The sequence below is a fragment of the Uloborus diversus genome, chromosome 4, assembly GCF_026930045.1.
Source record: "Uloborus diversus isolate 005 chromosome 4, Udiv.v.3.1, whole genome shotgun sequence".
In the NCBI taxonomy this organism is placed as follows: Eukaryota; Metazoa; Arthropoda; class Arachnida; order Araneae; family Uloboridae; genus Uloborus; species Uloborus diversus.
The window spans coordinates 163,004,249-163,130,936 of NC_072734.1; the positions used below are offsets into that span (position 1 = coordinate 163,004,249).

Consider the following 126,688-nt stretch of genomic DNA (forward strand, 5'->3'; position numbering starts at 1 on the left):
TCAAAAGTTTATTTTCTAAGTTAACGATCTTTTTTTTTTCTTTAAACTGAGCAAACATATAAGAAAGAACGTAGGGAATAACAAGATTACAGTAACCAAAATTTTCAATACATTGTATCATATCCGCATGAATTTTAAAGACTCTTATTTGGTTCGAAAAATAATGTCTTAAATATCAATATCATAACGAAGTAAACATAAATGAAAAATTTTAATGTTATCATAGACTCATATATAGACAAGAACGACATACTTTAAATTTTCCCATCCGCTATCTTAGAAAGATTCACGTATTTAGTAACGCAATCGCTATCACAATTTAAAGTATTCTATAAAAAATGCACAATTGAATATGAAATGCGCTCTGCATAAATATAAAAATGTGCATGGGAATTATGTAAATCATGCGTCACTATCAGCAACATAAAGTAATCAAATGAATATTTTGCGAAACAGAAAGCAATACTGAAAAAAATGTCAGTTGTGAGTGAAATATTTTCTTTTTGTTTACGTTCCTTGGCGACATAAGTTTCATCTCTCCCAATCAATTAAAACAAATTTTTAGCTTTATTCTTACAAATTTTCGTGAAGTTAGTAGCTGCATTCTATTAAAACTATGAAATGATGACAAAAAATTTAGTGATCAGAATTTTTTTCATGCAAAATGTAAAAAAATATTTGAAATGTTAAGGTTCTGTAAATATTTCTTTCATTGCAAAAATGCAATTTGTAAGATAGAACGAGCCATTGAGATGCCTTGAAAAAGAAAACACAATTTCTTACCTGTTTTCATGTGGTAAATTATATCCATTATAGATGATTTAAGTTCTAAGGTTTTCATTTCTTTTTTACTCTTCATTACAGTGTAATAGGGAAGTATTCGATTTTCTAATTTTATTTTTATTTGATAGAGTAACATACATGAACATCATCTGCGAAAAAATTTTTACGATACGACTAATACTTTTTTTTTAAATAATTTTTTAAAGTTCACGCGCGAGTGACGTCATTTGCTTGTAAGTCCTTTGACTGACGTCACTGCCGCGCTGCGAGGCGGCGGGGTTGGCTAGGACAAAGAAGTGCTTGGCGATCTTTGGGTGAAGGCGCGGGAAAACAAGAGCCTTCTAACAGCAGCGCGCATAAAAGGCTAGTGAAAATCCTTTGCTGTCTGTAGGGTTTAATGCATTCTGCGATTGTTTTTAATTTGATTTTCTTTGTCATGGCTAGTAGAATCAATTACAAGTATTGCTTCGTTCCTGGATGCGTATCTACATCTAAAAAAACTCCTCACAAGCGATTTGTTATTGTTCCGTCCCAGCAGGATCTTCGAAAGAAGTGTTTTCAAGTGTGTTTATTAATTAAAATTTGAAAATGAAAATTTGCACTTCATTTTAATTAAAAACTATGTCAAGTGAGAAATACAGTTTGAAATATATGTTCACAACTGTTCATAAATAAATGTTTAATAAGCATATGAGATATTTTTTAAAAAAATGCAAGTAAACAAAGGAATTTAAACCCCGCACAATAAACTTAAATAGAAAGTAATAGATGCATTACTATTTCCATTTTAATAACAATGCAAAAACTATTAATACTTTCTTTTTAACATTCAAACTATCTTCAAATTTTAACTATTACAAATTGATAATTTAAAAATACATTTTCAGTTTATCACCAGAAGCGTTTTCTATATATACAAGACCTTTCTCACCTGCAAAAAGGTACTTATTTTATGAAATGAACACCATTTTCAAATTTATTATTTTTATCAAAAGAGCAAAAAAATATATTTTTCCTTTTTTTTGCTGAGTTGCACAAAAACTCAAGGATAATTAACATGTATTAGTGGATTTAAAACAATTTTCCACAAAAAAAAAAAGCAGATCAACTTTTATTGCCAACAAAGCGAAAAATTTTCATGCAAAAACTGCTCTAAAACTTAGTACTGGAATCACTTGCAGTAGGGTTGTTACAAAATGCGCGCCTCATTAAAAGCCGCCAAGTAAGAACTGGAATAGCGCTCTTACATTGTAATTTATATATTCAGATAAAAAAACCATCGACACACAAATGGAAATGATCAATCTTGATAAGGGAAACTAATGCGAATAATATGAACTGCAAACATAGACGGATATGTACGTACAATTTTAAAGAATAACAATGGTGAAACTTTGTTGTCTCACTCCCCCGTACTTCTAGGACATTAAATCTCTCGTCCTTTCGAAAAAAGTCAAACACCATGAATGACTTTACTTGAGGAAGGTTATTGGATTGACCTTTCGTGAATCCTAGCCCCATGATGGAAAAAATGCTGGTTAAATGATTTAAAAAGGCTGAAAAAGACAGTGCTATTCACCTCCTGGTAGGCGCAACACGGCATGGAAATGGAGCTCTGATCGGAACAGGGAAATTACGTCAGCTGCTGACGTTTTAGGCCACACCTCTTTTTTGCGCATCGCTCTTTAAAAAAATTCATAAAAAATCAATCGTTAGTTTTAAAAATCCGGCCATGGTGATTTTTTGTGTTTTGTAAGCCTGTCAACATTGTGCAATAGTTAAAATTGGACTATTTGATAGGTTGATACTTCCCTATTGTACAAAAGTGATTTTATGTTTGCATGATTAATTTTACTATAAAAAGGAGTTTTACTAAATCTAGAGTGAACTCTACTGTCAGTAGCATTAGTGAAAAAAAAAAATGGCTTAGAATTCGAAACTTAATTTGAAATCGGCGCTCGCGTTGGCTATTGCTGAGAGCGATAAACAGCCAAATAAGGATTTTTGAGTCAGCCGGTTTCTAGAACGTCATTGCTCATTTAAAGTAACCACTGAAGAGGCCTTCTTGTAGGTAGTGATGCTCCGACTCCAGTGCCCGAAAATTAGTTAGACACCGAATCCCCGACTTCGTCTCCGACTCCGTAGCTTTGGCAAAAAATTTTACACAGAGGAAAAATGACTGACTCCGACTCTTGGTAATTCGACTCCGTCTCCTTCATCCCAAAAAAAGTCCGACTCCGACTTCGCAAACATTGCCAGAGTTGCGGTCTTTAAGGGAAAATGACTGATGCTCTCTCTGAGTTTTTGAATTAAAATTTTTTTGTCTCAAAATGAAAATGATTCCGACTCCGCATCCATGGATTTACTGTGAAACAAATTACTGTAAAAATGATTTGTTTTTATTTTCATTCTAAAGTTTTAATCATAGACTAATAATAAGAGTAGACCGAGCTTTCCCAGACTTGCTGATGAAAAAATTGGTTCATGGATACATCATGTGACTGGTGGGAGGCTTGGCGAAAACTTTGGCAGCATGGTTGCTAGATGGCAACATTATCAAAAATTTGGCATTCCACATGTATTTTAAGACGTAATGTGTTTTCATTATAATTTTTTTCCAGGTTCAGAGATTGAACTGTTTTTCTTTTAGTTATGCATTATTTTGACATTAGTAATTAGTTTTTGATCACAGTTTTCAGTAATATTTATTTCATTTGGAACTGCTACGTCAGCGTTGGCGTGAACGTAATGGCGTAAACGTTTTGCGTTAACGCAAAAATGTACTAATCGGTATTTTAAATTGAAATTGTAGGTAAAAATCTTACCGCTTGCCGATTCTTTTTAGGCGCTTGCATCTTTAATTGCTTAGAGAGTGATTGAAATTGACTAAAGAAAATGCACAATACTATCTAAACGAAAAACTCACTATATTAACAAAATATTTACAACCTAGAATAACAAATTTACAAATCGGACTCCATAAAAGATCATTCTTCCGTGTTCCATCAGTTCTATTTATTTTATTTCTCGCTGGCGTGGATCGTCTGCTACGATCAACGCCCGCTGTTGCTAGGATATCCACCAGTCACATGGTTTGGTTTATGAGCAGCAAAAGGGTTGCCATAGCTCGGTCTACTCTTATTATTAGTCTATGGTTTTAATTTATGTATTCAGTTTTTGGCGGAGAAATTCGGAGTTCTTTATGTTTCTACATAAAGAAATGCGCAGACGATTTTTTTTTCGACACTGAAAATTATTTTTTTAAGTTCACATTTTATTGTTTTTATGTATTTATTTTTGAAAATACGTTAATCCATTTTTTAAATTGGTTTTTGGAAACAGGCGAAAAAAACAAACGATTTTTTTTTTTTTTGATATGATGTATTTATTTTAATGAGCTTATTAATTTTAATTCTTTTTAATATTTTGAAAGTGGGGTTAAAGGTTTTTTTTAATGGAAAAAAATATATTAGCTGCTCTGTTTAAAATGTGCTGTAACTTCATTTGTTCGTTCATTTATTTTTTACGCATCTAATTCTTAAATGAGCAAGGCATATTTTATTTCTAGATATCAGCTTAAAATATTAAAAAAATATGTTTGAAATAATGGGGTTGTTTCCTTCAGTCAAAAGTACTAGTTTTAGTCACTGAACTTGATAAAATAAGCAAAAAAAATAATTATTATTATTATAATATGGACCCAGAAAATTCTTTCATTTTCCCAACAGTTATTTTTTAATTAATTTTTTAAAATGTCCGATTTTTCAAACAAGGCGTGGTCTTTATGACGTCACAAATGATTTACTTCGGCGCATCTGTTTTCCGCGTTTCCACGTCATGATAATCAAAAAGCGAATTAAATAATGTGGTCGTTTACAAAATTTTAAAAGTATTTTTTTCTCAAGGAGCATGCTTAAAAACATAGGATCTGACCATTTTTTAAATAACTTGTTTAAATTTAATATTTAAAAAAAATTATTTAAATCGGCGCGCTTTCAATGCTTATGCTTCTGTCCGATGATATCACAAATGATGAAATGCCCTTCTGTGTTGCCATTCACAGAGCAAAATATTTAATTTGCATCTTTACTCACGTGTATTGGCAACGATATGATTTATAGCAAGTGTAGAGCGCAATTTTAGTTCGCTTCTTGATTATCATAACGTGAAATCGCGGTAGAAAGATGCGCCAAAAAGCATCATTTGTGACATCATCATGACCACACCTTGTTTCAAAAATCAGACATTTAAAAAAATTAATTAAAAAATAGCTGTTCGGAAAATGAAAGTATTTTCTTGGTTCATGTTATTATTTTTTCTTTTTTTGCTTATTCTATTAATTTCAGTGACAAAAAGTACTACTTTTGACTGAAGGAAACAATCCGATTGCGCTCTACTTTGCTATCAAACATATCCTTGCCAGTACACGTGAGTAAAGATGCGAATTAAATATTGTGATCTGTGAATGGCAACAGTGAATGGCATTTCATCATTTGCGATGTCATCGGCAGAAGCGTAAATAATGAAAGCGCACCGATTTAAGTATTTTTTTTAAATATTAAACTTAAACAAATTATTTAAAAAATGGTCAGATCCTATGTTTTTAAACATGCTCTTTCAGAAAAAAATACTTTTAAAATTTTGGAAACGACCCTATTTGCGATTTTAGCTACTTTTGAGAATATTGATCAGATATTAGAAAGTCGATATTGGTATACGGGAAAGTAGTCTCGTTTAGTCCTGTACGGAAGTTCTTGTTAATCATTGATTCTAAAAGCGTCTGTTTGATTTTAAACCGGTTCATATCCTCTAAGATTTTGCACCGGAAGCAACGACGAATGATCACCGCATCAATAACCTTTAAAAATCGAAAATTTTTCGGTTAATGACAAGAGAATTGTTGTCTCTAGTATTAGAGAAGTTCTTAACGAACTAAACGAGCCCATTTCCTTGTACATCAACATCAACTCTTACAGATGTCGTATATATCTCTTAGTCATCTTAGGTTAAAATTTTTTTCAAACTAGAGGACCCAACAGACGTTGTTCTGTTCAAACTTTGTTAATTTAAAAACTAAAAAATTTCAATAAACTATAAGTGTTTGAACCGCTCTGTTGAAAAAAATAAGTAAAAAAAAATGTTTTAAGTTGCTATGGTGTCAGGATAGGTATATTTATTACAACTTGATTCATATAATGCCCACTCAGCAGTTGTTTTATTAACTATTTTTTCTCCTGTGCTTGATGGTTTTTCCTTCAGCCATACTCAAAGGATGAAAAGCCTCCCTCAGATATTAAGTGTAAAAATCTAACTACCCATCTAGAACAAACGGGAAATCTCGCTGCAACATCCCCATATGAAAAAGAATAAAACAATCAAAAGGATATCGTTTAGAAAAATGATAAAGGTAAAAACAGTTCTCTGAATAAGCAAAAATTGCACATCCCCCCCCCCTCCCGATGTAAAATGACTAAAAACTTTTTAAAAACGAAAAGCAATTCTTTGCAATTTGAAATATTTCGCCAAATAAACAAAAAATACAATAAATTACATTGACAGTAGCTTTAAAATGTAAACAAATGATCATGCAACTCTATTGTTTGTAGCCAAAGTCGCCAAGCCACCACGTTACTGTAATCCAGCCGATCAGTGAGCGAAACCAACTCCGACCGATTAGCAGTCCGATCTTTTGAACGAAAACTTTTAAAACTTCATATTTTGCCTAATTTGTTCTTTCCACCAAAGATAATGATCTTCCACTGCACTGATCTTTTGTGTACGGAACTACCCTGTTGTAATTTATCTGGATGAAAAAAAAATTTCATCTTTGAATTCCATCATCTTTTCCTTTAATAATGTACTGATTAGTTAGATAATCCTTAAAGTATTCTTGACATTGGTTCCTAAACTCAGATGGATTTCTGACGAGAAACAAATGCTGCTGGGTACGGTACTTTCTGATCATTTGGTTAGGGAAACCTAAAGCACCGATCTGGTCACATGGTTCAACTACGATGGCAGAACACACGTTTTGCGTGAACCTTCCAGTACTTAATTTTAAAATATATCACAGGACCTGAAACCGTTGCTTTCAAGAAATGAAGGCTTCACTCTCTCTCTACATTTTATCTATCCTCAATTGACATATCACAGTTGGAAATTTCTTTACAAAAAGCAGAGCTGGCTTTCTTATTGTCCTTTGGCAATGGATTAAATATTTATATCAGTTCTCGCTCAACAATAGATTAAAATAAATATTAATCATTTGGGAGCTATAACCATCCAAAGTTTAAATTAATTAATTAATTAACAAAAACGTTTCCGATGAGATCCATCGCGCTTCGAAACCATGCTTTCCACACCTTAATTACACACAAAAAATTTGATCAAAATCAATCCAGCCGTTTAAAAGCCTTATGGTGACAAATGTCCGCACAGAAGATTTTTATATATTAAGATATACCTTTTTAGGACTTGAAATTATTTTTGAAAACCATAACTTTCAAACGTCAATTTCATTTTCCCAAACGGTTATTAAATAATGGCGTTTGAATTAATTCCAGCCATTATTATTTTTTTTAAATAGGAATATTTTAAACTCGAATATAGGAAGTGGGACAAAGTGAAATAGTTAAGATAACTTACTGTTTTCAAACCGAACAAATTAAAAGTTTATTCTGAAAACTACGGTACCCATAGAGAAAGAACAATAAGTTTATAACACTGGCACTGAAGCGGTATTTTTTTTTTTTTTTTTTTTTTTTTGGCTGTAAATTTGGACCTCCAAAATAAGGTGGAAATTTTTCACTTCTTTTTACTTCAAAAAAGGAAGTAGTATTGTATTCACAAAAATAATTTCACTCAAAAACTGGCTTTAATTTCCATTTTGCTAACTAGTCTATGGGCCGAGTGCAAATATCGTTCAAGTTCGTTTACCAATCTTAGGGACTACGTGAACTTTCTTAAAATCTATTATAAATGATGAACTCAATAGAAAAATTCAATGTTCACAAGCTGGAATTGTCTCATTAAGTTTTAATTGGTAATTGAAATAGGAACTATGTTCCGTGGACTGTTAGCACTTACACAAAAAAATTTGTCTCTAGATGGCGCTATTAAACACAATATTTATAATATAAAAATTTAATAAACAGTTTTCCAACCGAAATTTTACTGTTTTGCTCAATTTTTCGTAGCAAAATATATTAATACGTTTTAAATTACTTACTTTCGCTTAGTAATTTTGTAACTAAAAGGAAATCAAAAATTGTATCAATCCGCAGCTCTGAATGATCTTCATCTCAAGATTTCGTTTATTACACTAGAGCCAGCGCACATAGACATTGTTAAGTACAAGAAATTAGAAGGCACTTTACTTCACAAAAAAGATATTAATGAATCACCGAATAGCAATAACTGACCTACCTACAAAATCTTAAGAACATAAACAACTCTAACAGATGCCATCGATGTTTAAAAAATATTATAAAATAAAACATTAGCAGACGATAAATTGAAAACTAAAACTTATATTTCATATCACGATGTTTTATCTCCTTTTTTTAGTAATATTGCTTTTTGATTACAGACGATGTTTTGAGCTCATGTTTAGCCTACTTTCTCGTTAAAGTAATATAAAATAAAAAAGGACATAAAAGGTGGTTTACTGTGCTAAGGTTAATTATCGTAAAAATATTGCTTAGTACAAAAAATAAGTCAAAACAATAGATAAAATAATTAAATATCAAATTCAAAAGTAGGGGTTTGAGATGGGGAAAATATGTGTCTGTCGGTTGACCTACGTGCTCCCCCCCCCCCCCCCAAATAACAAAACCGTTCGATTCAAACAAACTTTTTTTACTTCCTTTTACAAAAAAGGAAGTATTGTATTCGCAAAAAAATTTTCACTCAAAAAATGACCTTAATTTCCATTTTGCTCAGCCCCGAATGAATGTTGAGTTTTTTTTTTCCGACTCGACTTCACGTGGATAAGTGCCTAAGAACGTATAGACACGCAAAATATCCATTTTGACGATTCCCGAGTTAATTACAACGAGTTTTTCGTGACGTCCGTATGTAGGATCGTATGTGCAGATGTGCGTATGTATGTCGCATAACTCAAGAACGGCTTGTCCTAGAAAGTTGAACTTTGATACGTAGACTCCTAGTGGGGTCTCGTTGTGCACCTCACCTTTTGGTTGCATTCGGGTGTTTCTAAAGGGGTTTTTTGCTACTTTTTGGGAGGAAATCATTGTTAGTTTCGATGTAAACTCAAGTGGTGTTATAATTTGGTGGACACTTGGCAATATATCGCCAGTCTTTTGATTGCCAAGTTTTGTCACTAACTTGGCGATAAATTTGGCAATTTTTTTTTTCGCCACTGTTGTTGATATTTAGAGAGTAAACTATTGAATCGCATTAAAATTGTCAGTAATGGAAAAATGCGAACTTAAAGGCGGATTTGTTTAAGAAAAACTTTGTTGGAAAAAGCTCTTGGTGAGAATATTTTTACAAATTTTTTTTTAAATTAGCTATTTAAGGGCATTTTTTCGACAATTAAATTTTTTTTTTTTTTTTTTAACATTAACGACAACGTGAAAATTTTTTTATGTCACCAATAATTGACAAAATAGAGTAGATTCTGGATACATTCTCAATTTTTGGTGACAATAAATATAAATGAAAGTTATTAATAAATGTAGAAATATCATATCTCATAGACTTAACATTGACGATAGTCAGAGATTAATATGACTGAATCAAAATGAAATGAATTTAAAGCGCAAATGTTTTTACCAGGGCTGCGGAGCTGGAGTGAAAAAGAACCAATTCTGAACTGTGACTCTTACCCTATCCCCTCGTTTGTGCATTAACTATCAAGCAAATATTCATTGCTGATGCTTGAATAATTTAATCCAGTTGTGAATAACCTTTTTCTTTACCTGCGGGCCACAACTCACATTAATAGGAATCTCGTGGACCAGAACAAATATCAATTTGTTTATATGATTTAAGTTTTTCTAGATAGCATGGGAAAACAAGGGAAACGAAAGGCAATTACAAACCAAAATTGCTGTCTTAATTACTACATGCTTATTATATTGTATCTGTGTTTCAGAAATCAATTTATGACTACTTGACTTCAAAATTCATAACACCGAAAGAAGATGATTAGCAGTTCTGAAAGGTTTTAGAAGAAACTTTTCGTTTTTTAACACTGAATACAACGACGGGGCACATGGGTCATCATTTGATCCGCGGGCTGTAGGTTGAGCACCACTGATTTAATCAATGCTCCCAGTTCATCAGAACATAGGATGGACTATAAATGCAGGCAGATTGAAATACAATTTAGCACTATTTTCACTGCATCAGATATAATGTTCAAAAACTAGTCTCCTGTACATGCCCGAAAACTCGGTGTTCTTCGAAGAGATGCAGTACATGCAAGACGTAAAATTGTTCATACACATAATTTTCCTCCAGTGACTGTAGCTGTATAAACTCAGAAGGAGGAAAATAACTCTCTACGCAAAAACAGGATAGATGAATTTAGTGATTCTGACGATGATACTTCAGAATGAAGAGTTTGCTTCTTGAAAAAAACTATTTTTTGATGTACATACATAATTTTCTTAACGTACATGCATAATATTTTTAATGTACATGTATAGTATTTTTTATGTATTTAAAATTTGTTTGCCTCTTGCTTGTCAGTTTCACTCCTTTTCATGTATCTGTAATGGTCTGTAAAAAAATTATGAGACACTATTTTTTTGTGAACATTGGGTTTTTTTCATCTGTAGACACTAAGGATTCAGAAAAATATCACTTTTTGTAGTCCCCGAAGTTGGCAAACGAAACCATGTTTTTAAGCATCTTTTCTGCCTTCGTCCCACAGCCTAAACCCCCGAATGAATGTTGAGTTTATTTTTCAACCCGACCACACGTGGATATATGCCTTGGAACGTACAGACACCCCCAAACATCCATTTTGACGATCCCCGAGTTAATTACAACGAGTTTTCTCGTGACGTCTGTATGTACGTATGTATGTGCGTATGTATGTCCTAGAAAGTTGAAATTTGGTACTTAGACTCCTAGTGGGGTCTAGTTGTGCACCTCCCTTTTTGGTTGCATTCGGATGCTCCAAAGGGGGGGTTTTGCTCCTTTTTTGGGGGGAAATCATTGTTAATTTCGATGTAAACTCAAGTGGTGTTAGAATTTGGCGGACACTAGGCGATATATCGCCAGTCTTTTGGTCGCCAACTAGGTGACAAATTTGGCGATTTTTTTTTTTTTTAATCTGGTTTTAATTTGGCCACTGTTGGTGATATTTAGAGAGTAAACGATTGAATCACAATAAAACTGCCAATAATGAGAAAATGACATTAAATTGGAGTAAAAGGAAGTCATGTGATGCACACATCAGCTCGTTTTCATCGGACTAAGTGAAAAATAGAAGATATTTTTCTAATGAAATACTTTCTATTAAACTATTGCAGACATTTTTGATCAAATAAATGAGTAAATAAAAGAATGAATGAATAAATGAAAATGAAATGAAACAACAAACGAATAAATAAGTAAATAAATAAATAAGTGAATATATGTAAAATTAAATGAGTTAACAAAATAGTGAATGAATAAGAAAATAAGAATGAATAAATGCGAGAATTATTCAATGAAGGGACGTAAATGAAATAATTAATAAATGAATGCATTAGTGATTTGATAAAGGACTCAATAAATAAATGAAATAAACTATTTCACTTTGCCCCATCCACTTTGCCCCGGTTGCACATAACTGTACAAAGCATTTAAAATACAAATCAGCTTAATATTAAACAAATAAATACTGCATCGAACATTAGTAAATCTCAACTATAATATTTTTAATATTAATAACTAGAATTTTATCATTTAATAAGAACAAAAATAATTATTGACTTAAATAAAAAATATTCCATGAAACATTCCAACGGGGACGGCCCTGTTTTGAACAAGTATCGATGTCCCCATTTAAGCCGCCAGTGACTTATTTCTGAAAAAGTGGCACCTCTTTTGAGAGGATTTAGGCAATTTATCTGGAAGTATATCAGGATTTACCTGAAACCTGGAAGAAACCATTCTATATATCCAAAATCAAGATAGCTTAGTTAAAGTAAGATCAGTAAAAAATAAAAGGTAGAAAAGTTTGAATTTTTAAAAGTTTTTAACAAAAGAATAAATTGTCAAATATGTCAACAAATATATTAAATCTGATTAACAGCTGATAAGGAATATTATACATATCTAGTAATGATAGTATTAGATAGTATACTAATCATTAAGAAACTGAATGTCCACATTTGACCCGCCGCGCCGTTCTCATTGTACACAATTCTACCCTTCTTGAAAATGGCTGCCAGAAGACCGCAGTAACTAGCAAAATAACGGCTTTTTATTTTTATTACAATAAAAAAATCCATAATTCTGTTCAATAAGTGTCACACAAGTCTATGCGAAGAAAGTTTCATACGCTGTAATACGCCGTGCAGCAAACTTTAATATGTATTGTTGTTCTGATTATGAAGTTGTATTTAAATTTTGTTCTTTAATTTTCCCACAAATATGTACAATAAATAATAAAATACTTAGCATTCTGTTCTGCTTAAACAAAGAATCAATGCTCCAAACATTTAGTGGCAAAATTGAAAAAAAAAAAACTTAAATGAAAGAAATGTACGTGTGATTTAGTTAAATCAGCAGAAATTTCGGTTATCGATGACCTTGAAGTGATAATATTTAACTACCCGTAAAAACTAATATTGAATTAAATATTCAAGAAACCCAGACTTAAATTAATCGTATGATCGGTCACTTTTCAAACAAAACGTAAAATTTTGCTTATCTTGTTCCAATACATAGTTTTTTGATTGTAAAATTGAACATAACAACGAAACCACAAAAATCAGCTTCAAGGGTTCAATATGGCAAGCAGGCGTAGGATAGGCTTCAATGGCTAAGAAAGCTCTAAATTAAGTCATATTTCAAACAATAACAAGCCACATTGATCATTTTCGTGGGTTCCAAATGACCCTCGAGCAGTAGGGTGGACAGAACCGGCTAAGAGCTCTCGACCAAGTCATCTTTCGAACGAAAGAAATCAAAATCGGTTCATAACTCCTTCCGTTCTGGTTCTTAACATTGAACATAACAATCGACAGCATAAAACATGAAAACACGGGCCCCATATCGCATGCATGCCGCAAGTTGGACATTAGTTGCTGAGAACATAGTTGATAAAGTTTTTTTTTTTTTTTTTTTTCGAGCAATAACAACGTGCCACATAGACCAGTTTTGTGGGTTTCATATGACCAGCGGGTGTTAGCTCTTTGGGTTACATTCTCGATGAAGTCTTGCTTCAAACAAAAAAGCATTATCAAGATCTGTTCATTGGCGAATAATTTTTGATTGGTAACATTAGACACAACAACGTTTTTAAGAATCATCTTCGCGGACCTCATATGGCACACGTACCGCAGACAGGGCTTAAGTAGCAAAGAACACTCGGGTTCAAATCACTTAACGAATAAAAAATAACAACGAGCCACATAGATAAGCTTCACGAGTCACATATGACCCGCAGGCCTTAGATTGGGTAAAACCGGCAGACACTCTCGATCAAGTTGCCCTCCAGCGGTGACAGTGGACTCAAGTAAAATTTTCTGAAAACAGTGAAATTTTCGGAAACTATAAGGACCCTCCGCCCTGAAAAACTCTTAAAATATGCATACAAAAATCATTAAAATCACAGAATTTTTTTTTTTTTTTTAAGATAATTTTTTAGTTTTAGAATGGGTTGTCGGCCAGAAATTTTCGATTTCAAACACCCTTGCCTTGAACCAAAAAAAATGAGGTCGGTTCATTGACATTCGAATCGTAACATTGAACATGAAAACACGCCGCAAGAATCAGCTTAACGGACCTCACATGACCCGCGGACTGCAGGTTGGATATCAGTGGCTATGAACAATTTTGATATAGTAATCTTTCAAACAATAAAACATACTGCCCGCGGGTCATATATTAGATTAAACCGGCTAACATTTTCAATCAAGCCCCCATTTCCAAAAAAAAAAAAAAAAATCAAGATCCGTGATTTTTTTTTTCTATTCGCAAGGTTGAATATAACAACAAGTTTTGCGGACCTCATACGAACCACGGGCTGTAGGTTGGACTTCAAAAACTAAAAACAATCTCATTCAAGTCAGATTTCAAACAATAACTACGGGTCTCATATGACTCACGGGTAGGGGCGAACTGGAGATTTCCCCGCAACAGGTTCCACGACGGAGAGGGGGGGGGGGGGTGAAGGTACATAAATTCAAGTGCGGAGAAAAAAAACCCGGAGGTTCACAATTCACAAGTCTGAGCACGAGAAGGAAAAAAAAGAATAGCACTAGTTTGAGGGCACAGTAGAAAAGTAAATAAAAAAATTAATTAATTTAAAAAAAAACTAAAATAAAACAAAGAAATAAAATAAATATAAAAATAAAAACAAATTAAATAAATAAATAACAAAGGCGCAAAAGTTTGAGGGGGTAAGGGTGCACCGCCCCCCCCACCACCCAACCCGCGGGGGATACACACCGACGCACATTAAACTAAACAGGGTCCTTAGCAGAAGATTACAAGAGCTTCGAATAATCGAGGTTCTACTGTAGTTTTCAAACAGGAGCATCTACTTTTCTAAAAAATGAGCACGTTCTTCAAGATGACTTAAAATATGACGAACAATGCCCAATAATGTAAAGATTCTACTCCCAATAAAAAGCTGTAATTTGGACGAGAACGCAACACTGCCAGACCAGGGATAAAAAGCTTAAAATTCTAAAATATAGCCAGGCGCGCAACAAATTTTTCGAGAGGGCAGAAAATCTCAATTCGTCGAATGGAACTCACATTTGTCGATTAATAAAAAACGGGGGCAAGCACACATTAAGTATATCTAATGAATTGGGACATTCAAAAATTGCAACATTGCAATTATGTCCCCAAATTTGCCGAATCGACCGACAAAATTTGCCCAATATGGCAATTTTTGGGAGGTCACAGAGACCTCCCATGACCTATCATCAGGTGCCTCTGAATATACCTTCTAAAATTATATTTTTGTTCAGAAGTTTCAATAGTACTAGTGCATAAAACCTGAAGTAAAACTTTGATTTCCTGCTGACGCAAATATAAAACTTTTAACAGGCAAGCATTTCGTGCTTGTATCTTTAAATGCATATTTTTACTATTTTTTTGGAGTGTTTCATGATGATTTTTTAAATTATTTTAATTTTGATTGATAAGTACGAAGGCTGGCTCCAGAGTTCAGAGTTTTATATTTATAGAGTGCCCTGCTGAGCAAATTATTCAACAGAACGCATTCAAACAATATAAGTAAACTTGGTATTGTGTGCATGTGTATCGGTCACGTTTTTATTTTATTTATTTTTTGTTCATCGAATTATGTACAGTAGGTAAAAGTTACTGACGCTGTCTAAAATTTTTGTTATTGTAAAGTTTATCATTAAAATGGTCTAATACAAATTATTAAAGAATTTAAAATTGAACATAAGAAGGAGAAAAAACAGAAAGAAAACAGTTAATCGCGATACGTCAAAAATTTACCAGAAAACATAAGAATTTAAATGTTAATTACTGACATCGTTTGTAACACAAAATATAATCGTAAACAAATTCTAATGTTCTAATAACTTTAAAATACGATCAAGGAAGGAGCCGGCTGCTTTTTTAAATCTAACTAGAACTTCATAAAATGTTTCAAAACTATCATAGACACAATAAAATATTCAAAATCACAACAACTACTCGGATTTTTGCTATAAAGCAATAGCTACAACTTCCCAACTAAAATTAATTGCAATTCACAACAACTACTCGGATTTTTGCTATAAAGCAATAGCTATAACTTCACAATTAAAATTAATTGCAAACCCAACATCAACGAATATTGGGATACGAATTACGATGTCAAAACAAACACCGTTATTTTACACACATTACAGATCCATGAAAAAAGGTACATTTTAAGGAAAAGGGATTGAATAAATGTAATTAGTGCTTACCTTTAATTAGAATTCTTGCTTAGCTGTCCAGCCTCAGTTAACAAAAAATCAACAAATATCGCTGTCGATATGTTGAATTCGTGAGTTTTCTCTTTGAAACTTCCCGAATGATAAGAAACACCTTTTGCGCTTCGTTTCGCGCAACCTAAAACAGTTTTACAGTTTTTCCTCTCTTATTTAGTGCAGCAGTATTAAACAGTTGGAAAAAGCAGTATGTTACTATAAAAAACTGGGCCTCCGTGGCTCTGTGGTAGAAGCTTCGTCTACTAAGTCGGAGGTCGTGGGTTCGATTCCCACCGGGTGTGGAGTAAAAAAATCCGATCTTAGTATACCTCGTAGTACCTGGGCTTCGAGTTTAAAACGCCCATCGTAATTAAGTTTGCGAATTCGAACAAATTGCGTAGAACGTAGAAAAATCTGCTTTGGTCCAACGATAGTCTAATGATAATATGTGAAAGTAATTTTTCACCCCCGTATTTCGAACGTTATGAGAAAATTGGGTCTTAGAATAGAAAAAGAACTACCATTCGAAATGTTTTTCGAACTGGTCCTCCAAACCTTTCTGGTGCTGAAAGAAACAAACTGAAAATGTTAGTGAAACTGGCCGAGTAGTTCTTAAATTTTGCGTGTACACACAAGCAGACGCTTTTTGGAGGCTCAATTTTATACTAGTATTTAGAAAGAAAATCCTTCTAGCTTTTCTGCGCTTTAAATTCACTTCGATTTGATTTAATTGAGCAATTTCTAACTCTTGTCAATATTGAACCCCCCCACCCCCCTGTGAAAAACTGTAATTTTTGATTTTAATAATATTTTTCCGTTTCTCGAAATAAAAAACGGAAAATATAAGAAAAAAAGAAGTATCTGCTAATTTTCTATTGCTAAAAGTAATTTTTATTGTTGGCGCTTCTACCGACAAAAAAAACCCCCTCAAATATACAAATATAATTGAGTTTAAAACACAATTTGTATAATTTTCCCATGTAATTACGTTAGAGGCAAGTAGTGTCAGGTGGGGAAAATTGGGGCTATATTGAAAAACACATATTTTCTCTTTTTTAATTAGATGCTGAATCTATATGAATCCGATGTATATAAAATGCATCAAAAGTTTTATTGAAACAAATTTGATAGTTCTAAAACAAGCTTCATTTTAGACACACTTTACCCCACCTGATCCTATTCTAAAACAATCATCTGTTATGTATTATATTTCGTTTTTTCTTCTAAGGTTCTCTCTTCTTCTTCTCTCTCTCTCTCTCTCTCTCTCTCTCTTTTTTTTTTTTTTTTTTTTTTTTTTTTTTTTTTTTTGTGCATGGCAGGAGGATGTGTGCGTGTAGGAAAGATTATGCAAGTAGAATATACATTGTTGTTGGCAAGTTGAATATATATTCTACAATTTATACAAATGATCCGGAAACTTCAGGAAAATGATAGTTTTCATGAACCAAAAAAAACGAAATAATATGTGCATTATTTTGTTTTTTTTATGGTCATTTCAATACCAGAAATGACTTTCTGGTAAATTTTCTAAGACTAATTCTGGACTATTATTCTTTATAGCTAAGATTAATGGTCTAGGTTAATAGTCTAACTAAGTAACCCTAAGATTAATTCTAGAATTGACATTTCAATACCTGACTTTTTTAGATAGTGCTCAGGAAAACTGATAATTTTACACGCACACACACATGTGTATAAAACTTGGGTCAAGTTTTACAAATTTCTCTAATTGATTTGCATTAATTATTAAAAAACATGTTTTCCGTTTTGGTATTATTCAGGTGAAAATTTAAAAGATGTTACGAAATTATTCTAAGTAATCTGTGTTGGTGTTTGAATTTTTCGTATTTTTAAATGTATAAGTTATTATTTATCGTTTTGCATTACTTAATTTGGAATATTAATCATTAACTATCAGTATAATTTCTAGCTTTTCTTAGACATATCAAAAAATCTTCTTAATTACCTTAATTGATTACCACTGTGAATTTAGTTCTAGCAAAATTCAAACACATCGACGTCGCACCACTACTTGAATCTCAACAAAATTTACACGAAATTTTGAATTATCTTATAAACTATTTACTTCACCGTTCTTATTGCGTTCATTTGGTTTTTCTTTCATTTTTTCTGACTATTTATTGAGATTTTTTGCTAAAATTTGTTAAAATCCAAAAATATCATAATCATGCATCTAACGCTGTGAAGGTTTTCTGTGCACTAAGAGCGTAACAATAAGAAAAGTCACTTTACAGAGCAAGTTAAGGGGGGGGAACATCCTTCTCGTTTCACCGTAAAGTGTCTTTTGTTACAGTGACTAGCCTACTGCGGGAAAAACATTATTGATGTCTTTCCTACTACAAAAGCTATTTGAAATTTCGAATATCCGTATTTTAAAATTCGTCAGAATGGAGGAAATAAAGTAGCTAAATATTTTTTTAAAATGTAATCGACCTTTTGTTTTTCAAGCTGAAGAAGGAACCATGGGCGTAGAAACAAATCTGCAGCTTTTTGTGTAAACTTTAAGTTAGAAATATACTTGATTTAAAAAAAAAGAGCTTGAAATATTTTTGGTTCCTCTATAACTCTATTCTTTTTGGAGCATTGTGTTTCTCTCTTTAAAGTCTCATCCTGTGATTGTAGTTACTATTACTATCATTTTATTTTATTTATTATTCATTAATTGATAAAAATAAATAAATAAATAAGGTAGAATAAAAATACAGTTCTATTTGGCACAAAAATGGCTCCCCCCCCCAAAAAAAAAAAGCCAATAACATTTAAAAAAAAACTAGTTATTATCATTATTTTTTTTTATCATACCGCTAAAATATCCAGTCATTGTCTAGATTAATTAAAAGCTTACAATTTGCAACATATTTCAATAAAACTTTATGTGTTTGAGACACGTAATAGCCACTTATTAAAAAAATGCTTTTATTTCTGTTTGATATTAAACCAAAAATATAGACTATTTTACTTCCCTTTAAAGTCAAGTCATACTGTTTTTACTAAAGAAAACATAATTTTAAAAAAATCTAATTTGAATTCTGAAACTTTGAATTCAAATTATGTTTTTCGCAATCACGAGTTGCGACAAGACCCTACTCATTAGAGTTATTGTTTCTAGAAATGGCTCCCCCCCCCAAGCATGTCCCTCCTCCTGGGTGGTTATGTGTGTATAGTTGTGTGTGTGCACGTAGACCTGTGTATGTGTGTAAAGGCGCTCACGCGTTGGCGAGTATGTATTAGCATGCGTGTGAAGGATATGGACGCCACCACCCAGCAGAAGTGGATTCCAAGGGACAGTGCTCAGGAACAGAGCAGCCGTGCCGCCGCCGCGCCGGTGGGCGGTGGTGCTGCTGGTCCAAGCTGAAAAATAATCCCAACGTCAAGGACTGTCAAATGAGAACAATAAGCAATCGCGATTGCTCAAAAAAAAAAAAAAAAAATACTAAGCACTTTTCATAATGCACTCAAAAGGACAAAATAAATTTTCTCTGTGAAAAAGAACAATATTTAATTATTCCTGTAGTTTTTAATTATTCCAAGAAAATGACTCCACAAACGAAGAAAAGTGCGGCTGAAGTCAGGTAGAAAATTTCTTATCATTATCTAACTTTCTGTCACAAATTTGAATGTAAAACATGCATCTTGCAGCGGTAAGTGAAATATGTAGTGGACATCATGAAACTTTCTTCTGTAAATAGATATTCACGGACTTTCACATTTACCAAATTTTTTAGTTATGGTGACATTTGAACTTCGAATATTATATTAACCAGGTTGGCGTAATTTTTATTCTTGGAGGAATATCAAATTTATGTATTATCGTAACCAAGTTTCATAGATTGAGTGTCTTGGTCACAGTTCTAGTTCTGATAATGCACAAGGGCTGAATCATGCAAGAGAACATCAGTTGCATAGGACAACAAAAGCACTCTATGCACATTCCTTCTTTGAGCAATTAATCGATGGTAAAGTCAACTCAAAACTAATCCATAAATATTTCAGTTTATTTTTCCAGAGAAAAACTATCTTTTTGTTCTGAAACCCTCGGAAATGAATGATGGAAAAACTTTATCAGCTCCTCTCCCATTGTGATGTATATGAGGTCCAATTTTTATGTGAATCCTTGTATTATTGTTTCAAATACAGCAGTCAGAATAGTAGTGGAAATCATTGGGATTGGCCACTCTCTGAAGAGATTGATGCCAAAACTAATCATTACCAGCTCACATGGGGGTGCACATTTAGTTCAACTCAATGCATTGCGTTTTGAATTAGAACGCCCAAAATAAATTGATCAGATACTTGCAAAAATAAATAGATGAGCAGATAATTTCCAAAAATGGTCAAAATACGTTCCTTACGTTACACACCTTAAAGCTCGATAGTCTATCAAAATACGAAAATTTTCTAGTGATTAATAGTTTTTTCTATGTAGAAAAAATCATCCAAATGGTTTTTCATCATTATCATTTGACTCGCAGATCGTTAAAAGTTTGTCTTCAAGTCAAAAACAATAATGGGGTTCCTTGAGGTAAAGGCAAAGCGCTAAGGGTTCCGTGACCTTTAAAGTTTGGGAACCGCTGATCTAAACCATTGCTGGTTTGGAAAATTCTGTAGTCTTTGAACTCGCTTTGAAATTTGAATAGAATAGTGTCAGGCTAACCTGGAAATCAGGAAAAATTACTACTTCAGTAGGGTTGTGGGCACTTGGAACAGATTACCGGAAGAGGCGGTAATGAGGGGGTGGATAGCTTTAAAAGGCCATGAATCTTCATTGGAGACTAATAAACTGACTAGGAACAGTCTAGCTGGGCCCAGTGCCTGTTGCTGGTCGTTACATCTGTATTTGCATTCATATTTGAATGCATTTAGTTCCAGATTTTAATTCGTACAAATATTTTTTGTTGAAAATAAACAACACACAACAGTTTATTCCTATTAATCTGTTTCCTTAATTTATTTTTCGTATGATCTAGTCTGAAAAACATCACCGAATTGCGCTATTTCATCAGTTATCAATCGATCATAGAATATTGCAATTTGTTTTTTCTATTATTCAGGAGAAAAATCGAAATTTGTTGCGAAATTATTCTTATTTGTATTGATCTTTCAATGATTCAGATTTATGCAATAGGCACTCAATTAATTCTCGGCTAGCCCTACCAACGAATGAACACACCACAATGAAAGAACAGTTTCTAAATTGTTTTAAAAAGCAAAGTTTTTTTTTTTTTTTTTTTTTTTTTTGTTCTTTCTTTACATTTATTGGCAAAAGTTACTTCTTTCTATACAATACAAATAAGGAAACAGAATATTTTGCATTTTTCCACTGCTTAGGTATGTTCATTGGCTGGGTTGATGCACTTTTATCGTTTAACCTCCCTCCCCCCCCCCCCCTCGCCCAAATGAACAGAACCATAAAAGTTCTCCTATTTTTCTTAATAATTATACATATTAATAGAAATATTTTAAATGTTATGCACAAAAATAATGTAGTTTTTATGGACTTCTTAAATTTCTGAAAGTGAAATGGTATTTCAGGGCTCATTTACTGGTCAAGCTACTACCCCGTTACTTAATTTGAAAATGAAATTTTAAAAATAATTTGTTGAATTGAAACGGAAAAAAAATTCTTTTTTTTTTCTAATGCTACAGAAAGAAATTGAAAATACTGATCAAAAACAGAATAGTCAAGAAAATTTTAATGGAAAGGGTGTGAGTTGGAATCCGAGACAGAAAAATATCTTTTAAATGGGTTTTTTTCTTCAACAGAATTTTAATCCAAGTTTCCATTTATATCTGATATAAACTCATTGCAAGGTTCTGAGTTACAGCTCTATTGTTAAAATCTAAATCGTAAAAACAAAATGTTGATTTGAACACAGTAAAAAGCTCAGTTTAACTTTTAAAAGATACTTTAACAAATCAAAAGTGTAAATTTCAATTTGTTTTGTCTTTTTACAGCAATACTATAAATTTCAAGTCAGAATGCGTCACACGAGTCAGCTATATATTATTTTTCACAAGCTTTTTTTTCTTTGTATTACAGTCGAGTCCCGACTTACGCGAGGGATGCGTTCCAAGGCCCCTCGCGTAAGTTGAGATTTTGCGTTGTGGGAAAGGGTACGTGTAAAAACTTTCATAAACATATCCAGTTACTTTAGACACTTGTAAACACCACCTCAAACTGTTAAAAACCATTTCTTAACTATACATTACTGTTTCTTACATAAAAAACTGAATTTTTATTTGTGTTTTAAATTAAAAAAAAAAAAAAAAACGTTTTATTCAACATAAAACACTGCTACGATGCACAAAATCAGTGAGTAATGGGAAAGAAAGACATAAAATAAACCAGTGGGGTACGTACAGTATGTAGTTAGAGTTGGAAAAACAAATGCACGCTAGTTTTTCTGTACTAGAAATGATATTTGTAACTTAATAAAAAATTTTGAAAAAAAAATAGAACCGACTTCAAAATTGCTCTAAAAAGTGAAAAATAATTTTATTCTTTAAGCACTATCGATAATACTTTTAAACATAATTTTTGAAGTTGGCGCAAAAACGATCGATAAAATCATTCACAGCCATAACTCAACTACAAGTATAAATTTAACCAGGTCCAGTTTCTTCACTACCTCATGCATTACGCATTGATGACAGCATATTTGAGTAACGATATAAATGCTTCGTTCCTAACTTTGGATGATTTTTTGATAAAAATATGAACAAAGCATGGTTACAATGGATTTTACTTTTTGTTTTTGCGCCAACTTCAAAAATTATGTTTAAAAGTATTATCGATGGTGTTTAAAGAATAAAATTATTTTTCACTTTTTAGAGCAATTTTGAAGTCGGTTCTATTTTTTTTTCAAAATTTTTTATTTCATTCTTTTTAGTGTAAATGTAGATATTTCAGTAAAAGTAAGAAGTTACCTAGTAAGAAGTTCGGCTCTATATCACTGTATTGCTTTAGAAAAGCCTTTATTCAAAATTATCATTACAATTAATGTTATATGGCACCAAACTTTTATAACAATGAGTTTCATATTGTCGCGTAGATGAAGATCGCGAAGACAATGTGAAAGCCAAATGAAGCGAATACTCGTTAGTCTCAACTCGAGATCTTTACTTAGAACCACGAATGAACGTTGCATTCCCTTATACTACTTGAGAAAGTGCTGGAACTTTCCAGACTTGGAAAGATACAGAAATTAATAGAACATACGAGAAAATACGGGAAACAGTAGAAACGAAATTTTAGTAAAACTCACTTTGTCCTAGTCGGGATTTGAACCCGGGTCGCTCGTGTGGGAGGCGAGAATTCTACCACTGAGCCACCGTTATCCACGGCTGAAATGTGCGAACTTTGCTACAATATCATTTTAATCAATTAATAGGGAAATTGCATACAATTCGCTGTTTTTTGCCCATAACTTTTTTTTCAAAGAACAAATATGGTCAAACAAAGTAATGGGACCTAAGTTGAGCCATCCCCTATCCATTAAAAAAAGAATCATCAAAATCGGTTCACTAGGTGAGACGCTATGAGTGGACAAACAAAAAAAAAAAAACATACATACGGTATGAACTGATAACCGCCTCCTTTTTGAAGTCGGTTAAAAATGTGAAGATGATGAGGATTTATACTCCGTTATTTTTATATTTTTTTAAATACACAATACAGTTGCTTCACTAGTTCTTTTATAACGTTTCCATCTATGGCAACACTCCACTTCCTGGTTTCTTAAATTCACAATATAAGAGCACTTCCATTTTCATAATCTTTGCAATTTGCTTAGGTATTACTCGGTGAACTTTAACAGATTTCCTTTTCTTAACTTTTAATTGTACATATGAAAGATTCATTCACTTTCTCCTTTTCTTTCTATCTTCACAAGATGACAGCGGCGTATATATGTTTTTATTTTGGAGGGGGCCCATATAACCATGATTAGCTCCCCCCCCCCCAACTTTTTTGTAATTTCAATTTTTTTTAAAGGGGGGGGGGGAGCAACAGTGCCCTGAACTTTTTTTTCGAGCTGAGGCAAGGACTTCATACTGTCACCTATTGGCGCAACCAAAAAATAGTGTTACCAGGGCACTCTTAAAAAATTTCTCGCTTTCGGTGGGAGATCCGGGGGTTCTCCCCTGGAAATTTTTTTGGAATTATAGTTTTAAGAACGCAGTTTTAGACTGTTTTTGGTAATGCTACGGGGAGGAAAAATTCGGGGGGGGGGGGCGGCCTTCTGCGGAAATTGTTAAAAATTGAAATCTTTAAAACGCCATTTTAGGCTATATTTTTGACGTTAGTGTAATGAAAGGAATGGGGCTTTCTGAAGTTGCCCTCGATTGATTTTTTTTTAAAATAGAGCGAAGTCCATCACCCCTCCGCTCAACTTTTCGAAATTGAAGTTCTAAAAACGCAGTTTCGGAATAATTTCATTGATGTTACGGGCAGGGTGGTTCTGGGGCTCTCCCTAAAAACTATTTTGAAATTGAAGTCCTAAAAAAAAAGTTTTAAAGAGATATTCAGTGATAATAGATGGAGGGATTTAAACGCACTCCACATTAAATTTTTCGAAACTAATTGTTTTCGCTTTCAGATATCATAGGAGAGCAGTCGGACCCTCCACCCAAAATTTTTTTGTAATTGAAGTCTTAAAACCGCGACTGTGAACCATATTTGGTAACGTTATAGGGGTTCGGCCATTTTTCGAAATTGAAGCCCCATAAAAGCAATCTTAAACGACTTTCGATGCTTTCAGAAGGCAAAGCGTTTGGTATTGTCCCCCTGAAAAAATTTTGGCACTGAAGCCCTGAAAACTAGGTTGGAGAAGCTCTTTAATGGTTTCAGTGGATGGAGGGAGCTTGCAAAGTGTAGCATTTTGAAGACTTTCCTATTTTTAGACCGACTAGGAAAAAAAATAAATAAAAATAGGGCAAGTGGAGGGGGTGAAAGAAATATGAGGTGTTGGCCGAAATAACCTGATAAATAGTCAGTAACTTTTAATTTTTTTTTTTATTTTAAGGTTATTTTCAAAAGCAATTCAAACTTTTTCCGCAACATTAGGCATTTTTAGAAAGGAAAAATTCAAGAATCCTCCTCTGAAAGGTAAATCGCAATTTCAGGTCATCTTTGAGACGTTTAGACGAAAGGAGAGGTTTCAGGGATCTTCCTCCGAAGCTTTTCAAAATTAAAATCTTCAAGTCACAATTTCAGACTATTTTTTGTAGTAACCTTAGTGAAGGGGGTGTTGATTCGGGGACCCTCCTCCGGAAATGTTTTGAAATTGATGTCTGAAAAACGCCTAAATAAATGCGTCTTTAGGACGTCAATTTCTATCATTACTCCAACCGAACAACTGAAAATTATTATAAATGTCTTGCAAGGGAATGTGAATTAAAGAGAGAAACATTTTAAAGACCCTTCTTTTCAGAAGGACTAGGAAGGAAAAAAAAAAAGAGGGGGGGGGGGAGAGAGGGGAACTTAATTTGCTAAGCAATAAGCTGCATCTGTTTAAAAAATTAAATTTAAAGATATCTTTTTCGAAGAATTGAAATCTTTTTCCCAACATAATTTGCTTTTCTTTTTGTTGAAATAACCTCGCTTTCCCAAGACACGTTCTTTTCTTGAGTAAGGGGTACAGATCCCCTGACCCCTTTTGAACACCATTGCCTAGTACCAGCCCAGCTAACGCAAGGTTCCCAAACTTTAATGATTCGCAAATTTTCTCACAACATCCTATAGTCCCTTCGCGGCACCCCTCACCTCCTCCTGCGACACCCAGTTCGGAAATCTCTGATCTAACTTTTTATAATTTTTACTATCACTACCATAGTTATTTATTCTTTTTTTTTTTGCTAAAAGTTTGGAAATTCTTTGTGAGCAACTAAAACCAAAAATAACCAATTACCTTTAACAAAAAAAAAAAAAAAATCCAGATTTTAGAGGGGGCCCGGGCCCCCTCAGCCCCTTCCTTATATACGCCCTTGCAAGATGAAACAGCGCTCTTAGGTGTCACTATATTTCAACAACTTTCACATTTAGTATGAAAGAAAAAAATTGAAAATGAGGAGTAGTTGTTTGTATAAGCGATGTATCAGACTAGTACGGTGTGGGAACATCCACTCTCATTGATGCTAAAAGGATAAAGTTCCATTCACGAAAAAAAAAATAAAAATTGGTAGCCAATAACGAAGACGATACTTACACACCGCGATTCCCTTCCCAAAATTTTCGTGTTGCGGGCGAGGAATTCGCATTATGTCTAACTGGTGGTATTCTTTACTGGTGAAACAAACGCGTTACAGCCATTTCGCGTAAGTCGGATCGCGTTGTAGCGGGAGTCAACTGTAATACCATAACTTTATGAATAATTCATCAAATTTCGTAAGAAAGATATCATTTCAAAGATGGTTTTCCATGCTTTCGGCGAAAAGTAAACAGAAAAGTCACACTGAGGCAGTTTTTATTTAAAAAATAAATCGGCTTATAATGTTTTTTAATCTGCATTTGTTGTAGAACGCCCCACGAGTGAAGCCATACAGCTCAGTTGAATAGAGCAGCATGAATAGAGCATAAAACGCAGGGATCATGGGTCGACCCCACCAAGGGTTTTGTCCTTTTCTGAATGGCTTTTCTTCCTCGGAATAATTTTGATCCAAACTTTCAAGAATATATTTTCTAGTCATAGCAAGACTTTGAACCACTGTTCAATAATTTGCCTTTAGAAAAATCGATTTTAAAATTACTGCTCTTCGCTTGTGTTAGCTAGTTTTTGTTATTATACAATGATAAAGTTCTTGTTATTAACATTTAAAATAATAATTGAGACTTACTAATATTTGGCACAGCATTTATTTACTTAATATTGAGTTTATTTGCAGTAGAAATGTTTTGTACAATTAGACAAGTGTATGCGGGGCAAAGTGAATTAGTTCAATTCATTTACTTATTCAACCTTATATTAAATAACTTACGTATTGATTTATTAATTAACTCATTTACATTCTTTCATTCAATAGTCATTTATTTACTTATTAATTTATACATTTTCGTATTCATTCACTATTTATTCGCTCATTTATTTTTTCTCATATACTTAGTAATTAATGTATTTTTTATCTGTTTATTGTTTCCTTATCTATTCTTTTATTCATTCAATCTTTTATTTACTCATGCATTTGATCAAAAATATTTTTAATAATCAAATAGAAAACATTTCATTTTTTATTTTGCTAAATGAAAAACGTTTTTTTTTTTTTTTTTTAAGTACAAATTGACTGCCAAAAACAAAAAATAATGCTCAACACAAGTTTTATTTAAAACTAGCTGCGTTGCCCGGCTTTGCACCGTGTAGCTCAAAAATCCAGTCAACTCTGGATAACTCGAACTCCCAAGGGACCGGCTGTAACGTTCGAGTTATTGGTGGTTAGAGTTATAGGAAGTTTTCACAAAAGCCTCAAAAGCTTGGGACCCAATAAAAACGTCGAAGAGATAAAAGAATATTCGAGTTATAAGCTTCGAATTATCGAGATTGGACTATAAAAGTTATGTCAAGTGACCCATGTTCAACAATCAGGCTTCAATTAGAGAAAATAATTACTGTAAAATTCTCCATCAAAATAACCATTCTTAAAGAAAAAAAAACGGCAAATAGAAAATTCCGGGCAAATTCCCGGCAAAACGGCAAATAGAATGAATTAAACGGAACCCTCCATAAATACAAGTAAAATCTTTGATTTTCTTCCGCTTGCAACGAGAAATTTTTACCTCAAAACAAAAACAAAAATTTATTTAGTCACAGTTGAGAAAAAAAGTGGCAACCTTCTAAATGGTTTTATTTGCACTAATTTAAAATGAGATCGCACAAAGATAATTTTCCTACATAAAAATACTGTTCCATTTGGCTTAAAAATGCTTATAACTTCTTCTGGTGAATTTAGTCTTTTTTTTTTTAATTCGAAGGAAGAAAATATACTCCAGGGGCATTTTCATGAGCTTTAGAATAGCGCTAAAATCAAACTAGTTTGATAATTATTTCCGGTAGAAAGAGCCGCATAATTCCATTTCTGGGCCCTAAAATTAAAATTTGAACGGTTCAGTACTTTTTGGCATTCGAAAACGCCTTTATGTTCCTTTTTGGGTGCCCAAGTACCTCCCTGAAAAAATCTGATCAATATCCAACGCAACCTGTAGATTTGTATAGCTAACATACACACATTATTTACATACATATACAAGTATATATTCTCTGTTTTATTTATATATATAATTTTTTTTTAAATATTATTTTAAAAATAAAGTTTCAATTTGTTCGTCTTAAAAAAGGTAAGTTATCTATTCAACTTTGCCCCACATATTCCTTTGCAAGTTGCTTTACTGTTGTTATTTATGATGGATAAAAGGATTAAATATTTTAATGAATGAATCCTTCAAGTAAACAAATACTTATAGCTTACAATAACATATAGCATAACAAAATGGTAGAATGAACATTCAAACAATTTCAAGGCAAAAATAAAAACTGCATTTACATCATAATTGAAATAAATGATTTTGAAATTGAAATGTTATGAATTTATACAAATTTAGTATTTACAAATCTTGTAATAAATAATTCTATAAAAGAAACAACAACTGGAAACAGGAATGAAGGCATATCATTTTTAAAACACATGTTTAATCAATAATACAATAGGTAATTAGAAGAGTCCATGCATTTGCATATTTTGGCTTCTTTTAACATTAAGTGTGTAGATAAATACAGTCTGATCACCAATACTATGGAAAGGCAAACATCCGGTTTATAGGCGGAAATGGACGCATTTATTAGCTTACAGGGTGGTAGTTTGTTCGTTACAGATGTGCGTTTTTGCCTCCTAATGATTTAGACACTGTTTCTTAAAAATGACAATTTGCTCATGGCTATAATTTTTTTAATCTGAACTATTTTTGATTTCTTACTTTCTTTTTTTTTTTTTTTTTTTGCAACATAATTTTGATTTTACAATTTTGCTTTCTCATTTCCGGATGAAATGAAAACATTTTATTTTCTTTTTGTTGCTACCATAGAAACTCTTTTTGATTCCCTCCATTTTTTTAGAAAATGCAATAAGTTAATAAAATCCTATTGCTATTATAAAACCCCGTGCATCACAATATCATTGCGATTTTCCTTTCTCCCCTACTAGATTAATTCAGATGGGATCGTCTTAACTTGGCCAATCGCCAAACTCCATATTTTCTGCTGTTACACTGTAGAAGAATCTATGAGAAATGCTTTATCCTTACAACTCGCTCAAATGAGTTTAAGTCAGTTTTACCTTACAGAAATTAATTCAACTTTCTTTGTGTAAAGTCTATTTTCCAGAAGTTCATTTAATCTTCTTAGTTTAATCACGATATAATAGTTACTCAGAGAGTACATACAATACTAAAAACATTTTCCAATTTCCCTATATGTTCAGTAAACAATGAGCTTATTTTTGTTAAACTTTATCAAAAAACATAATTACATATTGCAGCAAGTTGCATTGTACTGTATTGGATGTTATGTACAAACAAATTATAAAACCACTTCATCTGATTGAATGGCAAACTATTTTCCGAAACAGTATTTTCTTGGTTATTTTCGAAAATCGGAACTACCTATGGTCTTAATTAGGTCCATTACGATTTTAATCCTGATGTTTTATGCTTTCATTTTTCTGAATTCTAATATATGTCAAGACATAAACATAAATACAGTCAAACCTCATTATAGCGACACCCGGATTTCATGACACTCTGGATGTCACATCACTTTTTCAAAGTCCCGAACTTATGCCATATAACCTTGCGTTCGACGAACCTCACCGATCGACCGGTAAGTAAACAGTTACTAACCGCAGTGCTCTATGATCAATCGCTTACCGCACCGGTTATCATTCTAAGCTGTTGATTGGTTGATTGGAGCACATGATCATTAGCTGTCATGTGATTAACTAACCGGTCGCTATCGTTCATGCTCGTCGAACGTAAGCTAAGTTTAATGTTAAGTAGTTCCGGATTTTACGACAGTCTTTTTGGTGCACCTCCGATTAAGACGACACTTCGAGCTGCGCCGATTGGATCAAATATTTCTTTGCAATTGTTCAATTTTCAGTAAAATAATGAAAACATCTGGAAATGTTTATTGTAGGAACTTCAGAATCTGACAAGAGATTTGACCAGTCATGACACATCAAGAATGGTGCAGGGGCGAGTAGAGAAGTTCTGAAAGGTACAGGTTTCAGGCTTTGACAAGAGGGAAAATAGAAAGTAATTCAAAGCAGGTGGACTGTAATACTGGACGAGAGAAACAGCAGGAGAAACGAAGGTTCATAGCCACCTTAAGTTGTAGGTGGTCCCTACAAGCTTCTCTTATGAGAGAAAAAGATAGAAGAGCTCCTCATTAGATTGAAAAGGGATACACAACTCTAAAGAGGATAAAAGGATTAGAAAGGGTTTTTTCACCTTCGAAAGGTGGGACTTAGACGTCAAAACCTAATCAAATTGAGGACAAAAGTGAAGAGTATTGAATTGGTTTCTTTCTTGCTGATACTTTCGTGGAAAGGAGTGTTAAAAATGCTATTGAAAAGTTAGTTTAGTTAGAAAAGTTTGTAATTATACAAAAATAATAATAATAAGTGAAGATTTTTCAAAAAATAATCTTTATTATATCCACCAATAATTCAAATTTACATTAGTTAAATCTAATTTAAAATGTATAGACACTATTAATTTCTTTATTAAATCTAATTTTAAAGTTAACTAATGTTTAATTATGAATTTTTAAACTATTCCAGTTATGACCTCGCTCCGGCTATGACGACACTTTGTTGACAGTCCCAAAGGTGTCGTGATAACGAGGTTTGACTGTAATGTTATGTTGCTTTGAAGCAAAGAACAGATCCAGTCTTCAATCACTGCTGTTGCTATTTAAAAAAAAGAAGTGGAGCGAGGAGGATCGATAGCCTGCTACCACAATTTTACTCCAGCAATAAATATACCTGACACCATTCGTAGACAGAGATTTCATTAAGAATTTTTTTTTTTTAATTAGAGTATCATGAATCAACAAAAGTTCTGTGAGAAAACCTTTTTCGTATGCATCTCCCATCAATAAAAAACAGAAAGCCTAAAAAGTTTTTGAATGTTGATGAAACATTTTAGAAAAAGGATTGGTTGAAAGTATACATTTAAAGAAGTTCCACATTTTATACATTAAAAATTTTTAAAAATAATATTTGCATCCATTTTACAAGATTAAGTCAAGACTTTTTGATAAGGCACAAGTTAAAGCTATTAAAAGTATTAAAAATTTCATGTCAACATAATGTCACAGCATAAAATACAAATCTAAACAATATGGTTTTTTTTTAACTATATACATTTATACAGCATACACACAATGTTTCTCATACATTCATTTTATACAAATAACTTCATTGAACTGAAACAAAATGTTTCTCAAACGTGATAATTGTTTAAGTTAAAGCTACTGAATTTAGTAAAAAGCTAAAAAAGAAAAAAGAGGGAATACAAATTGTTGTGGAGTTTTAGTTAGAATCAAGCAACAAAAGTCAGCTAAATTATCGGATTCAGATGAAAACAAATATTTATTTTCAGTTGTGGGGGGGGGGGGGAGTACAACTAAATGTTAAGGATATATAATTCAAAAATGAAAAATTGAAGTGAATTAGATACTCCATATCAGGCATTATTTTACTTTTCTGATTTGTGGCACCCCAGTTTATTGCTATTATACACACACATGTGTATACAATGTGATTTCAAAAAATCATGTTTTTGAAACTACTGCACATATTACTAGAAGTAATATATGAATATAAAGATAAATGCACCAAGTTTTATCTAGTTACTTATGTTTGATATGTGATCCTCTTCTGACAAGACAAACAGCTAATATGCAACGGAGTTTGTACCACATGCCGTGTGATTTCTTGCTATGGGGACACCAAAGAGGTTTCTTATCAACTCCCAATGCTGGAAACACCGCAAATTAAGGACGCATTTTTGAAGCATTACCAAACATTGACAGTGCAATAGTCCAATGTGTGGAAGGAACTAGGTCCGATGGTGTCCTGCAACAAAGGGCTCCAACAATGAGCATTTATAATTGAACATTTTGCACAATGTGTTCACACATTGCACATTTCTGTGAGTAAACTTTAATGGAAAAAATAGTATTTATTTCTTGATATTCATGCATCAAATAGCTGGCTTGTGCAGGGCGCAACAGTTCGTCACTTTCAAAAGCAAAAGGGCTTTGTCGCTTCACTTTTTTAAGTTCAGAATCAACTTCAGGGGCAGATAACCTGCCCCTCCTCTCTGCAACTCCATCTATACTCTCCCCCCTTTTCCTTGCTGCACCAGCCGCCTATGATGTATCACTTAATGTAATATGAGCAGCTGTTTCAGAAATATGGCTTTTTTCAAATAGGGTCCAACATTCAACCCTATTCAAGCTCACTTTAAAATAGATCTCGGGGACACTTTGAAGTCCCTCTCACCTTTCTCTAAGGCACTCACTCTAAGGTGCGGCGACATCCACTTTGTGAACCCCTGCTTAATATCCTTATTTTAGTTAATTCATTATTAATATTTTAAATAAAACAGTACTTAAATGGCAGTATTGTCAAGAATAAAAATTAAGACTTTCAAACAATAAAAACTTTGCACATATTGATATGTTTTAAAAAACTATACGTAATAGCTAAAAAACTTAAAATATTTGTTATCAAAAAAATAATTTAAGTTGTGTATAAAGCTGGTAATTTTAATGTACATTTTTCTTAATTTCTTCGACTATCTGTTCCAAAATCCAGGTTCCAAAAGACCTTCAGGTGGTGAAATATAACCTTTTTTAACAGTCTGTTGCAAGAAATTTTCAAGTTTTTGGACAGGTCCACTAGATCCTACTTTCTTTAACTTGGCAAAATAATCTTTACAAAGAATATGTAAAATCTTCTTAAACTGTTTCCCATACTCCTTTTGCAATGCATGGCCAGTGACATCCAGAAAATGATATAAAATTGTTGCTGTGACATCGGGCCTAGGCTCCATGTTTAAAATGCGTGACAGCCATTTCCATCCCCAGGATAACCCATGGGGGTGAGTGTTTTCAGAGTTCGGGGGCAAAGGTGACACTATAATTGCAGCATAAAGTCGAACGTATCCACCAATACGGAGGAGAAAATTACTATGTTTTTCTATCACACCTTGGCTGTCATAATGGTAACCTAAAGATCTAACAAAAAATAAATAAATAAATAAATATACAGACAGAACTAATAGTTTTGTTAAACACAAAAATCACATAAAATGGGATATAAACAGGGTGGTAACTAGATTTTCGTTTAGGTAGGATTTTAATAACCGTGTATCTTGTGAAATGTATATCTTCTTTACTAAAAATAAAGCGGAAAGTCTCTCTGTCGGGATGTCTGTGACACGCATAGCGCCTAGACTGTTCGGCCGATTTTCATGAAATTTGACATAAAGTTAGTTTGTAGCATGTGGGTGTGCATCTCGAAGCGATTTTTTGAAAATTTGATTTTATTCCTTTTCTATTTCAATTTTAAGAACATTTTCCAGAGCAAAATTATCATAAGATGGACGAGTAAATTACGAAATTATCATGACATGGAATGGGGGAGAGCGAATGAAAATAGCCAATCGGCGAGAAATTCGTCATCCATTATTTGTAAATATACAGGTGAACCGAATGACCTTTTAATTTTCAACTACAGGCAAAGCCGTGCGGGTACCACTAGTGATCAATAAAACTATATCGAGTTGTATATTTTACTAAAATTTTGTAACAATAGGTTATTTAAATCAGGGGCGCTGCTTTCAGAGATTAAAACATGAAAAAATTGCAAAAAATGACATATCTATTACATAAAGGGAAAAAATCTAATATGAATTTTACATAACTTTACCCCTATTAAACACACACAGTATTTTTAACAACTCAAAAAAATACATGAGTGCACTTATACACGCACATTCAAAGAAGTTCTTCTTAAATTCATACTTTTTGACAGTTAGAAGAAATGTTTAATATTTTGGCACTTTCAAATTGAAAGAATATTGATGCTTTTGTTAGCATCAGTCATTAAAAATTTGAAGGAAAATGCTGCATTGTTTTGTAGGAAAGGATGCTGCAGATAAAGCACTAGGTTTGTACAATTCTTTAATTGCAATTTCGTTTTTCAAGTAAAATTTAAAAAAAAGCAAATAAATAAGAAATAAAATCGTAATAATTTTTCCAACAAAAAAAGTACAATGCAAGCATTTTTTAAATAGCTTTGAAAATTTTTGTAGTGGAGTTGAACCCTAAACCACATCCCTTAAATACTGCCCTGGATATAATAATAATAATAAAGTTGCTGATGTTGTCGTATCAGAGCAAGAGTAAGATATATAATCCCAGAACAACTCTAAGATATCTTACTGTTGCTCTGAGACAATAATATGTTACAATTCGTATTGGCAAGATTATTTTGTACCATTGCTGAGGTGAATGAGAGATCAGAGTGCAGTTGATATCAAAAAGGAGTGAAGGAATGAGATTTTTGTTGTCTGGAACGGCAGTCCTTAAATACCATGATTTGTACTGTATTTAAATCTCTTATGTAGAAGAAATTTTAATTTAAGCAGCTAAGACTAGGCAGTTTTGTTTTTAGAATGCAGTTCTGTCAACCTGGAAAAAGAGGTTGGGGGGGGGGGCAGTTCTTTATGGATACCAGTTTAAAGAAGGGTCTTAGTCATTAGGGGAAAATGTTATTGTAAAACTTCATTTTGAAATGTAAAAGAAAGTTCTAAAATTAAACTTTATTTAATTTCTTAAAACAGAAGATTGATGAATAGCTGGCAATAGCATAAAACATATTCAATTGATGGCTGAACATTTTTGGAATACAAACTTTAAAGTACTGTTATACTTACTAATTTATTCAGCAAAGACACTGATTAAGGCCATATCATAATTTTTGGAACTTAATTTTGTAAAAACTGGGAGAATAACATTGCATCTATTGTTCATCAGACACAATGAAAAAAAGCATTCTCTGGTTGGGGACTTTTCTGCTTCAAATTTATGGCACATCAAACACTATTTTGCATGCAAAAGCAAACAGTTTGCAGTACATTTTAGGTTATAGGCAAATGTTGCTTCATAATGACCATTCCCAGGCTGTCATCAGGCTTTTCTGAATAAAATCTTATCATTATCTACAGTGGTAGTAAAAAAAAATTGCATCACCCCCGCCGCAAAAGAGAGGAATATCATCCCGACTGCATTCAACACAGTCATGCATCCCATATCCCAGATGATTTGGGGATGTATTTCTGATCAAGGAGTTGGTGGGTTTCACTTTGTGCAAGGAACAGTAAAAGCAGAGGTGTATGGCATTTTGGAGGAGAAATTGCTTCCTACTATCCGGGATCACTTTACTTCAGTTCCAAACATCATTTTTCAGGACGATTCTGCTCCGTGCCATAAGGCAAAACTGATAAGTAACAATTTAGAAACCTTTATCCTGCCATTAGACTTAAATTGACATGGGGTTAAGTAATTTTTTTTTCTTTAAACTCACACGCAGGTTCAGAAATGGAAAAATGAGAAGGGTCAGCAGTTTGCCATGGCCTGGAAACAGCCCCGATCTACGACAACAATTATCGGATTCCTGCTGTTAAATGTTTATTTCATAAGTTTTGCAGAATTTCACATACATTCATCGTTAATCGGTCAACCAAAACTTCTCACGTAACTCTATTGTTGTGAAAATGAGAGAGTGATGCAATTTTTTTTTTTTACCAGCACTGTAAATCAGAAAAATACTCACGTCATTTCCCTATCCCCTCTCCCTATTTTTTTTAATGAGACCATTTGCTAAATAATAAGTTCTATGTCTCAACCCCTTGAAATATTTGAAAATGATGTGGCTGAATCTCTCACCATTAAGATGGGATATTTCTTGAATGCAAAGCAAACTATTCATCCAAATTGAAATCACTAAAAGCTGATTAAATATTTTATTTCAAAAGACATTCCAGAACTAGAGCATTTAATGATATTGTCTCAACAAATCTGATTAAATACAATAGCATACTTATGGTTTATTGTGAAGCATTAACTTACATTGATACAACTCAAAAATGTTCCAATGTTTAAAACTATTGCTCATTGTTTTTTCCATGATATTTAAGTTTAATAAATATAAACTTAGATAAGCACCCAAAGCTGAACAATCAAACTATTAATTATCAATTACCATACCACTGAATCACTAAGGAATTCAAAGTACGAAAAATGTAAAACTTACTCATAGTATTCTTGATCTGATTGGCCTTCCTGTTTTGGAGGATAATAAGGAACTAGATACGGACAATTTGTATAAAAATGACCTAAAATTAATTTTCCAACTTCTGGTTTCTTCATCCAAACCCCAATAGCAGCTATTGCAAATGGAAAAGCATAAGTGTGTTGAGATGAAATTTGTTTATCTCCTTGTTCCTATAAATGAAAATAAAAGTCTTTTAGGAACCAACAAGATTTTACATTGAAAAATAGATTTTAAGAATGAGCATTTTCACTTAAATATTTTTAAATAGAAATGACACTCATATTAGAAGGTAGTAAATAAAATCGAAAAACTTTATAGCAGTAGAGCCTCATTTATCATGCCCCCGTTTATCCAGATCAAATTTGTAGATTTAAAAAAAAAAAAAAATACATTCACTTAAATAACAATTCAAAGTTATGATAGAGAGAACTGAATTATTAAATGCACCAAATATTTGCTCTTTATTCTGATAAAGTGACCAACTCCTGCGTAGGTAATGCAATAAATTACGTTAATCAAAATAAACAACATGGTGTATTTGGGAGTGCCAGGTAGGCATTACTGCAGCTGAGACATTGATGATAAAGTGTCTGTGAGTAACAATCCTATCTAATTTTGGAACAAAGCATTTTTTCCTGCAACAAAAGATTAGTTTTTCTTACTTACGAATGTACGAGGTGTGATCGAGAAGTACGGTGAATGAACTTTTATAGCAGCAATTGTTGAAGCTACAGTCATATGCTGTGATTTGTCTAGTAGCATGATCATTTGAGGCTAGTAGGGACAAGTTGTAACACCTTTGAAGTTGTCAGTCGGCTGCCAGAGGCGCTAGAATGAGGTTGAGTTTATCGTGTCTGTCGCGCAACATGGATTTCGAACAACACATTAAGTTTTGCTTTAAATTGCAAAAGGGCTAACGAAATGTTAAAATTAGGTGATTATGTGGTAACTCTGAAGACTGTGAATAAGTGGTATGACCAATTTAAAAACAGAAATGGGACTGTTGAAAACAAGCAGCGTGCGGAACGTTCAGTAACCTCAAAAACAGAAGAAAATGTGCAAAAAGGAAAACAATGATTCGTTCAAACAGACAAACAGGGGCCAATCCAGGATATTTTTCTCGCTACCTATTTTTGTGAAAGTATTGCATCATTCTATTTTTGTGAAAGTTTTTTTTTATCAGCATTGTTTTTGTGAACTTTTAGAGGCATCCTATTTTTGTAAAAGAGAAGTAGAACAAGTGAAATTTTAGTTTGAAAAGTGTAAATGTCATCTAGTATTATTTTTAACAGGTTTCGTTTTTTTGGGAAGGGGGGGGGGGGAGGGCAGCTAAAAACCTAAGAAGTACCAAAAATACCATCGTAATTTCAGCTTAATGGGCTATGTACTGTGTACAATATTGGAAATTATGAGAAAATGGTTCCCCAAAACATGTTAAAAGATTGCGATAATATTGCATAAATACACTTTGGCGAGAAACAGCTAAAAATTAGTTAAAATACCACAAAAAGGTTGCTATTTAAGTGATTGTTCATATAAACCTGCTTAGAATTTTATTTTATAAGTAAATTTTGTTTTAAACAGAGAAAAAAATTTTATATTTTAAAATGCAAATTTTTGTGAAATTTTCTATGTTTTTGTGAAGCTACCTGATTTTACTACTTGATTTTTGTGAAAGTACCTATTTCAAAACAAGATTTTTGTGAAGGTACTGAAAAACGGTAGCATAATCAGCCTGTATTGGGCCCTGACAAATGACTATATAAGAGCTACCGGAAGACCTTAGCATCTCATACAGTTTTGTTCAAAGCATTTTAACTGATAAGTTGCAAATAAGACGAGTGAAGGCAGAATTTTCCCCCAGACTTTTGAGTCATGAACCGAAGGAAGATGGTGCTTCATGAGTTTTTGGCCGGAAAAAGCGTTTCAATCTGTCCCCATCCACCATACTCACCGGATTTAGCACCACCAGACTTCTGGCTCTTCCCAAAAATGAAAATGTGCTTAATGGAAAATGTTTTGACACCATTGTTGACATCCAGAGGGCCACGACAGAGCAGCTGAAAGCCCTTCTGAAAGACGCCTTTCAGAAATGCTTCCAATCATGGAGACATTGTTTGGATAAGTGTACTGCTTACCAAGCACACTACTTTGAAGGGGATTAAATCAAATTTCATGTAACCTCATTACTTTTTTTAATATAAAATTATTCACCGTATTTTTTGGCCACACCTCATATTTTGCTTATTACCCATATTACTCAGATTTTTGCTCATCTGGGTTGCCTTTGATCCCAGTTAATCTGGATAAACAAGGTTGTACTGTACAGCTTCTTTCTTAAAAAATTGCTTTATAAAAAATTAAGGTTTTTATAAAAATGATAAAGTATGAAGTTAATTACCACAAATCGCTTTGCAATTAAATTAGCACAGAAGTTGTATGCCACAGATCCATTTTTAGATTCATTCCCATGCCTTTCTCCAACTGTGCCATTCAGTATAGACAGCAAACGGTTTACTTTGTCTCGTACATGTGAACCAGACTCTGGGGTTATAACATTAATAGGAGTACTAATAGATTTTTGTAGTTCAAACCTATATTTCTTATTCTGAAAGAAATTCAATTGAAAATTCATTAGCAATGCAATATTAATTTATTTTTTGGTTTTAACAAATACATAAGCTATTTGACAAATAAAAATTACCTTATTAAATACTATTGTTAGTTTACAGTTACTGAGAGAAATTCACAACATGCAAAACAACCAAAGCATTCATTTAAAGATGAACAATAGTCAAGCATTTTAGTAAATTTATTTTCTAGAATAACTACACTATATGACCAAAAGTGTTGGGACACTTTCAAAAATTCACATTTTTAAGGATTTCTCAAGAAATAAGAGATCAATTGCTTTGTAACTTTTGTCACATAAAAGGTATCTCACCTTTTTTTTTTTAATGTAAAAATCTCTGAACAAGATATAGCCGCGAATTATGAGAGAATTTAATAACACTTTATACAGTAATAACTCTTCACACAAAATGTGACAAAAGGCCTTTCTAATCTTTTAATTTTCATTGAAAAATAATATGTTGCAGGAAAATTATGAAAACTGAGATTTGAACCGATCTTCAAGATAAATGATCAACTCCAAGAAGATCTGAAAATTACAACTTTGTGGGTGATTTCCCTAAAGAAAGCAAGTGATTTGATCAAATCCCTAAACTATTTTGGTAAAAAGATGAAACTACTGTTTATTTTAAATATTTTTTGCGAATATAATTATTAAATAATAATATTGTTAATTCATTTTTATTAAAACATGTTGTTTTGTGGCATTTTGAGTTACAAAGTAAGTTACTTTTCTACAGGTACATCTTTTTGTTTTACATTGTGTTTTGAATTGTTTGAAGGAACATTTCTGAATCCTTGACATCCAACTAAGGATAATTTTCCTACAATCTAACATAGAATTAGGTTAATCTATTGGGCCATGGTAGCCCGATCGGTAGAGTGTCGGATTCGGGGCCGGAGGGTCCTGGGTTCGAACCTCGATTGTCGAAGATCCACCGTCGTCATTAAAGGGGACTGGGCGACGTTAAATATGCTTGTGGTCTCAATGTCCTCCAAGTGAAACGATACCTCTGGGGGTGCTAGCACCAGGTAGCTATTAGCTCCTGCACTAGTTCTAAATTCTCATAAACTGTTCGATCCGGTGATGGTGCTGCCATCTATCGGTATATAAAATAATGGAGGCAAGGCACTTAGTATGCAGTCCTCGACATATATACAGTTGTAGTCAGTTGTGACTCGAAATAGGAATAGGTTAATCTGTGTAACTGCAACGGTATATTTAGCAATAATAAAAGGAGTGCTAACAAGCCAAATGTAGAGCTGTGCTAGTTCTGACTTGCTTATTTTATCTTTTCACTAAAATAGTTATGAGATTTGATCAAACTACTCACTTTCTTTAGGGAAATCTCCCCATAGCATTGTAATTTTAACATCTACTTACGTGAATTGATCACCTACCTTAGGGATTCGATTAAATCTTTTTATCATCTCCATATCCCTGAGACAAATAGAATTTATTTAAAGTAAATGTAAAAATAATGAGTTAAAAACACAGCATACTCTAGAATCAGTAATGAATGGTTTCAGCATATTATCAATATGCTTGAAGTGTTCCATAACATCATGGTATTCTTCTACAGCATCGGGAGCAATAAATACAGAGATCGCTTTCTTCACTTCTGAAAGAGTACGAATGCAAAAGCATATTACATTGTACTTAAAATATTTTTAGATGGTAAAATACATTTTCACAAGAAAACAAACATACAAACTGAATTTTCTAACACATTGGTGATGCGGAATAAATAAAACGGAATTACTTTTTTAATCATGCAAACAGCTTGCAGCAACTCAAAAGCAACTTCAAAATAAAATATCTCATGTGGACACCATAAGACTTTTTTGTACCTCTGCTAAATAACAAATATCTTTAAATAACTAAAAAATGATTTCCTTTGAAATCTGAAAACTGTGTTTGATTATACACCTTTAAATGCTAACAGTAAAAAGATAAAACCGAATTGGGAGCTCTGTGCCAACAACACTTACCAAGTTATACAAAATAGTCCTTCCTCCTTCCTAGTCAACACCCACCTTTGGCTGTTTAGCCATTAGGTGGTGCGCTGACCAGTATAGATGTTCTTCCCTGAAAAGATTGTCTGGGAATTCTTTACTTTGGTCCAGAGCAGAGCAAGCCTTCAAGTGTTCCACATTCATGGTTCTGTAGCCACATAGGTGGCACTCTGGCAGGGGATGCGCAAAAATTTTGGGGCATGTCACAAATGACTTTTCCAGGCCCCCTCCATATTGTTTACCTCAATATTTCACGCCTAGTTTTAAAAAATATTGGGCCCCCTTCAGGCTTGGGGCCGGGCCAACGGGTGTCCCTTCTCCCCCCCCCCCTTGTGCATGCCCCTGCACTCTGGTGATGTCAGGACACCAATATGGTGGAACTGTGGTGCAAGATAATCATGCCCTATCCTCATCCTGAAAGCTGCCACACTAACCACACGGGTTAGATTGTGGTCGCGGGGACCTTCGGAGAAATGAGGCTCTCCCAATTCTTTCCCAATGAGTCTCTCCAGCCTCTAACAGTTCCATCTTTGAACTACAAATTTTATCCGAAACTTAACAGAGTGGAGAGAGCTCAGTTGTTTCGGTTGGGGAAGAGCTGTCCATTGCTTTGACAGCCTCCCGTCATTTTTTTACCATTGACATTAACATGGTTTGGGATCCATTGGAACTTTAGAGTCTACCCAAGGCCCAGCAAATAGTATGATGAAAAATAGTTACTTAACTACAGAATCCGATTGAGTGATGCCCATAAAAAATATCTTGATATGAAAAAAAACTTGAAATTAACGTTGATAAAGCACAAGATGTGTAAAAAGTCCATTTGGAACTTTTTATTGTAACCAAAGAAAGAGGCACACAATTAGACGTTGTACTGGATCTACATACAAAATTTCAACCTTCTGTGGCTGTTTTTGAAATTACCATTCTTAGCAGGAATTGCAATTTTCAATTTCAAAGACATCACCTCCTTTTTGACAGGGTGAATGAATATTTTTTTTTAATCAATGTCTTATATAATTTCTTGATCAATTTATAATGTGCACGAAAATAAATTGCTAAAAACGTTAAATACTAATTCTTTTTATATACTTTTATACAATTCTACAAAACTTAGAATTAATACTTGATTAACATTTAAAAGATTTATCGAATTTTGGAATGCTTGTGTAAGTTAAGTGTAATAAAAGTGAGCAAGTTTTAAGCATTTGGATAAAGTTGTGGGGGAAAAAAAGAGACACTGAATTCAAACTTTTATAATGTGAGAACACACAAAAGAAAAAGTTAAAACAGTCAAATATTAGTGCTACTTTCTCTCCCCTCCCTAAAAAAGACCTATAAACTTGAATCTTGGATGGGCATCTGACTCTACTCCATTCAAACATCTGGATTTTAGCTGTGGGAAAAACATCAAGATATTTTCCATCAAAAAAGTTGGACATGAAATTAATATTTAAATTAAGTTTCTGACTTAACCTTTATGTACACTTTCTTGCATTAAGTGAAAACTAAAATACCCCAAATTTCATTTGTAGCAATGATTAGCATTTAACAAACATTTTACATTAACAAGTTACAGAAATCGATAAAGTACAACTTTTGAAAATTATATAATATATAGGTCACAAAAATAACTTTTGTAAATTATACAATAATATATGGCTAACAAAAAATATAAACTAAAGTCTTCAATTTATTTTTATTTTTTAAATTACCTTCATTTTTTTTCTCTTTTTCAAGAGAAGACTTTGACTTTTGACTATTATCCACAGCAACTTGCATGTCAAATTTACTGCTAGAACCTAAAAAAAATTACACTAATAGGTATTACATTCTTTACTTTTCTATACAAAAATACGTATTTTATGAACTTAAATGCTTGAATTGAAGATAAATAAAGAAAAATGAAGTCATTACAGTTGGACCTGGATATAAGGTCACCCGTCGGGATACAAATATACCCAAGCAAAGTTCTGATGCACAATTAACCTTGTTTAAAATTAACTTTACTAATAATAAAGTTGAAAGTCTGGATGTTTAGATAGATGTCTGTGATGCACATAGCGCCTGGACCGTTTTTTGAAATTTGGCACAAAATTAGTTGTAGCATGGGAGTGTGCACCTTCAAGCGAATTTTCAAAAATTCGATTTTGTTCTTTTTCTATGATTTTATTTTGGATTTAATTCCTCTGCACCAATAAATAAGTTATCATAACATGGACGAGCAAGTTATCATAACGTGGAAGAACAAGTTATCATAACGTGGACAATCAAGTTATCATAACATGGATGAGTAAATTACCATAACTTGGGCGAGCAAATCACCATAGCGTATTGCCGAGAAATTCATCATCTACTATTTGTAAATATACAGGCGAACCAAATGACCTTTTAATTTTCCACTACAGACAAAGCCGTGCAAGTACCGCTAGTTAATAATACAGGACTGTTGCAATACTTTTTTAATTTAAACTCAATGGTTTCTAAGAATTTTCTAAAAATTTCCCTCAGCTCTCTCATTGCTGATAAAAAAAAATGTCTCACAATGTGTGCAAGTTGAGTGCTTGTGTTACTGCTTCATATTTTAGTATCACACTTTCATTATACTCACTTTCTATTGCATTATCTGCACTTTATGTTACATTGACTTTTCACTTTTTAAGGATCGTACATTGAGAAAAAATCATTGGAGTGAACCTGTTAGGCACTGAAATCATTGAGAGAAAGTCAGACAAAAGAGACCTTATAAACACTTATTGTATTACAACCTGACTATATATCCGATGATACATAGCATAGAATTCCTATTCAGTGAGCCAGGACTTAAGAAAATTGATCTTACATGTGGGGTGACTTTATAAGCATATGGTCTGATAAGCGGGTGGTTATATCGAGGTCTGACTGTATATGACTGACGTAACAAACTCACATTTTATTTTAACATTTAAAAAAAAAAAAAAACAGGATATTGAAAAACTGTGCTCATTTGATAGTATATGGCACCCTAGGACAACACCAAAGTTATTGCCCTTTACTAATTCCTCTAAACATGCACAAATTGAAAGAATGTTACTTCAATTTAGTACAATTTAACTGCATGTATAAAAATTCAAAACAAGTTTATAACACTAAAAAAATCCTTAAAACAACTTTAAAAAATGAAACTATTTGTTATATAAGTCAACTAAAAATGGCAAAAAAAACATAAACAATAGAACATAGCAGGCGCTGGGTTTTGTAAAATTCTTCATAAAAGTGTCAGTTTGAAATTAAAGAAAAAAAAAGTTTAATAAGATTCTAACCTTCATTTGCTGCTGAAGGTGCTGATGTGACTGAAGAATCAGGGAAACTTTCTTGAGGCAGGGCATTAGCAGTCTTAGCATAATAATGAGTCTGTGCTTCCTGCTCTTGCAAAGCTTTAACTTTGGCATGATCTGTAAAGATTTAGATACATATATTTGATTTTCTATTTCTTTTTCAAGGAGAAATAATAACATAGAAATAAAAGGCATACATACCTATATCTATAATTATATTTTGAAGGTACTCATAAATTTTTTTAACAAGAAGATTGGCATTTAAAATGTCGTCAATTGTTAGTAACTTGTTTTCTCTATCTTCAACAAAAGAATTTAGATTTTGGAACATTCCTTTTATTTGATTGGTGTGATCTTGAATAGAAACTCTCAAGTAAGATGGATGCATACAAGAGTTGATCTTTTCCAGTGATTTCAAGACAATATTGTCAGATTCTTTTTGGCAGTTGTTTAACTGGACTCTTAGTTCGTCTTGTTCTTGCTTTCTGAGCAAAAAATGACAAAATTTGATAAATAAACAAAAGATTAATTTCGCATAAAATAAAATAATTAATTATTGATACATTTCTGTACCTCAGAGCCAGAACAACATAAGTCACATAATTGCAACCTAAGAGGAGAGAGGAAAAGCTTTTGCATGGAACATACAAAAGATTGGGCGCACACTAATTTAACACTGGTAAATAACATTTATGATTTCTATTATTATTTTTTTTTTTTTTTTTAGAATTGCATTCACATGGCTCAATGCGGAATAGGATTTTACATACAATGCAGTAATAAACAGAAATTTGCAATTTTTGGACTTACGTCAGACTGGCTCTAAGGTACAGATTTCAACAATGGAAAATTAAGTTTAAATTCTTAAAAAACATGCTTAATTCAATAGGAATTTGTGTACGCTTCTACCAAAACAAGTTACATAAATGAATAGCAAAAAAGTTATAGTTGAAAATTCTAAAAAAATTACTAGTTTGGTGAATTTAAAAAATAGCTAAGAGAAAATAAAAAAAAAAGCTCCTATAAGAATATACCATCAAATGGGGTGACTTTTAAAGATGAGTTCGGGCTCATTTTTGAGAGCCCGGGCCCGCCCGAGCCCGAAAATTTGTAACCAAGCCTGCTCAAGCCTGAGTGATATTGTCTCAGACCAAAATCCGAGCCCGAAGGAAACTTTCTTGTATCAAAAACTGAGCCTTCTACAGTCTGACATGATCTCTCTGTTAATGAAAAATGTTACATCAAATGTTCTTCATTAACAGAAGTTTCTAATTTTTTAAAAAATGCTCCACTTCAAATGCATTACTGTATGACATATTGCAATAGTAATCGCAAAGAAACACTATAAATAAGCGTTAATTCTTTTTGGGGGGAGGGGGGTAAATTTGACATTGATTGAACTGATTTAAATGTTCCTTTCATTTTCTCACAGTAGGAAAATGTTTATTTGCTTTGAATTTGTATGGAGATTGGCGATTGAATATCTGTGCTTGAGCCCGAGCCCGAAACCTATTTTGGGTTCTAGAATTATCTCTATTTTCGGTCTCCTATCTTCGGGCTGAGCCCGTCTCATCTCTAGTGACTTTGCCATATTAGGGATTTTTTAGTGGTATTAGATTATGAATAATTTAGAGTGTGGCACAACTTTAACAGGTAGGATGCTGTTTTTATAACAGATTTGGAAGGTTCAAAATGCGCTGCACTCTGTTTTATCTTAACATAATTTCACCTATTGGTATTGGCTGGTATTTGATGTGGCACAACCTCACCCTATGCTGTCACAAAATCCCCCCATTCAACAGCACAACAGAAAAATTACACAAGCTAAACTATGTTTCAAACCAGAGTTCGCCAATATGTATCAGTTGATATATATCATGATATATATCCGATATTTATTTTGAAAATATCATGATATTTTCTTCGATATGTTTTTCAACTACGGTATTTTCGATATAAAAATTATATTAATCATAATAATCTTGTTTATTTATTATTAAAAATAACCAAAAAGTTATGTACTATATTTTAATGATGGATTAATACGTCATTAATATGACAAATTAATACAGCATTCCTTTTTTACTTGTATTTTCTTTACTAATAATAAAGCTCAAAGTCTCTCTATCAGGATGTCTGGATCTCTGTGACGTGCATAGCGCCTAGACCGTTTGGCCGCTTTTCATGAAATCTGGCACAAAGTTAGTTTGTAGCATAGGGGTGTGCACCTCAAAGCGATTTTTCAAAAATTCGATTTTGTTCTTTTTCTATTTCAATTTTAAGAACATTTTCTGGAGCAAAATCATCTTAAAATGGGCGAGTTAATTACGAAATTATCATGACATGGGAGAGTGAATGAACATAGCCAATTGGCGAGAAATTCATCACCCATTATTTGTAAATATACAGGCAAACCAAACGACCTTTTAATTTTCTACAACGGGCAAAGCTGTGCGGGTACCACTAGTATATTCATAAAATTATTATGTAATGCAACAACTTAAATTCACATTAAAAGTTCCTAATTAAACATTGGTCAGATCTAGAGAAAATGTCTTATGACAGCTCCAACTAATGCATCTGTTTTATTTATGAAGCATATAACTGCAAAAGTAGCTAACTGAAGAAAAATATGTAAAACAACTAATGCTGAATTAACTGCATTAAAATTGATTAAAATGCAAAATGAAATATCAAATATTAGATGTAAATAATGAAAGCAACCTTACTTTTAAGTCCTTACATTTTAATAATAAGAAAATAAAGAGTGATTTGAAGATGCATTTTTTATTTTGAAGGCTTGTTTGTGCTGATTGAAAATAACGGATACATATCAAAATATCCGATATATATCAAAATATTGGATATTTTCGATAATATGATGATATTTTTGAACCCTGTTTAAAACTTACTGTAATATAACTAGAATAAGAACTTTTTTTCGCACAAAATGCTCTAAATAAAGTTCAGCTAAGAATTTTAAGAGAAGTTAGATTTAGCTTTATGAATAAACTTTATACTCTATTTTGGTGTCTGAATGGTCATAAAGTGTGTCACTGATTTTATTGTCGTTTACAGAAGTATGAGTCCCCATCCAATAAGTTTGCAATTGTGTTTTTGTGTAATTGACAAGAAACTAAAATTAAAAATTTTTAAAACCCCAATTGAGTGGTAAATGTAGAACCAAGAGGAAAATATGAAAATCCTTTCAAAAGCCTTATACTATTAAAATTCAATTACAAGTATTTTATTTGTTAACATATAAACTGGCAACAGATAAACATTTTAAATCATTGCGTTCTCTTTCCTTGTCGGCGAACAATAAATTTGGTTACCAATTGCGGGAATAAAGGCTTAGCCGTATCTAAAATCAGCTTAAAAAAACGTAATTCAAATTTACTGCAACATGGAAGTTCCAAACATATTCTATCAGATGTAGAAAAAATTACTCTTTCTTTTAGTTCTAAATTTTTAAGTTCTTATTTATGTTTTCACTTTTTTTTCAAACAAAATTTTTTTTTCCCAGAAATAACTTTATCAATTATGTTCGCAACTAAATTACCTCTTTTTAAATTCTTCTTCAGCTCTTTTTTGTTTCATTTCAGCTTCATAAACTTTTGCACTTCGTTTCTGCAGGGGAAAAAAAGGAAACTACACATTCAATTTTATTACAGTAGATGTAGAAAATTAAACAGCTAAAACACTTTAAAACGTAATTTTTGCTCTATCTAAAAACAATATTTTTTCAGTCTTATATACCGTTTGCTAAAATCAATAGATAAAAGCTAATGATTTGTTTGGGGCAAAGAATTGAAAACATACATCAAGAATACATTTTTAAATATATTAAAGTTTGAAAGTTTAATTCAATTAATGATTAATACGCTTAGAAGACCACACAAACATACTTTGGGACCCATGGTTTTGATTATATAGGTTTTGTCTCAAAAAGATCCTTTCACAAATTCATAAAATAATATTCATAATATACCAGTATATTTGCATATCAGAATAAATTTCTACCAGCGAGTTTTAATGCTCAAATTATGCAATTTAGTTTTTCTTAAAAAATATGTATGCTTCATATTCAATAGAAAGTGTATTCTGCCATGAGCAGGTAAACGGCAGTATCTGCAGAATGAGTTTTCCAGATATTTGAAGAAACGCGTTTTGGATTTAATATACTAACAATACGGGAATGTTAGTAAATAGACTTTTTTTTGAGCTTTTTATTTCCAGCGGAAACCAAATAAGCAAGTTTATACAATAAAGCTAACATACAATAAATAACAAAAATTCAAAAAAAAAAATCAAAAATAAACATTTGCAATGGGGTAGTTTCCTTCAGTCAAAATAGTACTTTTAGTCACTGAAATTGATAGAATAAGCAAAAAACATAACATGGGCCCAGAAAATTCTTTCATTTTCCCAACAGTTATTTCTTAATTAATTTTTTTAAATGTCCGATTTTTCAAACAAGGCGTGGTCTAGATCACGTCACAAATGATGCTTTTTGGCGCATCTTTGTACCGCGTTTCCACATTATGATAATCAAGAAGCGAATTAAAATTGAGCTCTACACTTGCCATCAACCATATTGTTGCCAATACATGTGAGTAAAGATGCGAATTTAATATTTTTCTTTGTGAATGGCATTTCACCATTTGTGATGTCATCGACAAGAAATGTAAACAACGAAAGATTACCGATTTAAGTAATTTTTTTTTTAAATATTAAACTTAAACAAATTATTAAAAAAATTGTTAGATCCTATGTTTTTAAGCATGTTTTTTCAGAAAAAATACTTTTAAAATATTGGAAACGACCCCATTAATGCTTATTACGTGCCCACTTTATTATTATTCTGCATTTCTGTTAGCTTCATGGTTTGCATAGCAGCTCTATATTCAAGGACAATTTGATACTTTTGCTGTTGAACACAATTTTTTCCATTAAAAGCTTTGAATTACAGCCTAAAGGTCAAAAACTGCTTAATTTTTTCCCCCAAAGAATGCTGTTGCATTTCTGATACAGAATACAGCACTTATAGTTCATTACTGAAATTACATTATGTTGTGTTTGGGATGCAGAACAGAGAGCCTTTAAAAAAAATAGGCCCAAATACATAATATTTCTTGAAACATTAAAATAAAAATTGTGTAAGATCCAAATTGCAGTGTTGAATGGCACACGAAAAAGACATGAGTCATGAATTGATAAATATTGAGACACTTCAGATTACTAACAAAACATTTTTTCCAAAAATTATTATTCAAACTGTTGATACATTAGTATTATGAATTTAGAATACAAGTAAGTATATTTTGGTAATAATTTTAAGGATGATAACATAATGGAATTTTTATTAAAAGATGAGTCTTTCATTTAAACAGAACTGTCAATAGTACTTTTAGCTTATCTTTCCCACACACCCAAGTGATCAGTTCTTTCTTTCACAAATCAAATTTAGTTAAACGTTCAATAAAAGTAATTGTACTTGAATTTCACTATCTTTTTATTGTATAATGAAATTTTTAACTGTTTCTGGCATTTTACAAAAAAGACACACACGGGGAATGGAATCATTTTCAGTTCAGTTTGTATTAATTAAATCATCCTACACTTTGTAAATAATATTATATTGCACCTATATATATATATATATATATATATATATATATATATATATATATATATATATATATATATATATATATATATATATATGTCAACTGCATTCCTACAATATTTCTTTGACTGACAATTATATATGCACTTTCGAGCTAGCATTCTCATATCCTAATTTTTACTGTTGTAAAAAGTTCAAAATTGTCTAATGCATCTGAAAATTTATACCAAAAAAAGAAAAAAAGAAAAAAAAAGGAGCACACAATTTTTGTACTTCAATTAAAAGGTTTTTATACCTTTGCTTGGTCTTGATAAAGCTCCTTCTGGAGTAATTCTCGCTCTTTAACTTCCTTCATTCTACAAAATAATACACTGAATTTTTATTTGAGCTAATTGTGCAAAAGCTCCATTTTATGCTTTGATTTTAGAGTAAATATAATTCAATGTCTATTAAAATATACTGCAGTGTGTATCACTTTGGAAACTTTTAAGTTTCCACTTTTATGTTCTTTTTTTGACTTTACACTATAAGACTAAAAAGAAAAAAAAACTCAAAAGATGATAAAGAATTAAACTACAAAAGAAAACAGACCAAGTTTTTGATTGGATATAGCTCCTGTCGAAAGAGGAATAAAAGAAACTTTGATATACATTCCCTGAAATACAAAACATTACAGATTCAAAATGAATCTCAAAACCAAAGGTTTCAGACATAAAAAAACTGCAGTATATTTGCAAAAACGATTTATTGAACAAATACCAATTAGGGATAATTCATGCTTCATTGCTATCCAATGTAGAACAGTAGGGAAGTCCTACCTACCTTAGGAAGGACAGGTTAGTAGGGAAGTCCTACTAGTAGAACCTACATATCTTAATTGTTGCCTATGTACCTAACCGGAAACAAAATATCAAGCATCAGTACACAAAGCACAAGATTAACGAAATTGCTGTTGCATTGTTGCTTGAATTAAAAATGTAACCAATAGGTAAAACTTCAAATGTAATGAAAACAAATCAGGTAGTGTTGAGAATGTTTATGATTATCTGATAATTAATACAACCTGTTATTGCATTTCAAGCCAAAGTCTCACAAATCAAAAGATCTCATTTAGAAGTGTTGTGAATAAAACATTCAAGAGTTGTAAAATTTAAGTAAAAATCCTCAACTTCTACACACAGCTAGTTTACTGGTGTAACCTTCAAGCTGTATAATTGAACTGCATACTATGAACTAAGTTATTTGTAAAATGTGTTTCGCAGGAACTGAAACTGTTGCATGAATGTAGATATAACGATGTAAATAAAGCTGTGTCTTAATATATTGAGCCTTGAATGTCACAACTGTGGACAAATTTTACAGAAAGAAACATATATATGTTGCTCACTCTTCACAGCCTTCATACTCACATTTAAAAAAAATTAATTTGAATTTTGACATCTTGAATTCAAATTATGTTTTTCGCAATCACGAGTGTTTGTGTGTGGGGGTATGTGTGTTTGTGTGAAGGGGGTATGTGTATGTGCGTGTAGGCATGTGTGTTTGTGTCTGTGTGCTGGCATAAGTGTGTGGGTAGTTGTGTGTATGAATGTGTGTGCGTGGGGGCGGGGTATGTGTGTGTAGGCATATGTGTTTGTGTCTGTGTGCGGGCATGAATGTGTGGGTAGTTGTGTGTATGTGTAGGTGTCTGTATGTATGCATGTGTATGTGTTTGTGTGTAAGTGTGTGTAGGTGTATTTGTGTGTAGGTGTGTGTGCGTGCGTGTGTGTAGTTGTGTATGTGCGTGTGTGTAGGACATGGATGCAACCTGGGCAGCTTTCGCTATGGGAGCAGCATCGTGAGGAGCCGGTCAACGGTGATGGTGCGGAGGGTGGGAAAATAAAATGATAGGACGCCGAAAACAGTCAAATGAAAGCAATAAGCAATCGTGATTGCTCAAAAAAAAAAAACACATAAATGATAATAAAGAAAATTGGAAGCTATTTAATACATTCAATCATTTTAAAGAGATACAGTAGTTTATATTCAGATTTATTGTTCAGAATATATTATATACAGAAAAGTTTCTAACAGACAATAAAATCTATAAGCACATTAAAAAAAAATATATTAATGTCCTTGGGGAAAAATTATCAAAAGCAATATCAAACAAAACTTTGACGTTTTATTTAGATAATGAAATTTCATAAAAGCATACTTTCATTTTGTTTGATAATGCTCTTCACTACTTTTCCAATGACTAATTCATTTCCATTTCAAAAAAAATACATCAAAATATGTTTATAAATTTGTATCTGAGAAATATTTTATGAATATAAAAGTATATTTTTGTATTAAAAAGCATATCTTGTCATTATTTTGTATTTCATCACATTGCAAAGGAGGATTTCATTGATTTAAAATCCCTGAAAGCAATATTTGTGTTAAATAAATACCTTTGTGCAAAAAATGTAAAATAAGAAATAACAACTTCATGTAGCACAAATTGCAGATTATTGGGGACATTTGTTTCAGCGTTACAAGGAACGTATTTTAAAATGCAAAAGAAATGAGCTTATGGTTGAAAAGGCATTATCTCTTTTGCATTGAAAAAGGCATTCCTTGTTCCTTCCAATGCCGAAAGACGTGTCTGCAGTAATCAGCAGTTTGTGCTACATGACATTGTTATTTTTTATTTTACACTATTTCTGTACTTGTGTTTATAAGGGATTTCAAAATCACACAATATCTAACAAAAAAAAAAAAAAAAAAAACTTTACACTATGTTCATATGACTTAATTCAGAAATCACTTGACTTTTAAAAATATTTTTTTAACATTATACCATTAAGTGCATGTAGAACACCCTGATATAAGGTGTTTAACAGTTTCATATGGTGTCCGGAAATTGCACAACATGCATTTGGCTGGTACACTTTCAATACAGTAGGACCTTGTTTATCTGACCCTTATTCATCTGGCTCTCCGCATTATCTGGTTGAAAGTTATAATTCTTAAAGAAAGATTTATGATCAGGTGTATAATTTTAAATATAAAAGCGGGAACCTAACTGTAAGTACCTTGACCATTTGCTTTTCAATATTAATTAAATGTACAACTTCAGCAAAGATAGAACAGTAAATTATGGTAACCTAACAAACACCGTTGCAGCTGAACCATAATGATAAAAGTGTTAGATTGACCATGCTTTATTCAAACAAACAACAGGCATGTTTAAACCAGAAGACAGTGGATCAATTTGTTTGTTAAGAAATTATATGAAAACTTTTGGTACATTTTATAAACAATTTTCTGTTGTTTTGCTACAAGACTTTTTTTTTTGACAATGCTTTGTTTATTTAAGGATCCATTCTACCCTTATTATCCCAATTGTCTTTGGTCGCAGTTAGTCCATGTAAATGAAGTTGTATAGTATTTATAATCAGGGTTATGGACTCAGAAGCCGCATTCACAGCACACTTTTCGACCCTGTAAATCCCCGCCCCGGCTCCTCAAAAAACTGATTGAAAAATTCCCAGTTTCCATGTAAAAAGAAATTTTCCATGATACCAGAGAAAGCGGTTTTTATCCAGCATCCTTAGCGGCTACACCCAGCAAGTAGACGAAACTCCGCTTTCCCTCCAGAAGCAAGCAGGAGGAGAAAAATTCCACATATACGTACCCCGCAAATAACTAAAATGCGGTGAAAAGCAGGTTTTTTCCGGGGTCAAAAGTGTCCATGGAAACGGCCCTAGAGTTAAACTAATTTTGAGGTAAAAGAGTCGGAGGCGGGAGTTGAAGGTTTGAAAGTTCGTCATTTCCCTCATAGTCCTCATAGTCCGCAACTCTGCCAGTACCAGACAGGGATCCAGAAGGGGATCGCCCCCACCCCTTTAAGGACCAAAGATAGTCTAAAACTCGGTTTTGGGGACTTCTATTTTGAAAAATTTACTCATGATCCCCCATTTAAAAAAAAAAAATAACACTTATGACTCCCCCCCCCCTCCGGAAATGACCCTCTCCAAAACTGGATGATGGATCCACCCTTGGCCAGTACTTGCACAGTAAGAGTCAGAGTCACGCTGATTTTATGGGAAAGTAGTCAAAGCTGAAGGCTCTAAAATTCTTGGAGCCAGAGTAGATAATTTTTCCTCCGACTCCACAGCCCTGCTTATAAGCGCTATGGAACTTTAGACTAACTGAGTAATGAAAATTTAAAAGTTAAATTCAAAAGGAAATGCACACTTACATTGTTTCTTGAAACTTCTCCAATTCTCCAACTCTTCTCTTTGTGTCAAGATCATTTTTCCTTTTAAAAAATTGATACACTTGTTCAGTTTGCTGCCGAAGCTCTTTAGAGTGAATTTCAAACTCATTCTGCTTACATTTGAGTTTATCCTAAGCAAAAGCAAATTTAAAGATTACAAATATGAATATTTAAAGACATTAATATGAGGAAAAGAGGTCTTTTCCCTTTTTTGACATGCAAAACAAAACGAAAAACAAAACCTTTAAATGTTGCTGGCTATTTTTATACATACACTGCCCACATGTGTGTAAACTACACTTCACTGGAAAAACCTACAATTTAACACATACTTGCTAGCTGAAAAAAATATTATACAGGCCAGATTAATTGAACACATTTACACAATTTTTTAGCTTTCTTTAACTTAGTCCAACTAAAAGTACAAATTTGAATATATGTTCATTTTAACTTGCCTTTTACTTGGAACGAGTGACTTACATTACATGAAAAGTCTGAGTAAGTACTTATATTTAAAGATTTCTCATAAAGATAAAACAATGAAACGTTTGTCTCGGACCAACTATGCTATTTAGTTTGTTTTGTTTTGTTTTTTTTAAATACAACCGTACATCTTTTCCAAAAAATGTAATTGAAATTATTTCACGTAGCTTGCACTACAGTGCAATTGTGGCTTATGCCATGTAATGATAAAAAAAACAAAATCATGTTATTAAAAATTGAGCAAAAGCAAAATCTATAAATGGGAAGTGTTACTTTTTTTTCAACACAATTGACCTCCTCTCCTGCTTGTCAAAGTGTCACACTTGATCCCTCCTCTCCTTGTCATGCCACATTACATAAGCATATTATTAATTCAAAAATGTTACTTGCCCAAAATGTGCAATGTTGCACTACTAGTTAACCCTATCACAAAGGGTCACAATTTCACAAACCCCCTCACCCCTCAATGTGTGACATCATCTGAATCACCTTTTTGTTGAAAGAGCATAAGTCAATCATTATTTGTAAGTTGACTTACACCCTTTTAACAAAAACTGATTGATTTGTGGATGACCCCAGACTATGTATAAGATAAAACATTTGGTCATGGCAGTTTTGGAATAGTTTTTCATCAGTTTCTACGAAAACAAGTCTTCCTTTGGTGGCCAAAAAATATCTTGGACTAAATAAAATGTCTAGTGCCCAAATAATTTTAAACTTTGTTGATGTCTACAAAAAACAAATTAAAAAAAAGTATAGCTAGAGTTTTCATCAAAATGAAAACATATAAAGTACTTAAAGGCATATATTTGTTAATGTTTTGAAAAATCCGCATTTGGCACCACTGTATGCAAAGGCATTGTTAAAATGTCAGAGGATCCCTTTTTTTTTAAATCTCCAAATAGTTTTCTTCAAGAATGAAGACATTTATTGTTATGCAGTTCCTGCAAATGACGCATTAAATTCAACATTTTGCACTGCTTTCCGCCGAATGAGTGTAATTTGCAAGAATTTTAGATTTGCTTTTAATTTAAAGAAATCTGCAGGACTTCTACAGAAATTCAACAGAAATCAGTAGAATTTCTGCAGAAAGATTGTCGGAGTTTTCTCTCACATTTGAACAAAATTGTTCTGAAGCTTAGGTATCTGAGAGGTACAACGCAAATTTAGTAGTATACTGCTTTGGGGTGTAAAACAAATAAATAAATACTTTTGTGCAACAAAGTAACATAGGAAACACAACTTTGATAAAGCACAAACTAGCAACTAAATTGCAGACATGTGTTTCAGAGTTTCAAGGAACCCCAAATCACGTATCTGCAATTTAGTTGTTAATCTTTGCTTTATCAACAAAGCATTTCCCATTGTTACTTTGTAAATCACTTGCCCTCAAAACAGCTAATTTATTTCTAGATATCAATAAGTAATTATTTGGTTGATTAAACATATCCCACTAATAGGAGATTAAAAATGCAAATTGAAAAGCCTATAAAATGTTCTTTAACAAGGAAAAAAGTTTAGGGCTCTGTTAAGAGAATACTGAAACTGCAAGAAAACCATGACAAAGCCCTTTTAGATAATTCTGTTAAAAGTTGCCTATTTTTAAATGACAGTGATCTCAAACTTGTTTTTTTCTTGTATGGGGGCTTTGGACTAGAATCTTCCTCAGTTAAATGCAAAATTAGTTAAACCTAAATTTGCTTTGTATTTTGACTGATATAGATACTTTCAGTACCCCTGTCGACCCTAGAGCTTCTCCAACCCTTTCAAAACTTCACTGACTCTCAGGGGTTGGTATTGACCAGTGGCATACATAGCCTTCGGAGGGAAACACAAGAGCTGTGAGGGCAAACGGTCTGAAAAAATAACACTATGTTAAAATTATTTTTTAAAAAGTTATTGTGATGAAGGGGGATGCACTTACAAACTTACAAATCTTGGGGGGGGGGGGAAGAACACCAAAGTCTATGTAGGCTACTGGTGTTTACCACTTTCAGAAACCCTGTTCTATAAAATAAGAACATAAAACTCTTACTATTATATAAGCATATATATTACATATTATGTTTTAAAAATATAAAATTGTGTAAAATTAAAGGTATGCTTCGTGGTGTTAATTTGAATATTTTCCAAAAATATTTAAGAACATTTTAGCCGCCATAGTTTTAATTCTTTTTTTTTCTTTTCAGCTGGAAGAAGGGGGAAAAAATAGAGTTAATATTCATCAGTCGGCACCTTAAAAACAGGAAAAAAATACCATATCATGAAACCAACCTGTATATATTTTCGCCTTTCTTTTTCATATTCTGAAATTGGAAATTCTAATTCTGACTGCAATTCAAAGAAATAAGCATCTGCAATGTCAGCAGTAGGATCCAATTTCTTGGGAGCTGTCACATCGGGAGAATCAACTTCACGGTCATCGGCTTTTTCAGTTGTGCAAGATGTTGAACAAATAACAGCAAGAATTTTAGGACTGACGGAGATTTTCACATTTGTTGAATATTCAGAAATATCATCCAGAATTTCCTGTGAAAAATGATACAGAATGTACATTTAGTAACTTAAAGATGAACATGCATTTAAAGCATTCATTTCGCAAACCAATTTGGGAAAATACCCTGAGTATTCAGCTTTATACTAGGAAAAGAGAAAATGAAAGAAAAATCTGCATAGAAAGACATGATAATATTCCGGCAAGAACAAGATGTTTAAAAATGTCATGCAATCTAGCGAAGAAAACAGAAATACTTTTTACATAGACACAAGCTAATTTTGAAATATATGACCCCATTGAAAAGGTGATGGGTTCTTTATCTTTATACATGATTTTTGCTGTAAACAGAAGCATACTTTAGTATTTTTTCAGGGAGGAGGAGACAAAGGGCAAAATTTTAACAGAAAACAACAAAAAACATACCCACCAATAATCAAAGTAGATTAAACAACTTCAAAAGCTCATTAAAAGTGTATTAAACAAGTTTTCCAATAGGAAAACTAGTCAATCTGACTTGAGCTTAACTTTTATGGATATTTTACTCTTCTTCGATTTTTGAATTTTTACATGGAAGGATACAAGAAATTAAATGGCCCAAATTTTATAGTTAATAATTCAGAATAAAAGCAACAATTTCCAAAAACTGTCATCAAGAAAATAAAGTCTTCAAACATTTAATCAAAAATGAACCATTTGCAAAAAATAAATAAATAAACGGCAAGGTGGATTGAAGGTTGCCTTTAAAAGGGCATGACAGTTGAAAATGTGAGATTGATACAAATGTAGAAGACAGTGGCCCCTACTTTCAGCTGGGGGTTTTTTGATCGAAAGTCCATACATAAACTACTGCATTATTTTAGGCGGTAATGTTAAAATCAAAGCCAAAAAGGGGTTTTAGGGTTCACCCTAAAACCCCCCTTTTCCAGCGCCACTGGTGAAAGAACATTTATGTAATCTATATATATAAAAATGGACTTTGGTAAATTTGTTCCCTAAGATCTCAGAAACTACCCGGCAGATTTGGCTGAAACTTTCACCGTTTGTTCTTTTTGGTACTGGGGAGGTTTGTAGACCAGTTCGATAAAAATCCGATTGATAGTTCCTTTTTTATTCTAATTTGTCTAAATTTTCGCATAAATGCCCCATTATGACGGTTAAAAAATACGTGCACATATTAAAATTATGTGTCCATCGAAAGCGCTTATTTTTCTGCTGAAGATGGCATCTGTTAGAAAGTTCTAAGTTGTATGAAAAACGAGTTATGGGCTTTTTTTGTTCCATGTTCGAAGGCTTTCCTCAACCCAATTCATTATTTAGTGTATCATCTCAACTCTCAGTTCATAGTTAGAATTGTTGAATGTTTTTGTGTTTCGTCTGACTGTTTGAGGCTTTTCTCAAGTCAAAATCTTAAAGTAACGTTTTTTCCCCCAAGATCGGCTAATAATAACTATAGATTTGGTTGATTATTTTCCATTTAAACGGAACTTTAGTGTAATTAATGGGGTTTTTTAAATTATTTGTGTTGATTGGATTTTTTAATCATTATCCAATCTAACAGCAGAAACCTCGCCAAAATTTATGCAGAAAGATTTCAGTAGCGGATGCATTTGGCAGTTTTTTCAACTGTCGCGGTTTTTGAAGTCAAAGACTACGTAATAATGTTTGTCAGCTTTTACCATGTAAACAAAATATCGTCAATCAAAGAATCTTTAAAAACTTTTTTAACTGTAAAATAATCCAGCAACTAAATTAGGCAAATCCATAAACAGCACAAAAACTTCCATTAATGTGACTTTGTGCACAAATTCAAACCATCGCCAAATTTTACTACTTATTTTGGAAACATTACGGATGAAATTGTTTAGCGCCATTTTATGGTGACCAAAAGTATCTTAGCATATGGCGACAATATCTCTTTAACAAAAATTAGTAACATACCGTTTTACAAAGTAAGGAGGGGGAGTATTATCCAAGGTATCCCAAAACGATTCCCGCAAATTTGGTAATATTTTAAATCGCACCTAGAACCCACAATAATTGAAATTTTCCAAAATAACTATAGCAAGTTTAAGGGAATCACGGGCGCGCGGCTACATTTTTTTAAACAGTTCGTTCTTTAATAGACATACAGAGAAGGTAAGACTCAATGTAAAAAAAAATAAGTATTAACTGATAAATCTTTTTAAACATGTGAAGTTTAATTTCATATATTTCGGAAATTCTTCAAATTTGTATACGCTTAAATTTCGTGTTTTCGTTCCTAAATGAATACTATTTTGCTCTTTCTACTTACTGCTACTTTAGTTTTATGAGTAAAGAAGAAGCTAGATTTTAAGTCACGTCAAAAGGGTGTGTTTTAAGTTCTTTCACTTAAAACAGATAAAAAAATGCAAGTAACGATTGTTTCTGATAATTATTGCTAACCCAGGCAACGCCGGGTATTTTTGCTAGTTAATTATAAAATAAAATAGAGAAAAACCATATTGTGACCAAAAGAATAATTTTGTCACGTTTTTAAAAAAAATACCATAAATCTCACCGACAACTCTAGTTAAAGGCCACCATCTAAGTAAGTATAAAGTTCAAGCATTAATATATACATCTTTACTAATATTATAAAGAGAGAGGGCGGATTTTTGTGTGTTTATATGTTCGAGGTAATCTCCGGAACCACTGCACCTATTTGAAAAATTCTTTCCCTATATGGAAGGTGCTTTTTTACTGAGTAACATAGGCTATAATTCGAAAAAATCCGATAAATAGTTCTTTTTGTATTCCAATTTAGGCCCAAATTTCACGTAAATTGCTTATTACTGGCTATTAAAGGGGTGAAAAATTACTTGCACATAATAATATTATGTATCTTTAAAAAGGGTATAATTTTCTGCGTTCTAAGCAATTTGTTTCAATGCTTTAACTTCCTTACGACGGGAGCAATTTGCGTTTTTATCTCGAACTTTTTTAGGCTTTGCTGAAATTTTGGCAATACTTTCTTCTAGAGATGTACAGAGTACTCGGTAACTACTCGGTACTCGGCCTACTCGGTCAATTTGCCCAGTACTCGGTACTCGGCCAAATTTTGATCAGATATTCGGTCAATACCGAGTAGTTGCAAAAAATTGAATGTTGTCCAAGACATATAAAAATTTATAAAAAGCTCAATCATATATAATATTCTGCAATCTTTACAATACAAGTTTACAAGTCAAATTTAAATTTTGGGAGTAATGAAGTTTAAAATGCTTCAATGGAGTAAATCCTTAGTTTAATGTCCCCAAAGTTAATAAAACTTATTTATTAAAATTTGTACAAAAAAGGTAAGTATAAAAAATATAGAATTTTAATATTAAAATTTTATTTTTGTTATAAACAAAAATTAGTTATGAGAAATATAAAAATACCTTTGCTCTTAAAAAATAAAAGTAAATAAAACAACGTTAAAAGCACAGTGCAGGAACACTGCAGACACTTGTTTTGGCGTTACAAAGAATTCCTTTTTCAATGCACAAAATGTGATCTCATGGATTTAAAGGCATCCGACAAAAGTCGGATTTTTTGTCGAATGTCTTTACATTCTTTAGCTTACATTTTATGCACTGAAAAAGATGTTCCTTATAACGCAGAAACACGTGTCTGCAATGTTCATGCACATTTGTTTTATTTGCTTTTAAAAATTATTTATGTTTGGTGAACTAGAAATGTAATAGATTGGTATAATTTGTTTTAATTCCAACTTGATTAATCATACCTTTATTTAATTTTAATTTTAAAAATTTTTTTTTGTAAAATTTTTGACACACACACACACATATATATATATATATATTAACAAAGTTTTTTAAATAATGCGTAGTTAAATTTCATCAGGAATTTAGTTTTAAAAACTATTATATGGACAAGGAGGTCTATACTACTATTCCAATAAGTTCAAAATTCATCACATGCGTGTCGGTGTTTTTTTTAAAACATAATTGGTACTCGGTAACTCAGCCGAATAGTGAAAAGCCGAGTACTCGGTAACTCGGTACTCGGCCGAGTAGTGAAAGGCCGAGTACTCGGTACTCGGCTACTCGGTACGTCTCTACTTTCTTCATTAAATGTATCAATAAAAAGTGAAGGAATTGTCCCACAATTTTCTTTTTGACAGCATTGGGAAAAGCAAGATTTTTTACTCCAGATCTCTTTTGACCTGTGGTCGAAAAAATTAGATTCTATCTTCAAAGGAAAAAAGTTACAAGTGTTTTTAAAACAATTTCGAAATATGTCATTTTGATTCAGGTTGTCAACCATTTTATTTTCACGTTTCCATGGTTACGCTTTTTGAATCCATTGTTTATTTCCTTATTTTGCATCGGAGTTCTTAAACTTATTTTATTTCATGTTTCCGTGGTAACGCTTTTAAAATCCATCTTTCCCATTTTAATTTCGTAAAAGTATTTTAATATCTGTCGTCATTGTTGGGAAGGGTAATTTTGCATGGTGTGTGTGTGGCATGTTGAATATATTTCACTTGACACAATTTTTTTCTCAAGGTAGACCGGGCAATTCAGCTCTTAATATATAAAGATTTGAAAGCTACTGTTAATGTGATTTTATACCTTTTTGTTTGTTTGGCGAAACATTTATTATTGCCAAAGAAAAAACATCCGCTTCACTCGCAAAAGGGCTGGGTTCTGGTAGCGTGGTCGCTTGGCAAGTTATGCGCTGAACAGTTCAGTCTAGGATTATTGTTTTAAGGCAACCGTTAATGTAATTCATTGTTTTGGCGATTTATTTTGAAAGAAAAGAAACTATTGATTTGTTTTATCCGAGTGAAATGTACGACATTTTCTATTTTTTTTCTGACGATGATTTTTGAATGTTCCACGGGATGTTTATTTTTTTCGTTAGACGGATGGATTATGATAGCGTGGTTGCTGGGCAAGTTTGCCGATAAACAATAAATAGAGCCGCGGAATTATTTTTACATTCGAAAGATATTATTTGATGTCTTTTTTTTTACTTCCTTTTACAAAAAAGGAAGTATTGTATTCGCGAAAAAATTTTCACTCAAAAATCGCCCTTAATTTCCATTTTGCTCACCCCCAAATGAATGTTGAGTTTTTTTTTTCGATTCGACCACATGCGGAAAAGTGCCTAAGAATGTATAGACACGCGAAATATCCATTTTGACCATCACCGAGGTAATTACAACGACTTTTCTTGTGACGTCTGTATGTATGTGCGTATGTGTGTATGTGCGTATGTATCTCGCATAACTCAAAAATGGTATGTCCTAGAAAGTTGAAATTTGGTACATAGACTCGTAGTGGGGTCTAGTTGTGCACCTCCTATTTTGGTTGCATTCGGGTGTTTCTAAAGGGGTCTTTTGCACCTTTTTGGGGGGAAATCATTGTTAATTTCGATGCAAACTCAAGTGGTGTTATAATTTGGCGGTCACTTGGCGATATATCGCCAGTCTTTTGGTTGCCAAGTTTTGTCGCCAACTTGGCGAAAAATTTGGCGATTTTTTTTTTTTTTTTAAATCTGCTTTCAATGTGGCCATTGCTAGTGATATTTAAAGAGTTAGAGAGAGAATCCCATTAAAATTGCAATAATAGGGAAATAGCATTAAATTGGTGTAAAAGGAAGTCATGTGATGCACACATCAGCTCGTTTTTTGTTTATTTGGTGAAATATTTTAAATTGCAGTAAAAACCGCTTCACTCGCTAAAATAGAGTTTTAAAGCAACTGTAAATCTAATTTAATGATTTGACAAAAAGTTTTAAATTCCAAAGAAATTTAAATTTTTTTTTTTGAAAAGGTGTGCATGCATTTTATACAAAGAAAAACGATCATTTCACATCAGAGGGGGAGGGGGCGTCAATTTTTTTTATTCAATGGACTACCATTAAATTTTTAGCACCAGCATCGCTGTGTGGGTACTGCTAGTATATATATAACAGCGTATTAATCTACACAGATGGTTCCTCTGACATTGACTGCAATAAAGGTGGCGCAGGCATCTCTATCATTTATCCCTCAGGAAATAACGTCAAACTTAAAATACCTACTGGCCAGATCGCCTCAAACTTCACCAGCAAACTCATTGCTATTTAAGTGGCTCTTTTATATTGTCTCTCTTCCCCTATTCCTAAAGACCAAATGGAAGAAATTGTGATCTTTTCCGACTCAAAATTAGCACTCGAAGTCATACGTAATGGTGTGACAAGACTGATGCAAGAAATTAATTTTCTCTCCACTCCCTCAAGATAACTGGTGTTCTCCAGTGGATCCCCGCTCATGTCGGAATCAAGGGAAATGAGTGTGCAGATGCCCTTGCAAAGGAAGCATGTGACCAAGAAGATCAACCTCTAACAGCCACCTTCACAGACGTGAATGCTAGGCGAAAGATCTACGATCAGCTTTTCAGCAAGGCAACAATCCCCAACCTTCACTGCCTAAGAAACCTCTACTACAATAGCTGGGCTAAACACTGGACATTTCAAGGACATGAAGATATTACCAACTAATAATAAATCCTATCCCATCTGCAAGCACTTCCCCATTTACAACTCACCCCTGATCATGTTTTTAATTGTCAGGCTATTATTCGCTCCCTCCTCCAACTTGGAGCACCACCAATTGAAATCCTGTACAGCCATCGGGCTCCAGAATTAGCAGATCTTGTTATCAAGACTTTTGGAGGCATCTAAATCTTTCTCACTATGCACGTCATTAGACACAACAATAACAACATATATATAAATATATATATATATGTATATAGATATATGGGCAGTTCTCAAAAGGTGGGAGCAAACACAGACTTCAACTTTGAAGCTTCAACACCAAATAACTTTCATTTTAATTAACTCTAAAATTTTTGAGGTAAATTATAATGCTGTATAGAGACAAGAATTGGCATAAATTATGGAAAAAAAGCTCTTCAAATGCCCTTTAAAAATATTTTCTTTGCTAAATGGCACAATTTTGGACATACCAAAACGTTAACTGAGCAAATGTACCATTAAAAAAAATTTTTTTAATTATTTCCATACGTTTCAAAAAAAAATTAAAGGCATGAATCTTACACTGAATAATTTTTTATTAATATTTTACACAAATAACAAAAGTAAAGACAGATTATTTACTTTGTAAACGATTTTAGAAAAAAGTAAGCTTGAAATTTGATGCATGTCCAAAAGTTGCGATCTTTACAATACTATTATTTGAGAACTAAGTATATGATGTTTTCGTTTTAAAGGTATTTATCGATCCTCAGAATCAGTTTTCAATTGTTTAAAAGTGTTTTCATAAGCTTTTATGCAGTATCTTAGAAGAAAAATAATTTTTCTTAAACATACATGTGAGATGTCCAAATCGCGTTACGATCTTAACGCCGTTTATTTATAATTTTTTTTATAATCCACTGTCTTCTAACATCAATAAAAAAGATTATTATGATGTTATCTTCTGTAATCCATTGGTATTTTGCATAATTAATACGTTACACATTGAACAATACATAAAATACAGTAGAAACATGCCTGCTTATGATCGAACGAAAGCCATTTTGCGCGAAAATCGCCAAGCAAACCTCCGTTAGCGACAACACAGTATACGAAAAGCTAAAGGTTACCAGAGGGGGATTCCAGTTTAACAAATGTAGTTAATCGTCAGCTGCACCAGTTTTGGCGCCTTTATCACCTGCGCTAGCAATTTTTTTTCCCGCCGCTTTTATTATTTTAGAATTTTTTTTTCTCTTCTTTCTTTTAAACATAATTTAACGATCTCCAAATAGAAATACGAATTTCTTTTTTCAATAATTTTTTTTAGACATCGTTTTAATTCTTATGACATTAGAAAAAATATTCATTATTAAAACTGATGTCATTTTTTACATTCTTTCTTAAAGCATATTTTGTTTATTTTTCCTTTAAAAATATATATGTCGTATTTATTTGTCTCTATTTTTATTCCTTATTTGTCCCAATAAATCAAACTACAAGTTTGTATAATTATTTCCATGAAGCTTTTTTTTACCTTTCATCAACTTCTTCAAAATCATTCCAAAACTTTATTATATGTAAAGAGCAGTATGTATAGCCATTCAAGTACTTTATTAATATTAATATCCTCTTTATCATTAAATTGCAAAATTCAAAAAGTAGTAAATAAAATTTTCATTGGAAAAGTTAAAAATCAGATTAACAGTTGTCAAAAAAGGTGAAACTTACATTATGATGTCCAAAATCCGTTACCTACAGGACAACAATGTCCAAAATCTGTTACCTACAGACTGCTGATTTAATTTGCTAATTAACAATTTTTACAAATACCTGCTGTCTTTTCATGTTCATATATTGTGTTCTAGGTATGCATACTATAGAATAAAAGCAAAATTGATATCAAATTCGAAAATTTTTGAAATTGCTCAAAGTTAACTTTTTTGTTCCCACCTTTTGAGAACTGCCCATATATATATGTATATAGATATATATGTATATGTATATAGATATATATATATATATGTATATAGATATATATATATATATGTATATAGATATATATATATCTTAATATATAAAAATCTTCTGTGCGGACGTTTGTCACCATAAGGCTTTTAAACGGCTGGACCGATTTTGATCAAATTTTTTGTGTGTAATTATGTTGTGGCAAGCATGGTTTCGAAGCGCGATGGATCGAATCGGAAACTTTTTTGTTAATTAATTAATTAATTTAAAGATTGGATGATTATGTATCCCAAATGATTAATATTTATTTTAACCTATTGTTGAGCGAGAACTGAATTAAATATTTAACCCGTTGCCAAAGGACAATAAAAAAGCCAGCCCTGCTTTTTGTAGTGAAATTTCCTACTGTGATATGTCAATTAAGAATAGATAAAACATAGAGAGAAAGAGAGCGAGGCTTTTTTTTTTCTTTTCTTGAAAGCAATAATTTAAAGTCCAGTAAAATATTTTAAAGTAAAGTACTGTACAGTTCACGCAAAACGTGTGTTCTGTCGTCGTAGTTGAACTATGTGACCGGATCGGTGCTTTAGGTTTTCCTAACCAAATTGATCAGAAAGTACTAGAGACGTAACTACTCGGTACTCGGCCTACTCGGCCAATTTGCCGAGTACTCGGTACTCGGCCAAATTCTGATCAGATACTCGGCCAATACCGAGTAGTTGCAAAAAATTGAATATTATCCAAGACAGATACTAAAATTTAAAAAAAGAGCAAGCATTATATTCTGCAATCATTTACAATTAAAATTTATAAGTCAAATTTAAATTTTGAGAATAATGAAGTTTGTAATGCTTCAATGGAAAAAATCTTTATTTTAATGTCCGCGAAGTTAATAAAACTTATTTATTAAAAATTATGCAAAAGAGGTAAGTATAGAAAATATGGAATTTTAATATTAAAAATGGATTTTTGCTACAAACAAAAATTAGTTATAAAAAATATAAAAATACCTTTGCTGAAAAAATAAAAGGAAATAAAACAATGTTAAAAGCACAGTGCAGGAACACTGCAGACACGTGTTTTGGCGTTACAAGAAATTCCTTTATCCGACAAAAGTCGGATGTTTTTTGTCGAATGTCTTTACATTCTTTAGCTCACATGTATGCATTGAAATAGACGTTCCTTGTAACGGAGGGGGGGGGGGGGCAGAAACACATGTCTATAGTGTTCCTGCACATTTGTTTTATCTGCTTGTAAAAATTATTTATGTTTGGCGGACTAGAACTATAATTAATTGGTATGCAGTGAAACCCTCCTAACGGACACCCCTCTATGCCGACAATTTTTAATTCCCCAGTTCCAATGCAAATAACATTATTAAACCTCTGTCCTGCGGACACCTCTCTATTGCGAACAAAAAAAAATTGTCCTGTTAGTGTCCACATTAAAGGGATTTTACTGTAATTTGTTTTAATACCAACTCGATTAATCATACCTTTAGTTTATTTATTTTTAATTTAAAAAAAAAATGTTTTTGTAAAATTTTTGACACAAACAAAATTGTTTATATAATGCGTAGTTAAATTTCAGCAGGAATTAAGTTTTAAAAACTATTGTATGGACAAGGAGGTCTATACAACTGTTCCAATAAGTTCAAAATTCATCACATGTGTGCCGGTGGTTCTTTTTAAAACATAATTTGTACTTGGTAACTCGGCCGAGTAGTGAAAGGCCGAGTACTCGGTAACTCGGTACTCGGCCGAGTAGTGAAAGGCCGAGTACTCGGTACTCGGCTACTCGGCCAAAGTCCTACTCGGTACGTCTCTAGAAAGTACCATGCCTAGCAACATTTGTTTCTCGACTCAAACCTATCCGAGTTTTGGTTCAAGACTACTTTAAGGATTATCAAACTAATCAGTACATTATTAAAGGAAAAGATGATGGAATTTAAAGACGAAACAAATTTTATTTTCGTCCAGATAAATTACAACAGGGTAGTTCTGTACACAAACGATCAGTGCAGTGGAAGATCTTTATCTTTGGTGGAAAGAACAAATTAGGCAGTATATGAAGTTTTAAAAGTTTTCGTTCAAAAGATGGGACTGCTAATTCGTCGGAGTTGGCTTCACTCACTGATCGGCTGGATTACAGTAACGTGGTAGCTTGGCGATTTTGGCTATAAACAATAGAGTTGCGTGATCATTTGTTTACATTTTAAAGCTACTGTTAATGTAATTTATTGTATTTTTTGTTTTATTAGCGAAATATTTCAAATTGCAAAGAATTGCTTTTTGTTTTTAAAGAGTTTTTAGCCATTTTTGTTGAAGAATGTGGTTATTTTACATCAGGAGGGGGGAGGGGAGATATGAGTGATTTTCGCCTTATTCAGAGAACTGTTTTTACCTTTATCATTTTTTTAAACGATATCCTTTCGATTGTTTTATTCTTTTTCATATGGGGGATGTTGCAGGGGATTTCCCGTTTGTTCTACATGGGTAGATAGTTTTTACAATTAATATCTGAGGACGCTTTTTATCCTTTGAGTATGGCTGAAGGAACAAACCATCAAGTACGGGAGAAAAAATAGTAAATAAAACAACTGCTCAGTGGGCATTAGATAAATCAAGTTGTAACAAATATACGCATTCTGACACCAAGCAGCTTAAAACATTTTCTTTTTACTTTTTTTTTTTCCAACAAAACGGTTCAAACACTTGATAGTTTATTGAAATTTTTTAACTTTACAAAGTTTGAACAGGACAACGTCTGTCGGGTCCCCTAGTATGTATATATATATATATATGTATATAGATATATAGATATATATAGATATATATATATATATATATATATATAGATATGTATATATATATATATATATATATATATATATATATATATATATATATATATATACATCAAGTCTTCTGGAACTTAATTTTGACAATAGAACTATATCTACCTTATAGGAAAAATAACTCGAATTCAAAACAAAAGTCTAAAGAAATTGTAGTCGCTAAAAAATAAGTCAACAATTCTCATATAGTGAGCTGAATGAAACAGTACAACGGATTTTTTTTTAGTTCTAGGTTCCTAAAAAGAAACAGGGTGAAGGAGGGGGATTTAACATTAAAAAATCAGTATTTGAAAAATAACATTTGAAAAAAAAAGGCACATACAACAGGCTAAGACAAAATTAGACTATTCAATCTTGGCCAAACAAAATAATTTGCTTTAAAGTATGCTAATTGAGCAGTAAAATGTCAATATGCATCCAATAATGTTTCCAGGCGCTTACTCGAGTACGACCCTCTTCCATCCAATATCGATCATACTTGAGCTTCCCCTTTGAAGTATTTCGAAGAGCTGTACCCACATCCATAATACTTTTTAATTTCTCAATAAGAGAGAAACAATATTTTTAAGCGTATTATTTGATGTACATGTTCAAATCTCCACTGTTTACAAATTTTCTTCTTCTTCTTCTTCTTCTTCTTCTGGAGTTCCCGGAAGAAAATATTGTTGAGGACTGCGTACAGAGCGCTTTGCCTCCCTTTCGTATCTTATTTTGAATTTAAAACAGTTGTGTTAAGGCAGATCTTTTTTTAGCCGTCTTAAATATATTAAAAATTGCTTAGGATTATATAATTTATATATATAATTTATTTATTTGTTTTTTTTATTTTTGATGGATGAAGCAACTGCATTAATGTGAGTATAATATGCAAATAACTGGAGTAATCAGACAGTATAAAAGTAGAGCAAAGAGAGGACGGGATCAGAAGAGGGCGAGGATAGCCCTTCCGTATCTCGGATCCCTAAGCAAATCCAGACTAAAAATGTCATTTGAACATAAGTTATTAGCCTTTATAGTTTTTATAATAAAGTTCCTTTGTTCAGTGTTTTTACTACAATTCCATATTACGTGCTGGGTATTTTCAATTTTTTGGCAGGTCTCGCAGATGGGGGAATTTGATTTCCTTAGTTTAAACAGTTTTTCTTTAGTTAAGAAGGAATCGGTTAGGATTCTATTCAATTTTGTTTCTTCGCTTCTGTTCTTAATCCACTTATACTTTTCATTGATTGAATTTACAATATTTTTGTATTTGGAGAAATATTTTGATCTCTCCCATATGATTTGCAACTCTTTATTCCTCTCTTTTTTTATATAATTTCGCGTGTCGTTCCATGTACAGATGGGAAACATAGGTGTTTGGGAGCATGACTCTGCTTCTTTGGCTAGTTTGTCCGCTTCTTCGTTGTCTGGTATTCCCTTATGCCCAGGGACCCATACTATTTTGGTTTTGTTCTTTTTTGAGAGTTCCGATAAGTGGTGTCTTGTGTTGTATACCAGTACGTCTTCGTTTTCATTTTCTTCTTTTAGTGCTGTAATGGCACTTAGGGAATCGGATAAAATAATATTTGGGGAGTCATTTTTAATAAGGAATTTTGCAGCGTACCAGATAGCCCCTAGTTCCGCCGTGTAAACTGAACAGATGGGTGGGATTTTTATTTTCCTTTTTAATCCTTCCTTTTTGTTATAGATAGAAAATGCTGTATTATTTGATTTTGAACCATCAGTGGCCCAGATGTTATAATTGGGGTGTTGTGTTTTGAATTCTTCAAAGCTCTGCCTGATGATGTAGTCTGGGTTTGGTTTTTGAAATTCTTTGTTCTTCAGGATATACTCGATGTTGCTGATGTCTGTTTCCGATTTTATGTATTCTTTACATATGCAGTTTTCGTTCGCCCTGGTTTCTCTTTCTATTTTTTCAAGGTTAGTGACTATTTCAAACATGTGTGGTTGGTTTTTTTGGAACTTTTTGATTGAGGTGATATAATTATTATTCTTTTTAAATTTTTGTTTGCTGATGTATTTTATGTAATTCCATTTGATGCGGGTTTCTATGTTTTCTGTATCTGTAATGATCCTGATTAATTTATTTGGAGCGAAGGTATTAACCCCTAGTGCTTTCCGTAAAGCTTTATTTTCTGTTGTCTCAATTTGTTTTTGATTCGCTTTTGTATCTTTGACTCTGATTGTAATTCCGTAATTGGCTTTAGCTATAATTGTTTGCTTTGTGACGTTGAGAATATTAGCGTAACTGGCGCCAGATTGAATGCTCCCAAGCCAATTTATTACATGCAGCATTTTCTTCATTTTTCCATTTAGGTAATTTGTATGAACATTCCACTTTAGGTTGTTTTGAAAATATGTTCCTAGGATTTTGTGATTTGTTGTCCATTTGATGCTTGTTCCCTGTAAGTTAAATTTTGTGGAGTTTTTCTCGTTTTTAGGGGAGAAGTCAATTAAGACGGTTTTTTCTGTTGAAATAGTTATTTTGTTTTCCTTACTCCATTGTTCCAGGGATAATAAGTTTTGGTTTAGCTTTTCCTCTGCTTCGTTTTTGTTCTTCCCGGATACAATGATTGTCATGTCATCTGCATAGCAAAATATTCTTCCTTTCTTTATATGATTTCCGATGTCGGAAATAAAACAGTTAAATAGAAATGGTGATAAGATTGACCCTTGGGCTATTCCTTGGTTAATTATGGCTTTTTCTGAATTCCTGTTGTTCCAGCTTATTATTATCTTTCTATTGTGGAGGAAATTTTGAATCCATTTTATAATTTTGTAGTCTATTTTGAATTGTATGAGTTTTTGTATCAGCTTTGGTATCCAAACGTTGTCATAAGCTCCTTTAATGTCTATGGCGATGGCGTACACAAATCTTTTTTTCCCCCTTAAGTAATAAATTAAGTTGTAAAGGTCATAAAGATAATCTTCCGTACCTCTTTCTTTGACGAAGCCATATATGTAGTTTGGAAACACTTTAGTTTTTCTTCTGTTGATTCTGTATAATATTATTTTTTCTATTAGTTTACTGATATTTTGGGTTAGTGCAATAGGTCTATAATTGTTGATCTGTTTGGGGTTTTTCCCAGGTTTCTTAATTGGGACTATTTTTGAAATTTTCCAGTCTTCGGGAATTTTGGCAGTTTGAATGCTTTGATTAAAGACGTTTCTTAATACTTCCAGTCCCTCGTCTGGTAGAATTTTAAGAACTTTGTTTGAGATTTGGTCTGGGCCTGGGGCTTTATCCCTTGTTGTTTTTAAGGCTTTTTTTATTTCTTCAATGGTAATTTCCTCAGACATTTTAAGTTCTCCTTCTTGTTGAGAAATGTTGACTGTGTCGACCGTTTTTTCTGTATTGTCACTGTTAGAGAAATGTTTCGCAAATAGATTTGCCTGTTCTTGAATATCTGTTACCTTGGTTCCATTGATTTCTATTGTTAGGTTGTTGTTTGTGTATTCCTTTTCTAGATTTTTTTTAATTCTGTTAACAGTATTGTAAAGCTCTTGGGGGTTGTTTATTTTATAATTTTGTTTTCTCCAGTATTCTCTTCTTGCTTTTCTGATATGGTGTTTGAGTACGGCGTTAGCTTTCTTGTAGCTAATCCAGTCCTCCAAAGAGGAGGATCTTCTTGCTTTGTTTCTCTTCCTATCTCTGTCTGTTTTTAATTTTGCGCATTTTGGATTCCACCAAAAGTTGTTGTTCATTATTTTGTAACTTATGCTGACAGAATGTTGTCTGATCGTTTCTTTTATGTTTTTGGTTATGTGGTTGTATTGAATGTCTATGGTATTTAGTGGAGAGTTCGTGGGAAGTTTGTTTTTTAGATCCTCTGTGATGTTTTTCCAGTTTTTGTACGATTTAATAATATAGGTTTCGTCTTTCTTTTCTATGTTTGTTTTTATTAAAAATGGGTAATGGTCGCTGCTTCCATGTTCATCTAGGCGTATCCATGAGAAAATTTCATTATTACTATTTTCTATTATTGCTAAATCTAGAATGCCATCTTCTTTGCCTTTATTTATTCTGGTAGGTATATTTTCGTTCAGTATATGTAGATTATTGTCTAGGATCCAATTTTCTAGTTTTTTCCCACTGGGGGTGGTAAGCCTATCTCCCAAGCTTTGCGCTCTGCTGTTAAAATCTCCGACGAAGATTGAAAATTTGTCGATTATATTGTTGAGTTCCCCGATCGTCGTGTCATTGAAAACTCCTGGAGGTCTATAGCAATTAATTATTTTAAAGGTCCTTTTGTGGAGAACTACGTGGATCATCAAGGATTCCATGCCATGGATTTCGCAAGGAATAATATATGAGGGTAAATTGTCTTTGACATATGTACACACTCCTCCACCTTTATGGGGAAAGTCCTTTTCCTTACTATAAACTGTGTATCCTTTAAGTCCGGGTATTTTGCTATCGGGTAACCATGTCTCTTGGACGCAGATGATGGGGGGGTTTGACCAAGCAACAATGAATTTGAGAAAATCAATATTGGCAAGAAGTCCTCGTAAATTCCAAGAAAGAAGAAAATTAGACCACGACGACATATTAACAACAGCAAAAACAACAGAACACAAAACAGCGAGACTAAATATCTCCCGTATCCAATTCAATGTCTTCTGTGTGAAATTCGTTTTGTTCGAATGGGCTTGAGTAAGGTAGATCGGTGAGTGATCCCTCACTTGTCACTGAGTTATTCAGTTTGAAGATTTCTATTTTTAATTTCTCTATTTCCGCGCTTTTTAGGTTACAGCTTTCGCATTGATGTGATTTAATTTGATTGGCTAATGTTATCAAGACTTTTAATTTTTCGATTTCAGCTCTCAGTTCTTTGATTTCCTTATCTCTGCTATCTAATTTGTCGCTAAGTTCCGTTATAGTGATATTTGCATTGTTTTTTCTTTCTACCTTGTTGTGCCCCTTCGCAGGTTCTTCTGCCTTGGCAACGCTGGCCCAAGATTTATCAGGGGTGTCGGTTTTTAATTGTGTTTGGGTGGCTTTTTTGATTTTTTCTTTGTATACTGGGCAGTTTTTGTCTGTTGATAGGTGATTGCCTTCACATCTTATACATTTGGGGTCATTTTCGCAGTTAGCATGATCCCCTCCGCATGTCATGCATTTTGTTTTTCCCTTGCAGTCTTTCTTTTGATGTCCCAATTTTAGACAGTTATAGCAAACTTTCGGTTGCTCAATGTATTTTTGCGTTTTGTATATGATCCTCCCGATTTTTACTTCCTTTCTGTCAGTTTTCCCAAGCTCTTTGACTAGAATAACTGGTATCGGCTCTTTGGATCCTTTCCTATTAAACCTTATTATTTGAGCTATTTGAACTTTATCCTGTGTCAAGTATTCCGCTATTTCTTCCAATTTTATTTCTGTGTCGACATTTTTGATTATGTACTTTGAGGTTACAGTCTCGTCGATTATTCTGGTGATGATTTCCGTGTTGCAAATTTCTTTGGTTTTAGAGATATTAATCACTGTATTTAAATTCTTGGTTGTGATTACTAGGTTTTGTTTGCCTGTAAGATTGATAGTGTCATCCGCGTCAATTATCTTGTCTAGTTGCTCGTTGAGGGTTTTAGTGTTATTTGTGGGGATTTTGTTGACAACACCTGTTATTATCAGCTTTATTGTTTCACAGCCATTTTTGAATGCTATTTTGGCTTTTTTTACTATATTTATTGCCGGTTCATAAACGTTGTTGTCAGTTTTTATTTCTTTTTCTCTGCTACTTGCAGATTCAACATTCTCTACTTTTCTTTTGGACGAATTTTTCATGTTGAACTCTCATAATAAAAGAAAAACGGGACTTACCGAATATGGTTCTAATAAGAAATAAATCAGTAGAGTTACCTCCGCACGTGTCGAACGTGCAGACAAAAATATAACACCTCCGTACGCAACCTTGTACAGGTTCCTCCTTTCCAATGCAACACTCCGCCACGCACAGCCGTTCCACCGTTTACAAATTTTAAAAAATGAAAAATATACAACGACGGTACCGTTGCCATTCATGATATAGACAAAGAGAAACAACTACATTAGGTTGCGTTTGCCGACCTCGACTATTCGACCGGTGGCTAACCACAGCGTTCTACAATCTACCGGTCGACCGCAATTTAAGTGATATTTTTTACGAAAAAATAATTTCTGGCTCATTCATATTCTTAAATTTCGGAATCCATGCTAGCTTCCATGGCTAGGCCCCAGGCCTGATAAAGCCAAGCCTCATGTTTGCATTGAGAAGCCGGTCGACTACGATTAACCGGTGAAGCAACCGAAAATGAAAGCCGGTCATCAAATCAACAGCTGACATTGTTTACGTTCGACGAGCACGACTGGTAGCGACCGGTTAGTTAATCACGTGACAGTGACAGATAATGATCAAGTGCTCCATTCAACCAATCAACTGCTTAGAATGGTAACCGGTGCTGTAACCGGTAGATCATAAAACGCTGCGGTTAACAATTGGTTACTAACCGGTCGACCGGTGAGTTTGTCGAACGCAAGGATTATCAGCTCAACCAACATGTGCGACCTAAGGCCCCGCAGCTCTAGTGCGACCGGTTTCTCTATGTGAACACAACACAAATAGATGATATCCAGTTCCTAGAATAATTTGGAGCCCTCTCACAATAAAATCTACACATTTTCAGTTTCCAATAAAGGAAAAAAAGAAAGAACTTTAACCAATCTTGGTGCCTCCAAAATTGTGCTGTCCTAGTCTACGAACTTACGGAACTATGCATTATATACAGTAGGCCCTATAATTGGTACAGACTGCGCCATTGAAATCTTAGAAGTTTAACGTGAGCAGTTTTTTTTTTTTTTACCTCATTTTGAGGGGGAGGGGGAATATTAGATAGTTTAAAAATACAACCGTGGTTACCCAAGTAGCATTGAATCTTGGCGCAATATTGTACTTGGTTGGCTGAATGTTGGCGTACGATTTACACCCAATATTGGCTGAAGCTCGTAGGGGATACATTTTAACAATATGGGGCAATATTGCTATTGCAATCTTGATCCATTATTGCATGCCGATCTAATGCCAATATTGGCGTTACGTTGGCTAAATAGTGGCTCACAATATTGGCTGAAGCACGGAGGGGATACATTTTGACAATATCGGCCAATATTGCTATTGCAATCTTGAGCCATTATTGCATGCCGATCTAAGGCCAATATTGGCGTTACGTTGGCTAAATAGTGGCTCATATTGGCTGAAGCACGGAGGGGATACATTTTGACAATATTGGCCAATATTGCAATTACACTCTTGAGCCATTATTGCATGCCGATTTTAAACGAATATTGGTTAAATAGTGGCTTCCATTATTGTTATTGTTATTATACACTGCTGTCTACATAAAATGCGACATCAAGAAGGTGCAGTCAGAATGATACAAAATTTTACATTTGATGGCAACATTGATTACAAAATTAAAATAAAATGAACATTTATTACTGGAAAAATCCCAAATGAATGGAGGTTTAAGTACCCTGTTGAATCAACTCTAGCTTGAATGTACAACACGATACAGTCGAACATTGAGATATACTAGTCTCATATGATGTAATAGGTCAATTCCTATCAGTTAATGTAAAGCACTACTAATTCAATCAAACTCATAGATTGTTCAATTTACCGTCAAGTCATTCCAGATATGCTCAATTTGTGACAAATCATGACATCACGCAGGTCAGAAAAGGTGATAATGTGGGAGAGGAACCCCCCCCCCCCCCTGCTGTGTGTGACGGTGCATTGCCCTACTGAACACGAGTCTCAACACATGACAAAAATATAGAATTAGGTTGTGATAGTGCAGCGAATCAATGTTAGAGGTGATCCTGTCCCACACAGAATATAGCACCCCATAGCGCTGTCGATGTGGTGTGCTCCTAAAAAGCAGGCTTTATTAGGGTCGCATGCACTTGGAGTAGGTTCGAGTTCAAATCGATTTGTTAGCAACCGAATGGTTCCTGATTGCTCTCATAGCGATGAATCCAGATCGAATTTAGCAAAAATAACCTTTTTGTAAGGTTATGGAGAACACGTTGTGAACTACCAAATAATGCTTTTGCTTTTCAGCGGCATACCCCACCCACAGCTGGGATGCCTTTATGGGTTGCAATCATGTACAAAACATAGTCACTTCTAATATTGATCCACAGCACTACGACAGGTCACCCTGCGGTCCCCATGACACCAAACTGCGTTAATATCATTATTCAGTCACATGTGTTGGCACTCATGGCGGGGCTCCCAGGAAGACACTGCTTGATCACACAGCAAGGGTGTGAGGGGACTTCCTTTTCCACTTTCTATGTCCAGTGCGTCACCCTGCTTTGTCACAAATTGAGCATATCTAGGATCACTTGAGATGGTAAATTGCGTAGGCTATGAGCTTGATGGAATTAGGTGCACATTTCTAGTACCTGTGTAGTAGGATATCCTACAAGACTGATATGCTTCAATGTTTGACTGTATTACCTCGTACATTCACGCAATAGGTAGCTCGACAGGAGATTTAAACCTCCATTCATTTGGGATTTTTCAAGTAATAAATGATAAATTTGTTCTCATTTTGTAATCACTTTCTGATAGTAAGGTTGCCATCACGTGTATAAAATTTCATTTCACTCTGACTACTATCCTTCTTGGTGTTGCATTTCGTGTGGCCAGCAGTGTAAGTAGCTGTTACAGTTTAACCAGGACTGAAATTGTTAGGATTCCAACAATTTCAACGAAAAGGAAGAAGGAATTAAAAGTCGCTTTCCTGGAAGCTTCGGCCACGTAAACACTGAAGATGACTGCCGCAGATGCAGTTGAAACGTTTGTGGTAACAACACTCAGACCACAGCAGAACAGCCCAGAATCTCACAACATCATCAATTTAATTCATATTAAAAGTGCCTATTTATTAAATGTTGGTCAGAAAAAAGAGAATTTCTTATGACTGTGCACCAATTAATGTATATTTTATTTTTGAATCACATAACTGTAAAAGTAGCTAACAGAAGAAAAATGAAAGTCAATGCTAACTCCATAAAAATTGATGAAAATGTAAAATGAAATATAATAAAAAGAATACTTAATTTTAATTCTACATATTGTAATAATAATATAAGAAAATAAAGAGTGATTTGAGGAAGCATTTACTATTTTAAAGACTTTAATTTGTGCTATGAAAATATCGGATATTTCCGAATTCTGCTCAAAACTTACTAACATTGCTAAATATTAGTTACAAAAGTTCCTGAGCAGAATTCAGATTAGAGTTAATTCTCCCTCGACGAACAAATAGAAAATTTGTACACATTTGGTTTCATTGCAATTCTACGGTTGCACAGAAAGTAAATGTAATTGAAGTACAGTACAAAAGTTGCTCAAAATCTTTGCTTGATCGTTTTCATTGTCATTCAAATTAATAATAAACTTTTAAATTTGAAATAACTGATTAGTAAAGTTATTTTGCAATATTGAACAATTAATGGTAGGAATTTTTATTCCTATTAAAAAAAATTAAATATGAACATCATTTTTAAGTACCTTTTTCTTTGACCCGGATAGTTCAGAAATAGCAACTTAATTTTGCAAGAATTAACTCCTTCAGTAAAATGTTTTACCATGTTTATGTAAATAAAGTAAGTAGATCTTTAAAATTTCTTTATCAAATACTCCAGCATATGTCTAATATTTTCACATAAACAAAAAGTATTCAATAATGAACTAACAATTATTGTCAAAGAAAAAAGAATAAGATCTATTTCACAAAATTGGCATTCATTACAATAAATGTGGAAACAAACTACACTCAAACCTAGTTTTGTGTGGTGGATAGGGACCGCATAAAAAAATTCACTAAAAACTTCACTATTAGCTACAAAAAAATGCTTTCGTAACACAGTCTCACTTGAAAATAACCCAAAACTTACGAAACAACTGTAGGAATTTCTTCTTTAAACAAATTCAAGACACTTTTCACTCCAGAGTTCCCCGCACCTACCACTTTTTGTAGCTTAACCAGTTGGATGGGACCCTGAAGACAGCTCTGCTTTTACAACTACTTTGAATCTAACACCTTTTAAATCCGCTTTTAAAATATACATCAGAGAATGATTCATCACTTAAAAATACTACCGAGCACTTGTTTTATAGACAAGTTAGTCAATTGAGTCACAATTTGATTGAAATTTTCATATACCACAAAGAAAAAGGATTGCACACAAACAGGTCTGAGTGTACTGCAAACAAAGTTGTTAAGTTTTTATTTTTTAAAATGGATGTAATGTAGGTGACAATGAACACTGAATAATCTGAAAATTATTTATTATTGATGCAAATATAGGTTGCACTTATTGCAGTGAAATTATGGACAAGCAGTCAGTCTAGTACATATGTTTGAAAACTAAAACACATAAAAAAATACTTCCACTTACCATAATGAAAGGAAAATTTAAAAAGTTGAAAATTATTATTAAACCCTTTGCATTTTTGGCTTCTGACATCACTTTTTAGCTGTGTATTGTCTTAGTTTTTATAAAAAAAAAGAACATTTATTTTTATTTCTAAACAAATAAAAAATATTCCATACATAATGCAAAAGAACTTACAGCTTACTTTACATATGTATGTTTTCCCCCTCACCTTTAAATTTCCAAAATCTTCAACATTATTAAATTTTAATCTACTTTTAATAGACGAAAGAGTATGAACACTTAATTTTTTGTGCAAAAGAGATGAAGTGAAACAATTTATAAGGTTGAAAAGGAACATTCACTAGAACAGTTTGTTACAGGCAATGGTATAAATAGAATTATTTGTAAAGCAAATGGACAATTCCACGGTGTTGGATGTAGAATTTGCACAACATTTATCAATAAAAGTTCAGATTTTCTAGATGACTGAGTCATTTTTTTTTGCTCAATACTTATGCATGTAGAAACAATTAAAAAACCTACGAAATTTCTAGAAAAAAGTTCTAACTTGAAATATGAAAAACGTCATGGTGTTGAACATACATTCAAGAGATTCTTGACATGTCACGTCAAAAATAAGGGTTTGGCACAAAAAATTCAACACTGGTGTAAAATCATAGTTAATCAAAGCATCTTGGTTTTATTCGACTTTGGATACATTTCTTGTACTTTATCAGATAGAACTTCAATTATTTCCGTAACAATGGTTGACGCTAAATAGTTTACACTACCTTTACTGCCATTTAATCGTACATGCTCAGCTGAAAATAGACCATGGAACTTAATTCTCATTCCGTAATGAGTCAAAAGTCTTATGATCATCAAAACGCAAGTCAGTGTAGAGAAATGAACTTGGTAGCATAAAACTAGTCCCTAAAACCTTCTTTCAGATTTTGCATTCAGACTTCTAAAAGTTTACTTGATTATTGTCAATAAAATTAGGTGTTATAGAGCATTGTGAAAAGGAATGCAGTTTTCCAGTAGAAATTTGAATTTTCACGGAAAGTTTTTCTCATGATACATTCTCACTTTTTCCCAGATTTTTTTTTACACTTCCTGCCACATCCACAATGTAGAATCATGAAAATAAAACTCCTGGAATCTTCATCATATATTGATCCAGTGTTTTCAAAGTCAAATATCGATCCAGAATTTACTCCAGTTTCAAATGTTAGTTGAAAATTCTCAATGTTCGACGCAATTTAGAATGTCACTGTTCGATTATGATTTCGAGTTTTGAAAACACAATGTCGATCCAAAATTTTCACTGCTTCACATCGTTTCAGCAATTTCTTCAATGTTAGATATCTACCCAGAATTTTATTCAGCATTTAATATTTCTTCAAAAAATTTTTGCCTTATTTCATTACTTTTATTTTGGAAGACAAAGTTCATCACTGCAAAGGAAAGCTTTCTCATTGAGTTGCTCCAATAACGCTTTTCTCTTTCGCTTTTTGAAATTTTAGAGTGGATTAGACATAGTTAAAAAATTCACTGATGAGAATGATAAAATATCATTTAAGAAATGAAGGCAACAATAAAATTTTAAGGAAAGTATCTCCGATATTCGGACAAAAGCATTTACCATGTGCAGCGGCGAGGAAGAGCAACAAAACACAAAATGTGCAGACAAAGTTGAAGTTTCTTTTTCGCCGGTTTTTAAAAAAAATACAAATGCGTTTAAAGTGAACTCAAATAGCTCCATTTTTTGAGGACTCTCTCTACGTTCAAAATTTGTTTTAGCATTCTAAAACAGTTTGTGGAGCTTCAGGTAATCAGGCTCAGTGTTTAATTGCTCACTTAGGAAAATGAATCATTTTTCAGATTTGTTTCAAAATCGGTTGAACATCAAAGAGCCATCTTCCGCCCAATATTGGCTTTCCAGAGTTTGACCAATTTTTTGCCAATATTGTCTCACAGTCTAAATACAATAATGGTTGCGCATTGTTAAGCCAATATTGGGACAAGATTGTATGTCAATCTAAGTACAATATTGCTAATGCAATGAGATGCCAATATTGGCACAAGATTATCTGCCAATCTAAGTACAATATTGTTAATGCAATGGGAAGCCAATATTGGCTTAACATTGCAAAAATCGTGCCAATATTGGCCAAGACATTGCCAACGTGAACAATCTCACGCCAATATTGAGCAAAATCAGAGAGGATGCAAAAATATATTCGTTTATTGTGATAGAATTACAGAAGCACATTTTTAAAAGTGGGAAATAAACCTGAAATTCGTATCAATGTATTGCCAGAGGGACGTAGCTGGGTCCTAATACTTGGGAAGATCCAGGGTGTGCCTATTACCCCCCCTTCATTCAAGAGTCCCCCCAATGAAAAAAAAAACTCCCCCACAAATTTCAATGGCGTGCTCTGCACCGCATGACCTCCCCCACCCCCACCCCTTCTTGGTGGGCACCCCAGGGAAGATCCAAAATTCGATACGCCATATCAGTACAAAAAAATAGTGATCCATACAGAAATATTTGCAGTTTGTGATGTGTACTGTGTCTAAACACAAAAGGGACTTTTGGCCTCCATTCTCTTTGTACCCTATACAGATAGGACAAAATTACGCAAACTCTTTTTTATTCCAAAAAAAAAAAAAATAATAAAAACAGAACAGCTAACGAACCAACTGATTTCGATCGGTTAGTTAAAAAAAATCGGGTACTATGTGTAATGGTGTAACATGATATATTATAAAGTAAACAAAATAAACTAAAAAAATAGCAAATAAAAATTTAGTACTTTGGTGCATTATTTTATCCTCTTTATTAGACCAGAACTTTTAACAGATTTCCCCCACCCCCGGTAAAAACGCTGTAAAGAAAGTCCGTCATTTAGAAGGTTTAGGACGGAAGTTCAATTTCTCTCCTTTTGGCTTCGAAAAATTAATGCTTTTACAAAAAAAAAAAAGGGGTGTGCGCCGTTTTGTTGTTTTCCATTGAAATGATCCCCCTCCCTCACATGGAAATATTCGAACTGACGGGGCCTGCTTTAAAGACATGTAAATTAACATATGACTTAATTTCAATTTATTTTTATTTATAAATTTTCTTTTTCAGAATGTTTCAAAAAAAGTTATAAAGCTGACAGCATTTTCAACAATAAAGACAAAATCGTTTAATCATTATTTTAGAGATAAATATAATAACTGGACAGCAGGAAATATATTTGCGCAAAAAAAAAGTTTACATTTTAGTAAAATAATACCTTTTTTTATTTGAAATAAAATTTGCGGTGATCCAGACTAGGCCCGCGCCAAGCCTGATCAGCGCCATCGTGAAAATGTTTTTTGAGCGCCGTTATACACTGCCTTTCGGGGATAGTATAGTAAACACCTGGAGTGTGGTTTCGCAGACAAATATAAAATGGAAAAAAATACGTTTTGAATTAATTTTTTTTAAAAATAATGTTTGAATGTTTATATTTGGAATATGGTGTACATTTTTATACATACTTCATCGAGTTAAGCAGCTCCTCTGATATGCTTAATGCGTTTTGGAAAAAGAAAATATTTTAAACATCTAGTTAACGCCACTTTGAATATGTCTAATTTCTAAGTGATAAATAATTGATAAAACTTTTATGGTCAAAGCATAACAACAGGAGCAGTAGCGCAACTAAAAAATAGTTTAGGGAGGCACATTGCAAAAAAAAAAATCTCTTTTAAAAAGAGAGGTTAGGGGGTTCTCCCCGGAAAAGTTTTTTTTAACTTGAAGTTTTATACGGACTTTGGTGGAGGAAGGTACGAGTTGCTCCGCGGAATTTTGTAGAAGTTGAAGCCTTAAAACGCGATTAGGCCATCTTTATTGACCTTAGAATAACAAACTCTGGGAATCTCCCGGTTTTTTTTTTTTTTTTGAAAAATTGATAGAAATCAATTTTTTCTCTCCCCTCCATTTTTTGAAATTTAACTTCGGGAAACGCAATTGTAGATAACTTTGAAGATTTGTACTAAGAAACACTAGTGTTGAGCTCTCCCTTTGATATTTTTTTTAATTTTAAGTCCTAAAAACGGAAGCAATATTCTATGATATTAGGAGGAGGGATTTTCTTAAATCATGTTAAAAAAGACCTAAGTTCTGCAAATATTAAGGGAAAGCTGTTCGGAGGCCCTTGCCCGAATATTTTCTGAAATTGAAGTCTAAAGAAAGCGATTGTACGACAATATTTGGCAATATTAGGGCCAGAAATCTTTCGAAATTAAAGCTCCCAAAACGCAATTTCATGTGATTTTCGAAAGCAGTTTCAAGCAATGTTATTTGGTGATCAGAGGGAGGAGGGGGAGACTTCCCTGGAAATTTTGTGAGCTTGAAGACCTGGAATCGAAGTTTGAAATGCTTCGTAATGCTTTTAAGGGGAGGGCAGGGAGGGGGGGAGTATTCGGAGGAGTGGCATTTTTAAGACTTTCTTAGTTTTAAACGAACTAGAAAAAAGAAATATAACTAGTAAAAACAAAAGAAATAGGGTGGAGGGGGACGTAGCAGACCAATTAGCAGTAACTAATGAAAATTTTTAATTCAAAGAACTGTTTTTAAAAGAAATTAAAGTTTTACCCCAATGTCATAAATTTACCCCAACAGAGCTTGGCGCCTCTTCGGCTCTGGCGCCGTCGTGCTTCGCACGACCTAGCACATAGGGACGGCGCGGTCCCCTCACCCTCAGCTGCGTTCCCTCTGTGTATTGCAGAAATGCCCAGCCTCCACAGCAGCACATCCCACCATCATATGGCGCGTATATAGGATTTTATTTTGGGAGGGGCTGAAGACTAATGAGAACTTTCCAATTTGAGCTTGAAATTATTAAAATCCTTGTCACAATGAGCATTTTAAAATTTATTTTGGAAGGGCCCAGGGCCCCCTCGGACGCTCTTTCACCCCACTATAAATGCCACAAAGACACCCCCAGGAGCCAGACCCCCTCAAAAAAGAGGGAAAGTACAATACATACCCCCCTGAAAATGCAGTCTGCGCCAGGCCCCCTCCCCTCCCCCTACTCCTGACCAGGGCTATGGAGTTGGAGTCGGAGTCGTACTGATTTTGGGGTAAAGGAGTTGGAGTCGGAGTCGTTAGAAAACATGCCGACTCCGACTCCGACTCCGGGCTTCTTTTTTTCTTTCCTTTTCACTGATTCTCCTTGCATTTTTTAAAAACTGACTACCAATTGGTTCGATTACATGTATAAAAAGATACGAATGAGAAAATAACTGCCATTATGGCAATCAGCTAGCTTGAATGCTTATCGCTGTAGCCGTCCCCTAGTTTGCTTGCTTTTTAACTTAACTAATAGCAACTGCCAACAAACGGTTTTATTGCCTAACATTTTCAAGTAAACACTTTCAAATAAAAATAGAAATATAGTGTCTTGTTCGATCTCAGTAATAAAATAGTAAAAGAAACGTAACAAATTAGTAAATCGAGGCCCGTAGCTAAGGTTGAAACGTTTAAGGGTGATCGGCAAATTCAAAGAAGTTCTGACCCGAAAGCACGAATCCAAAAGATTCGATGGAATAATCTAATGTTTTTTTCTTTATTAAGACTATTTCTATAAGCTTGGTTCTCACTAAAAAGTATGGAACAAAATAAGTGTAAATAATTTCTTGATTACAACACTCAATAATTGCAGTTAACCTTAAAATCTTCATATTAAGGTCAGAGGCGTATGAAGTATATAAACGTAGGGGGAGCTGGGGCTCATGATAGGGATCCAAGGGACAAAAGCAGTAGCGCCACCAGATTTTTTTTTTTTTTTTTTTTTTTTTTTTTGACGGGGAAGGGGGGGGGGAGCACTTGAAAAAATTTTCTTATTTGAAATGATTGTCGATCCTTTCGTCTTCCTCTCCCTTTCCCAGTAATGTTTTCAATCATATCTAACATATAAATTGAGGCAGTGAGAAACAAAGGGATGTAAGTGGATATTTTCAAGTTTTGAGTAAAACGCGTTTAAAGATAACGTCTCAGGTAAGCCTTCATTGATATTTTTTCTCAATCATGCTGTACAGCAGCACCAACCAGCGCTACTAGTATTATCTCTCACCCCAAGACAGAGGAAAGGTTCCTCTACTATTTGTACTGGTTATCTCCAAATTTTTAAGTTTGCCATTTACATCCTCTTGCTTCTCACCGCCTCAATAGTATATGGGGAGAATGAGGTGATAAAACTTCTGGGTTTTTTGGAAGGGGATCGGTCAGTTCTCGAAGATGAGCACATATCAATAGGGGGGTCCTGGGGCTTCAGCCCCGGAAAATTTCAGAAATCTTAGTTCTAAAAACGTAGTTTAGACGGTCTTTGGTAATGTTAAGGAGAGAAAATATTCGAATGCCCTCCCTGGAAATTTTTCGGAATTTATGTCTTTAAAACGCGAATTCAGACCATATTTATGACGTTAGTTAAAATGATATGACTCAAGGATTGTCCTCAATCGATTTACATCTCTTTCCCAATATTTCAAAATTGAAGTTCCAAAAACGCAATTGAAGACAGTCTTCAATGATGTCAGGGAAAGGGGGAGGTTCTAGGGCTCTCACGACTTTTTTAGAAATTGAAGTCTTAGAGAGCGTTCCTCAATGAGGTTATTGGAAAAGATTCCTTCCCCTCAAAGTTTTAGAAATTGTAGTTTTAAAAACTGAATTTTCATCCTTCTTTTTTGATATCAGATAGGAGTTTCGGGTGTCGCTCTCCGAAAATTATTCGAGATAGATCATGTTTGTTAATGTTAGAGGCATAGCAATGTTTTGAAATTGAACGGAATGTTATATAATCTATCATATTGTAGAGGGCAAGGTGTTCAGTCATGGGTTCTCTTCCGCGAATTTTCAGGACATCGCTCTCTAAAAACGAACATTGCAACGCTTTTTAATAATTTAGGAGGTAGGGGAGGGCTTCTGCAGCGTAGCATTTAGAAGACTTTCTTTTATGAGAACTAGAAACAGAGGAGAAGAGAAACAGTGCGCCTGAAATGTGTTAAAATAAAACGTTCGTTGTATAGTGCAGATAAATGTTAGTAAAAGTATTTCAGAGAAACTATGAAATATTGTTAGTGCTTTTTTCTAACAATAATAAGTGAAAAGGAACGTTTTTAATCGTGAAAATGGATATGAAAAGTTTCCCAGAACCTCAAACATTTTGAGGAGTGCTCAAGTGCTCTCTTCCACATGCATTTTTTTTAGCATGAAAACATATCTGTGACCAAAAAAAAAAAAAAAATCCTTAATTTTGAGAAAACAAAAAAATAAGAATAAATGTATTCATAAAGTCTAAATGTTCAAAAAAAATTTTGTTTTCAATAAACTCGCAGTTTTTAACATCGTAACAGTGTTTACAATTATTAAAGTTTTTTTTTTATATAAATATTCTAATGGAGATTTCACTACCGATTTTGATTAGTGAGAATTTTTGTTTCTGTGTTGTTACCTTAGAATACCTTATAAATACCTAATATACCTTAGAATTCTTTAAATTATATTTATCTTTGCAAATTTTTAACTTCATGAAAAAACCAATCCCTCATGGTTTAAATATAACAAAATAATGGATAAAAAGTTTTTTTTTTTTTTTTTTTTTTTAGTTTTTACCGTGGAATAGTTCTGGATTTTTTTTTTTTAATCACAGCAATGATATGTATCCGCAAAAGAAATTTCTGGGTATGTTACTGATTTAGGTTGTTTCTTCTGACAATATTTTCAATCAAAAATAATAAATATAACTTTTATAGACTTTTAAAAATTTGTTCGAAGAATATGTATATCAGGCTTTTAGTCTATGTCCCCTGACAGAAGATCACTTTTGGTTTCGATAGACCATCGAATAATGATATTTTCGCAATCTGATCGTATCTTTTGATCGAAACGTGGAATTTAACACCCGAAACAAACGATCATAATCCCTCGAAAATTAGTTTAGAACTATTTTTTGTTCTATAACTACATTACTAAACTTTTGAGAACTCGCTAAAGAATTTTCTTTGATCGGGGCTGAACTTTTTATGAAGAAATGAAAAAAATAAAAAAGAGAAAGAAACGATGGATAAAAATGCTAAATAAATTTGTTTGTAAATTGGACTTTTTTCTTTTCTTCCTCTGCATAGTTTTTTTCCCCCTTTCTTTCTTTTCTTTTTTTCTTTTTCTTTTTTTTGATAATTGCAACAAACAAAAATATTATATGACCACTCAGTATTTTAATTTAACTTTCGTTTCATATTTTGCAAGTTTGTTTTAATCAACGAATTTAAAAGGATTCGCCGTAGATTCTTTAAATAGCGTCCGGAAGATCAGATGTTTTTTACCTTAGAAACCCTCTTTTTGATACGTGGCTGGAGCACCTTCATATTTAAATACAAAACTGGCTCACGATTATCTCTTTTTAGAGGAAGTGTGAGATACAAATGGCATGCAAAACTAAGAACATTAAACTGAGCTACAGTGTAATGTGTAATACACTTGCGAAAGACGAGCTCAAAGTGGAGAGGGCGGAAAACATGTAGATAACTTGGCTTTAATACTTTTTTTTCTTCCGGGAATCGAGAGGTTTAAAAAGAGGGAAACACAAATGTACTGACCGTACTGACCACTCAATCTCTCCCCTTTCTTTGTTGGTTATTATGTGGAAATTCCTAAAAAAGGTAGATCTCCTTTTTTAAATCAGGTTTGAGATAGACAATGTACTGCAAAAAGCTATACGGTTAGAATTTTTCCGGGGGAGCTGAGTCGGTCTGAAATATTATAGAGGGGGAGCTGGGCAGCGCCGATCCTAGCAGGTGTGCAGGGTGTGCACCGCACAAGGGCGGCCAAAGCAAGGGGCGGCCGCAGGCCGCATCATATAGTTCTTTGAATCAAGCAAAATTCCTCAAGAATTTCTCACAAGATAACTTATAATAAGTCAAATAAATATGCTGAATTTTAAATGTTCAATTATCAAAGTAAGTGCCGATTTCCCGCATAGTTTAAGATAAATAGATTGTTAGGGAACATTGTGTTGGTTCATTGTCCATTAATATCTACTCTTTACACACATGCTTCATTTAGTTGCAAAATTTGTGACAGAACCGGTAATCAGGCATGGATACAGGAGAAGGGAATAAGGGAAATGCCCCCCCCCCTCCTGAAGCATAAAAGGGTGCCTTCTAAAAGGAGCACTCAGGGCCCAGGGAGGCCACTAATGTTTACCCTCCCCCCCCCACCCCCAAGCTTTTATAGACCTAAACAATGAAGACATATTTTATATATTATACTAGCTGCGTCGCCCGGCTTTGCACGGTCCACCTCGAAAATAAAAGTTATGTCAAGTGACGCGAGTTCAACACTCAGGCTTGAACCAAAAAAAAAAAAAAAACAAAGTCAGTGAAATTTTGCGGCAGATTGCGGGAACCCCCCCCCCCCCAAAAAAAAAAAAAAGTAAACATTATCCCCTGATTACACGAAAAGCCTCAAAACAAAAACAAGAATTTTACCTGTTCATATTCGAGAAAAAAAAATGGCAACAGATCTTTTATCTTAATGATTTTCTTCACGCTATACGAGGGTGTCTCATTCGAGGAAAACTTGACCCAAGCTATAACAATAGGCTAACCGCGGCATTCCAAAGGAGTTGTCCATGGGTTGCCATAAAGCAATTAGCGCCGGGTTGCCAGCTTGGCGTCAATAGTATTATTAGAAATAGTTGTAGTTTGATCCAACTGGTTGATTTCGATGTCAACCGGAAGTTCCAGAATGTTGTCTTGTTTTTCCTTAACAACATGGCGATTCGTGAGAAATCTACTTGTGGTTTTCTACGTAAGTCGTAAGTATTATGATATTTTCTTAATATAATTGAAATTCAGGCTGAATAGAAAAAAAAAAAAAAACATTCTTTCGTAAGCATTTTATTTAAAAATTGTTATTGTGTGTTTTTTTCTGTTTGTTTACCCGTTTTCTCTAGTTCAAGTACTAATATGATTAGCCAGATTTGTTACTTATAATGCTTAATCTTTTAAAATTTCATTTTGTCTACTTGTTATTCAAGAATAAATTTTGAGTTGAAATTTGTCTTTTTCCTTTTGACAAATTCAGTTCTTTTTACATATCATTGTATTGTATCATGTAAATTATTGATAGTAGTTCAGATTTTGCTGTGTAACTCAAAGATTAAAAAATTTTTGCTAATAAGAAGAAAGCTATGAAAATGTTGGATAAAATATTTTAATGTAGATGTGCTAATTTCTTAACTTATTTTGGTATGAATCAATATCACATAAATAGTACATAGATGTATATACAGTAGAATACCTTTATAACGCCGACCTATGTAACGCAATTCTCTATAAACCGCAAAACTTTTCAGAAGTAAACAATAGGTTTTTAAGTTTAAAAAATCCCTTTGTTTTGCCTTGCTAATATAAAAGTTGTTAGGAAAATTGAATTTTGAAAGTTTTTCATCTTTTCAGCTTAATTCAAAGCCTTTAAATGAAAATCTATATTCACAGTAAAAAGAAAATATCAGATGGCTCTTGAAAATGCAGCTGTTTTGCGAACTATGAAACTGGCAGAAGTGAAGGATAATTCACTTTCTTTTAATTGTAAAGCATATTTATTTGTGAATGATTAGTTGTGTTTTAATACTCATTGCAGATAGAACTAATTCTGAAGTGCTAATATATATATATATATATATATATATATATATATTCTGAATATTAGTTTCAAAATTTGTGAAATGACCTATATAATGCCAAAACCTGTATAACGCAAAAGCTCTGGTCCCAAGGTGTGCTTTATTACGGTCTTCTACTGTACTTGAAAGTCATTTAGGTAAATTTAATGCACTTATCTTTATACATAAATGGCTACTTCTGTATGTATGTATGTCCAGGGTAATCTTCAAAACTACTGAACCGATTTTAACCATTTTTTCACCATAGATAGCTACTTCATCAGGGAGCAACTTAGGCTATAATTTATTCCTAAAAATCGTAGTTTAAAAACGTTATGATCAAAAACAGTAAATGTCATGTAATTTCCCCATTAAATTATTAATATAAAACCAATTGTTACAAAAGTTTGTTGCCTAACAACAGCAATATTCAATATTAAAAGTAATCATAATGAAAATTTTGAATAAAGGCTTCTCTGCAGCAAGCATGACATTTATTGCTATCTTAGAATTTTTATCCTCATCTATATACATAAATGACTGCTTTTGTATGTATGTCCGGGGTAATCTTAAAAACTACTGGACCCATTTTAACTATTTTTTCACCAAGATGGCTACATTATCAGGGAGCAACTTAGGCTATTATTTATTCCTAAAAAGCTTAGTTTAAAAATGTTACGATGGAAAACAGTAAATGTCATGTATTTTCTCCATTAAATGATTAAATATAAAATCCATTGTTACAAAAATTCTGTGCCTAACAACAGCAATATTAAAAGTAATCAATAATCATAATGAAAATTTTGCATCAAGGCTTCTCCGGAGCAAACATAAGTTTAAAAAAGTCATTTGGAAACTCTACTTTTTTCTACTTTATTTCAAACATTTGGAAACTCTACTTTTTGCACACTTAGAGAAACAGCGCCGACTTATATAACACAACTCTCTATAAACTGCACAACTTTTCAGAAGTAAACAATAGGTTTTTAAGTTAAAAAAATTCCTTTGTTTTGCCTTGCTAACATAAAAATTGTTAGGAAAATTAAATTTTGAAACAGTTTTTCATCTTTTCAGCTTAATTCAAAGCTTTTAAATGAAAATTAATATTCACAGTAAAGAGAAAATATCAGATGGCTCTTGAAAATGCAGCTGTTAATGCAAACCATGAAGCTGACAGAAGTGCAGGATGATTCACTTCCTTTTAATGGTAAAGCATGTTTATTTATGAATGATTAGTTGTATAATTAGTGTTTTAATACTCATTGCAGATAGAATTCATTCTGAAGTGCTAATATAGATATATTTTGAATATTGGTTTCAAAATTTGAGAAATGACTTATATAATGCCAAAACCTGTATAACGCAAAAGCTCTGGTCCCAAGGTGTGCGTTATAACAGTCTTCTACTGTACTCATTTGTTCATACTTATTGCTATTTTACTTTTATGGGTAAGGAAGAAGCTCGATTTTTAATCATGTCAAAGCGGTGTGTTTTGAGTTCTTTCAGTTAAAACAAAACGAAAGAAAGTAGTGATTGTTTCTCACAATTATTATTGACCCAGGCAACGCCGGGTATTTTTGCTAGTTAATATATAAATCTAAAACCTCGCTTGCTCAAGTAGCATCAACAATGGTTTTAAAATTTAGGGCTTACTTTGATATAATCGATATTCTATTCCAAACTCAAATTTTATTATGTACCAGAGGCATGTGCAGAGTTTCAATATTGGGGGTACCACTGCATCCGGGCCCGTGATTTAAAATAATCAGTGGGAGGGCAATTACTACTCTACTCCTCCCCCGTCCCACAATAACATTACTACTGCATCTTCACTTTTTCATTTTCATACATCACTAGGGCTGGGCAATATACCGATATACCATCATATATCGATATATATCTACTACAGCAAAAACAATATTTAGATTTCTATCTGTTCGATATATCGTTTATAAAGAAAATACGGGACTTCATTACAGAGAAATTAAAATACTGACTTAACAATACGTAATCTTTCATAGCTCTGTGTATGGGTGAATGCTTGAAGTTTTAAGATGTTTTCTGCATTGTTCAAAGAGTTATTTAATTTTTAACTATAGTCAAAAGGAAGAATTCACAAGGTCGCTGAAGGTAAATATGGGCCCCTTTGTCAGTACGTCTCCGGATTTCCTCCCCCTATAGAGTTTTCAAAACTTATATTACTATCATTCAGAGCAGGTTCCTTCCAAGGATCCCTGCTCTCTTTCTGACAAAGCTGACATGACCTCTCATAGGCCCATAAAAGTGAACGTGTATTGGTTAAGAGAGCATCCTAATGCAACAATTAAAAATTAACCAATTGAGGTATCAACATGATTCATAGTTCAAATTAAACATAAACTATTGATATTGAGCTGAATAAAATGTTTAAGAAAAATACTGAACAGAAATATTTTTATTTAAAAAAAATGAAAAACGAAAAAATCCTATTAAGAATACTTATGTCTCACATTTATCACACTCAATTTTTTCAGTTCTTCAGTTAAAGTGCATGATAAAGCAATAATTAGCTTTAAAACTGAATTTTTTAATCTTAACCCCTCCCCCCCCCCCCCAAAAAAAAAAAGAAAAAATGTAATTTGAAGTGCTTTAATTAACCAACGTCATTTACATACTTAGCAAAAATGAGAAAATTACATTTTTCAGTAACATGCTTTTTTTTTAAATTGAAATCCGGAAAAAATTAAAAATTTTAACTGTTATGATTTGTTCTTTTTTACCTTTTTAATGGCTGCCTTGTGCTTGATGGATCTCCGTTAAAGCTTTGATGTCTGTGAAATTTAATCTGAGATCCCCTTTGAGGCAGATGTCCAATCTATTTCTTTGCTTCGTGAGAAGCAGCACTACAGAGCTAAATCCTCTTTCAACTAAATATGTTGAGGGGAATGAGATGCGGAGCTGTTCAACTTATTTCCAAAGTTGTGGGTAAGTACCCATAAGCTTCACCCAGGCAAGTTCGTAACTGTATTGCTTGAAAGTAATTTTTGATTCACAATCAAATTTCAAATCCATAAACTCTGTCTGCAAAGAGTTTTCCAGTTCATCCACATCTTCGAAACTAAATGGGTCTAAAATCCAGTCAGAAATTTGTAAGTTGATCAAATCTGCAAATCTTGATTCCATGTTCTTTTTTAACTGATCAAGGTGATCAATATGAATCAAAATTTTTTCTTCAGGAAATTCATCATCCACGATTAAACTTTTTTTTAGAATTGGAAACAGGATAAATTCTTTACGGCCAATATTTGCCTTGTGGATTTTGAATTTGGAAATGAATGCTGAAATTATGCTTTTGGTCTTGATGAGGTTTATCTTGTTTCCTTGAAGCTTAATGTTGACTTCGTTCATTTTTTCAAAAATATCCGTGAGATACGCAAGTTCCAATTTGCGCTGTTTCAAATTCTCACTTAAAGCAGGATCATGCAAGTCGAGAAACTCAGCTACAAAGTCGAATAATTCAAAGAAAAAGTTTCCTTTGGAAAGCCATCTCACAGACGTAAGTAAAAGCAAGCGATCGAATTTTTCATCATTTTCATGGCAAAGCTTACGAAACAGGCGATCATTGAGAGAATTAGTTTTGATCATGTTAATATCAGTAAGGACTAATTGTAAGGTTTCATGTAAAACACCACTCAATTTTTTTGCAGTCAAGTGTTGACGATGAATGACACAATGGAAGGTAATCACTTTTGGCACTTCTTGTTTAAGGTGTACAAGAAACCCAACATGACGACCCGCCATGGCAGGGGCACCATCTGCTGCTCAAGCACTTACATTTGTCAATGGAATTTCTTTTTCTTCAAAATAATCCTTCACAAATTTAAAAATCGACAATCTCTTTGTATCAGTAATCAAAGTTCTGGCGAACAACATTTTCTCAGTTATCAATTTCAGCTCATTAATAAACCCCACGTAAGCTAATAAAATAGCTGTTATCTGTCACAGTTGATTCATCAATCTGTAGTGCAAATCTACTTTGTTTCAAAACATTTATGAGTTTGCACTCAATGTCAGCAGCCATTTCATCTATTCTCCTGGAAACTGTGTTGTTACTCAGGAGGAGAGATTGACTTATCTTTTTACTGGAGCCCTCACCAAGCAAAATTTCAACTATTTTTTTGGCAGTCGGTAGAATAAGAGATTCGCCAATCATATGAGGCTTACCACATTTTTGTATCAAAAGAGACACTTCGTAAGAAGCAAGAAGTCCTTTGTCAAGATCTGTTGCTTGTCTTCTAAGTAATTCACCCACCTTTGGCTGTTTATCCGCTTTTGTTTTGAGGTCTTGAAAATAACTAAGAGGTTTATTTACTTTGTCACCATGTACTCTTGACAAATGCTCTTTCATTCGAGGACTTCATCGCTTCATAGCTAGAAAATGTTTTATCGCACAAACGACAATGCAGAAACTGCACATTTTGCGGTGACGTGACAAAACCAATTTTTAAATACTCTGCTGAATACTGTCGGTACTTCTTTTTTGAATTCATATCGAACTTCCACACTACGAAACATGCACAATTAAACAGAAATTCACTAAATTAAATCAAACAATAGAAACTACGTAAGGAGGTTTATGCGCTGATTGCAAGATTCTGAATGACAACAGATAAGTAAATGCAAAAATCCATTCTTACACATATCCATCCAATTTTCAGGCGTTAAGTATATGATGGCGCCAACGGTCAGACAGTGCTTACAAGATTTTTTTTCTTCCTCGTGAAAATGGCAATAAAATAAAAGATTTTATTTTTCGCTTTTGGGATTTTTTTTATCCGAACAGATTTGATTGAGCTGTAAATCATACATGCCTTATTTTCTGGGAACGACTTTCTTTGATTTGACGTGCCATATGCTTGGTTCGGTATTACACAACATAGGTATTCTGAAAGATATTTCTGAATTATGTACCGATTTGTTTTAATAAACATAGTTTTTGAAAGGTGAAGAAGGTATCCGAATACCGGTCGCCCCCCTATCGCCCCCTAGAAGAGTTCGATCGCCCCCAGGTTGGGAATCACTGGACTAGACTAATGCTTTTGAATATTTTATAACAGAGTGTGATAAAAAATATACAACAGTTGGTCCTAAGGACCACCAATTATTTTTTATTGTGGTCCCAGGCAGGTTTCACTAGTCTGGGACCAGTGGACCAGCACTAATTTCTAACGCTGAACCAAATAACGATTTTATTAATGTTAATTCAGTTTACATCAGATTTTTGCCAAATATGGCAGAGAGATCTTTTGATGCTCAAGAATTCACATTGGGCTGTTTTCGTTCCCAATCGGGAACCCCCCTCCCACCGGGGACTTCCTTTTACAAATACCTAGTTTTCGTCGGATCTTTGTCAAATTTGGATCAGTGATGCTTTGATGCATAGGAATTTTCATAGGGAGTTTTTCGCCTACCTATGAGGGAGGGGTTGGGTGCGAAAACACCACCATTCCAGTTTACGTCAGATTTTTGCAAAAATTTTACAGACCTGTACTTTGATGCTCAAGAATTCACTTAGAGTAGTTTTTTGTTCACAATGGGGGGCCACCCTCCCTCCCACAGTGGATTTCTTTATGCTAGTCCACAGTTTTCGTCGGATCTTTGCCAAATTTGGCACAGCGGTTCTTTGATGATCAGGAATTGTCATAGGGGTTTTTGCTATGAGGAAAGGGGGGAGGGTGTGAATACACCCCACAAGGGGTTTTTGTTATGCAAATCCAGTTTTGGTCGGATTTTTTTCCAAACATGGTGCAGTGGTCCTTTGATGCTCAGGAATTCACATAAGTTTTTTCTCTTCAAAATGGGGTGTATGGAAACCACCTTCATTGACAGTGCAATGCTCCAAAATGTGTGAAACAAGTTCAATTATAGATAAGATGTTGCATTACTAAAGATTCCAACATTGGGCATTTATAATTAAGCACGTTGTACAATGGGCTCGCACATTGCACATTTATGTGATTAAACTTTATTAAGAAAAAACCTGGTAAATTTCTCTTTGAAATCATGGATGACTTATTTTAATATGTGCATTAGTCTCAAAAATATGATTGTCATTCCGAGTCCCTGAGAGCCAAGGCCCCTTGTCAGTTCGGTTGCCAGACCCCCATGCCCCCATAAAATTTACAAAACTTTATACTACTCTGATTATAACCATAAAAAATAATCAATAGTCCTCAGAGATCAACAATCACTGGCTATTTTTGATTACGCTCGGCTAGAAAAATTGGCCTAGCTGATATCTCACTATTTATTAGCCAAACCATTGGTTTCCTTTTTTTACATTTTTTTTCTAATAAATTTATGTAATTTTAAATTTTACATCTACATTGTACCAAATATTTACATACTTGGGGGGGGGGGGGATAATGTCCTAAAACTAAATGAAAATAGTCAAATTAAATTCTCAAATATTCAGTAGCCTATTTTAGCGGTTGTGAAAAAGAAAAGTGAAGTTGGTTTTAAAACTACATTTTGCTATTTAAGACACCAAAGCAAAATATTTTTTGCCAATTTTTTTTTTTTTTTTTTGAATATTGAATATTGGAACATTAAGTGTATTAAAAAATCCTCATCAGTAGAAAAAATGTTTTCCTTTTTTCTTATTTGTTTCGCATTGTTATTCAACACTAATGTTTATCATTTAGAACTTAATTTGCAGTAGTACAGTGATTTTGCACATTTAAGTATTTATTTATTTGTAGTTACATTTTAGTGCTTTATATAATACAATCCAAATTCAAAATAATAGAATATCAGAACTGTTTGAACAAAACTTGTCCCTGGGTCGGAAAAAATAAACGCATGAAATTAAAAAAAACAAGAACTCATTATTCATGAAAGGGCAAATCAATTTAAACAACTTTTCAGATATTATTTTAACGATTTATAGGTCATTAACACATTGGAATAATAAATAAATTTTTTACATGGGACAAAAAATTAGAATAATCGATTCATTCAATGTGAATTTTAAAAAGTAGAGAAAATATTTGCTTACCTGTTGCCCTATAGTTTGTCACAAGTATGAAGCTTAGCGCCTGGATAATTTTACGCTCTTATAAAAGCTTTTTATTGCTCAAAATGGGTCGTCAAGGTGATAAATAGGAAAAAAACGAAATTACATATTGCATCATTTCTTAAAGTTAGAAAAAAACTATCCAATTCAATTCAAATGAACCTTTAACCTTTCTATGGTATGTAAGATTTTAAAGGAATATAAGACTGACCAACTAAAAAGTAATCGAAGTAAACGAGGTAGAGAAATTGTAACACCTGGCAGAGATGAATTCAAATTAAAGTAAATTGTCCAAAATAATCGTTTGAAAATGCTTCTTATGTCCATAAGTGTTGGACAGAATGTATAGTTATCTTATCCACGCCAACTACACTTGGATGGTTGCATAAACTGCAGTTTTAATTGCGGATCTACAAAGTAAGACCAAAGATAAACATGAAGCAGAAAAGTGCACAACTATCCTGGAGTAAAGAGAAGCTCATTTGGGTGCAACAAGACTGAAAAGCCATTTTATTCAGTGATGCATATTTATTTGTAATATCTGTCGAAACAATAGGAGATCAGGGGCAACCTCAAACAGGGGCAACAACGTTGGAAAAGTATTATATTCAGTGATGAATCATTTTTGAAATATCTGTAAACAAAAAAAGGTGTTTGGGTTTGACGTTTAAAAGGAAAAGCGTATGAGAAATCTTGTGTAAGAGGTTCTCTCCACTTTGTCACATCCTTCTTGGTTTGTGGGTGCATAACAGCTGCTGGAATTGGGAAGTTATATATATCATAAAATAAAACAATGCGTGATTTCCGCTGTTAATCAATAATACTGAATGATATTTCATCTGAGGCACAGCAGTTACCCATTTAGCGACACATTTTATATTCCAGCAAGGTTCCACTCCGTGTCACATCTCTAAATCGACTCATAGATTTTAAACAGAAAGAGGAATTTCGGTATTGAACTGGTAAATCAACTCTGCCAATCTCAATACAATCAAGAATTTGGTGTACCATCAAATCTAAATAAATCCGTTCAAGATCTGGTGCCCGCCAACAAAATTTAGCTTGTTGCCGCATTGAAGAGAGTATGGAAACAGTGTCAGAAATGATTAATGTAAATAGGTGGTAGAATCCATGTGAGAGAAAGGATTAAAGCATCGAATTCAGCAAAAAATGAAGCATTCTAGTATTAATGTTCTTTCTTTTGAAAGTGTTTTCCCCCCTTTAATTTGAATACTCTAATTTTTTGACTCAATGTAAATCTTCATCACTATAAACGTTTGGATTATTCTGTCTAAGATTATTTTTAATTGAGTATATTTGAGATGAAATTCCCACTTTAATGTCTAAGAAAGGTAGCATGTTCATTTAAATGCCTAATTTGCACTTATATTTGGTTAGAATAAACTTTTTTCCAAAATGTGGGAAGTATTCTATTATTTTGAATTTGAGTTGTATTTCATCGATTAGCTGAAAATGAAACTGTTAAATTTTTTTTAAAAAACTTTATAAATGTAATCATAAAGTGCAAATAATTTTAGGTACAAAGTACAAACACGCTTAAAATTGAATTTTAAAAATTTCATTTTAATAAAATATCTGAAGAGTTCAAAAATTTTGGATGGCCTCTCCCAAAATGATTGGCTAGATCTGCCACTAAGCTAGAGTGTATATATTGGTAAAGATTAAGAAAAATATAAAAGAGATGAATAGCAACGCACACACACGTGCAGTTAGGTAATTTATTGAATTATGCTACAAATATGCCGCACTTGTGTTAAATTTATTTGAATATAAGATAATTAGGCATGAAGAAAAAAAGTTCCAAAAAAAAAGCAATTTAGACTATATTTGGTCAATTAAAGTCATGTTGTCCGTGGATCCGCCCCTTTCAAAAAGAAAGCACTTATTTAATATTTCTCGTTTCTTATACTTTGCATAAATGCAGTCATTACATTCTTTTGATTTCTGTTATTAAATTACAGTTTTATCTTATAATTAAAAATTTTGCTTCAAATTTCAGAGATTGTGAATGGAGATTACAAATAAGAATGCCTGTAGTGATGACCATTCTTTACATGCTGTGGAGGAAGTTCTGCTGATGATTACGCTACTTCTAATTAAGTGGCGGTAAGTATTTCTTGGCTATAAACTATTCTTAGCTGCAAATAAAATATTAACTTTCATGCAATAAGCAAACAAAAATTAGCTTGTGGATGAAAAGACTTCTTATGTTTTGTTTGATGTCTTTTCAATAATAAGGTTGTTTTTTTTACTTAATTATCAAAAGTCCTTTGTAACCCTAAAGCGTGTGTCTCCGATTCTAGTTGCTATTTGTACCATTTAAATGTTTTTATGATGTTAGCAACTTCTTTTAGTTGTGTAACATCAATTTCTATTTGTACAGAACTTTTCTTTTGCATTTTCTTTACTTGGAAACCAGCCAAGGAAGCTGGGGTTCATAATAATCCCTACTTGCATTAAGACATTCTGAGATCGGTAATATGATCTGAAACTAAAGTCTGTGGGAACAATCCTTTCTCACCCCCTTCGTCTGAACAATGCCCTTGTTTTATAATGTCATAGTATTGCTTTTATCATAAGTAATAAAATATGACTTAGTAGTTTGCTATCATGTGCAGAGAAAATAATTTTTGTCACTATAATGCACAGACTAAACAAATGTCAACGAACTATAATGTACAGTACAAATGAAAAGAAGGCTATCTTAATTAAAATAATTAAAAATATACCTAAAACACCTTCAAAAAAGTGTTACAAATATAACTTACATTTTTACCGCAATAGTAACCTTTTTTTAAAACTTTGCTTCTAGTCATCATATTATGAAGTATGTGAGTAAGCATAATTAGTCCATTTGCAAGTCTATAAATCTTTTTTGGTACGTTTTTGATCATATTAGTTTTTTAAATAGTATCTGGAAATCCCTGGAGCAAAGTTTAAACCGTATATGTTGATTAAATTGAAAACTAAATAATTCATTTTACTATTTTGAAATACATATTGTGTTCTTGAAAATACTTTGCCAATAGTTCTGTCACTTGATTGTGAAAATACACATACTCTAGTTTGAAATGCAAGCAGTGTGTTCTATACTGACCCTCAGTGCACTGAGATACAGGCCCCTAAAAAGTACACATTTTATCATATTTCGATGACAAAACTGTTCTTTTTTCTTAGCATTGAGCATTAACCATACATTTAATGACCCTATTTAATAATTTATATATATCGCTACACAAATTGCTCATAAAAACTATAGTTGAACCTTGGATTATTGCTTGGATGTTATATTTCAAATACAATTTTTCTTGATCCATTCTTTCGAGCCGATTTCTCCCCATTTTCCAAATTTAATACACAATTGGAATTCAGAAGTTTTTGAAGAGAAAATATAAGAATGAACTGAAAATAGAAATTATGAACAAAATTAAAGGCAAATTGCATGGAGTCACAGTTGCCCTACAATATAGGGTGCACTTCAAGGGCGCCCATATGGGAGGGGGGTCTTTTTTCTTTGCAAATGCATTTCTTCTCCAGCAATTAAGGAATAAGTTATTGAAAATGTCAAATTTTAATAACTTTAATCTGTAGTGAAATCTGTTTCTATGGGGAAAATATCCTGCTAAACCATGGAGAGGATATCTGAGGCGCCCCCTCCCCCTTAAAATTTTGCATATGGACGCCCTTGGTGCACTTACCCCATCTTACTTTAAATAAAGGGAAAGTGCAACCCTTCTCATAAACAAAGTCTGGTTAAAGTAATTAACTAAAACATGTCATGTATGTTAGTATGTAGTAACTTGTTGCTAAAAAATACAACGTACACTTGCTGACTTCAGCTGTTTGATACGACAACAAAATAAACCAAACAAACTTTATCAATCTTCGCATTGGAGTATTTAAGTTATCACTGATTGTGTTTTATCTATGAGAAACCAGTGCCAATCTCTACTTATAAGATTTATCACCAGACATTCTCCCGACATGTTCAATGCATGGCAGAAGTCTCTTCAGGCAGCATTCCCCAAATTCTCAGGCGACGCACTTACCTGAACACCTTACATAAGTTTTTTTTTTTTTTTTTTAGCTAATTTTAAGTAACTGGACTGTTAATTTTTCCACTGCCTTTAATTTTCAATCCTAATCTTGATTTTTTTTTTCAGTTGGGTATTGACTATTTATGATTAACTGTAATGTAGTTTAAGATAGGTACTGCTTGCTATGTTGTTATTTATATTATATCATTATTACTATTATATTGTACAGATTGTATTACTGTAGATTTTAAGAGGGAGAAAGGGTCAAAAGATATCAAACCCCAGGCAGCAGTTATGTTTGCCATGCCATTACATGCAAACTTTTGTACACATTCAACTTTTTTTTATAATGTACATCTGGAATGCAAACTTATTTATTTTTATTTATTTATTTTCAGCTGTTAATTTAAAACTGACTTGGAGAAAAAGAAAAAAAGTGATGTAGATGCCAGCTATTAAAGAAGACTATTCTATAATTATGATTGACTCTATTTGTACCTTTGACTCTTATTTGTAGTAAAAAATTTTGAACTAAAATTTTTAATGCAAATAAATTTGTTTAATTTCTCTAATTCAGTCTATGTTTATTTCTTTTAAGTCTTACGTTAAAAATAAAAAAAAATTTCTTTCATTTGTGTTAACTACTTATAAAAAATGTTTTTAATGCTCTATGTATGTTTTTTTTTTTGTATGGTGTACGTTTGTAGTAGTTTGGTTGTAATTTAGTTTTAGATCATGAAATGGCGCCATCCTGAAAAGAAAATCTTCACAAAGCTGTAAAAGACTCGAATATATTTGTAGTTCAAAATTGTCATTTATTACATTTAAGTCAATTGTTGCATTATATCTTGAGCACTTTCATTTGCACACAAGCATAAATATCAAAAAAATTAGTTACTATTATGGAAAACAAAAAAACTCGTGTACAAATTGAAATCTTTGATGAAGAATTCAACTTTTATGTAACTAGATTAGAATCAGCTGAATAAATAAGATACATATATATTTACTTGCCCATGCTAGGTACGCCACTGTCTACAGATTGTTTTTGCATATTTTTTAAGGGGGAAAAGGCCTAAATTATATCTGACCCCTTGGCAACTGTCATATTTGCCTTGTTGACAGCAGTACATGCAGAGATTTGTGCGCATTTGATTGTTGCTCACTTTTAACTTTTAATTGTTGTAAAAAATTTGAACAAAAATTATTGTTGCAAATAAATTTTACTTATTTTTTTCTATATTCTTGTCTATATTTCTTTCTTTTTGAGTCTCCAAAACAACGTTTTTCTTCTTGTGAAGTACATATATAATATAATTTCAATGCTCCATATATGTTTTTCTTTGTACGCTTTTTTTTTTTTTTTCAACAGACAATATCTTTTGACATTTTATACTATACCTAATACCAATTCTTGTATTTGTAATTGTTGCAAATTATTTTCTCTTTGGATTGGTATGATCATTAATAAACACATTAGTGAGTAAGAATTTAAAATATTGAGCTATCATATGAAGAAACATTCAAAGAATAATGTAATGCAAAAAAGTAATCATAACTCTGTCCACAAATAAACTTTTCTGTGTTGCAATCTTAAAGATATCATTAAATATTTGGTTCTCAGAAGAATTGAGAAATGGTAAAATGCATTTGATGATTTAAGTTTTAAAAAATAGTTATCACTTGAGTTCAACTGTCGAAAAATGTATTATGAAACATACAAAGCTATTTTAAAGTTCAAAATGTATTTTACTGCAAGTAACAATCCTATATGCAAAATAACAAAAGAATTTTGCTTTTTCTTTTCTTCAACAAAATTACTGAATTAAAAGCACAAAAAGATAATTCATTATTTTTCATAATGTCGATGAAATGAAATAAGAAAGGAAAAATGTTCAGAATTTCTTATTGTCATAAAGGTCTAAAGCAACGGTGATTAACATATGGCTTTTTGGGCCTCATCCAGCATGCGAACTAATCCACAAAAGCCACCATATCCATTTAACCACCACCATTAAGTAAATTCCATAACAATGTTTAAAAAAAGGGATCGGGGTTTCTTTGTAAGGAGATTAAATTGTAGAAGGGGTGGGGGCAATGTGTGATAGGATCTTGTGCGACTGGAGGTGCCATTGAAGGCCTTGCTCTCTATATCATGTTTCGTTATGAGCTTTTCCAGGGGAATGGAGGGGGCAAATAGTGTCACTGCAGTGAAATTATACCACACCAATTCCAAATTGGGTAGTGGTGTGGTGGGGACCAAAACCACACCAATTTACATTTTATAAATACAAAGGGTTGGCACAAAAGTCATGGCAACTATTTTTCTTGAAGATACCAGCCCGGTTGGAAAATGATATATACAGACAAAAGGACAAGGTGTTATCTTCATATGTGGACATTAGGGTGTTTATAAAAAAACCTTCTTTTCAGCTAGAGTCCAGGACACCCCCTATTTTTCTTTAGACTTACTAATAGTATTACGCTGTAAAAGTTTTAGCAAAAAATTGCATTTTAAGTCTTTTATTTGGAAAAAAATGTCAACGGAAACTAGCTTATCCAGCCCTTATCACTTAACTTACTTAAACAACTTAAATGAATTTTTTTGGGACTTCAACTACAAACGAGTTTTGATAGGACCCCCTCCCTCCTTTTAGTTTATATCGTGATGATAGCTTTAAAAGGAGGTTTTTGGGAGGAGCTCACGAATCTTCCATCCCTTTCTAAAATATGTATAAATATAGTTAAAAATCGAATTTTTAAAGCCTCAAAGGCAAAATATTTCCAGAAAGGAAGGATTCTAAGCACCTTCACACTTCTTTTAGTGTAAGCAAACATTACCTAAAGGTGCATTTTTAGGCTGGACAGCTGAAGAGCTAGAAGAGCACCCCTCCTCTTCTAACTTCTCAATGTATAATGACAGAATATTTTGGTTTCTAAGCTTTATTTTCAAAAAGTATTTTCGGGCCAGCTCCCGAAACCTGACCTTTCTCCGTACATCATCAAAAACATACAAAATGTGTTTTTAGTTTCCTAATTTTCAGAAATTTCTGGGAAATTTAAATTTTGAAACATTTTCGAGGGAGATTCCTAAATCCACCCCCTCAGTTAATGCCTCGATACCCCGAAAATTGAGTTTTTAAAACTTTATTTTAATAAAATTTCTGGGAAGTTATCAGGGCCTAATTTCTCAATAGGCAGAGTAGGCAGCTGCCTAAGGGCGGCAAACCTTTCAGGGGCGGCAAATTTGCTATTTTAATACACATTTTTTGAATTAAATTGTTAGTCTTGAAAGTAAAATATTAGCATTCTTTCATTTTCCACAGAGACAATTTTTCTTGTAATTTAATAATGATTCCTTAACATATCTTATGAAAGTCAAATGTTTTTCAATCATGGTATTTGCCGAATCGTCAGCAAAATTTGCCGAATAAAAAATATTTTGGGAGATCACTGTGATCATTTCATCGGGGCGCCTCAGAATGTGAAACGCCATCATTTCTTCATAAGTTTGACAGTTTGAATTTGGGGAACACTTTTTTACGTTTTTTTGAGTCAAGGATATTTTGCTTCTTAAAGGGAGTTAGGGGGCGAAGATTTCAAATTTGCCTAGGGCCGGCATGGAGCTAAATTCGGCCTTAGGGAGTTCAAAAATTTCGGATGGTCCCTCCCAAAACTGTGCGCTACTATATACCAGCTACAACTCAGTGATTAGTTCCTGTTCTGCATATACTCTATCTTTCATGCGATACACATACGATTATAATCAGTTCATTTATCTACAAGAAAACAAAATAGTTGTCATGGCCCGTACCAACACTGGTGCATCAATTTCACAAATGCAGGAGGGCAGTTGGCTCCCCTGTCTAAATGATGGACTTGGTGGCAATGTCGGTGAAACATCGGCCGATGTTGCAATATCTTCCAGACGTTTTTCAGTAGTCCTGATATAATCAGCCCTTGAGCAGCCGTCTTTGGACGAGATACGAACAATTAACTTTACAATCTAGATGCATCTTTTTGTTTTGAAAACAGAGTTCTGGTTTATTGGTCCTCGTCCTGCCCCTCTTCTTATAGTGAACCTAAAGTCCTATAAGAAAAGGTAGTTTTCATACAGTGGCGCTAAATGAACCAAAAGGCACAGTTGTGTCATTGCTCCCTTTGACTTTAAAGTAAAAACAAGTAAAGACTGCATAAGGTTCTGAGGAAGAGCTCCTGAAACCTACCGTCCGCCCCTCATCATCTATACAAATAGCCTAATGCAGTTTTAGGTCTTCCACTTCGAAAATTTTCGTTCGAGGAGAGCTAGGAACTCTAGGGACAGCCTCCGAACACTGACTTTCTTCTGATATCATTAAAGATCAACTAAAACACACTTTTTTACATCAATTTTAAAAGGATTTCGGTTGAGGCTTGAGGACCGGGTCCTCAGTCTAGGAAGATTGGGCCCCCGCACATTGGGCGCCGTCGATTGGCCTCCGGGAACATTGGGGGCCGAGAACTTTGGGCGCCGTTAATTTTGGGCACAAGAACATTGGGCGCCGAGCATGTTGTGCCCAATGTTCCCGGCATGCACCCAATGTCTGCGGCGCCCCATCTTTCCCATTTCGGCATTCAAAGGAGTGGTACGGTGTCCATCCCCACAAAAACGATACCCTCCCCCCTCCATAAGAAAAGAAAAGAGACCCCACAAATCATCTCGGGGTCATCACGACGGTTTAGCATGATCAAAACTCCTGCTAAGTTGTCGTTTCATGAAAATTTCAATGGTGCGATCTGCGCTACAACCCCAGCAACTCTCTCGTGGGCACACATGACATGGTTAACTATCTAAAAAGGCATAAACAATTGCTTGTATAGTATGGTTCTGATAAAAAGATGTATGACCTTGAGAGAATTTATTTCAGTGTGGGCAAAAGAAGATAGGGATACTCGAGGGGGAGGAGGAGTCCTGACGCAGACTGCGGCATTGATATATTTCAGGAGGGGGAATAGTTGTAAAAGTTTTTGATTTTTTTTTTTTTTTTTTTTTTGTCTTATTTATGGGGATGCTGTGTACCATTTGAAGGGAGGATTTGATTAGGCGGAATAGTTTTTCAGGGTTCCTGCTATCATTTTGAGGGGGTTGTGATTGGAGGATAAACGAAGCGTTCGAAGAGTTACTACTCTGCCTATCCTCCCAAGAACGAGATCCCCGAATGTGAGATCAAAAATCCTCTAAAATACCCGCCAACCTATTAAAATTGCAATGGTACAGTCTACGTCATGAACCCTATACCCCTTGTAAACTTCCCCAACATATATTTGTCTGAAAAAGCTTAATCGAGCAATTGTAAGTATGGCTCTGATAAAAAGATATTTGACCTTGAGAGAGTTAATTTCCATTTCAAAAGAAAGAAAATAGTATTGTTAATTTCTTTCACTACTAAAGCTAACCGCAACAGTAGGTTAGCTTTAGAAATGATTTTTTTAGGAATTGAGGATTATATGGATTATATTGGGAACCTCCCTGTAAATGATAGCATTCTTAAACTCATCTTTAATTTCGAAAAAAGAAAAAATCAGAGGGAACTTCAAACCTACTGCACCCTCTTTCCTCTATTGATAACAAAGCCTATGAAAAGTTGCTTCTTTATAACTTCTGTATGAAAAAAATCTCGAGGAAAACCTACCCTTAAAGTATTCTACAACTGCAGGGGTTGTGCGTCATTGCGTCAAGGTTTCGATTTTGAAATTTTCCCGATGGAGACCACCGAACCCATTCCTTATCTGGCAGTTTGTCACTAAAAATAGCCTACAATTTCGTTTCTCAGAATTCAGTGAAAATTTTCTGAAGAGGACTTCCGAATATTCCTCTCATCATCACCGAATAGTGCTTTTAAAGCATCAATTTCAGAAAACTTGTAGGAGGAGCCTCCAGTCCTCTAAGTCAAATTAAAACGTCTTCAGATTTAAAAAAAAAAAAAAAAAATCAAAAATCGAAATTTGTATAAATCAATTTAGAAAAGTTCTCTGAGGGAAGATCTTCACTCCTTAACCCTCACATCACAAAAATTGCGTCTTTATACCACTAAAATCGTATCCCCTCCTAAATATATCTATGTATAATGTATATATACTTGTGTCTGTGCATCAAATAAAACGTTACCATTGCGTTAATAGAAAGGTAAGCGATTACGACCGTCTAGGCCCGGATCTGCGTGCCCGCTGACCCCACAGTGCGGGGGGGGGGGGGGGCACGTCCTTAAGGGGCCCTACGCAGAAGAAATGGGAGGGGAAAAAAAGCATTAAAGGCTTGTTAACGTTTCAAATATACACTGCCTTGTGGGGAGGGTCCTACAGATTATGCTGCAGAGGGGGGGGGGGGCAAAATTTACGGTTTATAAGAGTCAAGGAAATTTAAATTATTCCTTAAAATTTAAGGAACGGTCGTCATGAAAGAAGTATCAGCAAAGTTTACTAAAAAACGCTATTTATTAGCTTTACACAGAAACACAAAGAGTCAGACCATGGCTAAATTAGGGAGCTAACCACCTCCCCCCTCAAAAAAAAAAAAAAAAAAAATAAAAAAAAAATAAAAAAATAAATAAATAAATAAAAAAGAGGTAAACTCTCAACTGAACAGTTTGCGCCTAGCCCCCCCCCCCCCCTTTCGATACGAGGTCACCCCGCATATACAATCACTTTTTTAATGTTTCATATATTGAATAGAAATTCCATTCTACATTTTCGGATATATAGTCAGGTCTTAAATACCGTAAACGCTTATAGTCATTTTTGTCTCACTTTGTTTGGCTGATTTCAGCTTAACTTTTCCTAGTTCAAAATAAACCGTCGATAGAAAATGATAGTGTTGATCGATTCACGTATTTGAAGAAAGAAGAATTTGCTTAATAAGTGTGCGTTTTATACTCTTCTCATGTCATTTGATAAAAATTAAATTCGAGTTTTGAATTGGACAGGCTAGTGTCCAGGATTTCATTAAGGGAGGGTTTTTGGTTTCGATGGTTTTTCATTCTTGCTTGCATTGTCAGGAAAACACAACAGTGCCAAATAATTCATTTCTTTACACTGTTCCCAATGAGGGGCGTAGCGGTGGGAGGGGATATAAGTCAGGACCGTTATACTATATACATATCAGAACCCTTATGAAATTCACCTTCTAGAAGATAAATTCTGGTTGCGCTAGTAACCTCAGTATTTACTCATTCTACTGCTTGTTTAGATTTCAAACCTGTTTACTGTGCACTAAATTTCAATAAGTAAAAAATCTTTTATGACACATGTTTTCAGGTATTCTAAAATAATGCTTAATAAACTAAATAGTAAAAGGTTCGTTGCAGATGCAAATTATTTACATTACCCAAGCACAATTACTATGCATATTCATTCATAGCAGCAACTCTTCCCTTTTTGTGAACCGCCTAAGTCATCATAGCCTTTTTATAAAAAGCAATATTAAAAATGACTTGTGTTGACAGCCCATTCAGTGGTTCCTCCATCACTGCTTTTAACAGAATATGATTTTAGTCAATAAAAAGAGGACACTCCTAAATTGCCAGGAAACTTCCCAGAGAATTTTTTTTCCTAACTGCTGAACCCTAACTTCAACATTAAAAGTTAACTAAAAGTCAAATATGAACTTTTCTTCATTTGACTTTCTATTATTTTTTTCACACTGGGAGGGATTTAATCCCTAAATCCCCCCCCTTGGACACAGCCCTGGAATTGAAAGGAGGAAAACCACACTGTGGCCATCCGTCTCGGATTTTAAGGCTTTGTCCTGTATTTTGTAGAGGTCATTCAATAAATTATGACGTTAAAATTTAGTTGTCTAGTTCTTTAAATGAAGAGTTAGTTTCAAGCCAACCCCCCCCCCCCCCCCTGCCCAAGGTTTTTTTTTATACCAATTGCCTCTAGACATTGACACAAAATAGTGAATCGGGGATACACAAGCATCATCAAGGTTCGACTGTATACAAATACTATAGAATTATAACTGCCCGAGTCCGTCGGGCCCGAACTCGGATAATTGGACAGGCAATTAAAGGATGTCCATGACTGAAATGAAATTAAAGATATTTTTTAAAATGACTCAAGTTTTTTGAAGAGAGCAAATGTCTGTTTTTGTAAAATTTAGTAAAAAGTTATTATTGTATTGTCATGTGTGTTCAAGCTTAGGATTGTAGCTGTTAATGCTGGTACAACATTTTCTGAATTGCAGAATAAAATGAAAAAAAAAAAAAAGAAAAAAAAAAAGCAGAAAAACTAAAACTTTCTAGTTTTTTGCTACAAAAAAAGATGATTATGAAATCTTTTAAAATTCAGTGAACTCCAATCATCCGAATCAATTGGAACCGGACCCCATTCAAATATTTCTTCAAAAAACAGGGTCTATTTCAAATAATTACTGAAGGTATGCATTAAATAAGGGGGAAAACTTATTTTCAAAGAAGAGCTTTTCATTGATGAATGTACTTTTAGGGCTATACATTAGGAGAGTGGCCAGAGGTTGCAAAAATAGTTTGCTTCATATATATATATATTTACCAAGATGTTACTTTATGTTTTTTACCTCAGAATATTCAATGCATCATTGAAACAGGAATCCAAATATTAAGCTAGTTCTCTTAGTTAAAAGCTTTGAAAGCAGAATAAAGGGGAGAGTAAAAATGAATAAAATAACTCAGACTTTGGTTTAAAGGTTAAGGACCCCCCCCCCCCCCCCACCTTTAGAAGGTGGATGTAGGCCTGCATTACTGGATGTAGCTAAGAACAAACTTGATCTTTCAGTTAATTTTCATTAGTGAAACAATGTCAAATTGACTATGCTATCAGGACAATAAAAATTTGAAGAGAAACAAACTGTAACTAGTATGTGTCATTATAAACTAGTATGTTGTGGCTATCACGAAACTTTCTTCTATATCTTTCATATAATTCTGATCCCTCACTACTCTTGACGAGGAAGCAATATTCCCAACAAAAACAAAATTACACATGCAAAAACTTGACAACCATCCCAATGTCTGAATTATTGCAAAATCAAAGCAAAGAGTGAAAATTGAAGGTTATTGTAAAAGAATTGCTTGAATTAATTACAAATATTTTATTTGTTATCAAACACGAGATGGCAACAGTTAAAAGTTTCAAATCAATTTGAGATAACATTTCCAATCATTTCCATACAATTAAAATCACAAGAAATACGCAGACGACAGTTTATTACGATTTATCTTTCTCATTGTTGCATTCATAAAGTTATTTTTATTCGCAAAAAAAAAAAAAAAAAAAAACCCCAGCACCTCTTGGAGCGATTGGCGTGAAAATTGAACCAATGCCTGCTTCATATGAATTCACATTTATTCCGAATTTCATGCAGAATGTAACATTACTTCTTGAGATATGGCACTCACAATAGAAAAAAAGAATGTTCGATTACCCCACCCCCTTTTCAGTTGTTGACACCAAAATAAAATCAGCTCTTATACCTTCTAAGGGCTACCTGTCAATAAATTTTTGTTTGATTCCGTTCATTATTTCTTGAGATACAGCAGTCACAATTGAAGACAAAAAACGTTCTATAGCTCAACCCCCGTTTCAGATATCAGCACCTGCTCCTGTTAGGGGCAACATACGGACCAATATTTATTTGATTACGCCTGTTACTTCTTGGGTAATAGCAGGCACGCATAACTCAAGAAACGTCCCATTGCTCCACCCCCCTTCGAGGAATTCACGCCAAAAACCAATGGGCAGAAGTTCACATTGAGGCACATATGTGTACCAAATTTTGTTCGATTTCATGTGGTAGTTTTTGCTGTAGAGCGGCCACAAAAAACTGGTCACACACATACGTGACACACACACAAACACTACTCAGCACACCTCAAAACGTTCAAATCCATCAAAATTTGAAAATTTGCACGAATTCAACTTTCTTCTATATATTAGATATAGTAGAAAGTAAAAATAGTTTAACCCATATTAAAGTACAGGTAACTTGAATAATTAAAATATCCTAAAATTTTCTATTTTTGATTTTCCAAAATTGCAGAGAAAAAATATAATAATAATAATATTCTTCATGTACAAGTATATTTGGAGTTCTTGATTGAGAATTATTAAAATTGTTTTAATAATATTCTGATTTAGGTCTTAATTGTATTGTGAACAAAATTATACATATATTTTTATTTTTTAAGAGAGGACTAAAATGTTAATTTTTTCATAACCATCTCTCTTCATTACAACCTTAAAATTTCATGATAGACGTTGTTCACTGTCGCACTTTATTCTGACTGAATAATAAATAGCCAATTTATCTGCTTCAAAATGATTGATTTGTTTTTAACAAATAAAGTACAAATTTGATAATTCATTAGCAGCAGTTTTCATAACTTCAGACTTTCAGCTGTATATTTTCATTATTTATTTACATATTTAACTCTTTGCACTAGACATCTTTTTTTCTTGCTGAATTTTCATTTCCAAAATTTGAATGGAATAAGTTAATTCCCTGGTATCAAATAAAATTGAATATCCTCTCAGATACGGCAATATATCACATAATGCATAGGGATCAAAATTATTTCTGATGTAGAAGTAGAAACTTTCTAAAATTACATGGAGATGTTTACTTTAAAGTTAAAAATATAGACATAATCCAAACAAAGTTTTGTGAATAAGAGTTTTATATGCATTTTACAGGTACATTCATAGTCCATGATTTCAATACATCTTTTTTATAACAATAAAAATTTAAAAGTAGTTGATATAAGAATACATAAAATGAATCTCACAAGATTCTCAAGTTAAAGTACATTTTAGAATCTTAATACACTGAGTAATTGAATTATCATTCCACTCGAAAAGCCTAGCACACCACATTGCTAATATTAGACAAAACAGAGCAACACATCATTCAGAATTAGTAGTAAAGTGAAATAGTCTGTTCAAATCTTCAATTTTTGAGGAGATATCCAGATAGAGCACAAGCATCTTCAAAACATACAACTGGTAACATCAACTGTTGGAGGGGTAGGGGTCCAGGAGCAGTACTTTTCAAAGAACTAAAACCTACAAAATATAGAATAAGTACAGTTAATACAAATAAACAAACTCGGGGGAAAAAAGGAAAAGTTCTAGGATAGTTCTTTAGAATTTATAAGCACATGCATTTTCAAAATATGTAACTGTATGACCAATAAATGCATTATCATTTAATGTTTTTCCAGACTAAAAATCGGAAAAGAAAAGATTAAAATATAATTACTACAGGAGCATATGAAAACAATACAATTGTTTGTATAGATATTTCAAAACAAATAAACAGATTGCATGGGCCCAGCAGTGTCACCATAATCAATTTTTTTTTCAACTTATAGCATCTAACAAAGTTTCCACAGATTGTAGAGCTGCCAGGGTTGGCTTTCTGCCGTCAGAAACTAGTTTTTGCCGTGCCAGTGGCAGAAACTGGTTATAACCGGTAAAAACCGGCAGAAACTGGTAAAAACCGGCAAAAACTTAAAAGCGTCTTTAATAACTAAAGTAATTATTAAATGATGTTTAAGTCAACTAAGAAATTAAACTTTATTTCATCATTTAAAAAAATAAAATCCTATGCTAGTGCCCTTAATTTAGTTCAGAAAGGGAACTTTTCATCAATTGCAGATGCCCGAAAAATTTGGATTAATATTAGAAAGGACGAGAAATAATTCGGGTGCTCAGGAAAGAGGAGTGACATACAGAATTAAACAGGCATTACTGATTGTAATTTGAATGCTTATGTAAGCTTCATCTAAATTGCTTGTGATTGAAATTATCGTGTGCTTCAAGAAGAAAGTGCCCGAATTTTACTTGCCAATATTATTGTACGATATTTTGCCCTTATGTCATAGCTTTGCAAAATAAATTGACCCTATTTCTCGAAACTTATTTTTCCAGTCAAATTTGTACCATTTTTATAGTTACTGCATGGTAGACCAGTTTAGAAAAATATGCACTAGATGAAAGTTTCACAAACATTGCTTGTTCCTTGGTGCATTGCCTCCTAGCTCTTCTGTAGCAAGACTATTCTAAAATTTCTTATTTGTGCACGTTAAATTGAGAAACTGTTTAGATTATAGAAAACACCTTTTCTAAGAGCCAACAGCAGAGTTAAGACAATGTCACATTTAAGCTTTAACTGAGAAGATATTGTAATTAAAGTATGCTTTGGGGTTTACAACTAATTATGTTTTTCCATGCATTTTCTATTGTATGTCAGTAATTAATTTTTTGTCATTTTGTGAGTTTTTGCCAGTTTCTGCCACAAATGTGGCAGAAAGTGGTTTTTGCCATGCCGGTTTTAACCGGTTTCTACCAGTGGTTTTAACCGCTTCGGCAGAAACTTGCCAACCCTGAGAGCTGCAGAGTAATAAATTATATAATTATGACTCAATACATCTTTTTCACCAGTACAAATATAACTGTTTTCAACAATATGTTTACATGCCAGAAACCGGAAGCAAGGCCCACATAGTATCCCTTCGACACCAGTCTTCATTTCTTCATCAAGATTTTTTTCCCTGGCTTGTTTATCACTCAATTTGATATTACAGTTACCCCTTGTTATATCGTGCTTTTCGGGGGACAAAGAAAAAGCACGTATTATCAGAAAGCGCGAAGTAACCAAGGTTATTAAAAATAGTCATCCATCCAACACATACATGTAAATTAGCATTCACTCTTTTTGACATGATTTTCAAAAGGTTTCGATATATTTCAAGAATTTACTATCGCACGTATTGAAGCTTATACAAGATTCAAATTTAAGTAAATTTTCAGCGTCAATATGAAATGGTGACTAAAGATGATCTTCATCAAGAGTGAGCATTCCAATACCCTCTTATTCCCAAGGGAATTTCTAATCCCTTCGATTTGCAGTAGAAAGGATGTGAAAAGTAAAAGTAACCAGATTGTTTAGAGAACTTTTTTGCCCGTCCAGAGCATTCTTCCTTTCTTTGATGCAAATCTTGATTTGTGGAACCAAGCACAAATCTTTTCTGTGCTAACAGGCAGTCAGAGAGGGTGTATGTTCTCTTCTACTTAGACCAGTATGACACCTGCCTGCTCTCTCAATCATTGTAAAGGTCTTGGTATCAATACAAAAGAAAACGTGAAGTAGTTTCCAAGCTATATCTTAAAATGAAATATACTGCATGTATGTACATTTAGATGACAAGAGTTGCCACTGCTTTTCCAGCGAATTCAGAAGTTATTAAATACAAACAAAAAACCTGACTGCGTAAAAACCAAAAAAACTAAAAAGAAAAATGCATAAGCCCAGTAGTTTAGAATGTTATTAAGTACTACTGAATAACTACACCATTGAAATAGTTTTATAACCGTACACAGGTAAGACAAATCATAAATTCAAAAGCAGAAGAGAAGGATCAACAGTGGGGGCCCATTTCTTTCTGATTCAAGGAATTCCGTAAAATTTGAATGGGCTCCGACTGTTGATCCTTCTCTTCTGCTTTTGAATTTATGATTAGTCTTATCTGTGTACAATTATAAAACTATTTCAATGGTGTAATTATTAGAAGTACTTAATAACATTCTTAACTACCGGGCTTATACATTTTTCTTTTTTATGCAGGTTTTTATGCAGTCGGGGTCTTTTTTTTTTAAATATTTCTTTTTTATTTTACACTTTTTAGTTAATTTTCATTGACTTAGATGATTATAAGAGGATACACTTCTCAATCTTGTCATTTTATTGAGAGAGTTTGTATCTTGAGGTTTATTAAGTAACTTGCGGTGGTCTAAACTACTGATAATTAGTCCCTCTAGGCAGGGCCCGATTAAAATATCGAGGGGTCCTAGGCCAAATGCTTTTTTGGGGGCCCCTGTATTCAAACTTTATAGCATTAGCCGTCGGCTGAATAAATTTTAGCAAGACTAAAGTAATTTCAGACATTTAGGGGCCCCTAAATATCGGGAGCCCCAAGCCCGGGCCTAGTTGGCCTATTCAGCAATCAAGTCCTGCTTCTAGGGGCCTAACTCGGCTTAAAGCTACATGTGCATGACCTTCAGCAAAAACAGCCTGTATAACTCATGCTGACGCGAGCTAGGAAACGTCGTCAGTCAAATCTATCTCGCAAAACTAAAAAAGGTAGACAAGAAAGTACATAACGCAAAACTCAGTCTCCAGAATCACGACAAAAACAAATGCAACATGTTAGAGATGAAAATCGAATTAGTAGACTTTCTTTCTTTTGGTGCTTATTGCACGGGTTTATTTTGATGAGGACTACAATCTGAGTGTCTTGCTCCTCCTTACGCATGATATATTTTTTATTTCAATAGATTACATATAAACAACACATGAAAGAATTTACATCAGAAAGAGGGGGAAGTACATGCGGAGCGAGGGTGGGAGTTGAACCCACCGCCTCAAGTGTGAGAAAAGCCAGATCGATAGAGTGTCAGATTCGGGGCCGGAGGGTCCCGAGTTCGAACTTCGATGGTCGAAGACCCACTGTCGTCATTAAAAGGGACTGGGCGAGGTTAAATAGGCTCGTGGTCTCAATGTCCTCCAAGTGAAACGATACCTCTGGGGGTGCTAGTACCAGGTAGCTATTAGCTCCTGGATTAGTTCTAAATTCTCATTAACTGTTCGATCCGGTGATGGTGCTGCCATCTATCGGTATAAAAAATAATGGAAGCAAGGCACTTAGTATGCAGTCCTCGACATAAATACAGTTGTGACTCGGAATCGGAAGTGTGAGAAAGAATCGCTTAGACCACTCGACCACTGAGGCGGGACCGCCGCGAATCTTAAGAGAGAAGGGAGGAAAACATGGACATGGGAACCGGTTCGCTTAACTAGATGGATGTCCATGTGGTAGAAAAGTGATTCCTTTTCAACCAACGATTGTCCGCCATTTTGTGGGCAAGTACTTCCCACTGCACATCCAATAAGCTTACTATGGGTTCGTTTTCCGCAATTTTTGCGAGATTTTCCATTTTAAAGTACCACTTTCAATGGAACATCTTATTTTTTGAAAAAAAAAAGTCTCAAAATAATTTTCTATTGGAAATTCACTATTGGAGGTAATTTCAGAACAGAAAATAGATTTTGCATCTTCCTAATTTGTAACTCATGTTTAATTCGGCTATTTGAAACATTAAAGTACATACCTTTCTCGTCGACGAAAAACTAATTTAGGGTTTTATGGATTCCGGGTTAGTCAGTTTGAATATCTAGAGGCCATTCATTGATTACCTAAGGATGATTTTGGCAACTTACCTACCCTTACATGGGGAGGGGGGGGGTCGAACGATTTTTCACCCCCTCCTTATCTTACGTAAAATTCCATTTCGATTTTCAAAATAATAAAATAACAAATCTTACATCGCTGGAATCGTTATTTTTTTAAAAAAACCTTTAAGTGTAAAAAAATATTTACTAAAAGGATTCTAGACTGAATGTTTTTCGATAAATATTTTATGTATACAATGAAATACTAATTAAAAATAAGACATGCAATACACAGTGCGATACTTTTATTATATTTTACACTATTCATTCTATGTAAAACAAGTAAAAACAGCTCATCCTTATACGTTTTTACCTTCCCGAAGGAAATAAAATATGATCCTTGCCAAACCACTTGACCGCACAATTTCTAATATAGAATAATATAGACTTGAAAATTGCCCCTTCTTTTTCTTATTATATTAGAGCAAAAAAAAAAAAAAAAAAAAAAAAGAAAAAATGCCTTGTTCATTTTTGCAATTTAAATAGTATTTTCGCATTTTTCAAAAAATGTGACCATAGTGGAAACCTTGATTGAGACCAGAACATTATAGGTGCTTTTCAGGCCTTGACACAAGCAGTTTTTTTGGGGAGACAATATTTTTTTCAGAAAATGAGTGAGAAAAAAAAAGAGCACACTGAATAGATCATATAAATGCATTTTAAACAACTTATAACAACAATTTTAAAATGACATGTAGATAACTTACCCTTGCCACCTTGTTCAACAAGACTCTTTCAATGGAAAGATATCAAGGAAATTTGTCAACCTTTTCTATCTTCAGATTGCTCAAATTGAGGGCAGTCCAGTCGATTCACAGGGAGACTGCAAAGAAGGAAATATGTAAAGCAGAAAGATACTGGGTTCAAAGCCCAGTTTTATAGGAAAAATACCCGCTTTGTAGAGGAACCATCGTTGAAGATGGGATGCTTAGGTTTTCTGCAAAAAAAAAAGGTGATTTAAAGAAAGAATATGATTAACATCAACTGCATGCATTGGGGACAATTAGTTATCTATTTCAAACTACTTTGACAAATTGTCAAATTTTCATCTTAGTAGTAACTACCCAGGGTTGGCTTTCTGCCGGCAGAAACTAGTTTTTGCCGTGCCAGTGGCAGAAACTGGTTGTATCCGGTAAAAACCGGCAGAAACTGGCAAAAACTTAAAAGCATCTTCAATTACTTAAGTGATTGCCAAATATTTGTTTAAGTAAACTAAAAAATGAAACTTCATTTCATCATTTAAAAAAAAATAAAATTCTATGCTAATGCCCTTGATTTAGTTCGAGAAGGGAACTTTTCATTTGCAGATGCTCATAATGTTTGGATTAATTTAACAAAGGACGAAAAATCATATAGGTGCTCAGGAAAGAGGAGCGACATACAAAATTAAAAGGCATTTCTGATTTTAATTTGCTCACTTATATGCTTCATCTAAATTGTTTGTGATCGAAATTATCACGTGCTTCAAGAAGAAAGTGCCAGAATTTTACTTGCCAATATTAACATAGATTTTGTACCTAATGTCACAGCTTTGCAAAACAAATTGGCCCTATTTCTCGAAACTTATTTTCCAGTCGAATTTCTTCCACTACCCCAGTTACTACATGGTGGACCAGTTAAAAAAAAAAAAAAAACAATAGATGAAAGTTTCAAACATTGCTTGTTCCTTCATGCATTGCCTTCTAGCTCTTCTGTTGCAGGAATATTCTAAAGTTTCTCATTTGTACATATTAGATTGAGAAACTGTTTAGATTTTAGAAATAACCTTTTCGAAGAAGCAACTGCAGGGTCCAAACAATGTAATATTTGATTTTAAATTGTGGTAATATAATTAAAATGTGCTTTGGTTAATAATTATTTTTTCCATACAATTCGTATTGCATGTCAATAATTCATTTATTTTTTATTTTGTGAGTTTTTGCCAGTTTCTGCCACAACTGTGGCAGAAAGTGGTTTTCGCCATGCCGGTTTAACCGGTTTCTACCAGTGGTTTTAACCGCCTCTGCAGAAACTTGCCAACCCTGTAGCTAACAGAATAGAGGCTCTATCCATTGAGGAATGCACTAGCCCAAAATACACCTTGTCATCATATAATTCCATAAATCAAATATTGTTTTTAAAATTATACAGATTATCAGGGGCTCTCAAAACCCCTGTCCCTTCTTAGATGGCAGGACGTTTTCACCCTAGGAAGATTTGAAATTATTACATGAAAACAAATCACTTGTTGACGATTTGCAAAGCAGAGGAGAAAACACAGCATTTAACTTACTTTTACCACATTAAAACATACTTAGCGTAAAAACGCATCGAGTTATATGCCTGTAGAATCGTAATGTCATGAATACAAGAAGTCATAAAATCCACCTCGGAAGATGCTCCATTTTGTTTGATATTAGTTTTCAATTTTACTAATTAGCCTGCTCAAAAATCTCTGCTGCAATGCTTGTAGCTAACATTACAAACAGACCGGCCCAATATAATAGTTAAAACAAAAATAACATACTTCGTATATAATTATACAAAACACAGTAAAACAACCATTTAGCCCGAACACCGTTGATGCAAAATTAAATATTACCTTACAAATATAATGTTTAATATTATGCACAAGCAAAAATAACCAGCGTACTTTGCATTGATCAGTCTACTTAAAATACAAAATTAATAATCTCAAATGCGAATGATAAGGTATTAAACGACTTAAATATTGGAATGAATACATTAAAGATTCAATATATATTTTCTAGCCAACAAGAAATATAAATAATACACAATAAATATCTACAAACTGAAACTATTATGGTTAATGATTGATCAATTTTAAAAAATAATGATACAAACGTCGGAAAATTCAAAACCACATACCTCCACCAAAAACCGCTCGAACGTAAAAAAAATGGCTTCCTTCCGGAAAAACATGAATACCCTGCCAATAATCTAATCGCCAGATATACAAGCCTAACGCCAAGTGCGCGGTTAGATCAAAAGGTGGACAATTTCTTTGGAGTGCCGCGGTTGACCTATTGTTCTCCGGTCAGGTTTTCCTCGAATGTGCAAACTCGTTACACGAAGGCGGAAAGCGGGAAGCGTATGCAAATTTCGTAACCCGTTCGGTGTTTTGACAGGGCGTCTGCTCCTGTTTGTTTATATTCGTTTCCGTTGAATCTTCTGTTATTTCCTACTATTTTTTTTTAATTGTTAAAGAATTGAAGTGTTTTCCGTAAATGTTGAAGGTTTATTTTTTAGAAAACATGTCTTGGATAGCGCTGATTTATTTTTTAATCTTTTTTGAGCCACGCTAAAAAATAGAAGTAAAAAATTCTAAATTTGCCAAACAGTGCTTTCCCGTGTTTCGCGGTAATGGTTTACCGCTGTTTTTTTTTTTTTAAATCTGTGCATATTCAATACATAACATGTGCACAATTAAGCCAGGCTAAAAAAATAATAGAAGATAATTCTGGGTTCATCGAACAAGCATTCCCTCCCGCCCCCCCCCCCCCCCCGCCTGAAATTCAAAGATTAAATTAAAAAATAGAATGGTGTATGTTCTATGCAAAGAAACATATATTTATTTGCTTATTTAATCAATTTCAAAAATAAGGTTTTTGGCTTGTGCAAATTATTCTCATACAGTGATGTTCCCATCTATTTTTCTGAGGGTATACTCCCAGTATTCCATTACGCACAATATTTGTATGCGATCAAATCGTTGCCTCAGAGCAACAGTAGGATATCTTAGTGTTATTTCGGGGATTAGATGTCTTAGTGTTGCTCTGAGGCAACGATATACATAATATGTCTTTATATGGAAATTTTTGAAACTTGAAGGTATATGCTATATGTCTAAAAAATATTTGAGAATATACGGCATACATGGAATATACCCTATGGGAACACCACTGTTCTCAGTGTGCAAAAGTTTTTCTTTCTGATAGCCGCTCGGAAAACAACAGTTGATAATTTTTGCTGTGTTATTGCTATTACATTTTCAGAACTCGATGAGGAGCATTTTTTCATTTAGTGATACAGTGAAACCTGTGTATGTTGACCCCTTTATTTTCTTGAAACATCATTAAAAAATGTTGAATTATATAATTCATAGTACAGCTCGAGTTCAATAATGAAAACTCTTAAGTATGGCCACCCCTTCTGTGTCCACATTTTCACTGAACGAAGGGGTGGCTTCTCGGAGAGGTTTCACTGTATAGTAAAATGCTTGTAGTGATGTATCAAAATGTATATTTTTTAGAACTGCTTTGCATGTTATTGTGGAATAATACTAACAGTGGTGTTCTGGTGAAAATATTTTTTCGGGGGGGGGGGGGGGAGGCTACATTTAACACATGTGCAAATCTACGTGTATGCAGGCCCGCACCAAGCCTGATCGGCGCCATCGTGCAAATGTCTTTTGAGCGCCTTTATGCATTAACGTTCGAGAAAATTCTAGTAAACTCCTAGGGTGAGGTTTTATAGACAAATGCAGTATTGAAAAAATGCGTTTGGCATTTATTTGATGTATCAAAAGGAAAGCAATGTATATATATATTTCATTTTGGAACACAGTGTACGTTTTTACCTTTGAGTAGGAGTTAGTTATCTCTTCATCTCGAAGTTGTTTCGAGTAAGGGTGATGTAAGGGAGGGGTGATCGGAATTGACTTTTGAATTATGGCTTTTTCTCTTGGAAACCTTGCATTGAGCTGTTGATAAAAAAAGATGGCCATTTTCAGTTAATCAAAGCATTTCCCCCCAACAATTAAAAAAAAACATCTTGGAATTTGATTGAAATAATTATTGCTTACTTTAGTCTGATAAGTACTTTTTTGAAAAATGGGAAATGGCTAATATGCAGCCGTTACAAGAATACGGAACCGTTACAAGAGGCATTGAATTTAATATCTAAAACAAATATGTAGTCCTTCCAAAGTTTTTTTTTTAATACACAACTAGCAAAAGAAATAAAGGGAGGGGGAGGGGAATTGAATAATTATGGTCAAGTCATTACTTTTCGGAACTAAAAAGTTAACCTAAATTATTTTCCGAAGTACATATTGTCCAACCATGGATTGCATGGAATTTTATACGTCCAGATAAGACGAACCTATGTGAATAAGGGGGGAAAAGTAAAAATTTGGTGCCCATATTCCGCTCATTTGAATGAGAATCTGCTTCTGCAAAAGCTGGCATCGATAAAAAATAATAGATTCGTCCATTTCTGGCTGTAAAACGGATGTTTGTCTTTCACAGTAAATGTTACGCACATCTAAATAATATACAAATGAGCAAACTATTTTTTATGTATGATAACATGAAGCAGAGGAATTACCACAAATTAAAAATCGCAAAAAGACGCCAAATTTTGCAAAGATCTGTTGTAAGTTATGGAGCTGTATAAGGAAAACTCCTTATGGGGCTTTCTCCCCCATAGGTAGACGAATACCCTCCTATGTGTATTCCTAAGCATTGCACAAGCTATGCACAGTGGCGTAACTAAGGTGGGGCGGAGGGGTTGGTCCGCCCCGGGCAGCATTTTGTTGGGGGGAGGGGGGTGGCAATTTCATGCTCTTGATGTGAAAAAAGTTCAACATTTGCCAATAGGGAAATCATGCTTCTGATCCATTACTGGAGGCAAAAAAAAAATTTTTTTCGTTATAATATGAAACTAGCACTTGATTTTAAGAAAGTTACTCAAAAACTACCTTATTAAAAAAAAAACTATTTTTTGAGGAAAGTTACAACAAGAGTAAGAAAAGAGGGGTCTGAAATGGTGGGCAATTAATTGCTCATGTTTGGGGTAGCATTATCTGTTTCAGAAATTGCTTTAATTTGTCACTTATTACAAAACTTTTATTCAGACCAGAATTAGTTTTATGTTTATCTTATAAAGTACTTACTCACAACTCAAATAATAACTGCGACTAATCTTACTGCTTTATATCAGTAAAATTCCTATAAACAGCGAGTTTCAAACTGAGACATTCATTAAAGCAGAAGGTTTTTAATTAGGGAATTGATTTCTAAGTAAACCTTTCACATTCAAATGGAAAGTAATGATTTTCGATGCAGAACTTTTCCTTCTCATGAATCAGTATGGTTAATCGAACTTATAGGGCTCATTAATCTTATCACCCTGTATCAGTGAAAAAGAAAACCACTCAAATTCTGTAATATAGCAGTATTGGATCTAGGAAAGCGGCAATTTCCGAGTTTTTCAACATTAAGGCAGGCACCCCAGCACGGATCCGAAAGGATGTCATTACCCCCCTTTGACAAGACCAAAGAAACCATAAAATTGCATACCTAGATCTTTAAATTAGGAAAATTTCCTGTGCAGAGCGTCGGCCTCTAAGCTCCTGCCTGGTGTCACCAAAAGGTTAAAATGCATTCTTAGGGCTAATTTAGAAATTTTTCCTGAATAGAGCATATTCTTTATTTTTCTTTGTAATTAAGTTCTTATTTTTCCTTTAAATACTTTTGACTGTTTCTCAACCAAAGGGCGGCAAATTGAGGAATTGCCCCGGGCGGCAGAAAATGTAGCAACGCCACTGCCTCTGCACAAGATTTGATAAACTGTATTTGTGTAAGGAACCCCCCCTCCCATGGTTGTTCACCGTGGGGTGAAACCCCTCATGTAAATTCTCAGGACCTTTGTGACAAATTTGGCAAAAATCTGGCCCTAATTGTGGATTTGTATAAGGACATAGCACACACAATCACTAACATACATCATATTTTGTTTAGATATATAGATTTTACTTTTATTGTTTATTTAACTTTTTCCATGATTTAATTGAAAAATAATCAGTTTAAATTTTGAAAGAAACCACAATTTAAAAGTTACCTGAAAAAATCCAGGTGCTCCTTTAAAAATCCAGTTGGGGTTTTTACAAATGCTAGTTTTACCGACCGCCTTGTCTGGTGGTCAAAGAAGTGACTATGGATGGGAAGTTACTGGGGGGTCATGACGCAGTCTGCACCATAGAAATGTTCAGAAGTGTATCTTTACGGTTTTTTTTGAGCAATCATGATTGCTTATTGCTTTCATTTGACTGTTTTGATGTCCTATGATTTTATTTTCCCACCAGCACCCTCTGCAGCATCACCGTCGACCGGCTCTTCACGATGCTGCTCCCCTAGCGAAAACCGTCTCCAGGTTGCATCCATGTCATACATACACAACTACACGCACACATAAATACCCATACACTCATGCGTGCACACAGACACCACGCACACACAGACAGACTATACACACACACCCATACACTCATGCCTGCACACAGACATATACACACTTGCACACATTCACACACATACCCACACTCATGCCTGGACACAAACACACACCCCTACATACACACTCGTGATTGCGAAAAACATAATTTGAATTCAAAATGTCAAAATTCAAATTATTATTATTATTTTTTTTCGACTCTCGCTACTTGCAAGACCAAAGGAATTGAATATAGAAACAACAAACACGAAGATAAATATTTTACCCTCAGCTAAAGTTGATTAGCAAAACCAGAGGTTTAATTGTGAAGGATGTGAGAGGAAAGTATTTTAAACATTGAAATTTTAGTCAGATGAAAGATGTTTATGGTTAGTTTTTATTCAATGATGGCAAGGGAAAAAAACCCTTGAAGATACCCCCTCCCGTATATAAACAGAAAAATATCAGATAAATATAGCTTAAAATGAACATGCGTAACATGCATTGAGATTGTTTTCCTTTCTTCCACCCACCTTTCACTCTAGTTTGGCACTCGCAAGTAATGCCTATCCTTTTCCAATGTTGATATAACTTTGGAAAGAAAGATATCGAACAAAATTTTTGCATTTAATATTCTTATTATGTACCCAACTAATGAATAATAACTTTCTTTTCAACTCCTGTTGAATGCTCATGAAAACCATTTATCAGGAAATTAAATAAAAAGTTGTAATTAACTTGTACACATTGTATTTAGTTTTATCATTATCATTAAATGTAAAATTTATACCTGTCTTTTTTTTCCGTAAACTCTGATTTTTAATAGAAGACCGCATAAACCGAAAACTATGGATGCACTGAATACTGAACATTCAGTTAAAATTCTATTCTCATCTTCAGCTGAATACTGAATATTTTGCCAAAATTTGTTGTTGTTTTAACATTAAGTACAATTGAGCAATGATTAAAAATAGGAGTGGAACAGAGCTTCAGCCCAGCCAAATCATGAACTGTTTCAGCACATAACAATTTGTCGTGAATATTTTTTTACAATAACTAGCACATAATATTATGTCCCATAATAAGTTACGCACAATTATGCCCAAGAATAAAACACAGTAAATATATAAGAATCCGTTGAACTATAAGCAGTCTCATAATTGAGAATACGTACTATACTTGGAAGTTGCTAAGAAACAAACTTCACAACATTTTTTGTTGATTATTATTTAAAGATTTCATTTGTTATGAAATGAAGCTATTACAATATTGCATAAAACATTGTTTAAACACTTTTAGCTACTAATGAAAACAATAATGTCTAAATTTTTATTACATACTAGGTGTAAGTAATATCACAAAGTATTTGTATGATAAACAATCACAATGATACTTACTTGAAAAGGTTTTAGGAGTAACATTGAAAATCTAGTAAATCTTCTCATTGCCTCCATAAGCAGGAATAAAATTATAATATCTTCTTTTTGCCAGCAAGATAATTTTTATGACAGAATATACAGAAATGATCCTGCCGATAAGAATTACCCAGCTAATTCGTATAGATGCTCGCTGCAGTTCCTAGCATGTGTAAAATCGCTTTTTTTTTCCAGTGCATGATGGTCCTTCATAAAAAAAGAGGCTCATTTGTTTCTAGCGATTATCAACGATTTACGTAGTTGTTCAATTTCGAAGTTGCACTTTGAAATTTACTTCATCGAAATCAGTGCCGTAGACAAGAGACAAAGATGGCTACCTTTCCCCTGATTTTGGAAGGTTTATTGTTACTATAGAAACGAAAGCATGTGACATCAATAGCCAATCACTGCACGTCGGACTTCGCTTTTCTGACTTGGAGTTGTGGACGATCCACAACCCATTCCCGACGAAGTCAGGCAGGTTTTGGAGGCGCGAAAACTGGTTTTCGAGCTCAAAATGACGTCACATGTCCGAAAGCGGGAACCGTGTAAATCGGCACTAACTATTTTAATTTGCTCCACACATATTCTCCTATACTTTTTTAGCATTTGCATTAACTTACTCGGATCATCTCACGCAATTCAAACAAATTTCGTATTATTTCAGGTTGTAACTTACTGAGAGCTAATAAGCACGAAACTGCAATCCTTGGCTGGAATTGATTGAGCTAGAGATGTATTTCATGTAAGATGTATGTGTCGAGTATCATTCAAATTTATAATCTAAGATGGATTATAAATCCATCTTAGTATTAGTCTTATCTAGAATTAGTCCATCTTAGTATCCATCTTAGTCTAGTATTATGCAAATATTTAATCAACCAGGGGTTTTGTGATCCGAAATTTCAGAAAACGTTGAGTTGTCGTTTCCGAAAATTTTCGGCTTACATTCTAAAACTGAAATATTATTTTATAAGAAAACTGTTAAAATGATTTTTTATCAATGTTTTCGATGATTTTTGGAAGCATATTTGAAGAGCTTTTATTGTTTCAATTATGTTTGTTAGTATATTTGAAGAGTTTTTACGAGGGGAGGGGGTGTTGTTCGTAGTAGAAAATTTTTGTACGTAAGACTACGTTCTTGAACATGACCCCCTTAAAATGAAATCCTGTATCCGCCCCTGATTGGAACAATGAAGAGAAATGTATGAATTGTATTGCTCACTAGGGTGCCGTGAATGAATTTTAATTCTTCAAAGCGTGCCGTGAATGGGAAAAGTTTGGAACCCCCCCCCCCCGTAAGTTATGCATTGGATAAAAACAATAGCTTAAAACATTTGATTCCAATTGATTATTATTAAATAGTACTTGTTTTATGTAACTTGCGAATTTGTAGCTTTTTTTTACAAAGTAATCTATCTATATTAGGATTAGTTGTTTTATGTGCGTATCAATTAATCTTGAACAATGTTTTGACTCTGCTACATTAATAACAGAAAAAGTTCACAAACATATATTAAATCAAACTTACAGCTATCCGACAGCCGAATCGTGTAAAGTTGGAAAGTTATTGTTAGAACAATTTTTCTGACTGAAATATACAATTTGGATATCTTGCAGTTGAAGCAAGCTTCTTAAATTTGCTTTTCAATGATGTATAATGCTATATGTCAACTTGGATTTGGATTTTAGGTTCGTAATGTAGTGAAATCCCGTTACAAATAACGTCAAGGGACCGTAAATTTTGTTCGTTGTAACGGAATTCAAACAATGTATTGGATTTTGAATCGGGACCGAAAATTTATTTCGTTGTATTGGTATTCCTTGCAACGGAATTTCATTGTAATTAAGATCTTTCAAAGGTATTGGAAAAGGGTTTGAGAAAATACTAACCTTTTTTTATCATCTTGAAAATTATCAAACATAGTAAAGAATAAGCCCTACAAAATAAATATTAAATATTTGGTGAATTCCAGGAAAAAGGAGACACACACACACACACACACATATCACTTGAATTTTATAAAAGAAAATATTTGGTCACTTGCCATATATCATTT

At 33.4% G+C, this 126,688-nt stretch overlaps 1 protein-coding gene and 2 long non-coding RNA genes across 3 annotated transcripts; 1 reads left to right on the plus strand and 2 right to left on the minus strand.

Annotated features, from left to right (window-relative positions):
• Positions 1-32,772: 32,772 nt before the first annotated feature.
• On the minus strand, positions 32,773-69,016 carry LOC129220964 (mRNA export factor GLE1-like). Its single transcript, XM_054855399.1, has 11 exons — positions 68,895-69,016; positions 56,917-57,171; positions 54,142-54,290; positions 50,209-50,269; positions 47,847-47,914; positions 44,486-44,769; positions 44,270-44,401; positions 40,455-40,573; positions 38,722-38,928; positions 36,300-36,490; positions 32,773-33,217 (listed from the first exon to the last, which is right to left on the minus strand). The coding sequence occupies exons 1-11, from the start codon at positions 68,976-68,978 to the stop codon at positions 32,776-32,778; spliced, it is 1,992 nt and encodes a 663-aa protein (XP_054711374.1). The 5' UTR covers positions 68,979-69,016; the 3' UTR covers positions 32,773-32,775.
• Positions 69,017-88,649: 19,633 nt separating this feature from the next.
• LOC129221380 (uncharacterized) lies at positions 88,650-101,846 on the plus strand. Its single transcript, XR_008580505.1, has 4 exons — positions 88,650-88,730; positions 90,654-90,786; positions 98,654-98,760; positions 101,090-101,846. It is a non-coding gene; the product is annotated as an uncharacterized LOC129221380 (long non-coding RNA).
• Positions 101,847-111,645: 9,799 nt separating this feature from the next.
• LOC129221381 (uncharacterized) lies at positions 111,646-118,952 on the minus strand. Its single transcript, XR_008580506.1, has 3 exons — positions 118,867-118,952; positions 116,706-116,935; positions 111,646-111,770 (listed from the first exon to the last, which is right to left on the minus strand). It is a non-coding gene; the product is annotated as an uncharacterized LOC129221381 (long non-coding RNA).
• Between the last annotated feature and the right edge of the window lie 7,736 nt (positions 118,953-126,688).

Coding starts and splice junctions, on each gene's coding strand:
- LOC129220964 (XM_054855399.1), bottom strand. CDS start 68,978: ATGGATGTGGGTACAGCTCTTCGAAATACTTCAAAGGGGAAGCTCAAG. Junction 47,915..50,208: donor TTTATCAAGACCAAGCAAAG/GTATAAAAACCT, acceptor TTTCCCCTGCAG/AAACGAAGTGCAAAAGTTTA. Junction 44,770..47,846: donor GAAGAAGAATTTAAAAAGAG/GTAATTTAGTTG, acceptor TTTTTTGCTCAG/AAAGCAAGAACAAGACGAAC.